The sequence below is a fragment of the Xiphophorus maculatus genome, chromosome 18 (genome assembly GCF_002775205.1).
Source record: "Xiphophorus maculatus strain JP 163 A chromosome 18, X_maculatus-5.0-male, whole genome shotgun sequence".
Classification (NCBI taxonomy): domain Eukaryota; kingdom Metazoa; phylum Chordata; class Actinopteri; order Cyprinodontiformes; family Poeciliidae; genus Xiphophorus; species Xiphophorus maculatus.
This window is the reverse complement of record NC_036460.1, coordinates 8776158-8894328: the sequence shown is the minus strand read 5'-3', so window position 1 is coordinate 8894328 and position 118171 is coordinate 8776158. Positions and strand designations below refer to the sequence as shown.

Genomic DNA, 118171 nt, shown 5'->3' with positions numbered 1-118171 from the left:
ATTAGCAACATGAGAAGAGACATGTTAGATGGCTTTCGTAGCCGGTGCAGTACTCTGCAAGCTGCACAAAATCCAATTTTGTGTTTTTATTAATCACTGTTTGCTGATTACACCCAGCCTGAGAAGCTTGATGCTGAATTGTTCTTTAAAAAACCCTATAAACCTGAAACTGCAGTGAGAAAAACTCAGTTTCCTTCACGGAGTTAATAGGTTTTAATCCCAATGTATTATTTTTCTTCAAATATAGATGCATATCCATACTCCTAACAGGACAAATACAACTTTTTTATTATTTTTCAAAGTAATTTATTCCTAACATTTTTTTAAGTGGTATCAAATGACAACATTTTTAAGAATGAAAGGTGAAAATTTTGCAGTTCAGTGTTATAGGCAAACTACATGGCATATATTGGAGTGTGCATGCTGAAAGCAGTTGGGGAACTTGCATTCTCCATCATTCCTGATGGGGAACGCATTCATGATTCACCCCAGAAGACTTCTAAGGCCCTGCTGAGACCAGTGAGGCTCTGGCTGAATGTTTTTTATGCCATAATTCTGGCTCAGTCTGGAACAAGTGACCTCTAAAATGTCACCAATGGGAACTTTAAAAAATTTCTACTTTTTATTGGCAGGAAAACCTGATTATCTTTAATTTAAAGTCTATGCAGGTTTTGGCAAAAAAAATATATATATTTCTGTCACTTTTCCCTCAAACTGAGGCACAGGTAGAAAAAGTGCAAAATTTTATGCTCACTCGTTCTTGTAAAATATTATATTATATTATTATTATTATAAATATTACCGGGAAGAGGGAGAAAGAAATTAAATTTAGTCTAATCAATTTTTCATTTCCCTTTTTTACTTCCTGTGACAATTAATGAGCTGACTCAGAAATTTGCTGACCGTTATTGTACATCTTTTACAGGCATAAAGCTTCAGTCGAGAAATTAAACATTTCTTCTTCTGGCTCATTGCCATCTTAAAAAGCAACACAAGCCAGCTGTAATTTCACAAAAAAAACCTGAAGCGACTGCTGTCTTACAATGGTAATAAGAGCTTTTGCAAAGCTCAGTATAATGAGAGGCTTCATATTGCTCCCATCAAATCCAAATATAAAAAGTTAATAAAGTAAAACTCATTACCAAGTAGGAAAATCGCATTGTAAAGCAGAATGTGTTCTTCTCCTTTGAGATTGTGTCTCCATTGTGGTTCTAGATTTATGCTGCCCTGATAGTACGGTGCTCTGGCACGGTTTCATGAGAAGTCTAATAGCTCCAGGCGTTTGAAGCAGTGCAGTAACTCAAGTAGACATCCTCTAACACACCTATGAAATGTAAGCTATTTGCAGGAAACAAATTAAATACCTTTTGGGATTTACCCATACAGGAACAGAGAGAGGTGTTGAGGCAGTGTTCTGCAGGTGGAATCACTGTGTAAATTGAAAGAGCAAGGTTCAGCTTCATCACATTAAATCTAGTCTTTAGTATTTGTGGAAAACCAGGGAAAGGGCAGATCAGCAACTCTATAATTTATGAATAAAGCAGTGTTGTTCTGCTTGTTGCCAGAGTTTTATAGCTAGTTTGGAAAGTGCAAGGTTGTGAACTTTACTGACAGAGGGATTTGTGTATTTGTTGATTATTTTTGTTGATAAAATTCATTGACGGCTACAGTAGTGCCTTGTAAAAGTATAACCACTACTGGAACTTTTTCACATTACAACTAGGGCTGGACAAAAAATAATATATATCATAATAATAAATATATGTATTGTGATAGACACCTGATCAATAACAATAGATACCATGTCTGATAGCATGTTCAATAATTTCACTGAACTCCGATCCAGTTCAATGGATCAGCATTCTGGGTGATCAATCCAAACACATTTTATACATTAACCAATATAGGCATATAGCATATCCATGTAACAGGCAGAAGTTTATCAAAATGATATAAACGAGATTTTCTACCTTCAACACTAAGCAGTTAAATGAAAAAAATAAACATAAATAGACGCTAAAGACGCGGTAAAACACACGGCAGCCCAATATGGTCCTACCCACACAAACTACCTATTAGATTCAAATCTAAGTTCTGCTCTTTCCAGTGACACCAGAATCACCACACTACATGCAAAACTCATTGAACCAGCAGCCAAAGACGTTAAAACATGGCTCATTTCATAAAGCCAAAACCATGAATTCAGTCCAACCTTTGCTGTTTCATGGTCATAATCCATGTCAGAGTAAAGATTTCCACTCCGTTTCTGAAATCCATTGTCCTTGTTTCATATTATTGTGATTCCTCACTATTTTCAATAGGAGCACTGGAAAGAGGTGGGGGAACTCGAAATTATAATGCCATGACGTTGTGACAGTTTAAACAAATATGTTAAAAACTTATTTTTCTTAAAAGACATGCGGCAGCTTTAAAAAATCCACATTCTAGCATTAAACTTGCATTAAATCTACTTTGGCAGTTCTACTGAACCTGATTTTTTTTTTTCCAGTGTCAGCAAATCCTCACAGAGAGAAAGAGAACTGGTGGACCATTCTGTGGTAATGGTGTCAAAAGAATCCTCTCTTCTTGAATGTGACCAAAATAACAAATAGGATTTTAGATTTAAGACAAACAGTAGTGTGTAAAACTATTTCCATCATAGGCGAACAAGTGGAGGAGTATAAATACCTCAGTGTTTACGCAAACAACAGTTAGGACTGAAGACAGTCACGTTTTATACAAAAAGAGGCAGCAGACTGTACTTGAGGAATACTAGGTCCATTGTTGTTTGAGGCAAGATGCTGCATATCTTCTAAAAGTCTGTTGTGGAGAGTGTCATTTATTTTGCTATCATGTGGTGGAATAGTATCAGGTCTTGCGACTTAAGCTCAACAAGCTGGTGAAGAATGCTGAATGTTTTGTGAACTGCGCTGGAGCCTCTGGAGATGGCTGTGCAAAAACGGATGCTTCATAAAACATAAAGCACAGTGAATAACCCTCAGCATCCTCTTCACAACACTGTAATGGGTTAGTCTTTCGTCATAGTCTTCTTCATGTTCACTGCAATCCAGTCTGCTACAAGAAGTCCTTCCTCTCCACAGCCATCATCATTTGAAATAACGACTCTTGAAAAAAGTTTGAAACATTTAATTTCTCTTTGGACTGCATGATGCATTAATTCAAGCATTTCTAAATGAATGAGAACAGAGTTTATGAATAGCAGCAGCCTCACTTCAGTCGAACAGCAGTGGACCTTGCAAAAACTGCAACCCAAAAGCCTCAATGACAAAAAACAACAAACTGTTTGAATTGTTCATTCTGTTTTTAAAATCTCTAGATCTAAATCTAGTGTCTGCTAGCAACCATCCAAACCCCCAACAGTCTCCTCACAGCACCTAAAGGATGTGTTGCTGGGAGCCTGTTAAAAGCAGCCCCAGGGAACACCCGGATGTTCTTTGTTAATACCCGGGCCTGTGGTGGTTGTAACATTATAGCTGCTTAGCTGCAGTTAGTGTTGACACATATGCCCTCGGGCCTCCCTCACCTCCAAATTTACCATGCTGATGGGAGAAAAATGTGAATTGTAGAATTCAGTTGTTGCTTTAACCCTAAAACTGTTTACATGTCATCCAATGGGTCCATCAACACACCCTGACCGTTAAGGTGCTTTAAACATTGAAGTCATGCCAAACATGTTCAATAGCTGTTAACTGCATTCACTTTCACCAGCAGAACCATCAGAACAGAGCAGATGAGAAGAGCTGCAGGAGTCAAATCTCACTTTTTATTTAAGCTACAGTCATGATTGTATAAGAAAAGCTACTAAAACACTCAGAGAGGACATCCTCTACTAAAACTAAAGTATTATGCCGATGTAACGGTTTCTCCTTATTGCTTAGTGTCTACCAGTTCTCTAAGGATCATATTGTCACCTTCCTAAAATCATGATATCAGTCATGATTTTAGGAAGGTGACAAACACAGTGGATGTAACTCCATACCAGAGAGAAGAGGAGCAATTTTAATACAAAATCTCTTCCCTTTTCTCATGAATGAGCTTTATGAAGCAGCAAAGATTATTTTAGATGGAAAGCTGTAGTGTCAAAATAGATTTCTTGTGCTTCAGGACCTGGATGATTTGTCATAATGGATGAAAACATGAATTCTGATCTTAGCATAAAATTCTGATGGGGAATGTCCAGCCTTCGTTTTGTAAACCCAAGTTCCGTCACACTAGTGTTATGCTGCAGCAAAGTTATCAGAACAACAGCAATGTCATCTTAAAAAACTCAAAAAAGGAAATGAAGTCCAGATTGGATTGAGATACAGCGAGATTATCTAAATACTCCCTTTTGTGCTCAAAAATCCTCCATTGTTTCATTGTGGCTGAATCAATACAATTCTTCACAGATGAGTGGGACCAATTTTCTCCAAAGTGATGTTAAAGGCTGACAGTTTTACGGACGTCTGTTGTTACTGTTTATGGCAGCACAACTGATCCACAGAGCCCCAACATTTTCACTCGGGGCTCTGTGGAGTTCCAAGGCTTCTTTTTCTATTTTTTTCTGGTTATCTTTGTCTCATAGAAATTTGTTTAATGATGTGAAACATTTTAACTGTGACAAAAAGCAAAATAGAACAAATCTTTGAGTAGAATATTTCCACTCCGCTGTATTTAATACAGCAAAATAATGTCTGTCCATCATTGCAAAATAAATCCTTTGATGCAAACATCTTACGAATAAGGATCAATATTTGTGCAGATATTTATGAGACCCAAGAAGACGAAGATAATTACTCCCACAGTACCTCTCTAAGTAGCCTACAGAGCTAAATTCACATTATCCTCTGAACACACACACTATCCATGGTATTGTACTCCCTAATTGCTTTCCACATCACATGGAAGTCTAATTCCAGTAATTTAAACAAGCCATTAACCAATGTAGACATCTGACACATTGCTGAAAACAATCTTTGTAAATTATAAATCTGCAGGAGTGTATATCCTGAACATGATACGCTCTGTCGTATAATTAGAGGATATACATGGACTGAATTCTTACATTCGGGTCAGATATTGTGCATTTCCTATATATAAATTATATGTAGAAAAATAATTTATATATAGAAAATAAATTATATATTGAAAATGGTTTTGATGTTTTACCATCAATGTCAGCAAACAGTGTGGTCGAGTACAACATATTCCCACTGATACACACCTGGAAAAGCTATCAAAAGATCCTATTTAGTCAAACTTATATGTTTAGTAGCCAACCACATTTAAAGTTTGTTCCTCAGCAGGAGTAATTTCTTTGCTTCTCTATTGAGAATAAGAACATCCCAAAAATAATGAACATTGTCAAGGATGAAAAATTACTTATGTTCAGAAATACATTGTTTTTCTCTTCAAGGTTAATTTGATTGAACAAAATGAGTGGCAAATTTAATAGCCGAGTTTGAGAAATTTCCAATTTATAAAATGCAACCTGTAAGTGTTACATGTAAGAGCAGCAAAATCCTCAGAGGACAAACACTGAAAGTCAAAATGTGATCAGCTATCAACTGTCAGCTGTGCAAGACCAGTTTATATCTGGTCTAATAGTAATATAAACAGTGTGCTGTCACAGTGTTGGGAAACTGAGAGATTAAATTATTCTGGATACTCACTATCTGCCAGCTGCTGATTGCACAAAAAGATTAGATTAGAGAGCTAAATTTATTGCCCTTGAATCTGAATGAGAAGTCCAAGTTTCTAGGAGAGACGAGGAAACAAATCTCAAAAGTTAACTGTAAAAATTCACCATTACAATTATATAGTATTTTACATTATATATTTATACATACATACATACACACATACATACATACACACATACATACGTGTGTGGGTGTGTGTGTGTGTGTATGTTTATATATACAGTGCGCAAACCAATCGTTCCTACATCACTTTGATTTGGTCTCTCCCAATAATTAAAAGTTTGTGTTTGTAGCATGACAAAATGTGAAAAGGTCAAGAGTTATGAATACTTCTACAACACATCCAACGAGTGCATTGTATTTGGTGGCAGAAGAGTGAAAGCACCTGTTAAAGGGAAGTTTTCTTTTTCATTTCCGAAACTGTGCAAACTGCACGTACTGCAGGGCTGTGTGACATGGCTGAGTTACTAAGGAAGACTTTTGTATTGCTGTCACACAAGATCAGATTCACACTCTTGATTTTGCTTCAGCATTGCAACACCTGGCTGTGTCTGTCTCATTCTATCGTGGTCCAAAGACTGTAACATGTGTTGCAATAATGTTTTCTGCAGAACCGCTGCACATGCCTGCAGCTAATTGTGTCTTCTGAATTTGCTCCAATCCTGTTTTTTTACACACAGAAATCCCTACTGCTGCACCAGGTGAACATCTGCATTTCAAGGAGCCTTTTTATACTTTTCTGTGTTCATAATTGTGTGTTAGAATGAAACAGTTCCACACAGTTGCTGAGTAATCATCAAGAAAAGCATTTCACTGTGTTGTGGCTTTGCCTCGGTACAGCACCTAGTCCAAATTCCTCACACACTTTTCCCCTCATTTATCTCCGAGACACAGCAAGCAGAGAAAAATGGCCACCTGCTCACATTCATCTCTGCATGAAATGTAATTATTTTGAGAGGTGAGGGCAAGCTCGGGTTCCATCTGTGGCTTTTTATATGAGAGAAAAACTCTGGATTTTAAGCAAGTTAATGGAAATAATACATGGAAGGGAGCTTGTTTTAATGTCTCACTCAGCAGAATCTTATTAAGGAGAGATGTGTACAAAACTGAGACAAAGATTTTTTTTTATTATTTTAATCATTAGTAAGCTATGATAGCCACAAAAACTTTTTGTTTTGTACTTTCACAGCTAGCCGTGAGCTCCATGATGCATCTGGCATCAGTTTTTTTGAAACTCAGACTCCTGCAATGCTGCAGACCAATTTCATCATCTTTGTCTTGACTAAGATCATCTAAATTGAAGTTTCCTTTTTTTTTCCATTTTTGACATAAAAGTTTAATTTCTATTGATTTCTAAGTAACAAAACTGCATGATTATGTTGTTTGGATACCAAGATGGATTTCAAAAGTTATTTAGTTGGTCTTCTTGTAACATGGAAACACAAAATCAGTGCAAGTATTGTATTTCTAGAAACTATATTTCCTGCTTTACATCGGTGGGAAATATTTAAAAATTATTAATCCGTACTGATATTTTTAGTCTGAATCAGATTTATGAATAAAATGAAAAGCACATATGTTTCAACGTATGGAAAAACTTTGGATGAACATATCAGGATAAAATATTAACATCTTGAACTTGTGACCTGTGGCCCTTTAGTAAGAACAATACTCTGCAGTGTTAGAGGGGAAAACAATCTGCATTTTAATCAGGACTCTGACTCAAGATGAAATCAGTGAAACTTCAGATGGGTCTGACTGCAATCAGCAACAATTATGTATTTTCATTCTTTTGTCATCCTGCTGTTTTTCTAAAAGCATGCCAGGCTGCATGCTTTAAACATTGGCTAATTAGAGCATAATCACAGTGATGGCAGCAGCAAAAAGAGAATGCAAACATGAACGGTTACTCTCCTTCTCTACGTGTGCAGGTATTGGGAAATGAAAAGCAGCATGACAACTCCAACTAAACAACAATCACTTCATGTAGTTTTGATTAAAATGATCTTAATCATATTCTAACATTAGGGTTTTTACTGTTGTAAACTTTTTAATGTAAATTCTGTGTCTAGTGTTTAATGGTAAAATTGCTTATTAAATACTTAAACACTTATATGTGTTTAAATATTTAGAAGTATTTAAGTATTCAAATCCTTTGGACATTTTTTCTTGCATCATTACCACAAAGTTCTCTGTACTGTTTTCAGATTTAGATAATAGTTAAACAAAATCATCACACACCTTAGAAGTGAAAAGAAAAACATGCATTGTTTTCAATTAGTTTTAGAAAACAATTATCACGTTCTTTGTATTTACCCCTTATTACTCTGATTCTCCCAAATAAAGTCCAGTGCATATATTTCCCTTCAAAAGTCACAGACTCCACCTGAATATTTGCAGGAAACCATTATTACAGGAAAGACACAAAAGTCCAGTTTCCATTTTGCCAGAAACTAATTTAGGGGACAAAGAAAACAAATGGCAAGTTTTTCATCAGATGAAACCAAACCAGAATTTTTAGAAAAAGAGCAAAACTCTTTAAGTTCAAGACAACTTGAACACACAGTCCCTATAGAGACACATGATAGTGGAAGCACTATGGTGTGGGGATGCTTTTCTGCAGCAGGATCAGGGAAGTGTGGAAAGACAAAGCTAAATACATAGCTAGCTATGTTAAAATAGCTTAGGTCAAAGTATATTCATGTGTTAGAATGGCCCACTTAAAGTTTACACCTTCACCTAATTGAGAGTATATGGCAATTCTTAAAACTGGAGGTTCACGAACGCTTATTATCTAATTTAACTGAGTTTGTGTTTTATTTACTGGGAACAATGGACAAAAATGTCAGTTTTTAGATGGAAAAAAGTGGGACTTTTAGCTCGGGGAACAGAACACAGCAGTTCAACAAGCAGATTTTTACATATAAGAAGGTTTGACAACAATGTGCAATTTAGCAAAGCTTTGGTTGTTATCTCTTATGTAAAATCAGGACTCTGACTCAAGATGCGTTGAGTCTTTTGGGTCTAACATGACAAAATGTGGACTGATACAAATTTGACCCATGACGGAAAGCAAAGTAACCCATGTTGGATGCAGTTTTTAGGGAGTAGTTGCTTTTATTTTTCAAGCTCTTTATATCTGATTGGATCTGATTGATATTGCTCTCAAGTGGCAAAGAATTGTGTCAGTTGGTTAGAAAATTGTGGCTGAAATTGTTTTGAGAAGAAACATTTTTCTCACGAGTGTCTAAAGCCTGAACTTAACAGTGCTAAAATGAGAGGCATGATTTATAGTGAATCCTCAAGCGTGTTTGAAATATTAACCAGTGTAATTAAACTGTCAGTGGCTTCAATGGCTTCGTCAGTGATATAATTTCTGCTCAGGCGTATTGCCAACAAGAAAAATATTGCTAATAGACACATAAGCACTCGAAGTTTTGTCCCCTGTCGGTGTTTAAAAAAGCCAGGCATGTGCAGCGATATAAATGTGCTCAGATCAGTTCAATGGCCCAGTTGGCCTTAATACGACTTAAACTGCTATAATTATTGCATTATCTTGATTGGCTTCTTTATTTTCCCTCTGGCCACATTGAAAGCAGGTCTAATGTACATTCACACAGCAGTAATGGAGTCATAGTGCAGCAATATTTATCGAAGCGTTGCAAAAAGAATTTAATCAAGTGTGATATTTAAAACAGACTGGGGGTCTTTAAAGGGCAGCAGACAAGAAACAGACACGCTTCACTAAGGTTTTATGAAGTAATTTCCCTGTACTCATGAATAACCATTGTTACTTCAATTTGGTGGTCTGATTTAATCAAAACAGTGCTGTTTTAATATTCTAGGTACTTTGACTTTGTAATTTTAGTGCTGTTTTTATGCAATCTTTTGTCTGGTTAAAATTTAAGCTCTACAGTTGTTCCTTTTTAACTTAAAGTGGTTCCATGATTTTGTTGTGAGCAGCAACAGTTCATCTGTAAAAGCTGCTATAAGTGTGACCGGTCCAATCTTTATCTCACCGTTGTATGTTTCTACTGGTGTATCAAATAAGGAGCCAGATCTGGGTCGACCATCTTTTGTCTGTTTGAAATATCAAAAGAAACAGCAGTGAGCACTCTGCACAATCTGGTCCAAAACGCCTCCTTTTGCAAGAAAATAACATCCAAAATAAAGAAAAAATTGTCAAATCAAATCAAAACAACCACGAAAATCCCGTCACAATTGCGTGAAATGAAGCTAGCGTAACTGTACCACAGGAACTCGTATTAGCTTGCTGTACATTTAAATACAATCTAATTCCGGCTTAAATAGACCATATAACATTCCACGGTCAAGAAAAAAACATTTCCCTCAGATACTGGTATAAATATATAACTTATGAAATGTGAATTAACCAAGAAAAGTGTTTTACATCTGGACCGATAATGTAGCACGTCTTGCCTCCTGCTAGCCCAGCGCAGCATTTAACTTCCGCATGCAACAAGCTACGTCAGTACGCTGCGTGAGGTGCGTTCAAGTGCAATAGGAAAACTAACTGCTCACTTCAAACAGGTACTTATAATAAGAAATAACTGATTTACATAACATACAATGACTGATTTGGTGGAATTCGAAGTTTAACTTCAAGTAATATAATTAACTTGTTACATAAACAAGCTCCCCAGGCCCAAAACTAATAATAATAGAAGGTCCCAGCAATATCTGAAGACAGTATGAGAAAAGTTTAGATTTTGAACAAGAAATGATCAAATGCAATTCATATTCCTTTAAGAGAAATAAAATATTACCATATTGGGAGCAGTGAATCAAGAATTGAGCGTCTTTATAATTGTCCAGCTGTGGTGTTTGGCCATATTTTCTTTCTCTGTGTAGAAAACACCCACTCGTCATTGATGGGGCATGATGGTAAGCAACAGAGAATAGACAGATAACTGTTTTTTATTTGAGTTGTCCCTCAATACGATGCTGCCTTGAACGGTGAGCCATGTTACCTGTATAAAGTGGGTATGAGGTACAATAAACTGTAACAAACCTAATCCATTCTAACCCAACACCACCTTGAAACTAGCAACCAATAATGGGAGTGTGCTGTAACTCTTAAAATTTGCTAATTAGTCAGACATTAAAAGCAGTGCTCTACCACAAGGGAGTGATACTTTCCAGATGTTGATGAAGAACATTAAAAGTTGCTCATCCAGAAGAACGCAAATGTTTGCTTCAAAATCTCAGTAGGATTTAGGTCAGAAGCTCTTTTGACGTTTGAAACAAAGTGTCAGCTTCATGAAGCAGTCAGAGAGTCAGGAGTTGTGTTGGATCAGATGATCGCTTCTAATAGTAGAGTAGGCATATTGTCTCAAAAATCAATGAATTTAAAACATAAAAAAATATTTTCTCATTGAATATATATAATGTAATGTTTTCAATTAGGGATTAAAACTTTCTTGACTGTTATCTTATCTTATTGTTAATGTTACCATTTTAAAATGATTAAGTATTTTTCTTCTCTGCTTGAAAGATGGCATACCCATATTAAAATGTGTGTTTCTACAACCACGAGGTCTATCTGGAATTTATTTTATGTTCTAGCAAAGAGAAACATCGTGAAATTTGTCAGGAGTTGTAAATATCAGTACAGATGTTACAGCACAAATTTAAAAGTTTCAAGTTCACCTTTAAAAAAAACAATTTTAGACTAAGTATTCTGTTGAGAATAATTATAATGAAGCCCCAAACCTCTGTCAACTCAAAACATATTAGCAAATAAATATGTATATGAAGTTAAGCAGAGGAAAAATTGAGACATTGTAATATGTAGACAATCCAGTGGACATATAGAAAATGCCAAATTTGGCCCCAACTGTGCCATTTTAATTGTTCCATGTTAAAGCGCATTTAATTTGTATGTCTCTACTGGTGTTAAATACAGTAGTTATCAGCATTTTTACAGTGAATCAAAAAGCAAAACAACTTGTGGCAGAAAACTATTGACCAAAAATGTGCACATCGTTATGCTCAATGCTTCAACAACTGTACCTGGCTTTGCATGCATTATTCATCCCTCTGTACTGCAAGCAAGTGGTTGATTTGAGTGAAAAATACATTATTTCATTTATTTGAGCTGAATGAACCGTGCTATACTCACCTATGGTAAATTAGTTGAAATGTCGGTCAGATTTAACAGGCTTTCCATACCTGCAAACAGGTAAAAACTAAATTCCACAAGACCTTTAAAGACTTTAAAATTGTTCAGCTTTATTCAATTTACCGAGCTGGATTACATGTCACGTCATGAGTGATAGCAGCATTATGTGTGCTGTGAGAGATCTCTGGATATATTGTGAATGATATGATTCAATCTCTTTGCATTACTCTCCCAACAAATGTGCTCAGTGCAGAAGACCTCCTGTATAATCTTTTCCTTTGTTTTCCTCTCGCTGTCTGTCTGAATGGCTGTTGTGCTGCAAATCAGAGCAAAACACAAAAGGTGGATGCATTTTCCATCAAACCTAATTAGGAGATGATCAAAGGACACACTGAGCTGCAAGACAAAGCATGTTCCAACAGAGATAAATGTTTGAGCACTTTCAGCAGGCTGTGGAGTGACAGCCAGAATTAAGGTTCAATATTATCAGATGTCTTCCAGTGACAGATGAGAGTCGTTAGTGTTGTCTAGACTGGTCGTTTTCAGCTATCGGACCAAAACAGGCTTTGTGCACCCTTGCAGATTTGACGGAGCTGAGGATGCACTTGTCAGCGTTAAGTCACCTGATGTGATAAGATCTTGCAATTTCTCAAAGAGTTTCCAACTACAGCCCCATAACTCCAAGCTGTTCTGTAACGTGTTATATATTCCCAGAGGGTTTGATAAAATGGAAGATTAAAAAGACACCCTCTTGTGCGTTTTTATGGCAGACCTGGACCTCCCGTCCTCCTCAGGGGAGATTAACTGGCAGAGTACAGATTAAAATCAGTCAGACAGAAGATGCTGGAGAGACGGGAAAGTGATACACAAATCTCACTTTCCTTTACAGAGAAGTGACATAACCGCAGCTGTTCATATCAATGTACAGCTGTGTTCTTGCATTTATAGCCATGGTTTCTATATCAGTTTGTTCTGGTATTATTTGCTGCCTGCTGTACACACTCAGTGTACTGAGTCATCAGTAATAATTGTGGCAGTGACAACAACAACAACAAAAAAGCCCAGATCAGATTCAGTAATCAAGGATGAGTAATTATACTAAGATGGTTCATTATACAGGATGAAACAGAAATAATGGAACGAGGACCAGCAGCTCTTTGAAAATTACAGTAATATGATGCTTGGTCTCCTTTAGAAAGTACAGTGCCATTGATTCTATGCAAAACAAGGAGGATCAGAAGCTTTTCATAATAACTGTGTTGCTATAAATTCACCCAAAGCTCTAAAAAGTGTAAGTTTCTTGACCTATATCTACAAGGGAGACACATCTACATCAGCATGTCAAAGTGGAGCTGAAAGATTAAACATCAAAGCTACTGGTTACTAGCAAATCTCCCAAGGCTTTTGTAAAATGCTGGCCATGCGAAAGTCTCTGAAACAAGACAAGAGAAAGTATACAGATCTCCTGACCAAAAACTGCAAATAAGTGCTGTTGCAAAACATTAAAGCAGAGAGAAAAAGCCATTACAGTCCTATTAGCTGTTCAAAGATCTTAGGCTGCAGGGCGTCGCACACTGTTTGCCAACTGGCTAGCAGTGCATTAAAGGCAAGGAGTGCCATGGCAAACACTGCCAGCTAACAAAAAACAAACAGTCTTAACAGTGTATATAAATTATGAAATATATTGCTTCTTGCAAAACTAATCATACCCCATGAAATTGTAAAGTTACAATAAAAATGTGTTTTGCATGGATTTTACAGGATTTACCAAAATAAGGTGGTGCATGTTTGGGAATGTGAGGAAAAATAGACTTTTTCTAATGTATAAATAAAATAGACCCCTGAATAAAATCTACTGTAACTAATTGACTTTGGAAATTACCTGCTTTTTCAGCTTTACTATATGTTTTAATAGTGGATTTCAGTTCCAGATGCAGCATTTCATTTAAAAATAAGTTTGACTTGAGAAAGTTTCAAATTGTAGAGCTAAATCATCACATGATTTTATATTTTAGTTATGATTGTACAACCTAAAATCTTTGGGATATTTTATCAGCAATGATTTCTGTGAGAATGACCATATAGAAATGCAGAAAACACAAACGTAACAAGTAGTGTTCATGCCTTCTGTTTTGGGTCTGTGCAGAATAAGAAATCAGTTCCTCCTCCACTCCCCCCCAAAATATTTTGTTTTGCACTAAACACAATAAAAAGACTCAAAATCCTAACAAATAATAAGATGCGAAAGAACTAATGACATCTTGAGGAAAACATTTGTCAGAATTTTGAAAGCCTTTAGCTGTTTTTATCTCTGCAGTGTATAAACACAACTACAGTTCATCCTGTATACGCTAAACATGACTGCTTGAAAGGTACTATTTCAATTTTGGCATTAATTTGTCTTCTTTGGCAAGATAATGGACTCCATAATAGAGCAGTCATAAGCACTAATGTCTCTCAGCAAGACGTTTCTGGGTTTGAATCCAGGCCCTTGGGTCTTTCTGTGTGGAGTTTTTATGTTCACCTTATTAATGTATGGGTTCCTTCTGGGCACTACGGCTTCCTCCCACAGGCCAAACTGTGTACGTTAGGTTATTACAACACACTAAATTCCCCCAGGTGTGACCGAGTGTGTGCATGGTTGTTTTATATGGTGTGTTTCTGTGTTACGCTGTCTGTCACCGTGTTCCAAAGTTCCCTGGCCTGCTGGAGATAGGGCTCTGCCGACCCTCGGGTTAAGATTAAGCAAGTAAATGGATCTCTTTCAAAATTTTCCTTTTTGATTTTGAGTTTTAAAAGAGTTGATGCAGTGTCTACCTTTAAAACTATCTAAAAGCAGAAATGTGATTTTCTGGAACTGTAGCCTTAAACCTTCTTCTTGTTCTGATGGCACTGTAGCAAATTACTTTTCTTTGGACAACAGTGGACAAGTTGACATTATGATGGAGCCATGAAATCTGCTCTCTACCAGAAAATTCTGAGCGAAAGTTTTTGGCCATGCTTTTAGTTATGCAGCAGAAGAACAAACTAAAACTCTGAATGGTTTGGTTTCAAAATCAAAGTTTAGAGCAGCCATACTAAAACCATGGGTTTAAATTTGAATCCAAAAATTCCTCGCTTGACAGCTGTTGCTGCTGCCAAAGGTATTGGAACCATTAGATTTAGGCTGCAATTACCTTTCCAGTTACGAAAAGGTAAGTGTAGAAAGCTAGATTAAAACACCATTTCAAAATATGCATGGTCTGTTTACTTAGATTATATGTCTAGTGTTAACTTCTTAGATTATTTAAAATATTTAAGTGAGACAAAATCAAAAGCAGAAGAAATTTTTAAGGGGGGGATTATTCTTCATGGAAATGCATATGCTTGATGTGGTGATACGCTGTCCTTAATTTATGCAACAGTTTTGACAGTGGCCCAAGGCTGATGTGTTTGGTAAGAAACATTCACCTTTAAGAATCATGAATAATGAATATGAAAAACATTCTTCTTATCCCGCCAGTGCTCAATGAAATATTGAAAATTTGTCACCAAGTATTCACAGAGCTCATTTTTGTGTCAGAGCTGAGATTTTGCCCCCTCTTATCTTTAGTGTCTTTCGGCATTAACAGTTGCTGCCTTGTGGAGCTGTCATCCTGCCAACCGAGACTTTGGAGACGATTCAGAAAGTCACAGAATGAGATCCTTTCTTTGGTATTTAGCATTTAGGATGTAGCGATAAAAACATAAGGTGATACTCTTACTAGCTAGACAGTCAATAAAAACTACAGCGACTAAATGTCAGAATGTTTGAATAAACATCAAATTAATAAGATTCAGTCAGTTATATAATTTATCATGCAAATCTAGCTGGAGAATCAGGCTTCACTTTTTCCAGGTGGCTTGTTTATCTTAATCAGAATCAAAAACAAACACGAAAATACTTGTGTTTCATCATTCTCTAGTCTGACTGTGTCTGTTAGGGTCACTGGGAATGGAAGATACATCATGGTGATTTAATTTATTAGTGATCTTGGTGGTTTTTCACTTTTAAATCAAAAGTGGACTGGATGTGTTGGGGAAAAAAAGATTAAAAGACGTCACACTGATTCAGAGGCCTGGGGGCAAACATGTAAAACTTTGCAGGAACTTTACACAGTCATCTTGAGAAAGTAAAATGTTTAGTGGACAACAAATAAAGAAAAATATTACAACCAAACCTGTCACTTTGATCAGCTTTCATTCTGACTTGGGCAAGAAAAGGTTTTTTGTTGTTTCACTCATTCTATTTCCTTATTTTTGGGGAAGGAGTCAGCATGGGGTACTTCTGAACCAATCAGAAACACTTTTGGTAAACTTTTAGCCACCTCTAGCAAAGAAAAATAAAATATATGGAGTATAAAAAATATATATAATTTCAATCTATCTCCAGGTGGAAGCTAAATCACATTTTATGTTCCAACTTTTTGGACATCAGTGTGGGATATCATGGTATTTTGACTAATCTAAGAAACTCATCTTAGATTATTTCATGGTACTTGAGAAAAAGCTGCTCTTTTGAGTGTAAGGTCAGAACTTGTGCGTTGTGAGCACTACAAAAGGTTCTCATGTATCTTTTGCATCTTTCATGTGTCTGAAAACTTTTATCTGTTCTCAGCAGCTGTTTGTCAAACTCTACATCAAATCCCAGAACTTGTCTTGTAGAGAGAAACTCACTGTCAGATCACTGTTACTTCTAATTCTGCTCCTCTTCTGCAGAAAACAACCCCTGCTGTTTTCAAGCTGCTCCTGAAGACATTCCAAAGGTTTTGAGTTTTTCTCGTGCAAAATTTAAAGTTGACGCCACGAACAGCCGAGAAATTTAACAACAAGGGTTTATGTTTTTAATTCTTGACAAACTGAAGACAATTCTGAACAATCCATTTTTTTAACATACCTTTTCCATCAAAACACAGCAGCACCATAATGACTGTGTCTTTGCTCACACACCCACTAGTGTTAGGTGAGGCTTGCACAACTCAGCCGTGGTCACATCAATATTGTTTGCAGAATCACACAGCACAGCCCTAACCTTGCAGCCAGAGCATTCACGCAAGACATTAGATCTTTGATCCACTCTCCCCCTGACCTGCCGCTTTAGTGCTTTCTCTCCCTGAAGCTGCCTCGCTGTGTGGCATCGTACATCATCTGAGTTGTAGTGCAAAGCCTTCAAAAGCAGACAAATATTTCTCATTATCAGAGTCCTGTTTCGACTCAATGATCACCCTATTTAAGAATTTCCTTAAACGGGGTGGTATTGATGTTAATTTACTGCAGCTTCAAAACAGAGTGCTGCTAAAAACTCTAGAGAATGTTGTGAATCCAAAGCAAGCACTAAATTGTAATGTCAAGCATTGCTTACCTTAAGAAAAAGGGATTTTTCTGCGCAGTGGGTCATTGCTTTTACAACTTGTTAAGGGATTTCTTTTTAATTGGCTTGCATGCTTTCATCTGAGTATAGAAGTACCTGCATGTGCATCAAAGCACAGTGATGTGACACCCACATACCTCCTTTATCCCCCAGTTTCTCTGTTCCTCAAAGAAACTCGGGCAGGAGGATTTGGATCAGATCAGAGTTCCGGTGCAAAGCTATGCAACTGCTCTGACATTTGTCTTTTGTGTTGTGCCACTGACGTGCTATTACATTGCTCAGTTGTTTAACAGAATTACCGCTGCAGCCAATATATTGCAGGAGAGAACATCTGGCTCCCTACGGATCGGAAAACGAAAACATTTTCCCAGGCACAATCATAAATTGCACTGAAGCGCATTTACGCTCCACATGAACAGCCAGGGTGTTTCAAGGCAAATGCCAATGATCCAAAGTGAATGTCAACAATCCGTTTCTTTCTTTTTTTTTTTTTTGTTCTTTTTATTGTTTTTGATTGTATTGCACCTGGTGCTCACCAGCTCAGTTGTGCTCAAGCTGTCATCATGATCAGTTGTGGTGTGTGCACACAGTTGACGGAGCAATTTTGCTGTTCTCGTCAGGACAGAGCTCTTGGGCATGCAATCATCTTGAACTGGAAACATGTTCATTCTGAGTGGTAAAATAGTAATGGAGGAGAAGTTGATGGCCAGTCATTGAACTCTGTCTGCTGAAATCAACCACAGAGGCTATCAGAGGTGATGAAGTTTTACACTGAAATTCAGTACAAATTTTGAATTTATCATCTATAGAACTTGTTTTGAATTTTTTCATTCATTCAGTTATTCCTTAAAAAAATAAACGCTATCAACAGAGATATTTAAACACACACATTTGTACGTATTAGTTTTCTCTTTGAAAGTCATGTCCTTTGACGCCATCTGCTGGATTCACATCAAAATCTGGTTTTCTTTGATCATTTTATTTCTTTGTAGTTCCATTTACTTTACCCAGCTATGAACATCTGACTGAAGTTGCAGCTGCTCATATTTTGTAATTGTAAAGTTTCTGTATTGTATTTTTTTGAAACAAAGCTTAGATTGGTATTATTTAACTTTTATCAGTCAGGTTTTTCTCTCTTAGCTTTTTAAAGATAACGAGTCATGACCAAGACCTCTGAATACTCATGCCTTTTAAACAATCATAATTGTCAATTTGTTCCATAATGTGAAAACTGTTACCTATAAATAGAATATGAACAACTGCAACTCCAGTCAGATAATTATAGCCAAGTAAATTACACATATGGCCCATAGGCACCAGCCTCCCCTAGTTAACTTGGTACAACGAATTGGATGGATTGATATTGGACTCCATATGCTTTCAAATGCTGGACATTATTGTTTTCATTTTTTAAGATAAGATAAGATAAGATAAATAAGATAAGATAAATCTTTATTGTCATTGTCACAAGGACAACGAAATTCAAAGGGTGCCATCAGTCGGTGCACATGCCCAAAAACAAAAAATAACTGTCTCACAATTCACACACAACGCAAGAATCAACAAACAACTGGCAAAAAAAATAAATAAATAAATAAAAATAAGAACAGCCACATTCTCACATACATCATTTATGATGATTAATGGTTGTTTTTGATTGCATTTAGTTTTGTTATTGCTATCGGGTAGAAACTGTCTCTGAGACAGTTGGTTCTTGTCCTGGTTGCTCTGTATCTTCTGCAGAGCAACCAGAATACAGTGCACCAGGTGAGTATTCACAGCACTATGCTTCTTCCACATTTCACATCCTAACTTGTAAATTGAATAAATTAGTTTTTATCTAAAATTCTGCACACAATTCTTTATAATGACATGATTTCATGATTTATTTATTTTTTTACAATAAAAACTTAAAAACAATGGCATGTAAATAAGTTTTTTTCTGCCATTGCCTGGGTATATCCAATTTCCACTGATCATCCCATAGATTTTTCTACAGATTAATTCGATTAATGATGCTACTGGATTACAAATTCAGTAGCATGCATTGCAAATGCCGTCCAAAGCAAATGCCAGCCAATACCTTTTCAAGTAGGTATTTCAGTTTACAAAACTTTTGAATATTTTAGATATGCTCATAAAAAAAACAGTGAGTACACAGGTTTCTACAAACAATCTGGAGTTACGTTTCATAGAAAAAAATCCACCGATAGGAGAATCCACAAATGTTTAACCGCAAATAGGCAGGGGTGCACTGCAGAATCCTCAGACAGCCTTGTCTCAAAGCACAAATCTGGGGAAGGAAACAAACAAGTTTCTGCCCGTTCGAAGATCCTCATGAACCTTGGCAGTCACGTTCATCATCAAGTTTTAAATGAACAGCGCTCTTCCTAAATGTGGAACATGGAAGTGTCATTAACATAATATAGACAGGAACCTGGAGAGTATCCAGAATGCAAATATAGACCGGATGAAAATCATGTCTGTAGTGTTTTTGACAGGCTGGAGTTACTATGCATATTTTAGTAGTACGACTGTACGACCAGGAAATTAAAGAAGTGGCTTGAGGACAACTCTGAGAATCTCCTTGAGGTAGTCCAACCAGTCTTGAAAACCATTTAATATTTCTGGAGTGATCTCAAAATGACTGTGCACCCATTCAACCTGATGAAGCCTGAGAGGTTTTGAAACAAGGACTGGGCAAAACTTCTCAAACATAGGTTTGAATATGATACCCAAGCTTGTGGTATCATATTTGTGAAAATGTAAAGCTGCATTTGCTGCCAAAGGTGCTAAAATTGAAGAAAAAAAATGACAGTGTCATTAAGGGGTTTTATGTGTCCAGCTTTGAGGAAAATATATTTAATCCAAACAAATGGAAGGAACATGAAATATCCTGGTAAAAAGACTACTTTCTATTCCCAAGGACTATCTTGCTGCAAGACAGCAGTGCAACTAACCGATCAACCAAACAGCCTGATTTGCCTTATTTATTTATTTGTTTACTTAGTTGTTGGATTATAAAATGTCCTTTTGCTCAGCCAATAGCTATGTCTGTATGAAGACCATCTCTATACAGATTGACATCTGTATTCTCTGTGCTATTGGATGTGTACACTGGAACAGCTTTACCTTTTCCCTGGAAACCCAAATACAATCTTCAATATTCAACCCCAAACCTTTTTTTACAGTGATATTTGCTGTATTAACATTGTTTTTCTTTTAGAAATCATGCTTAACGGTCAAAGCACTCTCGCTTAGCTATCCACAGAGCAGCAGATGTGTCTGAGAGCAGCTCACATGTCCCCGAACCAGGTCAGCGAGCAGACTGAAGAAAGCCGAGGCTTTGCATGTTTTTCATTATTCAGAAGGGCCAGGAGCTGGAAGGCTGCTGGGGGTGGAGTCTGTCTGAGCTCAGCTGATGGAGGAACACCGACAGAGAGGACATCCTGACAAGTGGAGCTCCTGGAGGGACTCTGAGGCTGAGACTTGGTTACAGTTCGCATGTTGGGATGAAGAGCAAGAAATAGAGCCACCAGCTGCTTTGGAAGGTATTTCATAATCCTTTCAGTTACAATTGAAAACAAAAACTAATTAGCTATGTGAGGTTTTTATTCTTTTTACGTGTCCTATTTTCTGCTGCTCACAATCCTTAAAGTGAAAATTTGCTCAATAGAATTTACAGTCAGTGGCTCCTTGGATAAAGTATTTGTTTTCTCATTTCAATGTAAGACCTTGTTTAGTCTCCTGTTGCTAAGAACTTCCAAAGTCCACATGTGAAGCAGCAAAACGAAAGTGTCAGTTGCATTAATGTTTAAACACAATGCAATCTTCCGTTAGCCTACATTTAGGTGAGAAGCTAAATCCAAAAGAAATATTGTATTTAGCAATCCAGCTTTTCCAGCTAAGCAATCATAATTTGTACTTTTTCCTAAGTCAGTTGAAAGTACAGACACAACACAATAAAAATACAATTTTATTGCAAATTACCGAAGTAGGATTTATATACATTGCTCTATAAAATAACATATTTGGCTTTTAGCACTTCTCATACAATGTCAAGTTGGTTATTTTAGTCTTTCCTCTGAATCAAAGAAACCATCATGGAAAACTGGTGTTAGTACTTATTCGGGTAATCTTTGTCTAACATTAAAATTTTCTTGATCTAAAATGGTTAAGTAAAAAACAAAAAGGTTGTTTCTACTTTTTGACCGCACCTTTGGTGGTAGGATTTTCATAACCATATAGAAAAGTAAAACAGAGTGTATAGTTGGAAATTTTATAATCTTTTTGATCAGTTCGGATTGGAACTGTGTTAGGATGATAGAAGTCCACCTGGGTCTTGGTCATCCTCAGATAAGCCAGTGGCATCCATCTTTGGGGATAACTAATCTGAATTTATACTAACTGAAGATGCCAAAAGAGTTATTTTACTGTAGAAAAGATACAAAATATTGCCTATACTTTTCAAACATAAATTCCCCTAAAAAAATCCTGAACTGTGACTAGGGTTTAGTGATTTTAGATGATTGACTTGCTTTGCTTTTGTTGTCTTTGGTTTAAGTATGATCTCAAATTATCTTTTGCCAATGAAAATAGAATTTGAATTAAAAAATCAGAATTTCAGAGCCATTTATTCTTTGTTGATTTTGGTTATTATGGCCTAAAGGTAATGAGAACCCAACATTTTGTTACTCACAGCAAATAGTGCATTAGATATAATCAATTAAAAACTATATTTTATCTCTATATGCTATGTTGAGTTGTTTGGTGCTCCTTCAGCTTGAAATACTACATCAGTGCAGTGTGACGTTTGGATCATCAGCCTGTTTCACTGCAAAGATGAACATTGGTTCCTTTACAGAAGCCTATGACATGTTGGTATTGTTGGATCTGGCATCATTCTCCTCTAGATGCTGGACAACTTGCATATCACAAATAATCTACATGATTGGATTGGCCATTACATGGTTACACAGAAGGTTTTTGTAGTAAAAAAAAATAGTTTTAGCTCTAATAATAAATATGTGTGCAACTAATACACTTAAAATTTGTGTTTGAGAAATCTTTGAAATCAATCAATTTCACTTGTGGAACTAAATTACTAATATATATATATATATATATATTTACAGTATATACAGTATATATATACAGGGGTTGGACAATGAAACTGAAACACAGAGGTGTTTCAGTTTATATATATATATATATATATATATATATATATATATATTTATATATATATATATATATATATATATATATATATATATACAGTACAGACCAAAAGTTTGGACACACCTTTTAATTCAATGAGTTTCCTTTATTTTCATGACTATTGACATTGTAGATTCACACTGAAGGCATCAAAACTATGAATAACACATGTGGAAATATGCACTAAACAAAAAAGTGTAAAACAACTGAAAATACCCCTTATATTCTAGTTTCTTCAAAGTATCAACCTTTTGCTGTGATTACTGCTTTGCACACACTCTGCATTTTCTTGATGAGCTTCAAGAGGTCGTCACCTGAAATGGTTTTCACTTCATAGCTGTGCCCTGTCAGGTTAATAAGTGGGATTTCTTGCCTTATAAATAGTCATGAAAATAATGAAAACCCATTGAATTAGAAGGTGTGTCCAAACATTTGGTCTGTACTGTATACATTTTTGAATTATAGTCTCACTTGTTGTTAAGATACGCAAATGGACCTGTACCTCTGGTTTCTGCAGTTATTGTGTAAGACAGGCAATACCTTAAAGAAATGTGTTATTTACATCCTTTTTGAACACTACAGGAATGTGAATGTCAGTTTGTTTTTCTGTTGACTCACATACATATTCCAACCTCACACTGCACGGCACTTCCTGTGATTGTTTGGTTTTTATTCTGCAAAGCAAACAAAACAAACCTGTTTGTGCTTAGGTGCTGAATGTTTAGTTCAACTTACTTAAGGTTGTCACTCTTGGGAAATCAGACATGTTTTGAACATTTTTCATTGTGAACCAAAATAGCTTTGGATGGGAAACCCAAACAGAATTTTAAAGGATCCATCATTTTTAAAACGTTGTGTTCACTGACACTATGCATGTATCAAGACATTAGATGCATTGATGTTTTTTTTTTTTAGCAAAACAGCTCCATATTTATCATAATTTTAGTAAGTCAATGCATTTGTGCTGTGCTTATTTGTGAGTAAACAAATAAAGACAAAATTTTCTGTAACCTCCATCAGGAACAATCAAAAATTTTTCAAAACAAAACAAGTGGGCAGAGAATTTATACTGATACTTAAGAACATAATCACCTTAACTGACTGCACTCAATGTCCAGCTCATCTTTCCTTTTGCAGGACCTGCATTGTATGTGTCCAGTAAGAGGTTCCTCTCTTATCAGGCAGATAATAGGAAGCCAGATCGGGGAACAGGTGCTGTTTGTAGCCTTGTTTGCAGCCTTGAATACTGCTTTTGTGTGCTGATCGGAGCAGAGAACAGAATATGCGACCCACTGCATAATTACTCTCTGTGAGTGCTGACTTGCTGTTGGTTGAGCCTTCCTTTAAAACAAAGTAAAGTCAATCAGTTTGAGCAATTCAGTAAAGTTTGCAAATGTAGTATTTCCATACACGCCAAATTCTATCCGTATTAGTTGTGATGTTTTTGCATAGCATCAATTCCTCCCGTGACTTGTGTGTGTAATCTACTTGTTGCATGTGTGTGCCATTTAAGAGTCCATCAGCATTGCTGGAATTAACCTTCAGCTGGTTTGCGCTAACATTAGGAACTTATGTGCATCCATTATTCATCATGCTCTGCTCTGCTGGTGCAGATCTAACTGTGTCTCACCATGGAAACAGCCCTCTGGCTCCACCAGGGGGTATTGGTTTCAGCAGCCATGTCCTTCTGTCCCCAGCTCTCTTTCTAGTTCAAGTGGCCTGATCTGCCCAACATGAAGATCAAAGGTTAAGACACTAGAACATCATACACCAAATCTGGCTTCTACCTAAGCTGAAGTTCAGATAAATTGAAGTTGCAGTGTTTTGTTTTTAAAGGTGAATCACAAAGCAAAGCTCTCTTTTTACCTTTCCATCAATGTTAAAACCCTCTCATTTGGCCATAAAATATAAATCACAAACAACAGGACGATCAAATACAAGCTAGGAAATACAAGCCAGTAAAATGCATTTTTTTGTAGAGTGGCTGGACTCGGCATAAGAGATAGAGAGGAGCTCTAGAGGGAGCGGTCACTCCACCTCCAATTCAAAAGACTTCGTACTAGTAGGGGATACCAATAGGATGTCTGTATATGTCTTTCAGATCGTGCTGAAAGGCTTATACATCATTTTTGGCCTAGAAATGTCTCGAGAAAGTCTTTGGAGTGAGGAATATTTTTTGCTGGACCAACAGAACCAAAAATCCAATGATGGATGGACAGATAGACGGACTGATCAATATAATAATAATCTGAATCCAACATGTTTCTGGAAGGGTTGCAGAATAGCAACAGTTCTGTTACATAAAATGGACAAAGCTGTTTCATCAGACCAGTTAGGTCCACCACGCCTCCACCTGCACTACAGCCTTTACCAGTTTTCTTCTTTCTCTTTCTAAAATCTAAGGTCATCTTGCAAAAAAACAAAAAAAATTCCAGAATTAATAAGCAATTATTTAAAAAATAAGTCAGTAAAACAATTGACTACAGTGAAATTTATGTAAGTAGTGACTCTACTTGATTGAACAGGTGTGTTTGAGCTGTTATTCAAATGAGGGAAGAGAGTCTATATTCCTAATCACTACAGCAAGGGAGATCCAGAGCCAAGGAGGACAGCGGATGAAAACTCTGTTCCCCGTAGTGACAAGATGGGCAGTAGGAACTATAAGATGAGTGGCAAACAAAAATCTGTGAGAGCGCACGAATCAGTGGCGATGCAAAGCAGGTCACACAAAAAAGGAGTTCAAATTAAAATGGTAAAGTTTACCCAAGCTTAGAGGAGAAACCACGATTTTATAAGACAGTCACAAAGGAGGATACGTGGAAAGAATTAATTGGGTTTGGAGGAAATGTAGAGCAGGGTGTCATCTGCGTAACAATAAAAATTTGTATTACTCTTGTGGAATATATGACCAAGAGGAAGCATGTAAATGATTAATACAAGCAACCCTACTACAGAATCCTGGGACACACATACAGAAACTATAAAAATGAAAAGCTTAAAGACTGGGATTGATGTTAGATAAACTGCATGCAGCTTAGAATGTGTGAGGTAAACCAGATGAGAGGAATATGACTTATGTCAGTGGATGGCAATCTATTATGGAGGATATTATGCAAAATGGTATTTCAGCTACCATCAAAAGGTCATTTACTGGTGATGTTTAATAAAGCTGTTTCTGTCAAACCAGACTGAAATTGTTCATAAAGCTTGTGCTTATTGAGGTGTGAGAGTTTGGAGGAAACAACTTTCTCAAGGAGTTTTGAAACAAAAGGAAAATTTTATATTGGGCGAAGATTATCAAAGTTATTGGGATCTGACCTGAACCAGGCTTTTGAGAATAGTAAAGGTAGAAGCTGTTTTCAGAGATCAAGGGATAATTTCAGAGTTAAGAGTTTATAATAGTGATTATGAGAGAAACCACTGAAAGAAGACAAACTTTAAATAACACTGTAGGGAGAAGGTCAAGCTGGCAGGTGGACAATTTAGATTTCTGAACAATATTTGATACATTAATTATGGAAGGAAGAGTGAAACTTGAAAATAACTGACAAGAAAACATCAAGGAGAACAGAAAGTCAACTTCCGAATTAAATGTCCAAGAGGAGTACAATATCAGAGATTTTCAAAGTTAAAGTCAGTACATATGGGACGGGAAAAATGGAGACTTTGAGTTATCTTCACTAAAACTGATTAAACAAGTGTTATGCAGATTTAGCTGAAACAATAAAATTCTTAGAAAACAAAATATGATTGTTATTCCTTTCTGACAGTCTGGTTTTCTTCAACAGACAGCAGTTGGTTTCCTTTGACTTTGATATGACGCAGGTTGAGCATAAGCCGTGGAAATGAGCGAGAAAAAGAGACCGATCAGAGTTTGAGAGGAGAAAATGTGTTAAGGTTTTGGAGGTAAGGAGTTCAGGCAATATCAGCACGACAAAGATTTCAACCTAGCCAGTTGAGTGAAAGTCAGTGAAATGAAAGTCTGCTTTGAGGAAGATAAACAGATTTGTTCCATTTCAAGTTCTGAAGACAATCATTTTCCTGGTCACTGCTTGATTTAGCCACAGAATCCATTCATCATGGCTTGTGGGCCGTCAGAGTCACATACTGTTCAGAATAACCACATTGTGGGTGAAACTTATGAGGTTGAATCTCATGTAGCTGAAATGCTTACTCTTTGACTGTTAAGAAAAATAAAGATGATAGAATATCTTTCTCTTTCATTTACACACTGGTTGACAATGCGTTCATGTAAACCTCTGCTTAAGATCTTTAAGTATCCAGTCATTTGGCTTAATTCAAACAAACAGATAAAAATATGTTACATATTATATTTTGTATATATTTTATATAATTATTATTTAACTTTTTCTCCATTGCTTTATGTAATTATATCTCATAAAAAACAATTTTTTTCACAAATGTTTTTTATGATGTGTAGTTTGGCTATGAAGCACTTTGGTTTACATCAATCATTTTTATATATGCAATGCAAATGAAATTGAGTCTATCTCTAGCAAAATAAAATGCACAGATATCTTAAAAAGCAAAGACTGTTAAAGAGAATCCCATTTTATGCTAATGTGTTGCTGCTGCATGTCCAAAATAGCTGCTTTGTACTTCTAGTTTTTAAAATGTGTGACTCCAGAAGTTGACAAATGATGTTGACTCAAATCTGACTTGTCACTAGGGGGCACACTTTAACTGTATCATAATCAAATCAAAACATCCCTTCTCAGCTTCTTGGACCATTGCTTTTCAGGTATTGAGCGATTTCATTACTTTGTATTCATAAAAAGTTAAAAGGGCAAATTTCAAATAAACATAGTACAATTATGTTTAATTAGAAAGGTTTTCCTTTCAAGTATTTCCTCTTTACTATCTACAGGTTGCAATGATCCAGATTCTCATGCAGTTCTTATTCTTCTTACGAGATTTTATTTGGAAAATGTTTTCTTTTTGGCTTCTTTTTTCTTTGTCAAACTTTACTGAACAGAGAAACGTGTTTCCATGTGAATCCTATTATGAACTGTTTTAAGAATCACCTTTATTTATTTGTGTGTGCGTTCAGTGAAGTTTAAAAATAATTCTTATCATTTTGTACCTAATTTCCTCCTGGAGCTTTGTACCAGCAGCATAAAGAAAAGTGTGTGTGTCCATTTTGTTTCACCCTGCTTGAGTTTCCTCCTAAAACTGAAAACGCCTTCATGTTACGGACGTACACTGGCTGTTTGTCTTACTGATGTCTCTCAGACTAGGAAAAACTGGTTCATGATGTAGGTGTGTCCACTTAGCGGTTTAAAAGGAAGAGAAAAAAGTCCATGTAGACTGAGCTGCAGTCTTTGCAAAGCTTTCTCTGGATTTATGGCTTCAGTGCTGCTTAGAAAAAGAACATCGCAGGCCTTAAGAATGAAGACAGGTTTTGGAAATAAAGATGTTTCTATTTGGTTGTCAAACCTTTTAGAGAAGGGATGTGTTTTCCAAGGAGCAGAACATGCCTGTTTGGATTTTTGATGTGTGGACTCAAGACAAATACAGGATATTTATTCAGGATGGCCTCCTGAGCTTACAGTAGGCAGGGATGTTGGAGCTGTCAGAGCAGTTTCTCTTTATCCTTCTCCCACCCTCTTTAGTCATGACTTTGCCCCTCTCCTCTGTGCCTCTTGCCTTTTTTGCTGAAAAGAGGAGGGGCTCCTCAAGTAATCCAATAACTACCCGGTGCATGAATGCTACTGTTGCTGGACTTCCCTGACAAGTGCAGAGGTTAAAACGTATCAAGAGGCTGAAACTGAGGAGGTTGGCTGCATCTCTAAAGTCAAGATTATAGTTGGCAGAAGAAAAGTAAGTGGACCATTGGCACCAGTGACTATTGGAAAACATTGAAGCTGCTTCCAATGAGTCTATTAAAAGACCTGAAGAACCACCTTAGGGCTTCCTGCCATTCAACATGTCTTTAGAAGAAGATCCTGTGAAAGACACTGCTGAGATGGAAACAAGTCATTCCAAGGAAGTGGGTGAAGTCATCCTGAGCCACATTGCCAGTTCACCCCTGGATCCATTTCCACCCAAAGATTTCAGAGGGAAGTTTAAAAAGATGCGGCAGAAGAAGAGGCCCACCATTCTTGAAAGTAGGTCCTGTTCTAAACTGTAAGATATTGTTTTTCAATTGGTAAAAATTTAGATTTTAATAATGAAGAACCGCCTTACTGGTACTTCTGTTGCTATTCGCATCACTTTGGGAAATTCCTCACCTCCCTATAGTACGTGTCATCTTTACACAGGAATCTAGTGGGTTGTTAATAATGGACTCAGACACTGATGCAATACAGTGCACATTTTCTATATAGTTTGCCTCACTGTCACAAGTTAGCCCTATATCGTACTATACTTCCCCAAATTTCTAACCATATCCACCTTCTAGAGAATATGAGTCACAAAAACAAGCAATAACTTGAATTAAAACGATCACATTTAGAGAGGAAGGAGGGGAAACAGAGAGGGAGGGATTAAAGAGTTTCAACTTGATAACCACAGAAATGGCCCAACCGGACAGACATACCTCACATTCCTCAACTCCATCAGAGCTTGATAATACTTTTAATAAGTATTTAATGTGTTTGTGGCTTTGCCCACTTACTTTAAACTGGAAAAAGAGGTTTACAATATTTTTTATAGTCTGCAATCTATATTTAATGTACTGACTTGATGTTTTAAGTGTACAACAGACTACAGAAAAAGGTGTCAATATATTATGATACTATGAGAGTGTGACTGAGGCGGTTCAGCTTCTGATTCTATCCGCTACATCACCAAACGTTGCTTTCTTGGTTTTGTTGTAGCAACGGGGCAGATAACTCTGATTAAGGTTTTACATCATATATACTGACTGAATTTAATCATAGCTGCATCTTTTTTTGATAAACAGTCACTTCAATTCTCTGTGAGAGATGTGTTGTACAAAAGGTTTAATGCTGCTTTTTAGGTGATGTGAAAACATTAATAGTACTCTCCTGTTTAGAGTGTATTTTTGTGATAAAACTTAAATGTTTGCACTTCTAGTGAGCATCCAGCACATATATAACTAGGCAAAAGCCTTTGGTACATATGCATCTAACTCTGATCAGAATCTTTTCAAAAGACAATATTTGCTGACTTGCAAGGCTTATGTTAGCTTCCTCTCTGTTTTGATAAGCACTTTGTTGATAATTTGGTTCATAACATATTTCTTTGCAGTTCTAATTGTGTGGGTAAAATTTACAGAAAAGGTTGTTCTGTTTCCTGAACTGTTTGGTTTTAAAAAATGTATTTATTACATCATTGTTCTACGCTGTGCTCACGTTTCCACATAGCTGTTGCTAGTCTCAAGTCATGAATTTTTGACTCGGTCCAGGTTAACCTAGTCTTTAGTGATGATTTGAATATGAATCTAGAATCTGACAGTCTCTGATCTACGCAATGGAAAGCCACGTTTTTTTCCCATTGTGAGCTGCCAAGAGCTAAGGTTTTCTCTAGGGACATAACTCAGAGATTTGTCTAATGTTTAAGAGGATAAATGCTCAAATTTTTGTACAGAGATTCTCATCCATCTAACTAGATGAGTCAGGCACATCAGATTATCAATGAAAAATCAGTTATAGAAGGGAACTCTGTTCTGTGTTTAAAGAATCCAACAGACTGTTTCCTCCAGGAATGAGAGGTTTGGCTTGGCATAATAAGGAAAGCATTTCCCGATGATTAGTAAAAATCTGCTTAGAGGGAAAGAAACATGCTTTGCCTTCAACTTCAGGAAAGAGTCAAACTATTTCTCCAACAACCACATCATCCAAATAGTATGAGCTGGTTTAAGAATTAATCAAGATTTTGATACAGAAAATCAAATTTACATAATGTTTATTATGCCAATAATTTGTAGTATGGGGGAATGTGTGCTGAGAGGTCAAAGTTGCCATCAACATCTGAAGAAACATGCAATAAGAAAATATTTTTGGAGTAAACTGAGGTGTTTTATTGACGTCTATTCTAAAACTTATTATTCTAAGTTATTCTGCTTACTTTGTAAAGTCGTCGACTTGCCACAGTTTGTGAGAACAATATTAGTACAGTAAGAGGACAGGTGTGTTATTGCAGGCCTTACATAAGGCTTATTTTTACAGATTTATTTACTACCCGATATTATCTGAATTATATGAGTTTTCAATACACACTCCATAATTTCTTTAAGTTAATAAAAATGAATACTATTTAAAAGGTTGAAAGTCCAATAGCATAAGGTGTACATATTCATGACACCACTTAGTCTTCATTAAACTTCCATCTTGATTCTGCTGAGGAATTGTTTTATCTGGAGCAGGTAACTGAAGGAAGTGCTAAGCTAACATTTCAGACTGTTTCTATATTTACTTAAATTCAATGACTGTCATTTAAGCTGTCACTCCTGCACTTATCAGTAATTGAGGGATTTGTTGAAACAGTCACATGGCCCAGATCCATGGGGAAATCTCCATTTCGATTTAGTTTCTTTTTAACAGCTCAAAAATAATTATTGGAAGTAAAGATTCAATCAACAAAATAATGTTCAAGTCCAAGAATACAAATTTGCACACAAAATGTACACTAAGTCAGAATGTGTTATTCCATATTAAAAAATCAATAGGGGGCACAATTTAAAGTGCAGTTATTATAAACTATGGCAAAAATTAGAACTATTTTACAGATGGATTTAAAATTGTGACCTCCATCAAGGAAACTGCAGCAGATTATTTTTCTTTGTTAGTCAATGTTTTTACATTTATTTGTTCTGTGAAAGCAAAGTCTACACAAATGAGTGTTTATGTTTGTAGTCCCGTCATAGGAGGAACATAAAAATTAGCCAAGAATACATGAAGAAATCAGGATTGTTTGGTGAAAGCATGACTAATGAATTGCTGTTTAAGACATATGAGGAATAATATTATTCTGCCTGACTGATATTCCCCAGGAGAAGGCTAACAGGTCTTTGTTTATTAAAATCATGACAACTGAGTGCTGAAATTTGTGCTCAGCAAACTGTGCCAGCATCAGTGAAAGCTTCTACATCACGGAGCGTTATGTAATCAAGGTCAAGTGGCTGTCACTTGATGGACAGACAGAGCTCTGATAGGATTACACTAAGAGCGCAGAGAGGCAGCATGGATGGGCTATTGAAGGATGTTTTCATCGTACATTTAGGTCAAGACATCTGGTTTCATGATTATTTATTTTAATACTTCTGCCATTTTCTAAAAGAAGATTAAACTTTCTTTTGGTGGCACAATTTTACATATTATCTACAAATTATATTTGTATGAACATCAAAAGTGATAAAAAGATAAGTTGTTAAAGAATATTTGCGTTTGATGCTGCTTTTAAAATCAGGCATATGAAAGCTGCTAAAATATTTGGAGATTTTTCAGCATAAGACAACAAAATGAAAAAACATTTTCATTCTGCCTTATCTATTTTATTTATAGATAAGGCTGCCTCACCTATAAATAAAATAGATAAGGCAGAATCAGGGGGTATTTTTCATCTTGATATGTTGTGTCTAAATGGAAACAAATAATGAATTATTAACACATTATTTAAGTTATTATTTTAAAATGTATTATGTATTAGATGGGTTTTTTGTGTATTAATGCTGAATCACTCTTTGACAAGACACACAGCAGCTTTAACTCCTATTTCCCCTATTCAATAATAACATATAACTGGTTTCCAAATTTAAAAAACTTAATTATTACATCCTTCAATCACTGTTATTATCAATTTTTTTTGCATGTGCTTGTTCTAAATGAAAATTAACACTTTCTTCTTTTATTTCCAATTTTGACTTCCAATGATTCATTTCCTGCTAAAGAGCCCCCTGGTGGTTGAAGAAAAATCCACAGAAAAGCCACACCGGACTATAAGCCGCATGGTTCAAAGCGTGGGGGAAAAGTAGCGGCTTATAGTCCGAAAAATACGGTAGTTTCTAGTCAGGGTTACCTCAGTTGTGTTCAGCACTGTCTGTATTTAATCAGGCCAGCCAAATCTGCTCATAAATAAATTATGAAAGTGTTATGCCATTATACTGAATATTATCTTGCATGAAAAAGTAGCAAGAATATCTTGTCCTATATTTTTGTCCCATTTCTGTTATTGTATTTATTGAGCAAACACATTGAGCCAAAGTTTAAGATACTAATTTGTGCTCTGAACTTGTGAAAGATATTATAAAAGAGTAAAATTGGGGCTTATCAGATTCAGTTTCCGTATCAGTTCAGATACAGACGTCGCTCTTGGAGCAGATGTTGGACTGAGGCCTCTGATCCATCCCGCAGTCCAGACATCTGTGCAGCCACGGGTTATATTTAGATTTATTTTATTCTAGAAATAAGCCAAAAAATGTCATCCATTTAAATGTATGGGGATTACATTATAATCTGAGAAATTTACCATTAGATGTGTTTTTTTTATTTGGCTAGTTAACATTGAGCCTGTTACAGAAGCCCACTGTAGACAGTATGACTGCTATGTAGAGATTTTATGTTGAAAGTTGTGGTTTTTCAGATGTTTTTTTTTAACAATGTTTACATCCTAGTAAAATTAGAGTTGAAAGCAGCTGCCTTCTTTCACTTCTGTTGTAGTCCATTGTGCCTCCTCCACTCATACCCTTAGTCTCATCACTGTAGATGGATTTAGCAGCTCTGTACCATTCTAAGAATACTGGCATGAATACATTGCTCTGAAGATTGTATAATTACAAGAAAACATTAACGCAAACGTGGTGTTGACCAAGTTTGGTGTAGTACATCTGACATGGCTTCATTTAAATCAAGGCTAAACACCCACCTGCTTGAAGCTCCCTTTGATCAATATAGGTGGAACACTGATCCACATATTTGAGCTGCATGTGGTTGATGATTTTGATGATGACATTTGACAAAATGTCATCATCAGTCCCTTGCTTCATGGTGGCAATCTGATGTTTTTATTATGTAAAGCACTCTGCTGACTGCCTTGTTGCCAAAATGTGCTACACAAATAAACTTGACCATGACTATTAATCAGATGAAAATACCCTGACTTGCTCACGTAGTAAAAACTAGTTATTATCCGACACAGGGTTAGTCTCTATTTGTACAAACAAATTAATTAAACATTATTTCTTAAATATGGTGCTGTGAGGATTTATCGTGTAGAAGACCTTCAGTTTCCTCCTGCTCTGATGCACTTTATCTGAATAATGTGAGTTTACCGATCACTTCCGTTTCCTATAATATCTCATGCTTCCCAAATACCTTAATTTCTCCAACGCTGACGACCTGTAAGACTGTGCCAGTCACGCTATAATAACCAAATGCATTGCTGTCCTCATCACCAGGCCCTGTGCTCAGAGAAAACAGTAGTTATTATTAACCGCGCTCCACTAAGAGGATTGCTTCCTGCACTCTCAGCCTCCGCGCAGTTATTTAAAGGCAGCTTGTGTTGCCGCCCACTGCCTGCCAAAGCTTTGGAGGGACAGAGAGATGTTGAGAGAGTGAGGAGGGAGGGAGAAGAAGAGGGATGGTAATGGGACTTATAGTCAAGGACAGGACCAGATAGGAGTGGGAAAGTAAAGCAGTGCTCCGGTGTTTTCTCGGGGTCTCGTCAGCGCAGCGCTGTGTGCGTCACAGAGAGGTGACGGTCCACGCTGCTCCCAGCTCAACCGCCGCCGCTGCTGATTCTGCTGAAGGGGGGAAAGGGGAAAGGAGGAAGCTGCGACCATGACCAGCCAGCAGGACTCGGGCTTCTTTGAAATCAGCATCAAGTCCCTGTTGAAATCACTGAGTGGAAGTGAGTAGCAGCTTGTCTCTTGTTGTTGTGTTCAGCAAACGGAGATGGCTGACTGAGATTACAACTCTGCTGCAAGTCTAACTTTAGAGCTCAATGTTGTTGTGGTCTGCGACATGACATGCTTTTTCCTTCTTGAGGATTGAATGAAATTACCCTTGTGCTGCAAAGTTGGAAAAGAATTACCAAAATACTTCTTGTAACAAGAGTTCATCACTGCAAACAGCTTACATTCATTTTTGGGAGCAGTTCTTAGAGTTACTAACAATAAGAAAGATGCTCAGAGATTTTGTTTTCTGTTATACCTAAGCTAACTTTACTGATGGAGATTTTTCAGATGTCTGCTGAAAAATCACAGTCCAGCCCTTTGTCCCAATAGGTCTTATTTAATGGAAGGTTACGGTAATAGGATTAGAGGAGGTTCAGCTTGGTGTATGTTCTGTCCAGAGCCAACAGCTTCACTGCCCTCCACTCAACCTACAAGGTTGGGATGGAACGTCTTCCTGCTTTTTATCAGTGCAATACTCTGCTAAAAGTGAAATATAAGAGCAACAATAGTACACTGTGAGGATATTGAAACTAATCGCTTTCAGTATAAATCTGTGAATGTGTGAACCAGACTATAATAAACTGTGGAATAGGAAGTGAAACAAATCCATATTTCAGTTACATTAGCTTGAAATGAGATACCATAAAGCAAAGTGTCCACATGCTCAACGTTGAACCCTCTCCTGATGATATTGCATAATCCTCACTGTGGGTCACTTTGGTACAGTGATAAAGGCCCAGTTGTAGCAGTACATCTGCAATGGATATTTTCAGCTAATATCAGCTTTTACATAGTGTTTTATAACAGATTACAAAATGGAAAAACTAAGTAGTGAATGTCCAAGGATGTTTAAAAAAACACAATTTATTGTTTTGTTCACAAAACAAAATAAATATGTTTTTTTGTTGCCCATTCTACAAAATATTCAGGCTGAATATGTTTTCTGCTGTTCATAAGATACATTTTAACATTCTGACAATGAGATTCAGAATTTCTGAACCCTTTGGACACTGATCTTTAATAAGTCAGCGTGTTCAGCTCTGATAAAACAGTGACAGACAGCAGCACAGAGCCGGTATTGTGCAGCTGCTGCGTCAGGTCTGCTGTCCACACTGCCTGAAGGTCAGTTCCCTTTCAGCCAATCAGAGCAGGAGCTGCTGGGATGAGCTACAACTGCACTCCTACAAAAAGTAAACAAACACATTGTTTAGACTGTTTAGACTCTCTCTCGTGAAATACATATATTCTGCTTACAGGTGTGTAAAGGTGCAAGTTTAATTTGCTGATAATGTTAAACTTGCTTATTTTTCAACATTATTTAGCAGAACAGACATTTGTTTTATTTTGATTTCCCTTTGGGATCAAATAAAGTATTTCTGAATTGAATTGAACAGATTTTTTCTTCCTATAACTACATAATTACATGCAGAAAGATATTCTGCTAAACAGGAAGTAAAATACAGCCTTTTAAACAGTTGCTCACTTATATAATTGGACTGAAATGCTCTCTCAGCAGGCAGCCACTCGCAGCGTGATGTCCACTCACAGAAGCACAACTAATAGTCAATAGTATGAGACCATCAGTTTAATCTGCTTTTCGCTGAGCTTTCCTCTCTCCTGGTTTTCAAAACTTAAGCCCTGAACCTCTATTAGGATATTTGTTTTATGATGTTGTTTCAGATACCAGAAAAATGTATCAAGTTTTTCTTAATCTATTGAATTCGTTCTTCAAGAAGTTAAGTCATACATGCACTGGGAGTTTGATAATTCAGAGTAAAATTATTTATCTAAATTTATTAGGCCCATCTGGATGTTAATCAAGTTATTTTATTTTTCTGAAACATTGGTCTAAAATCTAAATACAACATTTTGTCAAACGCTTCATTGAATAAATATGATTCTAAACCTAAATATGCCAGAGTCATGGATAATTTTGGCATTAACATGTGCCATTTTGTGTTTGATTATCTCAATTCCTTACAAAATCCATGTACCTTTGTGGTTAAAATGTAAAAAGAAAAGTTCAACAGATATACATTTGCAATGCAAAGCATACTTCACTGTACAACACTAACAAAGTAAAGATTGTCTGACCTTCTTCTCACCAAAAGCAGTTTTACTCAATGAATCCATCAAATTTGACTTGTTTTGCATTTTAGAATAATGACTTAACCGAAGTGCTTTACATCAGTGTAGTAATAAAAACTGTCTAGAGTAAAAACCGATAAAAACAAAAGAAAGTGACATTGGTGGAAACATAAAAGTGTCACAATGCTAAAAACAGGTCTAAACAAGTGCATTTTTAGCTTAACTTTAAACTAAAATAGATCATTGATGGGCCATAATTACAATTTACTGTTTCTGCACAGTCTGAAGCAAAGCCTTCTCAAAGAGTTGTCTTATTACTGGGATGTGTGGTCCAGTTAAAAAAAAGTCAGGGAAATATAAATATCCACCCACATTGTTCTCAGACCAACACGAATGTGGCATTTTTTTAAGTAAAGAGGATGATTCTCAAAACTACATTACTTTATATGTACACATGTGCGCATGTATGTATCCTTGTATATGCTACATATGGACGACCATTATAACCACTTTTACCAATAAAGGGGGGTAATTTATGGAAAGTGAGGACATTTTCCTGCTCTCCTTTTTTCAATTGGAATGGTCTCTACTAGTTAGGTTTAGAGGTATGGTATAAAAAAGTTTTTTTAAGGTTACGGTTAGGAATGGTTAGAGTTAGGGAAAATGTCTGGATTAGGCATAAATGTAGTTCCTAAAATTAATGTGGGCAACAAAAAGTCCTCAGATAGATAGAAGTACAAAATATGTGTCTGTGTATATATGTGTGTATCTTAGCATTTGACTCACATTTGAATCATCACTTCTCCAACAAACACCATGTCCTGCGGACCCACTATCTATCTGTCTGTCTATAAGATATACATGATATACATATCCCTGAGTTAAATATTAGTATTGTTGTTTCTAAATGAGTATGAACTTGTTTTCTTTGCATTATTTGAGATCTGAAATCACTGCATGCTTTCATTAGTTTGACCATTTCTCATTTTCTGCAAATAAATACAACATTTTTGCTTTGAATTTTGGAGACATGTTGTCAGTAGTTCATAGAATAAAAGAACAATGTTCATTTTACTCAAACATATACCTATAAAAAGTAAAGTCAGAGAAATTCATAATTTTACGTGGTCTCTTAATTTTTTCCAGAGCTGTGTGTATATACTTGTTAGCTTGTTTGCATTGTTCTCTGAGGATCACCACCATGCTCAGGGTGTTTCCAGACCAAGGATGATGTAATGTATGCTGTGGCCGAGCTCCTTGTTTGTAGAGTCACATGTCACGTCTGAGACTTTGTACAGAAAAAGGCTTGAAATTCCCACTGATTGCTTTCTTTATATCTGATCTCAAATTAACTTCATTGGCTTGGGAAATTATTAAAATGTTTTGCTGATATTATTCTGCTGAACATGATTTGATCTGTTATGAATTCAAAGTGCTGGGCAGAGACTCTCCATTCCTGTTACCTAGAATCATTTCCTTTATGACTAAGTAAAAAAAAAAACATCATCATCATCATCATCATCATCATCATCATAAATTTAAAGGGATTGGTGATGAATCAGTGCCTGATGAAGAATGGTGTTTACACTGTCCTCCTCTGTGCCTCTTGCTTTACAATCACAGATGTGGAGGAAAGGGGAGGACTGCTTTGTAAGTATAGTGTTTATGCCTGGACAAATATAGCCACACAGCTATGCCACCATAGCATGTTGGACCTCATTTCTGTGCAGCTAAATATTCCCGCCTGACCTTCACTCTTGGAAGGCACTGACTGGTCACAAGGCTTGAGAAAGCCAACTCAGAGGGAGCTCAGAGAGAGAGGGAGACAGATCTACACTGCGTGGTTTCCCATTCCAAACACTTCTCCCTCTTTTTCAAACACACCCGCTATTGCAAATTGCGCACCATGGAAACTATACCCAGGAGACCACAGCCAGCTGTCACACAAGACATGAAAGTTGGATTCTGCTAGCGTTTGTCATGACTCAGGACAGTCCTAGATACCATGTCGTCATTCACCACAACGGACAGAATGGCGGTTTGCTGGAGTAAGGCCAGCGTGATCAGCTTCATCAAAGGTCTGGGTAGGTCCTGAGTTTTTCATGAATGAGCAAAGCATGTTCTGAAAGCTGTAAAAGGTTGCCACACATACTGGGCATTCCTTGGAAGGCTTTGACTGTTTCATGTCCTGAAAAGACCTGCTGAAAACATGTGGTGGAACTAAAATGACTCTTTAGCTAGTTGTTTGCAGATTAGTCAGAACTCTAGAGTCTTATTAGGTGCTAGAAATAGGATTACTGGCCTTTTCTCTGACTTTCCGTTGTTTACAATGGGTGACGTGTGAAATTTAGACTCCCCTTTCACTATGGTGTGCACTTTCTTCCAGCTAAAAAAGATTCATGTGATAAAACAAATTTGTACTAAGGGGCCTCAAATAATTTGGCCAAATTCTGCACTGTGGTTTTTCAAAAGCTTTGACCTGCCAATAGCAATTTTAGCTGATTATGATTTCTTAAGAACTATAATGTAATCCCACCATTTTTGTTGTGAGCTGTGATCAATTATGTATTTATTTCAAAACTAAGAAAAATTATTGTGATGTTTAGCATCTCATAATAGCAACATTAGCATATTAGCTAAAGTTCTCTAAAATCCAAGAAGGCTTTGAGGATTTTTTTATGTCAGAATGTTTCACAGTGGAAACATTAACATTTAAGTGTGAAAAGTAAGTGTGTTGAGGAATCTTCTGAACATTTTATTGTCAGGTCTTAATTAAAATCAACCAGGAACAGTTATATGCTGTGCAAAAGATATGCTTCACTTCCTCTGTTGTCCAGTCAGTTATTTCATCCACATGTAAACATGTAATTTTCTAAGTTAAATGTCTCAGTTTGAGATGCTGGCACTGATTTCCGGACTATTTTAAGCTGTTTTCTGTCTTGAGGCAGTAGAGTGAAACACTGGGGTAAATCTTTAACTCATGAGGATAACTTAAGGTCGAGGTTTTCTTTGTTTGAGTTTTATCTCTCTTTTACTGTTTTTGGGTAGACTCAGTGAATGCAAGCGAGGATGGATTCGATTATTGTAAAATTTAGAGAACAATTGTGCTGTACTTGAAAAGTAAAAAATAAAAACAGCCCACAGGGAATGTAATTCTTTATTTGAGATAGAAATCCAAATTACATTCAGAGCAAATATAGGTTTTCAATGTTGTCTCATAACATCTCTTTGTCATGAAAACATATTCCTTACCATTAAGGTATTATGGAATTTAGTAAAACTGAGAAAAAGTAGTCATATTAGTGTGTTGTCTGTTTTCCACATGTTATCTGAGGAAACCTCAGCTGCCTCAGACATTGGAAAGCCCTAGCTGATGGGATTTTATGACCTAAGTCAAGCCACCCTGTTTAAACATTGTCCAAATCACAGCACTGCCTGAAGATGGTCACATGTTCAAGGCTTCCACTTCCTTCTAAGGTCGATGACATCGCTGGTACAAAATGAAAACACCAGCTGCCGACCGTGGTGTTATAATTTCCGTATGGGCCCTGTTCTGTGTAACTGCGGGAATGAAAAAGCAGTCTAAGGGCAAACCGGTGCCCTTTTGACAGTCATGCTGTGGAATGCTCTTCAAGTTGGGGACATTTTGTCCATGTTTGGGAAAATTCTCTCGAGTGCCCTGTTTGCTTATCTACTCTTGTGTATAGACTCGTGGCTAATCATGCCCCCTTCATTTGGGCTTTAGTTAACAATGTCCTTTATAACTAAGTAGTTTCTAAACCCATACGTGTGTGCTTGTGTCCTTTTCTTCAGCTTCACCAGTGGGGAACGGTTACAGTAAACCTCCCCTACATCCAGTCTGTTGTCCTCAGGGAGAGAAAGGTCCACCAGCCATGTTGCCCATCACCATCGACCCAGAGAGCCGGCCTGGCGAGTACGTCCTCAAGAGCCTCTTCGCCAACTTCACCACCGTGTCTGAGCGCAAGATCCGCATTATCATGGCTGAGCCGCTGGTGAGTGAGAATGATGCATGAATGTTTGCTGCTCCTAAGGACGCCAATTTGACTGTAGCCCAATTTTTCTTCATATCAAATATTTGAATTGATTTGTCAACAAAGGAGGGGAAAAAAATCTGCAAATGAAATAAAGAAAATATACTTTACTGCACAAAGGTCAGAACAAAACCTCTACGGCTGACAACTAGCTGATGTAGATCAGTGCATTTTAATGTTGGCAACACTCTCAAACCTGAAATTTAGCCAAACCTCACCAACTGTGACATGGAGTTTAACTTCCATATTCACAATTCTGATGACATGTCTTCCAGAAATAGTTTTTTTTTATTATTTTTAACCAGGCTTATACACTCATGACTCTGTATTCGCTAAGCGTACTGTGGACAAACCATTGCTGAATATGGAGGCTGTTAATCTGTGACCTCAGTCAGCATGGAAGTGTTAAATATGCAGGGAAAGTGTCTAGTTCCGCGTCTGTTTAATGCTCCCTAGAGGAATGTAGAAAGGAAGTTTCCTTTCTACATTCTTCTGACAAGATGAGTAGTTAATATCAGCTCAATGTTACAGGCACACAGTAACTTCCTGCTAATATTATCATTGAAGCCAGTATTTTATCTAAAACCCTGTAACTCTTAGTGGTTTGTAGATGTTTTTAGCTAGAACTTGTGTCTGTAAAAAAGCCAAACACTATCCTTGTACGCAAACAAAAGCAGGATTCTGCAGTGAAAGCTTTTGCTAAAAAACTAAAAGGTTCATCAGAGTTTGAGGCTTAGCAGCTTGACACGGTTGCAAGCGAGAGAGTAGGATATTGCCATCAGCCCACGCAATGTCAGTGTCACACACATCAGGCTTTCTGCCATTTTGGATTAATCAGCAACTAAAGTGCTCTGAACTGCTGTTTGGCTGATGAAATTCTCCTGGGTCAGGTTAGAAGAAGGCGAAGGAGGCAATGATCTGACATAAATTTGTAATAAAAGTATTACTGATTAAACTTTAGCTTTAATAACATAAAGCTACATAATTTTTGAAGTTTAATCAATAGTACTTGTCAGATCATGATTTCTTGGTTAAAGTCAAGTTGTCATAACAAAGACATTTTGAATAATGTCAACTTTGTATTAAAAGTGTCATGATTTTACCGAATTACACTTTATGACAACAGTCATAAATATTCATGAAGACTTACTCATGTTCATGACAGGTGTTATGTCATGTTTATGATGGTGTCATGACAGTCTTATTCACAACCCGTCAAATAAAGTGTTACCAGTAAACTTCTGGTTTCACCTGTGTGACTTGCATTGCTACCTGTAACTAGACAGATGAATGAGTTCATAAGTAGTCCCTTGTTGTTTTTTGACCGATTGCCTGAATTTAGGAGCTTAAAACTAAATATTAATTGCTATGTTTTATAGCTGAGTTGTAAATAAATAAATATTGACTTTCATTTTAGGAAAAGCCATTAACAAAGTCACTACAGCGGGGAGAGGATCCTCAGTTTGACCAAGTAAGTGCAGAGAAATGCTTTTAACTGGCAGGAGTGCTTCTCTTAATATATTAGAGAATATGGTTATTTTTCACATGTTCACTACAACCTCCAAGCACTTGTGTTTAATGCATTTTTGTATGCTCTGTGGCAGATATATTTTTGACACGTCAAATATAAATGTAGCTTAACTGCAGTGAAGTTACATTTTCAACAGTGAACGGGTTGATGGCTGAAAGCTCTGCTTACATCCCAAAAGGTCTTTCAGATTCACTCAGTGTTTACCTTGTGACTTGGCCCCAGCTCAGCACAAGGTGCGTCCTGCAGGTTGTGGTTATGCAGAGAAGGCCTTTTCACAGCCACAGAGGTGTGTTTGTGCTGCTGCGAGAGGCCATTCAGCAGCTCTACAGAGCCTGGATTCTTCTGGAGCCTGGTGCTGAATGAAGGGCTCGCTGTGTTGCCCCAGTCCAACCAGACTCTCCTCCCTTCCTGTGTGCCCAGCCTGTTCCTTCCTTTGCTGGGACCTCCCCCAACATTAAGGGAGGCTGCCCCATGGGCATGGTCCCGTAGAGAACCAGCTTGCCCAATAATCTTATTTCATTCCTTTCATTTAGTCTTAAAATTGCCCTAATTTAGTTTTGCTCCATTTAACTTTCAAGTGCTTGAATCCTAATGAGATGCAAATAAATCTGTGATGTGTGTTGGAGCTTTAGGTGAAATTGCTGCACAAATAAACAAAGGAAGCCCTGATTGCTATCTCCTGCTTTGGTATGTTAACTAGCTAAACAGTAATGTGCATTTGCACCATCTATGTCTGGTTCCTCTAGTTGATAAGCGCCATGAGCTCACTGGCTGAGTATAGTCTTCCCTCCATCCTGCGCACTTTGTTTGACTGGTACAAAAGACAGAACGGACTCGAGGAAGAGCTGCACGAATACCGACCAAGAGCCAACACAAAGTCCAAAAAGTGAGAACATTAAAACGGATAAGCTTAACCATAAATGATTCCATTTGTAAAGAAACATCAGTTTTTCTTTTTCTATGATTATAACATTTTTCTGCCCAACAGTGATGAGCAACAGAGAGATTATCTACTTGAAAGGAGAGATTTGGCCATTGACTTCATCTTCTCTCTTGTACTTATAGAAGTTTTAAAACAGGTGACTTTTGTTTCAACCTTTGTCTCACAACAATTGCTTTTGCCATTTTTTTATTATTATTTTGAAGTCTAAAACTTTTACCCTCATTCTGTTGTTTCTAATAGATGCCGCTCTACCCTGCCCTTGACGGTTTGGTCAATGAAGTCATTAATTTAGCCTTTAAGCACTTTAAATACAAAGAGGGGTAAGATCTAATCACTTCCAATGAGGCTTGATTTTATTTATTTATTTTTTCAGGTCTACAATGTTTAGAAATGTCAAATATTTTAAACAATTTTATATTTTGTCACAAGCTTTCATGTCTTTTCATTGGGATTTTACATTTTTGCGGTAGTAATAAATCTGAATACTCTTACTAAGCAGTGAAAGTTTAGTTTTCAGCTAAAACAAATCTACATTTGGACTTCCAATAAAATTTTAAAACCAAGTCTGGCTTTATTTTTCATTTTAGCCAAATACAGGCCAAATTTACCCCAGATTTATATGAATCATTTAGACATGCCACACTTCCTGGATTTTTTTTGTCATTCCACAACTTAGTCATGTTCTACTTTTTGTTGACCTATGGGATAAAATAAAAGACATAAAATGCTGTGGTTGTAACATGAAAAATTACAAGAAAGTTCAATGGGTATAAATACTTTTACAAAGTGATCTTTCTAAATCATTAGTCTTCTTAATGTTGCAATTTTTCCCCAACAGATATCATGGTCCAAACACTGGCAACATGCACACTGTAGCAGACCTCTATGCTGAAGTCATAGGAGTGTTGGCTCAGTCAAAGTAAGCATGATTTTATATATTTAAGTTTCTGCTTGTTGTGTGAGTACTTTCTGAAAAAAAATCTGTTTTATGAGTTTGGCAGACACTTTAAGACAGGTCTTTAACGCCAAACTAGTACTGGAAAATATTGTTCTTATTTGAACTTCTAGGATCATTGCAGCAGGGAGGAAATCCTTAAAGCAGACATATGAGCTGCAGGCCTCCTTTCAAACTATGCTTTGCTTAATTTCTTATGTAGATTTTTTTCAGGAGGGCTTATGTTTTTAGAGTTTTTTTCTGAGGTCTAGAGAGATTGGATTAAAGATTTTACTGTAAACTTGTACTGATTTTGATTAAATATCTTGAGACATGCTATTCACATTTTTACTCAATTTTAGATTGAGATTTTAGAGATAATTCCATCTCTAATTGGTAGATGAGAAATTTGTCCTGGGCCTCAAATGTATTAACTATATGTTGATAGAAGAAGCATTTTTTCATCTGTGTTGTTCTTGAACCTTGTCACGTTTCATTTTTGTCACAACTGTCAGCTTTACTTTCCTAATAGCAATTCGGGCTTCTTTATATACATATTAATTTAAAAAAATACATATTTTCAGGTTTCCAGCGGTAAAGAAGAAGTTCATGACTGAACTGAAGGAGCTGAGACAGAAAGAGCAAAATCCGTATGTCGTTCAGAGCACCATCAGCCTCATCATGGGGGTCAAGTTCTTCCGAGTGAAGATGTATCCAGTCGAAGACTTTGAAGCTTCTTTTCAGTTCATGCAGGTACAACAGAATTTAGCGTGAAAACTTCAGTGAAAGTTGGCTCTCTTTACTGCTTGCTTGTTGTGTGTTGATATTTCATTTTCTAGTCTTTTCATATCTTTAAGGTAATGAATAGCAAAGACGTTTTTCAAAATTTATAATTTTGCAAACTGTTGCACTCTTGTTTGCAGGAGTGCGCCCAGTATTTTCTAGAAGTCAAGGATAAGGACATTAAGCATACTCTGGCTGGTGTTTTTGTTGAGATCCTGGTGCCTGTTGCTGCAGTAAGTTTCTTCATCCTACAAATGATGCAATTATTACTCAAAAATGTTCAGCCAAGAACTCAAATATTTGAAAAGCACCAAAAAAATTCTAAAATATTTTTAATACATTTACTCTGTGCCAAATAAACTTAAAATATTATCACATGTGATATTCATAAAATGACTGGATAAATTATAAAAAAACAGACATCTGCTGCTATTTTTAATTATTGAGATAGATTTAAAAAAACTAATATCTGATTAAATCAATGACAGTATGCAGAATATTAAAATATTGCTCCTCTTTTTGATTAATGGAGAGGCCTCCCATCTTTTCACTACATACTTGTTATAAGACTGATATCCAGGGGCGTGCTGTGGTGGCGCAGGGGGTTAGCACGCCCCACGTTTGGAGGCCTTAGTCGACGTCGCAGGTTCGAATTCCAGTCCCGACGACCTTTGCCGCATGTCTTCCCCCCTCTCCTCACCTTCCTTCCTGTCTGCCTACTGTCGAAAAAATACGAGCCAATAGCGCCGCAGAAACTCTTCGGAGAAAAAAAAAAAAAAAAAGACTGATATCCACCTAAATTTTTAGAAGCTAATTATAATAATAAACTATTAAACTATATTGATACTTTCTCTTATTATCTTAAAAAAGTATTGCTTCTCTGTTTTCAGCAGTATTTTTGTCCTCCTCACAATATATATCCACTGTGCTGTTGGCCAGAAAACTATAAATTGGTTCTCTTGAATGTTTCAACAGTGTAATGATCAAAAACATGAGGTCGAACCAAGACAGAAGTGGTTCACTAGACATAAAGTCTTCCTTCTTCCATGGCTTGCATGGTCAACAAGCCAAATCCCTGGTGCTAAATAGCTTGCCATTATCTCTTATTTCTTAACAAGGCTTTGTTAAACAAATAAAAAAAATATGCTGAATGTAAGATTATACCACTACAGGAACAATTAATTTCCATCTTGTATTGAGTTTGATCATGTTGACATGAGCAATGTTTCTCTAGATTATATTTTCTGGTCCATTTTACGCAGAAATCTCAATGTTTAACCTTAATATTTATCTTGCTCTAGGTTGTGAAGAACGAAGTGAATGTACCCTGCCTGAGGAACTTTGTGGACAGCCTGTACGACACAACTCTGGATCTGTCGTCAAGAAAGAAGCACTCACTGGTTAGTTATGGAGCAGAAACAGACAGCGATTGTTGGTTTTGTTTGTTTTTTGATGTTTCTGGTTTTACCGTGGCAGCCTCTGTTGCATGGTGACAGAGACGCATGCAGCAAAGCTTAAAGGTTGCGTTGTGTGAACTTATTTCAGACTTACAGTTAGTGTCCAAACTACAAATAATTTATAAGAGCAGTCAGATTGTCAAAAGAAGCCTGAAAACAGAGCTCTATGTGCCTTTAAGTGTAAAGCTCCAACCCCATAAAAGGGCTATAAATAAAACTCACAACTTCACACAGGAAGGCAACAAAAGCATCCCCAATAAAACTGGAAATCTACATTCTCTGGAGGCAACGTTTGCAACAGACACACGTTATGAAGTATCAGTAAATAGCTTAGCAGAAGAAAACCTCATCATGTCTTCGTGAGAAATCAGATTTTAAAATGCAGTTTGGAGAGAGTTTCCTTGATTTGTTTCTGCAATGTTCATAATGCCTGAACATCGCAGAACATCTAAGTAGTTTTACGTTTTATTCGTATTATGAATAAAACGTCACGTGTAAACTTTTGCTTTCATTTTCCCAGGCCTTTTACCCACTGGTGACCTGTCTGCTGTGTGTGAGTCAGAAGCAGTTCTTTCTTAACAGATGGCATGTCTTCCTCAACAACTGCCTTTCAAATCTCAAGGTAACATGTAAACCAGATTGTAGTGCTTTACTAGATGTATTTTTTTGTTAATTTTTTTATGTAATTGTATACTTTAAATGACAGTATGACTGCATGAAGTATTTTTGACTATATGTAAATGTGAAGTACTTTTAGATTTTGTTCAGGTTTTGCAGCAACTTTCTCTTTTCATCTTACAGAGTAGAGATCCTAAAATGGCTCGTGTTGCTCTGGAGTCCCTGTATCGCCTGCTGTGGGTTTACATGATCAGAATAAAGTGTGAAAGCAACACAGCAACCCAAGGGTAAATCTATTAACCCTGCTTTATTGCTAGTAGTTTACTGTACAGTAATTTTATGCCGCAGCACTAAATTAGCATGCCCAGATGATGCCATTTTTTATTTGTATTTATTGTGTCTTTAAAAAAGTATTCATAACTCAAGAAAGCAACATATTGCAAATAACTTCTGCATTACCACTTTTATTTGTTAATATTTAAAAAGGAAATCATGCATTCTCTTCTTTCCACTTTATAATGTTTCTGAAGTAGTTCAAGGTACTGAAATACTTTTGGAAGACATAAAATGTAAGGTTAAAAGAGGTTTTTTGTGGTTTAAAGGTGCAAAACATATCTTGAAAGTGCATTTTTATAGCCCCATTATTCTAAAACAATGTTTGTGTGTGTTCACAGTCGTCTGAGCACCATCATAATGACGCTTTTCCCTAAAGGGTCTCGCAGTGTGGTGCCTAGAGACATGCCCCTCAATATATTTGTCAAAATCATTCAGTTTATTGCACAGGTAAATGCAATGTGCTATGATTCTCTCAGTATCTCAGTGTGATTGACACTCAGGTTAGGATCTGTGAAATAATCACATTTCTCCAATTTTCCTGCAGGAAAGATTGGATTTTGCCATGAAGGAAATCATTTTTGACCTTCTCTGTGTTGGAAAACCTGCAAAAGCCTTCAGTCTTAATCCTGAGGTACATCATCTACTTTATCACTGAGACAGTTTGCAATAAAAAATATCCAACAATACCTATGCAAAATGTATCCTATTAAAATATTATTTAAAGTTATACTTTCTTTCTTCTATTTTGAATTTATATCCACGCCTTTAGAAAGTGGATTTATAACGCTAAACATAAAATACATGTAGAAATGGTTGCATTTTTTCCTTTAATTTCTTTCACTAGAATTCTCCAGGACTGATAATGTGTTAAAAAAACGATTAACATCTTCTGTTTTGTTCAGAGAATGAACATTGGTCTGAGAGCGTTCTTGGTCATAGCTGACAAACTGCAGCAGAAGGACGGAGAGCCTCCAATGCCGAATACCAATTGCTCTTTGCCCTCTGGGAACACGCTCCGAGTGAAGAAGACATACCTGAGCAAAACGCTGACCGATGAGGAGGCCAAAGTCATCGGTGAGAGAGACAAACCATGATCAGGAATATTAAAAATGCTTTTATATTCATACCGACAAGAAATGTGCATAGTTTATGTGACATTATGTTTAACAGTGTCAATATATTTGGTTTTTGATTTCTTGTTTTATTTTATCCCCTAGAAGAAAAATATTATACGCCTGACATAATAAAATATCTTTTAGCAATTTTTTTTTCAGAGTATGTATTAGTTTGAGATTTTTTTCTTTTAATTCTTAGAGTAGTAGCTTCTTATCAGATTAATTCCTTCTAACTTGCCCTCTTCTTCTTCAGGGATGTCCCAGTATTATGTTCATGTGCGGAAAGCGATTGACAGTATCCTAAGACACCTTGATAAGGAGGTGGGACGCTGTATGATGATGACAAATGCTCAGATGTTGAATAAAGAGCCTGAGGACATGATCACGTAAGAAAAACTATTTGTCCACAATCACTAACTTTGCTTTTTTTAGTATCACAGCAATTGATCAGTTTGACAACAAAGCAAAATTAAAGTCAGATTACAAATGTGATTTTTCAGAGGTGAAAGAAAGCCAAAGATAGACTTGTTTAGGACATGTGTTGCTGCCATTCCTCGCATCCTTCCTGATGGGATGTCCAAACCTGAACTTATCGACCTCCTCTCACGGTGAGTCACACATCTCAGAGGAACAGTCTGTGTAGAGAAAATTAATATTTAGCTCATTTTGGCTTTAATAACAGCATTATCTAATGTTAAATGCACAATTAATATCTGTATGCCCATAGGTGTTTTTTAAACTTGCATGGAGGGAAAAGTCAAAAATTGATATCCCAATGTAATGTAGTCCTGTAGCAGCAGAACATTTTAGTTCTTTTGCAGCAATTAGTGTCAAGACTTGTAAATCTCAGAATTTTCCCTGTGAATTTCTGCATGTCAGGCATAAAACTTAAAATTTCTACATGAGAACTTCTGGATTTTGCCTGGTTTGCCAGGTTGATGATCCACATGGATGATGAGCTTCGCCTCATAGCCCAGAACTCCCTGCAAAGTCTGTTGGTGGATTTCTCTGAGTGGCGTGACGATGTTTTGTTTGGATTCACCAACTTCCTGTTGCGTGAGGTTCAAGACACCCACCAAGGGTTGTTAGATACGTCCCTCAGACTACTGCTGCAGCTGCTCACACAGTGGAGAATAACCCTGGCGTCTTCTGGAAAGAGCCATGACCTCGCTAAGCTGCATGCTCTCGAGGTGAGCTGGAGTTTCTACACATATTATGCATTTAGCAAATGGGTTGTCTTCTCTGCCTGAGGCTGATGCTCCAGGATACACCTGCTGCAGATCATTTAAATGTGATTTTTTGTTGTTGTTATTAGATATAGGAATTTAACAATTGTTTCAATTTTCACAGCTGCTGAATTCTTGCTCGGGCCATAAGATGCCTGCAGACAGAGCTCCTCACTCCACTGTGCTGCACGCTGTGGAGGGACTGGCACTCGTACTGCTCTGCTCTTGCCAGCTGAGCACCCGCAGACTTGCTATCGCTGTACTCAAAGAGATACGGAGTCTTTACTTGACAATAGGACAGACGGAGGTAAATCCAAGAGACACCAAAACTATGTAAAAAGTAATTGAGTTGAATGTTTGATATTGAGACTTTGCATGTTTTTTTATGTTTTGTAAACTGCAGGATGATGAAAAACCAATGATAGAGATCATGGATCAGCTCAGCCCTGTTATCATGGAGAGTTTTATCAACGTAGCTGTTTCTGATGCAGTAAGTTCCTTCTGTGGCCTATTGTATTCGCTTAGATTCTGTTTACCGTCTCATTTTCAGGGGAGTTGTTTGCAAACCAGTAAGCTAGATTGAAAACAAGATAATAGCTAGTAGGAGAGTTCAGTCACATGTAAAGATCGCAGGTTTCTCAGCAAACAAATTACTCCTAAACACACTTAAGTTGGTGACCAAAAAGATATAGTAGTTTGTGTAGTGTATAGCATTTTTTGCTTTTTCTTTATGTTTTCTTAAATAGTGTTATTCTAGATTTTAGTCAAATTTAAGTTTTTGAATAGTGTTGCTATTTTATAAGTTAATTTTGAGTGCACTTTTTTGGTACATTGAAAAGCCAGAGTAACTTCTGTCACTCGCAAAATCAGCACACGATTACAGCTGAAAATTTGTTTGGATGATTTTGAACAGTGACATACATTTTAAAATAATTTTAACCCATATTGTCTTATGCCTCAAATCCTGAATGCTTTCTTTATTTAAACCTTCCTGTTTCTTGATAAAAGTCTTTCTCTCTCTCTCAGAGTCTGAATGTACCACTGGCTTGTTGTTACAGAAGTTCTTACATCTCTGTGGTTCTATGCATGCACTTTTAAACATCTCATTTATTGCACAAAAAGGGGAGTTATGGTGTGAGTCTTTACTCTGAAATGATTTCAACATGGAAGAACCTGATCAGAATTTACTGGGAACAGATATTTTAGTCATGGACAAAAAAACAATCAATTTTAAATCATTCGATCCCAGTCCCCTACTGATTTCTCAGTGTATTTACAACAAATATGAATTTCACATTGCATCAATATTAAAATAACCTGTTTACATTGTAAATTAATACATATTGGAAGTTGAGTATGAAAATCTAGTTCTTTGAAACCAAATATACATTTAAAAACACTTAAATCATTTATCTGTATTAACCAGTATGTTTTTGTTGGACGTACAAACCAAACACCTGGAATTAATCAACAGTCCAGTAGCTGTTGCTTAACTCAGTCGCCTCCACTTCATCACCAATGCATTCTTGTTTCAAATCTGTTTTGCTCACCACCCCTGACCTTTGCCCCTGCTGTTTCACTGGTTTGTTGCAGGCTGCGCTGCCAGCTGGCCACCACGTGGATCTTCAGTGGCTTGTGGAGTGGAATGCGGCACTTGTCAACAGTCAGTATGACATCATGAGCCCCTCGCACGTGTGGCTCTTTGCCCAGTCTGTGAAGGACCCCTGGGTGCTGTGTGTGTTCTGCCTCCTTCGTCAGGACAACCTTCCAAAGTTCTGTCCCACAGCTCTCAGCTATGCCTGGCCCTACGCCTTCACTCGACTACAGATGCTCATGCCCCTGGTGGACCCGAAGTAAGTGTCCTCAGAGTCGACTGTAAATTCACAAAGTACATGTTTTTAAATATATTCCTAACAGTGTCATGGTCTTACCAGCAGTCCAGTAAATGCAAAGAAGAATGGCACATCTGGTAGTGGGGAGAGCTACATAACATTATGGAGAAATTACCTGATCCTTTGCTTTGGGGTGGCCAAGCCCAGTATCATGAGCCCAGGCCATCTGAGAGCGTCGACACCTGAGATCACAACTTCCACACCTGATAGCACCGTCAGTCATGATAACAAGGTAGTTGTATCTTCATCATTGTGCCTTAATAATTCCCTCAGAGCCCAGAGTCCAAAGGATCAGGTGTTTACACCGAGCCTGTTGACATTCACACTCAGTGCATTGAATTACACAGCAGTTATTTCACATGAGTGAAACAGGAAACCGGTGTATTCTTAACTGTATTTTTATTTCAGTGTAGCTCCGACTAATTAGTGCTGCTCAAGCTGCACGAGTGATTTTATTTGTGTGACCGAACAATGTCTGTTTTGTTGTTTCAGGTTATTGGAAGCCCATCTGTGGCTTGGCTTCTAAAGCAGCTGGTCCCACTGATGAGAACAGAGAGCATCGAGTTGACAGAGTCATTAGTTCTTGGATTTGGACGGACTAATTTATTGGTATTCAGGTAGATCTATGTTTGACATTTTTTCTGAACAATTGCAACCATAAATGTACAAAAACATTGTACATTTATAGTTAAATTTTGGGGCACTAAATGACTTTTTGTCCCATCCTTAATTTTATCATGAGCTTTAGTGCCTCATGATAATTGAATGACATAGATTTTTTTTGTTCTTTTTGTGGTGCTGCAGGGTTATGACTAAACTGATTAAATGGAATGTAGGTCCACTTTTTAATTAAAATCTTTGCTGACCTAAATTTTTGTATGGATTTATTAATGTGGAGACAAACACAGGATTATACCTGAGTGAGGCCTCATAACCTTTTAAATTTCTATTCACATTGTTTGCTAGAGCTCATGTTCTGTTGCTCAAATCCCTTTCAGAGAAAAAGCTAAAAATAGATTGTTAATGATTGCACTTTCTGCACACAGAGAGCTTGTGGAGGAGTTACATCCCCTCATGAAAGAGGCATTAGAAAGAAGACCTGAGGTGTGTTGCTTATGATGCTCAACACATGTGTTCAGGTTCCTCACCAGAGAGCTTTTTTGTTTCAAAGAATCATCGCTGTTTAAGTTATGTATACATGATTGTTGGCAGAACAAGAAGCGCCGTGAGCGGCGGGACCTGCTGCGATTACAGTTGCTTCGGATCTTTGAGCTTTTGGCTGATGCTGGTGTTATCAGTGACAGGTTAGTGTGGCTACAGCTGAAACTTGTTTTTGAAATAGAGTTACATTTACAAGAACTAAAGAGAAATAAAAATAAATGAGTTGAAATTTGGTCTCATTGAGCATGTACTTGTTCTTTCTGTCATCCTGCAGTACAAATGGTGCTCTGGAACGTGACACCCTTGCCCTTGGTGCTTTGTTCCTGGAATATGTTGATTTAACCCGGATGCTTCTTGAAGCTGAAAATGACAAAGAGGCCGAGATCCTCAAGGACATCCGAGCTCACTTTAGTGCAATGGTGGCCAACTTCATCCAATGTGTACCAGGTACCCCTGAACCTTCTTGGAAACTACCCCTTTACAAAAGGGCCAACAGTATGTTTAGCACTGTACTTGACTTGGTGTGTTTGCTGGGAGTATGTCCAAAAATAGTTCAGCTTAAAGACAGAAGATGCAAAAGCAGGTGATGACTCATGGGTTGTCTGGTATTTAAGTCTCCAAAGGCCTGCTAATGGCTTGTTGAAGCATGTTGATATTTTGCTTTTATTCAAAGTCCTTCTGCAGCAGTTTATTATGATGCCTGGATAGGTTCCCTGACACTGCACTTTCTTAATGCCTTTACCTACAACAACTTGTTTTCTTTTACTCCCTAGTGCACCAAAGGAGATTCCTGTTTCCACAGCAGAGCCTTCGGCATCACCTCTTTATCCTGTTCAGCCAATGGGCAGGTCCCTTCAGCATCATGTTCACCCCCCTGGACCGATACAGTGACAGGAATCATCAAATAACAAGATATCAGTATTGTGCTCTAAAGGTAAAAAGTGTTTGAAATATCATCCTGTTTTGTCTGCTGTTGAGCTCAATAACTATTTAACATTCAATAAAGAAAAATAATTTTAAAAGTAATTATTATGACAATTTGAGATCGGAAAAGTCAGGACGATTAAAAGTTAAGCAGCTTGTCATGATTGTGTTTATTTCTCCAGGCCATGTCTGCTGTGCTGTGCTGTGGTCCTGTCTTCGATAATGTTGGTCTTTCTCAAGATGGATACCTCTATAAGTGGCTGGATAATATACTGGCCTGCCAGGATCAGCGGGTCTGTAGCCAATTCTTTACCACTGTGGTGCATTTAAACAAAGAACAGACTGACCTGATGGCATGCTGTAGCTTGCATTTTAAAAGGCCAGCTCTGCTTATTGCCAACTCCTTACAGGAATCTTGGGAAGAAGCAAATTATTCCTTTGCTTGTCTGATGTTGTATCTATGAAGTTTAGACACTGAGCAAAACCTTTTGTGTGTTTATTTTCTCCACACATTTCTTCATAAATTGTGCTACGTAGCTTGAGCAAAAGGTTAGCAAGAGATCTTGCTAGTCTAAACAAGTCTAAACAAAGAAAATCAGATAATTCTGTAAATCATGTAAATCAGTCTTCTGTCTGCCTTGTGCTCAGGTCCATCGGCTTGGTTGTGAAGTTGTCATCTTGCTTTTGGAGCTAAATGCCGACCAGGTCAACCTGTTCAACTGGGCCGTGGATCGGTGCTACACTGGTTCCCACCAGCTTGCCTCTGGTTGCTTTAAAGCCATTGCTGCAGTCTTTTCCAGCAGGTATAAACAATCTTAAGCTCTCGACTGTTTAGATCAACGTTTTTGATTCTTAAGCTCTCGACTGCTTAGATCGACTATTTCGATTCTACGGAATCAAAATAATTGAAAACATTTAATATTTTCTTTACAATTATTACTTTTTGTCTCTTCCCTTTTTCTTTGCCAGTAAAAACTACCCATGTGACATTGTTACACTGCTGAATCTTGTGCTGTTTAAAACATCTAGCACCAACAGAGAACTCTATGAGATTTCAATGCAGCTAATACAGGTAAGAAAAAACAAAATTACTTGTTAAATTTCCACTTTTCACAGAAAAAATTTATTATTCTATTCATTTTGCGACAATAGTCAATGTTTTGAATCGTCTTGAGGTTGTTTCTACAACTGTTATTTTTGTGGAACAAGTCAAACTACAAATAATTGCTAGTAATCTAAAACACTTGCCTAAAACTAAAGAAAATTATGTATAACACCCTTCTTGGTTTTTTATTTCAAACAGATACTTGAAGACAAGTTATTCATGTACTCTAAGAAGACGGCAGAGCTGAAACCAAGCAATATTCTGTATGGCACCCATGGTCCATTGCCTCCTCTTTACAGTGTCTCACTCCCACAACTCTCTACTCAGCTAGCCAGGATGTACCCAGAACTCACGCTCCCCTTGTTTTCAGGTAAGTGGTGTTGTATTTGGAGGTTATATAGGTAACTAATAATGATGATGATGATATATAAATGCCTTTTAAGATACTCAAGCTAACTCTATGGTCACAAAATAAAACAATTAAGCACAAAATAAATAAATCAAGAGGGCAATCAGAAGTTAGACAAGAGAGAGCTGTAGGGTGTGTTGGTGATTTTGTACCAATTAGGAGAACCCCTGTTTTATTTAACAATTTTACAGTAAACAACATTTTACCTCAAACAGACATATTAACAAGCAGGCAGGATTGAGGTTAGACGAAATAGTGTTTGGTTTCATTACTTCAATGAAAATACATTAAATTATTACAACTTATTGCCTAGACGATTGATGAAAAAAAAGTGGGCAGAGTACACACCCTTGAGGAACACCAGTAATGATTGGAAATGATTTATGTTGCCAAAGCAATAAGATTTAAGCCAGTTGTAGGGTTGGCAGTAATAACAGTGGGAGATAATCTTCACTCGAGGATGTTATTGGAGATAGTATCCTCTGCAGTAGTAAAGTCAAAAAGATGAGAATGATTAATGACTCTGCTAGGAAGATGTTGATGGAGATCTGACATGGGGCTGCATCTCTGCAAAATGGGAGTGGAAGCCAGACTGAAACTGTTCAGAGAAATGCTGGACATGTCTCTGAATACTTGGTGCTTGACAAGTTTGTGTGAATCAGAGAGAATTATGAGGGGACAAAAGGCTTCTTTACTGTTTAAATGGACAACTTCACAGATTAACATTATGGTGAAATCAAGAATATTTCATCTTCATTTGTCCAAGTACAAATACTGCAGTTTCTAACGATGTTATGCGGATGTTTTTGTTGGCGTTCTTTGCTTACAGAGGTCAGCCAGAGGTTCCCCACCACTCATTCCAATGGCAGGCAGATCATGCTATCCTACCTCCTTCCCTGGCTTGGTAACATTGAACTAGTGGACAGCGGCTTGCTGCTCCCAGTCTTTGCACCGTCAAACCCCAGCTGCGAGTCTTCCTGTCAGCTGACCACTACAGATTCATTACACTCATTAAAAGGCACAGGCTGGGGATCGTTACAAGCCACGTCTATGGTTCTCAATAACCTCATGTTCATGACAGCCAAGGTAAAATGTTGTTGGGATGTATAATATCAAGGTACGATGGTAAACTATATAACTGAAATGAATACAGCATTGTGTTTTTTTAATCTCTGTCTTAGTATGGAGATGATTTACCTGGACCAGAGATGGAAAATGCCTGGAATGCTTTAGTGAGCAATGAGAAATGGAGCAACAATCTGAGAACCACTCTGCAGTTCATTATCAGCCTGTGTGGTGTCAGCAGTGAGACCACCCTTCTCCCATATGTAAGACATTCAGGCCTGCTAGAAAATGTCAGAAAAATGTCTTCCTTTAACTTCACAATTTTTCTGAAGAATTGCTCCTTCTTTATTTATCCAGATCAAAAAGGTGGTCATCTACCTTTGCCGAAACAACACAATGCAAACCATGGAGGAGTTGTTATTTGAGCTGCAACAAACGGATCCCGTCAACCCTGTGGTGCAACACTGTGACAGTCCTCCTTTCTATCGTTTCACTGCCACAAGCAAAGCTTCTGTGGTGGCTTCAGGTCATTTTCTTTATTCTTCCAATTTTTTAAATCCCTCTACATGTTAAGTTTTAATGTAAATCGGTGCTTTATAAACGGACTAAGCTGAACTGTCATAACCTGGATATGGATAAATTTTAATTTTTGAATGTTTTTCCAGGGTAATTTTTAAAGGTTTATCTATGAGATCTATAAGGATTACATATAATGTAAAAAATATGTATGCATGCTATCATATCACTTCATTGAATCTACACTAACTGAAATTGGTTTTACTTTCTGATGGGAAAATTGTAGGACATGTTTAATTGCCTTAGTGGAGCTATTTTGTGGCCAGTCATTGAAAACTGCTTGCTTTGGACAGATTCCCAGTGTTAAATGCGTGGTAGCTGTAATTCCTTTAACATGTTATATAACATGTCCACTTATGGTTCTTTCTTCAGGAACCACATCAAGCAGCAACACTGTTATAGCTTGCCAAGATAACTTTCCCGACACAGATGACATCAAGACCATGAAGGAGAACGAGGAGAGGTAAAGTGTCCACTGATGACGTAAATCATGTGATCAGAGATAATTACGGCCTTGGAGGACATTTATTGGTATCTTTATAGATATATATGTCTTTCTGGTCTCAGGCTTGGTCATATAATGAGAGCACACAGCCGACTGGAGTCACGTTACAGCAACAGTTCAGGAGGATCTTACGATGAAGAGAAAAGTATGTGTTACATTGTGTTAAAAACTTGAATTAATTATGTCTTTGTTATTTTTGTTTGGTGAGAAACACAATTTGGCCTAAAGAGCAAGAACAAAGCCAGCATGGAGCCACTGAGGATGGATGAGCAATGTGTAGAAGGCCTCGGGCTTCTGTGACTCTCTGCAATAAAATTCAAGTAGCCAAGTTCTGTGCACTGTGGTTTCTGTCCCAAAACAACCTACTGTGACTAAACTTGGTTTAATATAAATAGAAAGAAATAACAAAAAACAAACAAAAAAAATGCAGCGAATTCTTACCAGATATGGTGACATTGATATTGTATGTATTGTTACCTATACAAATGTTTGTAGAATTATATTAAACATGAATGAATGCTAAATTAATATCCTATGACCACTTAGATGAACCTCTGCCGCCCTATGTGGATTGGCTGACGTTTGTTATTGAAACAAACAAACCCCACCCGCTCCCCATGCCACTTAATGGAGGATGCTGGGCTCCACTGGTGGACTTTTTACCAGAAACCATCACTCCCAGAGGACCACTGCACAGGTTACAAGATCAAAATATATTTAATGTTTAAACAGTTTGCTGAGGTTTCTTTTGAAGCTGTAGAACTGTACAATTGGTGACAGATGTGAAATAGATTATGTAACATGTTTCCTTATATTTTGTGATTACTTTAGGTGTAATATTGCAGTAATCTTCATGACCGAGCTGGTGGTGGATCACGGTGTGAGAGAGGACTGGACGTTGCACCTTCCTTTAATCCTACATGCTCTGTTTTTGGGTAAAGACTCTATACTATTGTGTTTTTTTAATTACTTATACGTGTCAATCTGGGATCTTTTTTTTTTTTGTAGAAACACTAGTGTCATGCAATATATCAACATCCTTCACCTTTTTCATATTTTGTCACATCACAATGACAAACATAACATAATTCATTTCACTGTATGTCTGAAAGGGCCAACGCAGTGTAGGACCTAAGTTTGAAGTGAATGGAAAAGGATACATGTTTTTTAAATTAACTATATAAGAAAATCTGAAAAGCGAGCCATGGTTTTGTATTCAGCACCCCTGAGTACTTGTCTCTGCAAATATCTTTCACAATAGTTTCATCTCCAAGTCTATTTGGGTGTGTCTGAAACCTTATTTCTCTCATTTTTTCCAAAATAGCTCAAGCTCAGTCAGATTGGATGAAGGGTGTCATTAATCATTCAAAGGAGATGTGCAGTGTTAGTTTTCTTCCACTCACAGCATTTTGTGTGAAGGCAAAAATGTTATCTCGTTTTCCACAATATCTTTTTTCACATGTTTGCTGTATCACTTCATGGCTTGTACCCAACTTCAAGCATATCGTTTTATATTTTATCCATTTTTTCTCTGGATTCTGCAGCTCATCTAAAGTCATCATAGGCCTCTCGGCTTGTCTGATAAAGACTTCCCTTGCCTGCACAATCGGTTTAGATGGATTACAATCTATTATAAGGTTTCAAGTCATGACTTGATCTTTCAATTTGCAGAGGATTGACTGAACAGTGCTCTGTAAATAGTTTATTAATTTAAACCTTGTTTTGCTCTTCTCCATAACCACATCCCCTAACTGCCTGGGGTGTACTTTATATTTGTTCACTAATATATTACACCAAGCTTTGGAGGCCTGCACAACTTTGTGTTGGTCTGCCACATAAAGTCCTATTAAAAGACTTTGTTGTTTATGTCTGTAATGTGATAATATGTGTGAAAGTTCACCTGTTTTGAATGCTTTTGTGAGATGGTGTCAAACAGTGCGGCAGCTCATCTGATCTTTGTGTTTGCTTTATAGGCATGGATCACTATCGCCCCGAGGTTTTTGAGCACAGCAAACGTCTGCTCCTTCACCTGTTCATCGTCTTGTTCTGTAACAACAACTTTCAGACCGTTGCATCAGTTTTACTGCAGACGCGGGAAGTCAATGTCCTCAAGACCCTCACGTGCACATCCAGCCTTCAGATGGAATATTCACCTGCAGGTAGTCATGTTTGCCAGCTATCAGAGCTGTTCTCACTCTCCTGGAAGGCTGAATTAGCACACCTCTTCATTTGTCATGTGGCTTTTCTGTCTGGCTATTATAAACTTGAAAGTCAGAAGGGGATGGCTTGCATTCCTCGAAGACAATAGATAAGTTTCTTATCTTGGGGAGAAACTATTTGGACACTGTGCCAAAAGCAATACTGAGTACCGAGGACATCAAAGGTCTTGATTAAAGCATTCCATTCAGCTATTTTTATCCTCCAGTCTAAATTGGGGCCATCTGTTCAAACTTCAATTGGTTCAACTGCTAATCATTTGTCTTGAAAATTGTCTAGACGTTACGTACTGACAGGTTGTATATTGCAAAGGAGCTTTGTTTAATTTATTCTCCAGATTTTTTGCAAAATAACAATGCATTTGTTTTAAATATTGCCGTTAGGTGATCCGAGGTAGATGCTGCTCAAATGGGGCAAACTATTAAATACTTGATCCTTTGTTATGTGTTTAGGTGGCTGTGACTTCCTGCGGGAGTGCCAGGCATCTCCGGTGCCAGACTCTGGGCTGAGCTCTTCCTCCACATCGTCCAGTTTGAGTCTGGGGGGCAGCAGCAGCAACCTGCCGGAGATCACACAGGAGATGGAGGAGTTTGTGAGCTCCTGCAAAATGAATGAGAAGAGCAATAAGCTCATTGAGTTTTTGATAACAAGGTAACCATATTGATGTAGTATTGGGTTTTGTAATTTAGTCACTAACTGTGTATTACAGCAAACGTGTGGTAAAATAATGCCTAGAAATGACGTTGATATCCTGCAGGATGTTCCTGGACGTAGGTCTCCACCTAGTGGTAGTGCTTTTGTATTTCAATTTGTTTTGCATGTGTAAATTGAATGTAACATTTCAGGCCTGAAAATTAAAATAACAATAACAACAGCTGAAATAACAATGATTGAATATTCACAAGAATCAGAACTTTATAGAAACACTTTATGCTTAAATTTTCTTTAAAGTTTTATAACTTTGACTTCAGATAAAAATATGTACATGCACAACCTTTTACTACCCACTTGCCTTGACACAATTATTTTGTTATTGTGAAGAATAAATTACATGTTTTTTGAAGGGTAACAAAATAGAAAATAGTTGATCCTTAAAATGTGTAGAACTGTATCCTGGCAGATATTCAAGACTAAGCTTTACATGTCCAATTTGTATGATTTACAAATCCTTTATCTGAAGAAATCAGACCACTTTTTAATTTCATAAAAACATTGAGTCCATTACAAAGACAAAGACATTTAAAAGTTGACTTCTTTTCATTTTTAATTTTACCTAGGAACGAATTTTAATTATTTTGGCTGGTGTGGCAACAATTTTGAATAATAATGTTTTAGAAGAATAACCTTCCAGCAGAACTACCTTTAAAAAGAGGTTATAATGTGGGTTTATTGTAACAAAACAACATCTTGTTTTTTTAAGACCATATGGACCATTGTGGTGTCATGAAGACATTTCACCAAAGAACCAAGTCTCTAAAAGCACAGCACAACTGACAAACTTTCTGCGGCATGTTGTATCTGTTTTTAAGGAGTCCAAGTCAGGTAACTGGAGTGATCATATTGAGTATTAATCATTTCCAATGCAGTTACAGGAGTTGATTTACTCTTCATGTTCTCTCTTCTGATCAGATTACTTTTTGGAGCAGCAGCTCAGCGAAGTGGCGCTGCAGACGGCTCTGTGTAGCTCATCTCGTCACTATGCCGGTCGCTCCTTTCAGGTGTTTAGAGCTCTTCGTCAGCCCATCTCTGCCCACGCTGTGTCTGACCTGCTGTCGAGGCTTGTGGAAGTCATCGGTGAACACGGCGAAGAAGTCCAAGTAAGTATGTGAATCAACAGTATGTGATAAGGTGTTATATTTATACTTTAAAATACACTAAAAAAGACTCTGGAAAAGGTCTTCAGAACTGATTTGTGTATGTTCCTCTCAGGGCTACGTTATGGAGGTATTACTAACTCTGGAATCTGTTGTGGATAACTTGGCGGAGTGCCTGAAAAACAATGATCTCATGGTTTTCTTTACGAGGTTTGTGCTTCCTCTGTGCAGATTTGTTTCCAACTGGTGTTCTGTTAAGTATCCACTCAGTTTATTGCACTGTTTGTTGAATTACAGAGCATCCTCTCCAGATTTCCTTACCAGTTTTAAACAGCTGTCAAACAGAAAGAGCACAGGGCAGCTCAGCCTGAGGAGAGAAGAACGGTGCAGACATCAGAGGAGCTCTTCTGTCCCCAAAAAATTCGGAGAAGCTGACAGGTGTTCAGATCCTCCTCGCAGTGCCACACTGGACCGCTTCCAAGCCTGCGAACAACAGGTTCTGTTAGCCAGGATGCGAAGCTCGTCTTCATCCAAAGACAACACCACTGACCCAATGAGCATAAACCACCCCAGCAACCTGCTGGCCACCGTCTTCTGGGTGGCAGTGTCGCTGATGGAGTCAGACTTTGAGTTTGAGTATCAGATGTCGCTAAGGCTGCTGAATAAGCTGCTGACCAACATGTCGCTGGACAAGCAGGAGAACCGGGAGAAGCTGGAGAAGCTCCAGAGCCAGCTGAAGTGGAGCAGTTTCACTGGACTCCAGCAGCTACTGTTAAAGGGCTTCACATCCACTTCCACCACGGATCTCACGCTACAACTCTTCTGTCAACTCACACCTGTGTCCAGAGTGCCTGTAGTGGATACATCACAAGCCATAGGTGAAAAGGGAACTCAGTAGATAATTTTAAGATTTCTGAAAGTACTTGCAAGTGATATTTACTTTTTTTAGCAAGTCTAAAATGACGTTTCTTTGCTCTATTTGTCAGGTTTTCCCTTGAACGTTCTCTGCTTGCTTCCACATCTCGTGCAGAACTTTGATGCCCCATCACCTTTTTGTCAAGATGTTGCTGAGAAGATAGCTCAGGTTTGGGCTTGTTGATGTTTTTCCTCACATTACAGAAGTTTGCATTCATTCATCATCAGCATGAATGTTACTTTTATTTTCAGCATTTAATTGTGCATTTTTACCTTTTCTTTTTAGCAACGAATGATTATACAACAAACAACTTCAGTGACTTGTAAAAACAATAATGTACCAACTTAAATGTCCTATCGATCTTCTCTAAACCATACGATCAAACTATGCATATGGACTCAAATACAAAAACACACTTTCACTAATATTTAGTTTAATTTCTTAAACATGTTGCACATTAGTCAGATGCTTTTCGGCTCATTACCTATCAGAAATATTGAAGCTTATTTGAATCAGATTGCTTTTAAACTCAGTCTTAAAATTTTAAATTGGGTTGACGTAGGGGCCATTCCACAACTTTAATGACAGCCTGCTTTATCTGTTCCAAAACTACTTAGATGTGTGTTTGGGATGATCGCCTTTTTGGAACTCCCAATTTCAATGACCTAACACCGAATTAAAAGTGAAGCTGAAAATTTAAAAAGTATTCCTCCGTTATTATGTCATCAATTCAGTGCAGTACACATTAAAACTGGGTCTGAAGGAAACGTAATAGGCTAAAATGAAGCCTTGGGAATGGCTATGATCTCCATCCTATTGGAAATGTGTTAACAATGGTTAAAAATTGAGTAAATGTCAGAAATGAACTTTTTAAAGTGAGCATTACCGACTCATCAAGTATAATTTTTTTTCTGTTTATTATTCATGGCTACAAAAAGAAAAGGGTTTCCCTGCAACGTTCCAAGGGACATTCATTTAGGATTAAATATTATTAGTATTATATATATTTGAGCCTTTATGCATATTTTTGCGTGTGTATAAAATCCATATTGAAATAATATCTGTGCACCTATAATCATGTCTTTTTGTTGTATTATCACTATTCCTGTTAAATGAATAGCTCAAATTTATTATTAAAAGCCCAAAATACATAAACCATGCATGTATTATAAACGTCTAACCAGCGTTATAAACTAATTGGACTGTATATTTCCATATCCTGTGGTGTTTTCTGCAGGTCTGCCTTGAGGAGAAGAATGCCAAGCTGTCCAACCTCGCTCACGTCATGACTTTGTATAAAACACACACCTACACACGAGACTGCTTCTCTTGGGTCAACGTGGTGTGTCGGTATCTCCATGAAACCTTCTCAGACATCACCCTGAATCTGGTCACCTACATGGCAGAGGTGTGTGGAGCTGATCTTTTCTTCCCCCTCAGCTACTGTCATATAGTTTCACCGCTACACGAGCTGAATTTTGTTTAACTTTTGTTGCAGCTGTTAGAGAAGGGTCTCCCCTCTATGCAGCAGACACTTTTACAAATCATCTACAGCCTCCTGAGTCACATGGACCTGAGTGGCATTCAAGCCAAACCCTTCAACATAGAGGTCCTCAAGACAATTGAAAAGTTTGTGCAGGTAAACAGCAGAAACACAGAGCCTATATACATTTTTAGGGCATGTGTGTGCATGAAAAAAACCATGAATAATTTCCCTTCCCTTTCACAATTAAGATCTACTGTGTTTTGGTCCATCTCATAAAATTCCAACAGAACACAAAATGTGAACATGCTTGAGGAAAAAAAAATACTTTTGCAAGGAGCTGTACATAGTGGAAAGACTGAGAGGATCTGTATTCCCTGTTCCTTCTGTAAGTGCTCGTAAAAATAGGAGGAAAAAAGCTGCCTGTGTGTCAGTGCAGTAAATTTGTAGACACACCCAGACTATAAACAGACTGTCTCTGGCCAGGCCTCTGTTTATTCTCATACTGCATTTCATTCCCTCCAGCACCTCTGGTATAAAAATAGAACCACGTAAAAAACACCAAATAAGACCTTTGATAATATTTTTAAATATGCTTTGCATAGGAATCATTGCATGCATGTGTGTGTTTTCTGTAGACGGCCCATTGGAGGGAAGCGCTGAACATCTTGAAGCTGGTAGTTTCCCGATCAGCCAGTTTAGTACAGCCTTCACTCCCACAAAGTGACTTCTCCTATGAAGACACCAGTCGCATGTGGGACCGCTCTTCCAAAGCCTTACCTGGGAAAACTCTGGATTTTCACTTTGATATCTCTGAGGTGAAGCACACGTTCTTTTCTTTTCTTTTTTACCATATTTTGAAGCTCTCTCTGACCCGTTAAAAGGTTTACATGCTTCTGCCTTTGGCCTTGTAACCTCCGAACCTTCTTTTCCTGGGTTTGCTTTTTGTTTAGGTTGTTCGCTTTTGAAAAAGAAAATATTTTTTCTCCTTCGTATTGGTTATACTCAACATCGTCAAATTCCCTTGCGAGTCATTAAAATTGTAAATACAGTTAGCCAAGTGTTGTTAGTGATGTGTGTGTGGGAACAGAACAGAGAGCTATTTATGTTAGTTTATGAATGGCAGGAAATGATGTCACATCTTTTGCTGTTTTTTTCCTCTGTTTTGTGATACACTGAGTTGTACTGGCTCTCCACACTCGAGGTATATTAGACCTGTAATTGAGAATTCTCAGAATACCTGTGTTTTTACACAAAAAACGAAATAAAAACAATCAAATATTGTTATTTACTTTATTTTATCTGGAATCCCTTAGAGACCAGGCAAAGTAGGTGTTTCCATGGAGCCCAAGTCATGGACTGTTAAAGTCTAGGATGTCTTTTTCCCCTTTATGCTTTTCCAGACTGAATATCAATTGTTTCTGCACCTTTTTGTTTGCTTTTAGACACCAGTAATCGGACGGCGTTACGACGATCTGAAGCGTTCCCCGGGTCACGATGTGAGGAGCATGGCCACAGCTGTGACCCGCAGCACTTCCTCCACCTCCTCCGGGTCCAACTCCAACAACGTCCTGGTTCCAGTCAGCTGGAAGAGGCCTCAGTCTTCACAGGTAAGAAAGTCAACCTATTTCACTGGAAGATTGCTCTAAAAATATGGTGATGCATTTTAGATCAATTCATGGACCTTTTTAATACATATCTACAGTGTGAAAAAATGATCTAAATTTGAATGTTGATAGCATTCTCCTTCTGCAGAAAAGAACACGAGAAAAGCTGGTGCATGTGTTGTCACTTTGTGGACAAGAAGTGGGGCTCACTAAAAATCCTTCGGTAATTTTCAGTGATAAAATTTTAATCACTTTTGAATAGACTTTTTTCTAATGCATGTAAAAATGACTAAAGCCTTTCTTTGTAGGTTATCTTCTCTAGTTGTGGAGAACTGGACCTGATAGAGCACCAGCCCAGCCTGGTGTCCTCTGATGAGGGAACCCGTGAGCTCGAGAACATGGACGACACCACCTCCGAGCAGCAGTTCAGAGTCTTCAAAGACTTTGACTTCCTGGATGTTGAGCTTGAAGACGGAGAGGTGAGTCACAGTCATCTTAGCTTTGTTTAAAAACTTTTAGAAGAGGCATAAAGATGCCAATCCCACCCCCACTCTCTGATGTTTGTAATGAGGATTCTGTTTTTTGTCTTATTTGTGCTATCTAGGAGCTGCAGGTAAGTTTTCTCTTGTTGCAGTTTTGCTTGTCGTGCCATAAATAATAAAAAAGGTTTTCTGGTGTGGGTAGTTTAGCGCCTACACTGGTGGCAGAAATATTGAATATTTATGCATGTGTTTCAATTTACAGAGCGCATTATGCCCACTTAAGCAAGCACTGGACACACTGTATCTGAAGCTGATGAAAGAAATAACTTTCCTTCATTTTTGTTCTAAAAACATTCTGTCTATGAATGTTGTTCAGGAAAAATACAAAAAAATAGTTTGATTTTGAAACAAGCCTGTTGCCTGTAATAAGTGGAATAGGTTTGTTATTAAAAGATACAAATCACCTGAGGTTATCATCCAAGGTGGTTGAAGTCTCCCATTTGATCAATTTATTTGGAAAATTGTTGGATTTTGGAAGATCTGTGAAGTCACGTTGTCTTAAAAAATCACTCTGTTAGTATTTTTACAGTGTTATCTCCTCAAGTGTTTAGCTGCAGCTTCAGTAAACTTCATTCAAAAATGTGATAGCCTCATAACACAGTTTGACCCCCAGCTTGTGGTTTTGCACAATGCTTGCATGTATGTTGTTGGGTTAATTCATGTTAAAACAAACCAAGAGCTTCCACCTGCATCTTGATATTTTTCAATGCAAGATGCTTTATTGTTGCAGGGTGAGACTGTGGACAACTTTAACTGGGGAGTGCGTCGCCACTCTATGGACAGCTTGGACCAAAGTGACCTGCAGCCTCTGGAAGAGAGTCAGCTGTCTAGCAGCATGCCCAGCCTCAGTAAGATTACCCATGAAGACTCGGATGAATCATCTGAGGACGATTCGCTTGCGGCCAGCCAGATTCTCTCCCACTCTCAGATCGTAAGTTTATGTGATAATGTAACACTAATTTCAAATCTTAATGAAGCAAAGACTTTTAAACTGTTTTTTTAATGACTTTTTTTTGTTTTAAAACCAGAATTATCTCACATTTTTAAAAACTTTGAAATCTCTGTTCAATTCAGACCATTAGGATTTCTCTCTGTAGACTGTAATTGACATTATTTGTAATTGACATACTTTGAAAAGTGTTTATAATGCTTTTTTGGTACCTCTTATTTATATTATTGTATGTCTAGTAGCAGCTTCAAAACTATTAAAATTTAAAGATATGCTGGTTGTGCAATATAAAATTATCTTCATGTGATGCCAGGCAAAGTACTGGAGCAACTGGAGTTTTCTCAGGCTGTGTAAAGTAAAAGAGTGCTGGTAGTATGTTTATGTAGGGTTCTATTCAAACATTGGCAATGCAGTCAAGAGGGTGGAATATTATCTGGTTTTATTTCACTTTACTGTCTCTGTCTCATTTCAGACTGTCAGCCTTTCTCCAACACCAGAGATCAGCAGCACTGACACCTCCTCTGCCGCTTTTGACACAACCTCGGCAAATTCAACCCCTCTGGGCACCAAAAATCCCAGTTTCGAGGTCCAACTCTCAGAGGACTCGAAGCAGCGGGTGAATAAGGGCTTCAGAGTGTCTGAGATCCTCGGAAACACTAACTCCTGCCGCAGTTCCATTCTGGAATTCTTTACTAATTTTGCTAAATAGTGGCTCTACTGTGGAATTGTTTTGTGTAATTTTCTTCAGCTTAAAATATGCTTTGGGTTTGGTCTCTGTTACATAAGTTTGCATGTGTGGGTTTTTTTTTTCTGTCTTTTCCTGTCTTCAGAGAAGAGCATGGGCTGATTTAAATTAATCAAAGACATGCATGCATAACAATATTGAACTAAAATCTACAACAGGACAATATGCTATTCTTTGGGCAGTCGGCTAGTTTGTGCTTTTATTTATTCATGCCAGAAATTGGTTGAGAGTCTAAAGGGTTAAAAAGAACATAAATAATCTTTCTTTTGCCTGTGTCTGTTTGAGGTAATGTGTATACCTGCTGCTTCTGTGGGGGTGGCTCTGAGGGACAACTAAAAACTCTTGGCATGTCAACAGTCAGGAAAGGTTTACACATTGCCTCTCTGAAAAAAAATGAGTGCAAGGCCATAATCATGGCTCTGTTTAAATATTTAATAATTTATTCATCAATTGGCACAATTTATGCATACAAAATTCACAAGATTAAAGAAAACATCTAAAGGAGAGACCATAGGGTCCAGATGAAAGGTTAGTGAATTATTTTTAAATAGGATATAATCTGTTTAATAATGAAGCATAACAAAGGGAATAATAAATAAATGTATGCATGCATTTCAATATTAATTTACCCTTTGAATTTAGTTACCATCAAGGTTAGCTAAGAAGATGTCCCTCTTTTGTTTTCCAATATGAGGTGTCACAAGAGGATGAAGACGGTAATGTCCATGAGGACGATCTGTCTCTTTCTATCAACGAACTGCCTTCTGAATATCAATGTGGGGATGGCTTGAGTATGGATGTGGCATATCATGACTACAAGGAAGAGCTGGACCTACACTGCAGCTTACCGAGGTACCCAATCACACCTTCAGTCAACCATAAATCTTCAGTTTGTCAGTAAGATTAATTCAGTTTGCCTCATTTTTGAATGAGGCAAATTCATTTTAGTCTTCCTGAAGAGGAGAAAGATGACATGCTGGAGTCCCGCTCTTCACCGCCGCCGTCGCCCTTCTTCTCTGCCATTCTTGCTGCTTTCCAGCCAACAGTGTGTGACGATGCAGAGGAGGCCTGGCGAAGTCACCTCAACCAGCTCGTCTCAGACTCAGATGGTTCCTGTGCTGTCTACACATTTCAAGTGTTTTCATCACTGTTTCAGGTACGATCATCTCACCATAAAGATCGCTTTTATCTTCATTTTGTATTCAAACAGTTTGGAATTAAGGGCTAAACTGTGCCACTATGTGCCCATGTTTATGGTACGGATAAGGAGCTATATTAGGTGGAAGTTAAAAAATTTTTTTAGAAATTAAGACGAACTGTTAAAAACAAATGGACATGTGAAGGCAAAATAAGAAATATATTTTGAAGTGTTTTGGTTTATGAGATTGTAGCTTTATTAGACTATTTTAAGTTGTATTAATTTTCAGAAACTGATCAGTCCTTTTGTCTCAAAATCAGTCTGAAGGGTAAAATCTTGACCTTCCCAGTTAATGGTCTTCGTCATAAAAAAGAAACACCTGAATATTTCTGTCTGTTTCTCAGAATAATAATAATAAAAAATAAATCAAAATGGAGTCTAAATTGTGTCCGGATTAAGGTTAATAAATTAACAGGATGATCAACTGTTAAAAATAATAAGTGTCCATGTTTAGAATAGAGGTCAATCTAAAGATATTTTGTATACCAAATTTCCAAGATCTGTTTACCAGATATTGCATATTTCACTCATAAATTAGAATTTTTTTAATTTTTTGTGAAGAAATTGAATATCTATCATTTTTACAGTCAATGTGTTTTTAATGGTTTCCAGAGTATCCAAGCTAAATTTTGTTCCTTGACGTGCGATGCTGTGAGTTACCTTGGTGATGGCTTGAGAGGATTAGGATCAAAGTTTCTCAGATCTTCTGAGATCCTGGCATCTTGCTCCGAGTGCCCAACTCTGTTTATTGATGCTGACACAGTAAGTAGCTCAAAACGCTTTTTTCAACAATGTACATCTGTTAGATGATTGAAATAAAAAAATAATAATAAAGAATAATGTCTTTTCTACAGATAATGTCCTATGGATTTCTGGAAAAAATGAAATTCAGCGTCCTAGAGCTTCAAGAGTATCTTGATACTTACAACAACAGAAAAGAGGCAACTATCACTGTAAGGAGATAAAAATCATATTTAACAAAATTCATCTGACCAGTTTCTGGTTATTATGCTGTTTGAATCTCAACCACCCTGTCTTTGTTGCTTGCAGTGGCTGGACAGCTGTAAGGCCACCTTTCCCAGGACTGCTGGGGTTGCAGTGACATGCCAACCAGTGGAGCATGAAGAAAAAGTAAAGCATTTTTATTTCAAGACACTGTCACCATATTAAAAATATAACATTGACACAGATTTCCATTGCCTCAAGCCCTTAGCTTTTGTTCACGCAGAAAAGTTGATTTTTGTCCAGAGATAACTGAGAAAACTTGGATTCTGTTCATCTGCTCTTTCATACTGTACTTTCTGCATTGCGGTTACTGTGTGCTACTGTAGCTCTGTGAGTGTTACTTCTTTATGTCACTCAGTTTGTTTCAGCCTCAAATCAGTGCATGCCACATTCCTTTTCTGTCATGTGTATTGTGATAACTGTCAGCTCTGCTCTGCATGTTTCAGCAAACAATCCATTAATCTTCCATTAATCCATCTGTAAACAATTAAAATCAGAATGTTTCACTTTTTAATGCTTAACTTTCCAAAGCATTTCTTGTAATATGAAAATGTTAATTTGTTTGGCTTGTTTCATTTTGTCTAATAACACCCTCCTTTTTTCATTCTTATTAGACACATACAGTACCTGCAAAAGTCATCATAAACCTTGAACTGTTTGTCCTGTTACAAACACAAATATCTATGTATTTTATTTGTATTTTTGATTTGATAGGTCAACACAAGGTAGTTTATGCAGTAATCGAGAACTGAAGGAAAAATTGTACAATGTTTTTAAACCTTTTTGAAAGGTCTTAAAACTTGCTTGAATTTCTAATCATTCCCATTAGGTCAATACTTTGTAGATAGACTTTTAGCTGGAGTTAAAGCTGCAGGTCCTTCAGTTTATTTCTCTAGCAGTGTTACACTTGCATAGAATGATGTTACTTTCATTCTTCTATGCAAAGTAATTCAAATCTATTCAGATTTTCATTTGGATTTAGGTCTAGACTTTAACTGGACAGTTCTAATTAATGAATGTGCCACCACAATCCATAGGAAGGGTATCTTCAGGGTGAGGTGCTGTGCTGAAATAAGCAAATCAGTGAAAATTTAGACTTAAATTTGTTTCTATTTGTTAAAGACAGATTAAAACCTTGTCCTTTCTCTTCACAACTATGTGCTACTTTATGCTGGTTTAGCACATAAAATTCCAATAAAATGCATGGAAATTTGTGATTGTAACATGACAAAATGCAAAACAATTCAAAGAATTATTTCACAAAACACTATTGAATCACAATTCTTCATTTTTCTGAGCATGTTAAACTGTTCAGATAATTTTTGTTCAGTTTCTAATACAAATCTCAATTGCATGGCCTTGGTTTTCTCTTTTCTTATCTTCTTTTCTGCCTTGTAACATGCTTGCTTGGTAGCAAATGGAATCTCTGGCTGTAAGTTTGTAGTGGCTTCTTTTGTTTCTCTGTTTACTTAAAGCTAACATCCTATTTATTTTCATATCAACTTCATCACAATTGTTATGTTTTAAAGTCATCATTCAATATCTATTGTAAGTTTGTGTTTGATCCAAAACCATTTTCCTTCCAGCAACTGGAGCTCTGCCAAAGACTCTACAAACTCCACTTTCAGTTGTTGCTGCTTTTTCAGTCTTATTGTAAGCTGATTGAGCAGGTCCATGCAATAAGCTCGATTCCAGAGGTAGGTCTGTTTCCCTTTTATTGTCTTTTACTTTCAAATGCACATTAACATCTAACTTATGTAAAATTATTATTAACCCCTCCCAATTTTTAGCTTACAAATATGTCTAGAGAGCTAAATGAATTGAAGAGCAACCTGAAAACAGCAGCAGCCTCAGTGTCAAATGAGAAGATTTCTACTTTTGACACTTCCTGCTCTGAGACCATCCTGAGCTCCTCTGAAGCTGCTGTGCAGGCCGTCCTTGAAGGCTTGAAGAATAATGAGTTTTCAAAAGCAATTCTCTATATTCGTGAATGCAGGTGTGATAAGTAAAACATTCTTTTTGATATTCATTCAGGGAATATGTTGTGTTATTTTACCCTAATTGCAAAGGTATCTGGATGTTTGTTTGCAGAACAACGTGGCCTAATGACATCTTTGGCAGCCACTCTGAGGATGAGATCCAAACATTACTGAACATCTACTTCAGACACCAAACTTTGGGTCAGACGGGAACATTTGCTCTGGTGGGCTCAAAGCAGGATCTGACAGAAATTTCTCTAAAGCTGATGGAACTCAACTGTGACACTCGGGACATGATCCGACGGGCCCAGGGCTACAAAACCATTACAGCTTTTCTCCCAGACTCCAGGGTTTCAGGCTCAACTCTCTGATGGCGGTTTGGTAGCGCTCCAAACCTTACTACCTTGCTTGAGGCAGCTGCTGTTGTATCAGATTTTCACTAGAACTTAGCTCTTTCGTTTATGACATCTTTGGCATAAGCAAAACTTTTGACCCTTCTCTGTCTCTGAGAATCAAAATTCTTGAAGTCAGGTCATTCGACATACAGCAACATTTTTCAGTTATTCAGTTAGCAGTTGTATCAAAATTATCATTTTCTTGCACAAATAAAAGAATGTCACTAGACGTATATGCTGCTTAGATGAATAACTGCTCTATTTAGCAAACAGCATACCAAAGTGAAGTTTTTTTTTATTTTAATTGTCGAGGGAAAATGTGCAATCCTTTACTGAAGTGGAAGACCTTTTCTGTCTGTTGAAAGAATGTATTGGAAAACACTGTCAGAAGAGGGCAAAGGGATGAGTTGTTGTTTTATTGTGTTGAGTCCTTTGTGTGTGTTTGAGTGTGTTTAAATGTATTGATTGTGCACGAGTACGTGAATTAAATTATGACGACCATCACAGATGGAATTATCGATTCCGATTTGTATGAGTGGTTCATGTTAAAGTACTCTGATATGGTGCAGATCTACTGTAATGTCAAACCTGCAGCTACCAGGTGGTTTATCTGTTACTAAAAATATCTTACTGTACCTTTAACTGAGTAGCTTTTTGCAAATTATGTTCATTATTTATATTTCAAGCAAGAGAAAAAATATATTATCATCTAGATTTATAGAAAAATATGTTTTGTTTTCTTTGTTATTCCTGCCAAGCTTGCATAATGTATTCACTTTAAAACAAATACTATGAAAATATATATGTAGAAATTATTTTGACTGATGATGAATTGTAAATAGAGAAATGAGAGCTTTGCTCATTAGATTGTATTTTTATGAAAGTAAACTCTACGTTGCACGCAAAATGGGTATTTACATATTTATAAAGCTTCCACAATTGCTGTTATAATTTCTGGCCTTGTAAATACTTCTGTCTTGGCAGCATATTATTTTGTTGTGTTCTCTGATCTTAATAAAACTTACATTTGTTAACAAAATGTTTTTCTTGCCATTTTTTGAAGAAAAGCATTGCACATTTTGGACTCCACAGATTGTTTTGTGCCTGACCAGGAAGCATGCTATGAAAGTACCCAAAAAAGTAAGAAAACTAAACAAAAGATGGAGAGTGAGAAGTATCAAGAAGAAAAAGACCTTGAGAAATGCATCATCCTTTAATTGGTTCATTAAATAGTTTCAAAACTTCCAGGGAATTAACTTGTTGGTCATGAATTATTACTTTATATGTGCCAATATTTTTAAGGAGTTTTCAGAGATGCACTAATCAGAATTCTGACTCACTTCAGTTTCCAATTTCAGTAAAGCTTTGACCTGATTTGATACTGACTGATTCTGAAAAGTGTAAAAAATAATAAAAAAAAAACATTCAAAAAAATATTTTTATTAGCATACCTGTAGTGAGTGTAAATAATCGTTTACAACCAGAGAAGAACAATTGCTGTATTTTGTGAAAGATGCAAAGAAGATGCACAGAGCCACTTGACGAATCCCTGTTCTAGAGTAGTATTTAGATTGTATTTAACAGACACCTGTGTCAGCTCTGAAATCAGAACTTTCAATCAACATTTTTATTTGTAGTTTAATGTATATTTTGGATATTGATAGTAATAATAATACGTTTTATTTATAATGCCTTCTGCATCTCAAGGGGCGTTTTGTACCAATATCTTAAATGATGCCCTCCACAATAAAAAAAAAAGCATAAAACGCTTAAAAAGGGAATATTTTCTATTATATTTTACTTTTTCGTTTTGGTGTTTTTGTCCAAATTAAAATCATAAATGGACAGCTTAATTCCGGTCTCTTATTCTGAAGTCGACCTGAGAGCGCGCCGGAGGAACACTGGGTTCCGGGACGGAGAGGAGGAGGACTGATTCGCTGAACTTCGGTGTTAAATGCGACTTAATTCGGAACATGACGACGTTGGATTTGGAAAGAAGTGACTGTAATAGTATGGAGTGTAGTGACGAGGAAGGAAGGAGTGGTCGGAATGAAGATAAAGAGTGGGAATTGGTGGGAAAGGGTGGAAAGAAGCAGCGAGCTGCTGAAAGAAAGAGAAAAAAAGGAAATGAGGAAAGCACTGAAGACACTGATAATGAAGGAATTGAGGAAGGAAAAGAAGCACCAAAAAGACAAAATCTGAACATTATAATAAGATTTGATGAAGGAGAAGGAGTCAAGAAGATTGATCCACTTAAATTAACAAAAGCACTTAAGACACATGTTGGGGAAATTAAACATGCTAAAGTACTGAGAGATGGAAATCTTTTGATTGGCTGTAATTCTGAAGGTCAGGTTGAAAAGGCAAAAAAGCTTGGATGGGTGTGTAAAGTCAAAATTAGAGCAGTTGTTAAAGTGGGTGAAAAAAGAAATAATGAAAGCAAAGGAATCATAACAGGAGTGCCGTTAAGTGTTGACATGAAGGAATTAGTTGAAAATCTGAAAGAAAGAAACAAGGAAGTAAAAGGAGCACGAAGAATGACAAGGGGTACAGAAAAGATTGAAACAGAAACTGTGTTGCTGGAGTTTGAAACAAAAGAAATGCCAAAGGAGGTTTTCTTTGGCTTGATAAGATTTAGTGTCAGGGAATATGTGCCCAAACCAGTGAGGTGCTTCAACTGTCAGGAATTTGGCCATATTGCAAAAATGTGTAAAGGAAAAAGGAGATGTGCCCGTTGTTCTGGAGACCATGAATATGGTAAATGTGGAGTTGGAGTTAAACCAAAGTGCTGTAGTTGTGGAGGAGAGCATAGTGTCGCTTTTTGGGGATGCGAGGTAATGAAACGACAATCAATGATACAGAAAACAAAAGTTACGCAGAAAGTAACGTATGCAGAGGCGTGTAAAGTAGTTGAGAAAGAGAAACAAACTGGGAAATCTCTAACAGGAGAAAAGCAAGTAATTTCAAAAATTATGGAAATGGTTGAAAAGAAAATTGAAGAGGAAAAAAAGAAAATGGTGACTTTTATTGCAGGAGTTATAAATGCAACATCGGATGTGAAATCAAAAACGGAAAGGATTCAGATTATTGTAAAGGCAGCGTGCCATAGTTTAGACTTAAAGAATATTCGGTGGGAGGACATAAGGGGAGAACTGTGTAGTCAGGCAAGTCAAGAAGGATAGTCTCAATATTACAATGGAATGCCAGGAGTCTTCTGTCAAATGGGCAAGATTTTAAACAGTTTATTTACGAATTAAAAGAAAAACCTGATGTAATTTGTATACAGGAAACTTGGCTGAGGCCTTTTTTGGATTTCAAATTGGATGGATATATTGCAGTTAGATATGATAGAGAAGAAGGAAATGGGGGAGGGTGTCTTTCTCTGATTAAAGAAGGTATTCCATATAAAGTTATTGGAAGAAAAGGAGATTTGGAGTATGTTGCAACTGAAATATGGGTGAAAGAGAAGGTACTGTTGGTTTTAAATTTTTTACAATCCTTGTAAAAAGCTTGAGGTAAGTAAACTTGAAGAGATGGATATGAAAGGAAATGTTATTTGGTGTGGAGATTTTAATGCACATCATTCATTATGGGGTAGTGAAAAAATAGATTATAATGGGAACATTTTAGAAGAATTTCTAGATAGTAATAATTTGGTTTGCTTGAATAATGGGAAGAAGACAAGAATTGATATAAATTCAGGTAAGGAATCTGTACTAGATCTGACATTTGTTTCTAGCTGTTTAGCTCCACTATGTGATTGGCAAGTTAAAAATAAGTCATTTGGTAGTGATCACTACATTATAATCAGCAAAATAAGGATGGGCCAGGTGCATAGGCCTGAAATGATAGGAGGGAAGTGGATATTTGAGAAAGCAAATTGGGAGGAATTTTATAACCTATGTGATAGGAAAATTTTAAATGTTCAAAATGATCAGAGTATTGAAAGTATGAACCGAGTGATTAGTCAGGGTATTTTAGTTGCTGCAGAGGAGGCTATTCCAAAAACATCAGGGAAAAATAGGAGAAAGTTAGTTCCATGGTGGAATGAAGAGTGTAGGATAGCAGTTAGAGAAAGAAATAAAGCATTTAAATTGGTTAAAAGGTCTCATAGTTTTCAACATTTAATTGAATATAAAAAGTCACAAGCCAAAGTCAGGAGAACAATAAGGAGCACAAAAAGAGAATACTGGAGAGGTTTCTGTGACACAATTGGCAGTAGTACAAAACTAGAGGATGTTTGGGGGATGATCAAAAAAATGGGAGGAGATAGAAGGGAATGGAGTTATCCTATACTAAATAAAAATGATACAGTAGCTGTAACTGACAAGGAAAAGGCTGATATGTTAGTGAGAACATTTGTGGAGATACATAGTGGTAAAAATTTATTAGGTAATGAAATGGAGGGAAGGGAGAGAACTAAAAAGGAATATGATGGCATCTTAAGAAGAAAGGAGAATAATAATGATCTGATGAATTATCCTTTCTCTATTGGAGAGCTAAAAAGAGCTTTGGATAGAACTAGGAATAGTGCTCCAGGTAAGGATGAGGTGTGTTATATTATGCTAAAACATGTAAGTGAGGAAGTTTTAAATAAATTATTAATTTTATTCAATAAGATTTGGAAGGAGGGGAGACTGCCTTGTAAGTGGAAAGAAGCTATTATTATTCCGTTGAAGAAACCTGGGAAAGATCATAGTAACCCTGTAAATTACAGACCAATAGCTTTAACATCTAATCTGTGTAAACTGATGGAAAGGATGGTGAATGAGAGATTGACACAATATTTGGAGTCAAAACATTTAATTGCTCCTTATCAGAGTGGTTTTCGTAGAGGGAGAGGAACAATGGATCCTATTTTATGTTTAGAGGATGATATTAGAAAAGCTCAGATTAATAAAGAAACTGTTGTTGCTGTGTTTTTTGATGTGGAGAAAGCATATGATATGTTATGGAGGGAAGGGCTAATGATTAAATTACATCAGATAGGTATAGGAGGTAATATGTTTAATTGGTTATGGGATTTTTTAAGGGATAGAAATATTCAAGTTAAAATAGGATGTCAGTTTTCGGAAATATGTAAAATAGAAAATGGAACCCCTCAAGGAAGTGTGGTAAGTCCAACATTATTTTCAGTTATGATCAACGATATTTTTAAAGAATTATCCATCGGTTTTGGTAAGTCACTTTTTGCTGATGATGGAGCATTATGGAAAAAGGGAAGAAATGTGGACCATCTTATTGTTAAAATACAGGAAGGTATAGATAAAGTGAGTAAGTGGGGAGTAAAGTGGGGCTTTAAATTTTCAATTGAAAAGACAAAAGTAATGTTTTTCACAAATAAAAAAATAGGGGTTGATAAAAAGTTGTGTTTATATGGGAAAGAGTTAGAAAGGGTTGATTGGTTTCGTTTTTTGGGAGTAGTTTTTGATAAGAAACTAACTTGGGGAAATCATATAGAACATATTATGGAGAAGAATAAAAAGGTTCTAAACATTATGAGGTGTTTAGCTGGGTTGACATGGGGTGCAAATTTCGATTCCCTTAGAAATATATATGTGTCTCTAATTAGATCAAGAATAGATTATGGGAGTGTGGTGTATGGATCAGCAGCTAAAACTAGGTTAAAAAAGTTAGATGTTATTCAAGCCCGAGCACTGAGAATATGTTTAGGGGCAGTTAAATCAACACCAATATGTGCATTACAAGTAGAGTCAGGAGAAATGCCTTTATGCATTAGAAGACAGCAGCTAATGGTCAATTATTGGATAAGTTTAAAAGGACATAATGCAGATCACCCGGTTAAGAAATTATTAGGAGAGTGTTGGGAAAGAGGAAAGAAACAAATTGATAGCTTTGGGTGGGTTGGGGATGATAGAGCGAAAATTTTTAATGTATATTATAAGGAATTTAGTCCAACTGTATTGTGGCCTTTGAGACCGACATGGATTTGGAAATATATTAATGTAGATAGAACACTAACAAATATTAGGAAAAGGAAAACATTAGATACTTGCCAAGAATTTTATAATCAAATGCAGAATAAATATAATGAATATTTGCAAATTTATACGGATGGGTCGAAAGACCCTAAAAGTGAAGCAACCAGTATAGCTGTAGTGATTCCTGAATTAAAGATTAGTATTTCAAAAAGAACATCTGATTATTTGAGTGTATTCGCAGTAGAACTAGGTGCTATTTTAGTAGCTTTAGAATGGGTGGAGGAAACTAATAGGAATAAAATAATAGTTTGTAGTGACTCTCTATCTGCGTTGATGAGTATTGGAAAGGGACATACAAAAAATCATCAAAATATTTTATATGAGATTATGGCGGTTCATCATAGGATATGTGAACAAAATAAAAAAGTTGTATTATTCTGGACTCCTGCTCATGTAGGTATTATGGGGAATGAAAGAGCGGACAGGCTGGCTAAGGAGACAATTAAAAAAGATTATATTGATATGCAAATAAAGTTATCTAAATCTGAAGGTAAAAGTATAATTTGGAAAGAAAGCAAGAAGATATGGGAAGATAGGTGGGTAAATGAAATAAAAGGAAGACATTTATTTAGAATACAAAAAACAGTCGATGTAGAAAGGATCAGAGGATTAAACAGGAGGGAAGAGATAATTATAAATAGAATACGAACTGGGCATAGTTTCCTAAACGGAACTCTTTTTAAGATGGGGAAACACCTTACTGGTTTATGTAGATGGTGTGATGAAGTAGAAACAGTGGAACATGTTTTGATTAAATGTAGGAAATACGCAAGTCAAAGAAGATTATTAAAAACAGAACTAGGTGTTAGTAGGGAATTGAAATTTGAGAAGGTGATCGATCAGCTGAATAGTATTGAGGGGAAAAAGAAGATTTTTCGTTTTTTAAAAAACACTGGGATTTTTAAGAGTCTTTGAGGAGTAGGTGGTAGGAGTCAATAGAGGGCAGTAGTGCAACATAATTGGATGCAAGCTGCCGTTAAAATCTAAAGAAGAAGAAGAAGAAGAAGAAGAAGAAGTCGACCTGACTTCCGGAATGAGGCGCGCGAGTTTTGGGTTTTGCTGCGAGACCCAACAGCTAGCAAACAAGCTGACTGTTAGTGTTGTATTGTTCATCCCTAAGTTTGGTGGGCTATTGTCAACACTTACCTTGAAGTTTCCCCTCAACATGATCCTAAACACTCTCGTACTTCGGAATCAAACGTGTAAGTTTAACTCCAACTCTATTTTTATGGCATAGTTTCATTTTAAATGGTTAGCAGTAACAGCTTGTATGGGAAACATGTTTAAGATTCGTAGCAAGGTAAGGAAATTTTTACTGCCAGAGACTCTATATATGACTCTACTGGTTTGTCTTAAATATCGTAACTATCAATCTTCAAGTTATTTTAGTTATAATCGACTACGTTCTTTCTGAAAAGCCTTTGAACCATTTGATACGTATTCCTCCAGTAAGCCGTAAAAATTGTGTCCCAATATTTTTTCCGCATTTTAAATCTGGGTAACATTGCATTCTTTCCTTCCTAGGTGGTGTGTATAACTAACTCTAGGTGTTGTTCGATTGCTGTGGAATGGATTCATGCATACAAAACATGTACGATGCATTTAAAGATGAAATCTGGAAAGGTGAGATTTGTCAACTGCTTAATTTTTGAGCATATTTTGTTTTACCTGTGTTCGTGTTCAAACAGAGGTGCATCTTCATAAATAATTGATCAGTCTGTGGCTCTGGTGGTAGGTTCAGGAATCCCAGGTCACTTTAATAGTGGACTTCATTTCATGTGCATTGTTGGGCCTGGCTTGTTACATTCTTTTCTTTACAGTTGACCAAATTTAGTTTCATTGTAATCCATAATACTCAAAATCAACAGAATTGAATGCTACTATCACAATATGCAATATTTAACTTTATAGTTATTATGCCAAAATAAATGCTTTTTTTTTTATATGTGACTATTCTGAGAGACACTGGCAGGCAGCAATGTAAGCTCTAAAATATTCTACTTCATCGTTGTGCCAAGAATACTTCATTGTAAATTCTAGTAGCGCAATCACCCCAGTTTGCTTTTTATGAGATTCCAAAAAGTTATATATTGAGACAAAAGGAATGCATTTTTGTTTTGGCCTGTGTTTTATCGTTCAGAGCTGGGACCTTTGGACCCAAACTGGTTTGAGGTACTGACAGCCCAAGCTTCTTTGAATGAAGGAAATGTTGCCGATAACGATGAGTTGTGCGCCAACCAAGAGGGATATTTCAAGGTTCCTCTGGAGAAGACGGCAGTAGAAAGCCAGCTGTTTTCAACCCCTAAAGTTTTCAGACACTGTCAAATTGTGTCGCCAGACACCGAGGATGATACGTCGTTCACAGCTGCGCAGGGTATAAACAATTAAATAATTAAGACTATTCATCTTTTAAATTTTTATGAAGTTAAACACCTAAAAACTACATGTCCCTTTCATTCTTTTTAGAAAAAGAAATGTTACCATGGATGCCAACACAAAGTCCCTGTTTGTTTCAGCCGCCAAAACTGTGGTGAGTAAAATTTAAGATTTATTCCCTTATGCTGTTAATAACTGGGTTTTCTTATTCTCGTTATTATAAAACAGAACTTGACTTTGTATCTGTTTTGTTTATTTTAGTGTCTCTAATTTAAAATGTGAAGGTGTTCAGCCTCAGACTGAGGCGAGTTTTGGTAAGCTGAAAATCTATTTAATCTTCATATTTATGGTTTGTATTAAAAAAGGAATTAGGTAAATGCCTACATTTATTATTTCAGATCTTCTGCATTCCCCAGAGAAATCCCCTGTAAGTATAGTTGACCTGAAGCTGATTTTCTTTTTTTTAACATTAGTGTTATTCTAATCAAATGTAATAAATAGAAGCAAAAAAAAAAAATGTCTGCCTTAATTTTATCCTGTGAACGAAACAGGCCAGCTATGCCAACCACATTTCTGAAAGTCTCGGCGCACAGATCAATCCTGACATTTCTTGGACCAGTTCTTTTAATACACCACGAGCTTTGCCATCTACTCTAATTTTATGTGAGTTGCTGAAACAATTGGCAAGTATTATTCTTAAATTATGAATAATTTACCATTTTGTGGATCTTTTTTCTGTTTCAGCTAAAACTGATGAGAGTCCCTGTCCAGAGAGTGTTACTGCAGACAGAAAAGTTGTTGTGAGTACTCTGCTTAGTTCAGTTACTTGGTATTACTACTACAATGAGTAGACTGATTAACTGATCAGTTATTGTAAATCGTAATAGCTAACATTTAAAAAGTGTATCATTCAGTCAGGCTTTAGACATTGGTTTGAATTTGGGCAAAGTTACATGATTGACGGACATGTTACACTTGTGATTTGTGAAACCCTGCTTCTACTTGCTGATCTTGGGGTAACAAAACGCGAACATTAATAATTCTGGCAGCTAAAAACTATTATTTATGTACCATTTTTAAAAATCTATTTATACTTCTGTAGGTCTTTGAAAGTTACTAAGCTTTTAGACTTTGTAACATGAGTAAATTTAAGAAGGTGAAAAAGACACATCTCATAGATCTTAAAATACATCACACCAAAGTATTTATAAAGCAACAGACAAAAATCCAAAATTTACGTTATTGCCTTGTTTCATTAGCAAACTTAGACCAGCTCTAAATATTTTATCTTTTAATGTCAACTCAGTTTCCCAGTTTTCCCTAATGTTTAGGCTACTGCAGTGACATACTTTGCACTATAAACATTGATTAGATGTTTATACAGACAGTTTCATTCATATTTGAAGTAAATTGATTAAAAAAAATATTAAATGGACCTTGGAATTTACCTGATATATTGCGTAATCACTTTGCACTAGTTTGAACCAATAATTCTTCAAAGCAGTTTGGTTTTTCTGTGTAGCACCACAGGTCCACCCTGATATTAACTTATTTACACATTCTGAGCTTTAGTATGAGCTTTGAGGGCCAAAAGTGAAAAAACTTGTTTCCCACAACACAAGAAGATTTGACAAAAACAGATGGCTGTTATGTTAACAATACTATATTGGCTTGATATATTGTATTACATATAAATTTGTGTTTTTTCCTTTCAAGTTTGTACGGAAGCTTTTCCCTTCACTTTCGAATTCCTCCCTTAACACATCAAGAACTTCCCTAGGTAATTACTTTTTTCCCACCTTCTACCCATAAGTAATACATTATTTTAGTCATTTTAGATAAGTATGGATTGCATAGGGTCTGTTATATTTGTTGCACAGGAGCGTACTCATCATAATACTAAATATTGTATGTTTGTGTCACAATAAATAGGTCCAGTTTTCCCTGTGACTGATACCTGCTCCAAGTCTCCATTGAACCAGAGTGAAAGTCATCAACAACAGAAAGTTCCAGATGCTCTGGAAGGAGACGTTTGTAGCGCAGATGCACCTAGAAGTTTCTTTGCTAATAGTAGTTCTGCTCTGAGAAAAGTGAAACCTGACAGAGTTAAACGTAAGCAAATAATTCAAACAAATGTAGATGTCTGCAGCCATGAAGATACCTCAAAATCAGACAATGCTGCATCCAGTGAAGAGGATCTGGAATCTGGGGGTTTGCCTTCAACCACACTGGTGAAAACTGGAGATACGGCAATCAGCCAGTGGTCTCCTCTAAGTCTATCTGAAATCTCATCTTCTGCTGTGGGAAGCAATATGACACTGCCAGGGTACACTGACTCTGTGCAACCAACCAGGCCAACATTGAAAATTACTGACTCTGGATTTACTCAAAAGAAGAGAAAGTTTGTTTACACTATCACAACCACAAAATCGCAAGCTTGTGGCCAAGACTTCCAGACAACAGATCCCTCACTAAAGATTTCAGAGTCTGGTAAGACATTTATTTTCCAAGTTTTATGTAAGAATATGAAGGTTTCTGCATATGGACTTATCATCTTGCCTCTTTTTCACCCCCATTTTGTGCCTTTTCAGGTTTGATTTATTGTTGTCCCCAACATTTTCAGGAACAAAACAGAGCCATCTGCCACATAAATGTTTTCTAATGAGCATGCATTATTTCATTCTTGTGTTGCTTTGACAACTGACAGCTTTAAATAATTTGTTATATTCTTATTAGTTTTCTGCAAGAAAATGTGACCATTTGGCTAAAATATAGATAAAATTGTGTCTAATGACGTTGAACTAAAAAATGTGCATAATCATTTACTATAATTCTAGAGTTAACAAGTGGGTGCAATTACAATGTATTCCTATTGCGTTGATGTCATCTTTCTTTGATTTAAAAAAAAATTGTTTAATGCTCTTAAAAAACTAAATCAAAAGAATTCTATATTAAGCCAAAGATTAATAAAATATTTGTACATGGGTACAAAATGGAAAGAGAAAGAGACAAGATGGTTGTGTGTCTATACTAAATTAAGGAACAAATAGTTGAAGAAGCAAATATACTGAGCCATTTTAGAAATGTGACCAAAAAATTCCACTCTGTACTATAATTAATTGGTCTTTGTTTTCTTTTGTATGCTTTCATTTAGAACAAGAAAATGGCAAGCCATTTGTGAACACCCCAGATAAAGAAGAGTGTCAGAGGACTAAAAATCAAAGAAATATTGTAGAGGAAACCATAAATTGCTCTCTTGGAACAAAACTCCAGGATATTGACATGTCACAACTTTGTCGAGATTTTGCACAGGACTTCAGCCAAATGACAGACTTAAAAACTGGGGAGAACACGCAAAGGAACTTCTCTCCTGCGGCGTGTCTGTCTGCTATGAAACAAACAAAACAGAACGGAAAGCCAGCTAACTTTCCCAATGATTACAGTTGTATCAGTAAAAACAGATGCATCCCTACCAGTAATCAACCATTCTCAATCAGTGAAGTCACTATGATTGACAGTGGATTCCAATCAGGTGTAGCAGACGTCACCCATATGACTTCCTCGTCATTTGGTCTTCCGCTCTTAGAGAATGTTGGCCAAAACCAACCAAAGCAGAGTTTCAAAACTGGTATGCATAATTTTCCCTCAACTAATGGAAGTGGAAAGCCAAAATTTGATGTTGAAGTGCCTGTGCAGAGGTCTGGCACAGGGCAGGCTCCGGACCATGCAAAGGAAATTGAGTTGCACATAGCGAGCATATCAACAGAGGAATTATGGGACAGAGAAGAAACTGTTGGTGAAAGTAAAAGCAGCCAGCCACAAACAACTCCTGTTTCTCTTCTGCCTGCTGATGCATCAGGATTCAAAACCGCCTCAAATAAAGGCATCCACATATCACATGCTAACCTGGAAAAAGCAAAGCGTTTTTTTGAAGCGACTGAAGATAAAAAGTCTTCTCTTGATAACAGCACCAAATCCTATCATGGCATTATTTATAAAAGTAATTCAATTTGTGAAAAAACAACAGATACATCATCTGACTCAAGCCTGCCCGCCTGTGCTGGAAAGTCATTTGGAAATGTCAGTTCCCAATTAACAGCCTCAGAAAAAGCCGATGTGACGGAACTTTGCAGTCTCTTGGAAGAGGCAGACAGCCAATTTGAGTTTACACAGTTCAAATCTACAAAAAAGCTACCAAATCATCAAGATAATCACAATCCTCCACAAAAAGAAGACAAGGATCTTGACCCTGCTCTTGCAGATATAGACTTTGACGATAGCTTTAGTTCTGAAGGTGGAAAGCACTCCACAGTCATGATGAATGACAAAGTGGCCTCAGTTTTAGAAAACAGGACACATGGAGAAACAGCAAAAGCCATAAATCGGTGCACAGGAATGTCAGATTTGCTGAAAACGGAAACTCATTTAAATTCTTTGTCAGGAACCATTTCTGAAGAGAGGGAATTTCTAAAGTTAGATGAACCAAATATTCTTCCTCGGGCTGAGGATACTGAAACTAGATATCTGGAGAACAACAAGGCTTTGATCCATAGTGAGGCATTTAGGACAGCAGGTGGAAATGTTTTGCATGTCTCTAAAAAGTGTCTGAACAAAGCCAAGGCTTTGTTTGCAGATTTGGAGAGAAATTTGACAGATCAGAAACTTTCTGATAAGCAGAACGGGAAAAATGCTGCCATAACAGAACAGAAATGTAACAGGGATTCTGACACGTTCAGAAAGGACTCAGAAAGAAAGAAGGAAAACTGGGATGTCGGAAGCAAAATTGAGAATTGCTTTTCCAAATTAGAAGGGGTTGTCTGTTCAAATAAAAATGTTGGAAACAGGAACGACACCAAAAGTGTGAAAAATAATGAAATTGACACAATAATCTGTGAAAATGGATTCAGAAAGGCCAGTGGGAAAGGAATCTCCATTTCAGCTAACTACATGCAAGAGGCAGATGCATTTTTCAAAGACTGCCATGTAATGGAGCACAAAGAAGGTAAGAAAAGCTTTTCAAACTTCAAAAGCCCTCAGGTCAGCATTTCTAAGAAGAGTGTCACTAGATGCACTGAACTTGAAAATGTAAATACAGCCATGGTCTCACATCACACAAAAGAACGACGTCTGAATGAAGTGGAAAGAAATAGCAAGTTTACAGCAGCTTTGAAAAATGAAGACGGAAAATCTTTTCCGACTTCAAAGCCGTTCGCTATGCTTCACCCATCAAAGAGCACGGATTTGTCTGCTTTTGAAGAGCTGTGCGCAGGTGATGGGTTTTGTACAGCTGCTGGGAAGAACATTAGTGTGTCTGCTGCTGCTATGAAGAAGGATGAATCTCTTTTGAATCAGATTCACGCACCCGAGGAGATAAACAAAGAAACTAATGAAAAAGAAAATGCTTCAAAAACAAAATGCCTTGGTGATGAGCTATCGAACCTAGATGCTGGTGGTTTCCAAGTTGTTAATGGAAAAAAATTCGCAATTTCATCAGCACCTTTAAAGAAAGCAACTCTGCTAAGAGAATCTGATAAGTCAGAGGATGCCATTTGTATTTCCTCTCAGCAATCCAGTCCCAAGACACCAGTTATCCCAGTTACTAATCTCTGGAGTGGTGGTTTTTCTGCAGCCAGTGGCAAACCTGTTGTCTTGTCATCTGTGGCCTTGGAGAAGACTCAGACACTGGTCAGTGATATCAGTTTGAACATGGATAAGGTGGCAGAATCTGCTCCAGTTAAAAAGGATAAGAAACATCAAACAGAACCAGAAAAAATATGCTCTGGTTTCACAACTGCAGGAGGAGCAAACGACCAAATGTCACAGGAAAAATTTGATGATTTGATTTTAGCCAAAGCAGTGCAAGAGGAAGATGCTCTCTCCACCGACGGTGTTCTGGAAAGCAACAATGTAATGTTGGAGAGTGTGGGGAGCAAGAAGGAAGATGAAAAACCTCATGCAGATCAAAGATTTAGAACACACACACCTGTAGAGGCTGTGAAAGGATGCTTCAAGGACGCAGATAAACAAGAGAAACACAAAGAGAACCTTTTACCACAAGCAAGCTGTGGATTTAAGACAGCCAGTGGGAAAAAAGTTGAAGTTTCATTTGAAGCTCTGAAGAAAGCAGAAAACTTGTTAGGTGACTGTGTAGGAGTCATGGATAGAGTGAATGCAGCACTGCCAGAATCCAAGGCTATTGATCTTCCAGTCAGAAATGATGGATTTCAATCTGCCAGCGGTAAACCTGTAGCACTTTCATCAGAGGCCCTTCAAAAGGCAAAATCTCTCTTCAGTGACATCGGTTTCAGAGCAGAGGACCCAGATACTTCACAGATGAGGAAAAGTGGCAAGAATCAAGACGGTAGCAACAATACAGAGAAAATGTCTTGTGGTTTCACAACTGCAAGAGGGGAAAAAGTTGATGTGTTGCAGAAAAATCTTCAGAAGGCAAAAGCACTTTTCAAAGAACTTGATGATCAGGTTTTAAGCAAAGCGGCACAGGAGGAAGATGCTTTCTTTGCAGGATGTGATATGGACATTAATAAGGAAATGTTGGAAAATGACTTAAAAGATAAAGTACATATGCAGAGAAGCAGAAAGGCAAGTCTTGCAAAATGTTATACAGATGATGAGATGAGGGTGAGCATTTCTATCCCTGAGTGCTCCAGCAATGCAAACAAACAAGTGGAACAAAGAGAAAACATTTTACCGCAAGCAAGCCGTGGATTTCAAACAGCCAGTGGGAAAAGAGTCGATGTTTCTTCTGAAGCCCTAAAGAAAGCAGAAACCCTGTTTAGCGAGTTTGAGGGAATTCAGGATAAAACAAATGCAATGTCATCACAGTCCCAGTCTTCTGCTCTTTCACTCAGAAACTGTGGGTTTCATTCTGCCAGCGGTAAACCAATGGCATCTTCCACTGAGGCTGTTCAAAAGGCAAAATCCCTCTTTTGTGACATCACTTCCAGTATGGAGGACTCTGATTTTTCACAGACAGTAAAAGCAGATGGGAAACAAGACAGTCGAAGCAAAACTCAGAAAATATGTTGTGGTTTTACAACCGCAAAGGGAGAAAAAGTTGATGTGTCGCAGAAAAATCTTCAAAGGGCAAAATTCCTCTTCAAAGAAGTTGATGATTTAGCTTTAACAAAAGCAATGCAAGATACAGATCCTTTTTTTAACCAAGAGGAAGGTTGGACTATGGACAGTAACAGTGAAAAATCATCAGAACAAACTAATACGGCACCCGTTAATGAAAGTGGCAGCATAAAGGGAAACATGTCTGAACTCAGAACAAATACCGGTAGTATTTGTGAAGAGCCCGAAAGCGGTTCCATCAAAGCAAAACAGAATGAAGGTGGATTTCAGACGGCAAGTGGGAAAACGGTTGCTGTTTCAGCTGAGGCTCTGTCGAGAGCAAAACTTCTGCTGAGTGAAAACAAAGTAGATGAGGAGAGCACTTGTGTTTGTGCTACAAGTGGTAAACCATTTTCACATGAGGCCTTACAGAAAGCAAAGACTTACTTTAGCAGTGGAGTGGAGTCATTACCTTCAGCAGCAGACAGCCGAAGTGATGACCACATAGAAGAAAAGTCACACTTGTCAATTTGCAATTTAAATACTAAAAGCTGCAACCAGAGATCTGACATTATACAAACGAATAAATCTTCAGACCCAAAATTTCAGTTGCTTAACCTCACTGGCTGTACAGAAACACAGCAAAAGTTTCTTGCCCAAGAAGCTTTAGATTGTACAAAAGCCTTACTAGAAGATGAAGTTCTAGTTGGTCAAAGTCTGTTGACGACTTCAGAAGATTTGCAACTGCTAGATGACCAACATTTAAACAAAAAATCAGCTGAAGAGGACAAAGGGAGGAAAAGGAGAAGGGCTGAAGATCTCATTGGTAAGTATTACACCTTAAATGGTTCAATAAATAAATACTGTTATTAAATATAAATTCTCATTTGTAGTTTATTAAATTTGACGACTTTTGGTAAAATCTTTTGAAGTGTTGCCCTGTTGTGTAAAATCTAAGATGGTTTTCTTAACTATTGCAATGTAGCTCAGCCACCTTCTAAACGAAGGTTACTGGAAGAATTTGATAGAACCGCTGAAAATTCACGAGGTTCAGGACTCCACCCAGTGAAAAGTGGCCCAAATGGTAAAACACTCGTACTTGTGTTGCTTGTCTAAAACTGAATATATTCTAAATTTTAAATTACATTTTTCCTGTTTCATCAAGGGATAATGGACAGGGGTGTTTTCAGGTGCGGCGCCTTTCTTCATCCAAACATTACAAAGCCAAACAGGTAAGTTATTTGAGTTGCTGGAAATTGTGTTTTCCAACAGAATGATAGATTTTACCATCCTCTTGTGATGTATTGTTCTTTTACAGGGATGCAAAAAGCTTTGTGCACACAAGATTACAAAGGACAATCCAAATGCCGCATTCTGACCAAGGAGATGGTCGATCTGTAGCCTGCAGGATGCCGACATTTGTCCCACCATTTTTCAAAAACTCAAAGAGAGATGCACTCAATAAACCAGAGGCCAGAGACTGCAAAAAAGTGCCTGCGTTTGTTCCACCGTTCAAAAAACAAAGGGTTGTCCATGAAGAAAGTTCCCCTAAACAACAGGAGGACAATAAGCAGCATCACTCTTTATGTTTGGAGACCAACAGCAAAACAGATGCACCACTTACTAAAACAACCCAAAATTGTGAAGAAGTTGTCACTTTAGTCAACACTCCAAACACTAAGATGATTAATCAAAGTGTTCCTCTAAAGGTGGGATCTGTCAGCTCTACTGAAATGCTACATGTGGATGACAAGCTTTCCAGAAGCCAAGGTAGAGTGATATTTTTAATGTAAATCTACTTAAAAGGCTCTGGATTTCCTGTATATTGGTAGAATAATAAAATCTATTAACAGACAGGACTGAGAACATTGGACTGGCCCGGGACATGCAGGACATGAGGATTAGGAAAAAGAAGCGGCAGACCATTCGACCGCTGCCTGGGAGCTTATTTCTGACAAAAACCTCAGGGGTGGCGAGAATCCCATTAAAAGTTGCAGTCAATGGAAATATTCCTTCAAGATACTCGGCCCAAGAGGCAAGGCCACAACGCTGACATCTTCTTCTTCTTCTTTAACTCATGTTGTTTCCAGGAAGCAGCACTTCATTTATATGTTGTTCTGTTTCAGCTGTATGAGTGTGGAGTCCATAAGTATGTTCCAGAGATCACCGGAGAGAACGCTGAATCATTTCGCTTCAATTTGCTGCAATTCGTCAAACAAGAAATGTTAGCCGATGGAGGTGGTGTTCAACTCGCTGACGGAGGCTGGTTGATCCCCAGTGACGACTGGACAGCAGGAAAAGAAGAATTCTATAGGTATTAATAATTATCACATTGAGGTACAGCCTCCTATCTTTGGCCACTTCTTGCTTAATATGGTGAACTGTTTTCCACAGAGCATTATGTGACACTGCTGGAGTGGATCCCAAGCTGATCAGTGAGCAGTGGGTGTACAATCACTACAGGTGGATTGTGTGGAAGCAGGCCTCCATGGAGAAATCATTTCCAGAAACAATGGGCAGCCTTTGCCTCACCCCAGAGCAGGTTCTCCTCCAGCTTAAGTACAGGTACATGTGGGTTACTGAAGTTACACACATTTACAGCTGCAGAAATAATGTTCTGATTATTTAATCATAATTACTTTAGCAATGAGCTAAACACTACTTTGTTAAACATTAGTTTGCCAATTAATATAAAGATTCCTTGTTAAAATGTGAAAATAAAGCATCCTAAATATAAACTTTTCTTTGGAAAGAGTAATACTCTTAGTCTTACTTTCTGTAATTCAGTTTTTTGCTAAAAATTAATCTAAAATGTATCTGATTGTTTATTAAACTTTTTATTTAATAGTCAAAATTTCAGAAAATGCTTGTTTGAGTACACAAAGATGATTTTGATGCCTTTAGATATTTTGTTTTGATCTTGCAAAAATATAATTAAAAAAGCAAAAATGTTTGCATAAAATAAATATTTGAATGTCTAAAATAAATAAATGGTTTTCATAGGTTTTTCTTATTTAAATTATTTAAAGATATACTTTTATCTTTGGTTTGAGACTTCACAATATTTTGCAGCTATTGAGTGTTTTTGAGCAGCTGACAGAACTTGGAGATATAATGCATTTTTATGTAAATAAGTGCAGCTATTACACTGCTTTTTGTGGTCCATAGAGTCTATAATAACAGGACTTTTAAAATGTGCCTTTATTTCTTAAACTGGATCTGCTTTAAATGACTGATAAATAATAGAAACTCCTGTTCCATTTGGACTTTTTACTCACAAACTTTTGCCTTTATTTAAAATTATTGTGCAATTTGAAATATTTATAATATATGTTCATTCAGATGCTAAAAAAATTATGAAATCTCTTCGTATCATAGGTCAGCTTCAGTTTTGTTCTGGAATTTAGTTAGAAAATCAATCTGAGTCTAGTGAAGCATGGAATTTGGAACTGAAACTTGTACAAGGACCTTGCATAATAAAATTTGAAAAACAAACATTGAGAAATCTGATAAATAATTTTCTTTTATTTCTAGATATGACGTAGAGGTGGACCACAGCCGCAGACCAGCTTTGAGGAAGATCATGGAAAGAGATGATACGCCGGCCAAAACTCTTGTTCTCTGTGTCTGTGAGATCATCTCTAAAGGTCAGCTCCTACATGCACAGATCTGCAGTGACACCAAGATGTCACAAAGTGCTAAAACCAAGGTGGAAACTCCAGTTGCGGTCGTGCGGCTTACAGATGGCTGGTATGCCATCAAAGCTCAGCTGGATGAACCATTGACTGCAATGCTTCACAAAGGTCAGCTTGCTGTTGGTGGCAAATTGATAATCCATGGAGCACAACTGATGGGACCACAAGATGGTTGCTCCCCTTTGGAGGCACCGGATTCTTTAATGTTGAAGGTACTTAAATAACCCAAAGTAGAGTCTTTATTATGTTGTCCACACTGAAATAGATAACATGTCGTTTTTATTTAGATATGGTCCAATAGCACTAGGCGTGCACGGTGGGATGCTAAGCTGGGATTTCACACAGATCCACGACCATTTCTGCTTCCGGTCTCCTGCTTGTATAGTAATGGAGGACCAATAGGATGTGTTGACATCGTCATACTGAGAAGCTATCCCATGCAGGTGGGTAGAGAAAAACCTATTTGTATTTTTTCACTCATATTTGTGGATGCTCCATAACTATTTGTCCTGCTGACTGTATGTTTTTTTTTCTTCTTTCTTCTTTTCAGTGGATGGAGAGGAAATCAGATGGAGGTGTTGTGTTTAGGTCCGCTCGGGCAGAAGAGAAGGAGGCGAGACGATTCAACAGCCACAAACAGAAAGCAGTAGAGTTGCTGTTTGCCAAGGTTCAAGCTGAATTTGAAAAAGAAGAAGAAGGTAGATGCTCTAAATTCCACTTGTAATAGGAAATTTAAATGTGGAGATGCTTTAACATGTTGTCACGTTCAGGGAGTATCAAATGTCAGCGCAGAAGGCAAATGGTTGGCAAGCAGGATATTGGGAACTTGCAGGAAGGAGAAGACTTGTATGAAGCACTTGGAGATGACCCTGCTTACTTGGAGGTAGCATGTAATTCTCTTCAAATTTTTAAGTATGCTTCCCTTGTGACCATTTCTAACAAACTTGCCTATATTTGTGTCTTAGGCTCATTTAAGTGAACAACAGCTGGAGAGTCTTCAGGCCTACAGGCGCTCACTGATGGAGAAGAAGCAGGCTGAGCTGCAGGACAGATATTGGCGTGCTCTGGATGCAGAGGACAATGAAATGAGCTGTCCAAAAAGAGACGTGACACCTGTATGGAGACTTTGCATCGCTGACTCAAGGATTCAGTCCAGCTGCGGTCTGTCTTGTTGTGGTGTTTTCTATTTTATCTCTGTCATTTTAACTTATTCATCCTTGTGTGTAAATGTCCTTTTTTTCTTCTTTCTTGCATCTAGTAGTTTATCAGTTAAACCTTTGGCGGCCTTCTTCAGATCTCCAGTCTTTGCTGAAGGAAGGTCGTCGATTCAAAGTGTATAACCTTGTTGCCTCTGATGGAAAGAAACCTAGCAACGTTGAAACTGTTCAGCTGACCGGGACGAAGAAGACACAGTTCCAGGAACTTCAGGTTTTGTATTACACAAAAGACCATCTGTAACTTATAACTGATAAAGGAAATATTTTTCAATGACTTGACTAAATTTTTCACTCAGGTGTCACAAGAATGGGTGTCCTCGCATTTTCGGCAAAGAATCTCCACAGATTTTGTAAATCTTCAGAATGAGGAATTCAAGCCTCTGTGTGGAGAAGTTGATCTCACAGGATTAGTCATCAGTGTTGTAGATCAACAGGGTAAACACTTGTGTGTGTCTTTTTTTCTTCTTTTGCTCTTAGTTATATTGTTGACTATATGTTGATCTGCATATTCACACACAGGTTCCTCGCCTGCATTTTATTTGGTTGATGGGAAAAAGAATTTTGTGAAAGTGCGTTGCTTCAGCAGCTTGTCTCAGGCCGGCCTTGAAGACATAGTGAAACCACGTGTTCTTTTGGCACTGAGTAACCTGCAGCTCAGAGGCCAGTCTATACACCCCACTCCGGTTCTGTATGCTGGGGATCTGACTGTCTTCTCTACGAACCCCAAGGAGATTCATCTACAGGAATCCCTCGACCAACTCAGAAACGTGGTACAGGTAGAGTGCTGGAAACTGAAAGTCTCCTCTGAGGCTGATGTGCTTTACAAACTGTTTTCTGTTTCTGTATACTTTCTTACATCCAAATCACACATAACATATATTAATCTTTCTCTGTTTTATTTTCATCACATTGGTCAAAGTACCAAGTTGCTTTAATGTCACTGTTTGCGTTGTTTTAGGGTCAGGACAACTTCTTTTTGACTGCTGAGGAAAAACTTGCCCATTCAATCAAGTCTGATGGATCCTGCTCTTCATCCTTGCAACCTGAAATGCCAGTCGCTGCAAGAAGACAAGACTCAAAGACAAACGTGAGTTGATATCGTGCCTTGCAAAAGTATCCATCCTCCTCAATCGCTCTACTATGTATTATGTTACAACCATAAACATCTTAGTATTTTCTGGGATATGATGTGTTAGATCAACACAAATTAGTACATAACTGTAAAGTGGAGAAATGGGTGGAGTGCTTACCTATGGTTGTTGGTTGACGAATCCATCTGAGCAGATGTAGTCTGCAGCTTCTTCACAGTTAATCAAGGGTCTCATGGCCAAGTATTCACATCCTATCTATGTTTTATACTGAGAAAAATTTACACTTAGGTGGACTCTTTTTTTCTAGTTAGATGACTAACAAATATATTAGTTATACGTAATTAATAATGTCAAGGTAAATGGGAGTGAATACTTGTCTCAACTTGGCTTTTCACAATTTCATTTGTAAAAATGTTTTAAATTCATTATTTTTGCTTTAATGTCACAATTTTACTTTGTTATGCTGGTCTGACTCATTAAATACATAGAAATGTGTGTTTGTATCTTCAGAAAATGTAACTAGATGAAGGGGTAGGAATACCTTTACAATGCTCTGTACATTTGTTCTAACCACTTGATGCCTAATGAGAGCTGAAAACATCTTTTCATGCAGGTGGCCTTTCTGAAACCAATCAAAAGCCTTGGATCATTTACACCTGTCAGCAGTAACCTTCCTGCTGCAACATCTTCAATAGAAAAAGACCCCAAAAGCTTGAAAAGAAAAAGAGCTTTGGATTATCTTTGTCGCATCCCGTCTCCACCACCCATCTTCCCCCTGGCCTCAGTGGTGTCTCCTTGTGTAAAAAAAACATTCAACCCACCTCGAAGGTCTGGGCCTCCTAGCACTTTAAAGCCTGCTACAATAAAAGCGACTGATTCTCTGGTGGAGGATGAATGGGTGAACGATGAGGAACTGGCTATGATTGATACTCAGGCGTTGCATGTTGGCAATTTATTTTAGTTTTTATATATATATTAAAACTGTACAAAGAAATAAATGTGAAAACTTAAAGTTGCTTAAAATACTGTGGTTGTATTTGTCATGTCCTTAAACATATTAAAGTAGTGAAATTGCTCTTCACATTAAAAGTCATTGCTTCTGCACTTGTCTCTTTAATTGACTCTTGCTTGAACTATAAATTTAAGCGCTTAGTTTTTGGAATCGGAAATTCAAACCGGGCTGCTCCTTTTTTGATATATACATAGTCTACCTAGTAGCTACTACAACTTTGAAATCCAATATGGCCTTGCATGTAAAATTTAGTAGCAGACACAGTTGGTGTGTATTTGCACTTTCGTATTATTTTTAAACTGTCATTACTGTATTACTAATTATAGAATTTTGTTAAGTGGTTTTGATGCCAATGCCTTTTCAGAAATAGTCTTCTACACTGTATTATGTGGTATAAAAATCTGGTCATTGCTTCATCAAAGGAAAATTTGTTTTAAAATTGAAGGACACCCAATCTGAAAACTTTTATGAACCATGCTGCAATAATAATATGGTCAGATCAGCCAAAACATCACCTCTAACAATGACCACACCCTGAATCATAAATACAGACTTACCATCAAGTTGAAGGTAGTTTTCCACAGTTTAATACAATTGAATTGAGAAATGATTTTACACATAAGTCTATTTTGAAACTAAATATGGAATACTAACCAGATTGCCGGTCTGCTCATCTTACAATATTTACTGTTTAAATCTTGCTGACGGCAAACTTTGATTTTTCATAGCATTAAGCCAACCTCTACGTCAGTCCTGGTGGGGGCGCTCACGAAAACGTTGACTGAAAAACGAAAGAATAACGTCACTTCCGTAAACACAACACAGGATTAGTGAAATGTTGAAGTTGGGAGCTAACTGTCTTGTTAAACTTTGGCAACATTTGCGCGTTCTGAATGTGTAAGGTAAGCAACCCGTAACGCAAAATTTGTCCAAGTAGAGACGTAGAGGAAATTGTTTCGGTTTAATTCCTCGTTCGTCCATTGTGTTACCTCGTGTTGCACTGCTTTAGCTAATGAGTTACTGCTGTTAGTTTCGATGTCAGCCAGTTTTTTTTTTCTCCTTATGGCCATTTCAGTAAATATGTTTGGGTATGAATATATTCTAGATAAAGACTATACTTTCATATTGTGCAGGTAATATGTTTTTTGTGGGTGTGGTGGCGGGAGTAAGTAACTATAGGTGTACACATGTGCACAACATTGTTGTAATTCTCGAAAGAGACCACACAATGATCGCTAAAATATCTTCAAACTGACTAAAGTAAATTAAAAAGAAAATAACCAATAAAGTTTTACATTGCTTTCGAAATGTGGTGCAACAGGATAATGAAATAAACCGAAACTAGACAAAAGCGATGCTTACCTCTTGAAAAAATTGAGGATAATGTGACGATACGGACATGTTAAACTATGGCGTTGCCCTAATTAGCATTACAGGTGTCTTAATTCTTGCAATCAAACAATACGTCTATTTAAATTGTGACTAATGGTCACTGTGTTTTTGGTGTAATTCATTGACTGTTACAGAAATCATTTGATTGCCCCAAAAGGTTGTGGAACAAAATATTAAGTTTCAGGTACCATCACTTTTGTCCAGGTTTGTTTTATTAGTTTTTTTTTTTTAAATAACTACGTTGAACCACAATTCAAAATCAATGTGTGATTTTCATTGGTTAATTTTCAGTACATTTTTACTTATTGCTTTCGTCAAATTCAAGTTATTCCATAGCCCCAGAGAAAATCTGTGGAGTTAAGTCAACAGCAAGGTAAGAGGGGGCACCCTCAAAGCTGTAGATGGGCTTAAAGCTACTATTTAAGTAACCTGGGCTTTCTTAAAAAAAGACAGATTTCTCACCTCTAAGTCTTACTTTTAAATCACATATTGAGTATATGGATGTCCTGACATTAAGGTGACATTTCTGTAATATAAATCCTTTATTATTGTTCTTGCGTCTAATTATAAATATGAGAAAGTGAATTCTGAATTTTCATTAGCATAATTTAATAGTGATTAGCACATACCCATCAAAACTTAACAGAATATGTACATAGAATATAGGTCTCTGCAAATAATTTATATAATCAAATAAATTTCACTATTTGAATTGAAATATATAAACTTTTGGATGGTGATCTAAGTCAGTAAAATGCATCTGTATTTAAAATGTTTTGTAGATGTCTCTACCTGATCCGTCCTCCACAAGCTTCAAACTCTCTGATGAATCTTCCAAGGGAGGAAATACTAAAAAGTCTGAAGATGACTCTGATGTTAAAAGTTCTGAATTAGAGCGCAATGATTCTGACAGATGTTTAAGAGAAAAGGTGTTGAAGGAGGTAGGACTCACCAGCACTGCCTTCATTGGTCCTGCATTTCCTCCACAAGCGATTTCCACCAAGCCTGACATTGAAGACTCATTGAGTATGTTTTACAAAGAGCTTGAGAAGATTGATACACCAGATCAATCTTATCGGATTAGTGATAATCAAGAGAAAAAAGATGTTCAGCCTAACCTCAACCTGCCTGAACTACCTACCAGCAAACACTCTCAGGATATACCTGATGGGAAAATGTTCCCCACCTCACGTTTTATGGGAATAAACAGTTTCCAGAGCAACAGTGGACCAACTAAGTCCTCCTGGGATCACTGGTATCAAAATGAGCCATACCAGCTCAAAAGGCCAACTGAAAGGCCAGTGGGTAACCAGTGGGATTATCCTTTACCACCTAACAGGCCACCTGATCTTAGATTTCACAGGCCACCTTTCCCTCACCATTCACACCAGTCTGCATACTCAAATCCACAAAACACTTCAGCCCCCATCCAAGTCAACCAAAACAGCTCAAGAATGATGAACCGTCATCACAAGGATTTTCATCCTCCACCATTTTCAAGTCGTCCACCTCCAAATGTGTTCATTCCTCCTCCTCCGCCGCAGGGCCGTCATAAAAACCCTCCTCAGAACTTTGGATGGAATGATCAGAGTTTTTATGACACGGATCTGAATGACGTACCTGTTAGGTGGTCTGGGGAACGAAGAGAAGAATGGCAGCAGTGCGATGACGATTACGACAGGCCTCCGAGGTTTATGTCAGAAAATGAGCCATGGGAACAACAGCATGACTACCGACCCTACGAAGAGAGGCGTGAGTATCAGTCTGATTTGGTGCTGATCTTGTTGAGAGGATTACCAGGATCTGGGAAAACCACACTAGCCAGGTACACCTATGAGTAACCAAACTTGCTTTCTGGTATTTGTATTGGATTTCCTTATTTATTTTTCATTTGTATAAACAACTCTTTCAGAGAACTGCTCTCCACTGGCCCAAGTGGAATAATTCTCAGCACGGACGATTACTTTGCTCAAAAAGAAGGTTACCACTATGATCCAGGCCTTCTAGGGGCGGCACATGAATGGAACCAAAGCAGAGGTGAGGTCTCGGTAAATTCATGTTTAGACTTAGAGAATTGTGGTTTTAAAAAACAGGTTTTACAATCACAAGATTTCATGACATCTTGGATCAGTACAGTCTTTTCTGGATTGTTTAAATGAATGGTGTTTATGTTCAATTCCATATCAGCTAAGGATGCCATGCATGATGGTTACTCTCCTATTATTATTGACAACACAAACCTCCAAGCCTGGGAGATGAAACCATATGTCAAAATGGTAAGGTGCTTCTTATTTATTTCTTTAACATTCAAAAGGCTAGCACATGAACACTTAAAAGTGAAATGAATAAACACTTTTAGTTTTTCATGCAAAAGATAATAATTTGCAGTGCTTGCAGGATCCTAATTTGCCTTACTACATTTTTATCCTCATATTTCTTTAAGAGGCTTTAAATGTGCCAAGAACCTCTGGATGAGGTTGCTAGAACAGTGTGACAAAACTCTAAACCCCATGATGCAGAGCAGCAAAATGTCCAGATTGTAAGGAGTTAAACACAGTACATTCAACTATCCCCATGACAACTGAAAGAATTGTCCTCTGCCAATTAATTACGTCAGGGAGTTAAATTAAAATAACCATTTAAGTTATCTAAAACCAGCTAGTTTGTCAACGATAAGGAACATGGTTTTCAAGCTTTGCCTAGAAAGCAGGGATTTCAGTTATTGTTGTGTAAGAGGTGCAGCTGTTCTTTAATCTGTAGGGCAAAGTACATAGATCAGCAAACAAAGTGCATTGTAATAAAACCGATGATCATCAAATCTAAAGATGGTACAGTACCGAAAAAGATAAAGAATATGCAGAAGAGGAACCTGAAAGCAGATTTCATATTTTGCCACATAGAACTTTGCAACGATTATAACCAAAACCGTATGAATGTGTGTTGAAGTATGGATTTTGAGACTCATTTTTTAGAGAAGGAACTTACTTGCTAGGAACTTGGTTTTAAGCAAATTGCATGTTGACCTTTTTACTCGTCTCATGTGATTACATGGCCTTTATATACATTCCTAATAGTAACTAAAATTCTTAGCAATTTAACAATATTAACCCTACATACATGTTTATGGTATATTCAGGAATGTTTTTGCTTACCTTTCCCATTTGGGTGGTCATAATGCTTTGCTTGCTTGATACACCATAGTCAATTAACAGTTTAAATTAATTTTACAGGCCTTGGACAGAGGATACAAAGTGGACTTTTATGAACCTGAGACCAGCTGGAAATTTGATCCCTGTGAATTGGAGAAGTAATTAGAATATATATTTTTTTCTGTAGATATTTTTTAGATTTTAAAGCGGCACTTTATAATCCTTTTTTTTTGTACTTTACCTTCAGGAGGAACAAACATGGCGTTCCTCAGGACAAGATTGCTCAGATGATGGATCGCTTTTCGTTTCCCATCTCCATAGACATTGTCATGAATTCACATGAACCAGCTCACGTCAACCAGAGACGTCGACCAGAGCAGCAGCAAATTAGGGATAAAATGCATTTTTGTTAGTTTTTGCGAGAGAAAAAAACTCTAATTTTACCGAAAGAGTAAGACTTGTGCTTATGTAAATGTCACTTTTGGTAATTTATAGTTTTTAATTTATTGCTTTGTATATTGTAAATTTATAATGAAGAAAAATTAATCTATATTTTTAAAGGTGTTTTTTTTTTTTTATCTAATTACCGCAAGGGGAAATCAGATTTGTATATATTTTCTATCAAATATTTCATATGTATTTTTTTTTTTTTCAATATGCAGCTATGTTTTAAAAAGATTCCTATTTGTCTTGCACCATTTCCGTCCTTATTAGACTAAACTAGTGCAGTTTTCTGACTATTAAATTCTTAGACATAACACTGTTCTGTTTCAGGATTTATTTGTCTGTGGCTCAACCAATACAAAGCAAGGAGTTTCTATGCTGAAAAATATGGTCTTGTACAGTTAAGTAATGCGTAAGCTTTAGGCATACATCATTGCATTTTAAGGTGTTTTTACAGTGATTTTTTTTTTCTCAGTTATTCCATATGAGATGCAATACTGCAAAATGTTTAGTCAGTTGGTGTTCTTATTGAACCTGGTTCTGCCTGAGAATTCTTCATGATAAAGGGGATTTATCATCTCTACTGTTGTCAACTGTTTTCTCATTAGAAGGACTTTTGCAAAGTCTGTGACTTTATGCAATAAGTTTGGTTTTCATCAGTAATACTTTTATTGGTAAGATCAACCGGGATCAGTGTTTTAATACCCTAAGCCAGGGAACTTGTCTTTGAATAGTTTGGAGCGTGAAAGTGAAAAACGCAAACGAAGATTCAGTGATAGAAACAGAATTTCTTGTCATTTCTGCTGACCAATGCTGTATAACCTGTGAGTAACTCAAACACGTTAACATGATAATACAATGTGAAACTGCTTCAGTGCAGAATCTTTCTCTGACATTATGGGATTACTGTGTCACAGAGGAAATAAGTCGTGGTCTCCTTGTTCCCTCTGGTGCTCATTAGAGCAGCACACAGGTGCTGTAGGTGGAACTTTTTTTTTCTTGTAATCACTCCTGTGCGAAGTACCCAGCGCAACCATTCTCCTTGTATGAGACTGAGACTGCCTTTATTTCATGGTCAGTGTATTGGGTGATTTTTATTATTATTATTATTTTAAGCAAACCTCTGTGTTTTGGGATTTTTTTTTTACAATCTCTATGAAGGTTTTGGGAATGATTTCCCATTCTTGTGCATCATGATATAGAATAGAAAAATCCTTTATTGTCCCACAGTGGGAATATTCAGGTCATACTAAAAACGGAAATTCTTGGCGGTTTTTTTGTTTGTTTATTTTTTGTTTTGCTAAATCCAAAATGAACCTTTGTGTTTTCGTCTTCGGTCAGGTGTGTCTTGAGATTTTCCATGGTTATTTTTTCTTAATGTTAAATCGTGAACGTTGATCGACAGGTGAAAATGAATCATGCACTGTGGTGATGCAGGTATGGTGTCTCTTGTGGATTCTTGGACGGCGTTAGACACTCCTGAGAAGGTTTGACTGCTGTTACACATTCTCTTTTTTTAACCGATTATGTTCTATGAAAGATCCTATTCATATAACTTTTTTAGTCTACAGATCTGGTGTTAATAAGACCCAGGTGAGGTTACTGAAACTCAGATTTCTGGTTAAACAAAGTTATTTAATGATGTAGCAAGAAGGCCAATGATTTTGCCTACACAGGGCCAAGTTGGCTTGACTATTTTTTTAAAAATGAAGCAGTCATTTGAAAACTGCTTTTGCATTTGTTCAGTTTATCTTTGTCTGATGTTAAAATTGTGTTGAAGATCTGAAATATTTCAGTGTGACCAATAAAAGTTAAGGTAAAATAAAACATGTACAGGGCAAATAGGAAAGTACATTTTTTTTATTTTAAAAATATATTTGTATTTATCCCATAAATTAGTGTTACTTTAACTCAAAGGCATACTGTGAGACTCTCTTTGTTGCCTTTTCTTATTTTCAACATGTAATATCTCTTCATTTTCAGGACTGAAGTATTTCTTGGAGCAGTTATCACATATGTTAAGCCTAATTAATACTCCAGTTCATGTAGAAACCAAAGTTGACCTTTACACATGGACTCTCAGATGTTGGACTTTCACAGTAAGAGGAGTTCTGTCAAGTCTGATTGTAATAAAAGGAAGAGCATCAACCATTTTGGAAGCAAACTTTGCATTAGTGACTTCTTAAAATCTTGCTTGCAAATAATCTCCCTATTTTTAAGTTATATATTTTAGCAGTCGTGTTTTGCTCTCTTCAATGTATCTTTAACACCAGCATTAATCCAAAAAATGTCAACAATGACTCAGTGTTTTTGTTTTTTGCACTTTTTTCCTAACCAAATCCCTCTCACATGCCAGCATTGGTCACAGGGGATTGACTCATGTAGAAAAGTACAACCAAGACTTGCCAACCATTTGTGTAACCATGACACAATATGCAGCTCAACAACAGGAAATCAGAAACAGGAATGGTCATCTGTGGAAGGGCTGATGACTTTGTGCTTCTTCCTGGGAAGAGAGCTGTCCAAAAAAGCTGAGCAAATCAAACGGTGTAACAGAGGTGTGTATTTGTTATAATTGTCTGTGTGTTTGTGTGCACACATTTTCATGCCAGGTGACTTCAGGTTTGTCATGTGAGGAAGCCAGCAGCTGCAAAGAGCAGGCGTGCTTAGAATGACGATTATGTAAGCCAGTTGTGATTAGTGATTTGTGCTCCCTGAATGGCAGTGATGAACCTCTTAGTGCTGCTAATGATTTTTTTGTCAGAAGACAAAAAAAATCAGAGCTGGCTCACCAGACAACACAAACTAAATGTAGGAGGGGAATTGGCTCTTAATTTCCCCACTGAAAAACACATTTCCTCTTGCATAATCCGTGTTTCATGAGTTTCTAAGTAGAAAATAAGGATAAACAGGAACCTGATTTCTAAGGTTCAAATAATTTAAAAAAATCAAATTTAAGTTGCTTAGTTATCTTGTTGTGGTGTACTTTATTTTTGCTGTCATCTTTTTTGCAAAGTCAATTTACGCTGATTGAAAAAAGGGGTCCAAGCATGCAATTAAAAGCTCTCGTGCGCTGACAGCTGCCGTTCACGTTGTTTGTTGTGTTTGTCACGTGAGGCTAACAGCCAATAACAACCGTGTGCCGCGACCGCACAGTTTGTCATTATGTACCCACCAACGGTTGATCGGCCTAGTCAAGTTCACCTCATTCAGAGCAGAAACAACATTTTTTTTAACCTTCAAAATAAAAACGCAAATAGAAACACAGAAGCGTGGTTGTCCAACCCACTGCTTTTTTGGGTTTATTTTTGGATGTGGATATGGATGTCATAGACTCCTTCCAAAAATAATCAAAGCCAGAGTTTATGACTTTTGTTGGGTGTGTGTTGTCTGAAATGACCAGTTTATGAAGGGGTTGAAATCAACCCACTGCTGTGACAGTTCTAAGCTGCCAAGTGAGATAGTCACAGTACAGCGTTGGCTGACTTGTCTAAGAGAGAGATGACTTTGTGGCTGGATGGTGTGATGTACTAATGACACTTGGGCCACTTTTTTCAGATGTTAATTGGTGAAAAGTTTCAAGTTTGATTTCAGTTTCCAGACAGCAGGCTTTTTTATGTGTCCTTAGGACCCTGGGACAACCAGACTTGTGTGTCATATAAATAATTCCTTCCTTTTAACACACTTTGTACTGGCCGAGTGAAAGTGCACCAAGAGAAAACAGATCTCTAGACTTCAACCAAGAGTAAGAACTTGAAAACAGAACAAAACTGATAAGATATCACACACAACTGATGTATTTTCCCCTATATTAATGAGATGTACAATACATATTTAATATTTAGTTCTCTAAACTCTGTGGAGCTCCCATGTACCCCTCCACTGGATTTGGATATTTTGATTGAAATAACAAAGTATTACATATTTTTGGTAAAAAATTATATTTGTTATATTTGTTTGAAATATATCAGCATTTCTTTTCTTTTTCTTTTTCTTTTTTTTTTTGCTGGAGGAATCACCCAAAAACCTATCCAGCATTCATTGCAGATTGAGCTGTGAGCTGGATGGAGGTGTCTGGGTTTCCCTCTGGCATTCTGACTTTATCCCAGATTAAAACAACTACGTGAAGGGAAGAATTAGTATTTAATTTAAGGAGCATAAACTGCTTAAAAGTAAAGAAATATCGCAGCTTTTTTGCTGTTCTGCCTTCGCGCTTTCGAACTTTTATTTTGAAATGCACCACAGGAAGTGTTTTCCTACACTCTCACCGCCTTGCCTCATGAGGAGCCCAACATGCTATGGATATGATGCCGTGCTGCGGTTGCGCTCCAGGCGGTCACACACTCAGACGGGAGGTGTTTCCATAGATTTCGGTTCACTTCAGCCGTCCTCCCCACGCTGTCCACAATGTTCCCGCCGCCTCTGTGACCAACACCTGCCACCCATCCTCATGACGGGTCGACCATTTAGATCCATCGCCTGGAGGACTGAGGGAAGTTTAACTCCGGCGACTTGAGGATAGGGGCGGATAATTACACCACAACAGTAAGTGAATTTAACATTGTGTTCATTTTTAAACTATATTTAAACAGTCAATTCAGTGCATGAATTGATTTTTGTTTAAGGTCAGTTGCCTCTATATTTTTGAAATACATAGGGAGTGAAGCATTTGGCGTTGATGTTTTTATTTAAGCTGACGGAAAATCCAGTTCAGAAACTAATTATGTCTAACTATTTATTTTTAAATTCGCATAAATCTGTTTGAATACCTGGATTAAATCAGAAAGTATTATTATTATTATTTTTTAAATCCCCAAGCTACCCTGTGCCTTTGAATAAACTCAATATTTATTGTTAATTTTTAAAACAGTACCAGCTTTGAGACTGTTTTTATTTCATGAGCCCTTTCTTCATATTTTTGATGGAACAACAACTGTTGTCAGACAATGATGGGTAAATCAGTTCCTGTTCCTCCCTCTGCTCAGATATCTGTTTTTGCAGCACATCATATCTGGGATACCATCCTGGTTTTGCATCATATAACCAGAATTATTTGGGTTTAATGCAAACAGTTTCAGTTGTGCATAATTCTATATCTATATGACACTTTGTATTTTTTTAATCTCTTTCTTTTATTTTTGTATTTAAACTGACTGATTAACAATTATCCACCAATTGTCCCGTTCATCCAACAGCTCTGTGTCTGTCAGGCATTGCATCTGTCCCCTGATTTAATTTTAGCTCCAATTGTCAGTCAGAGCCAGTGCTGTAGCCCTCCCAGCTGCTGGTTACATAATGTAAGCTGAGGACTACCACAGTCTACTGAGCAGAAGAAAGAACTACAATTCCAACACTTATAATATAGTAAATGAGCCTGCATTAAAGCTTTATGTGGAGGATGTTTTACTTCCACTCTGCTGGGATGATGTAAGTATCCAGAAATAGGTCTGACAGAGGGATGCTGGCTAGCCTACTTTCATAAGCAGAATAGTACATCGGCAAACCTCCCGATGCACACTGAGAAGATGGATCTAGCAGTTTATATAGACTAAAATAGACATTTAATATGTTTCAGCTCAGTCTTTCCCATGCATATCCTGTTCCCATAATCCTCATTGTGTGCACACTGTAAAAGAGATCAGACTATCTTTTGGAAGAGATAAAGGGGGAAATGTCTGGCATTAGATGGATCATTAGCTCCCACTGCTGTGCTTTGGTTAAATTAGTGAGTTTCTTCACTGATTGACTTTAAAGAGCTGGATAGGTTTGTTAAATTGTTCAGGCATGAATTTGCAGTGTCCACAGAAGACCATATTAATAAATATAAATGTGAAGCTTTCCTCTTGTTGCTGAAGAAGCAGTGAAAGTTGTTTAGTTTTTTTTTTTTTGCTGCTTGATTTTTGCAACAGATGCTCAAACAGGTGTGTCTGATGTGAGGCCTTTCATCCAATGCTTTTGTTTCATAGAAATAATGCACCTGTCACTGTATTGCATGGAGCAGAAAATCTGAGAACAAAAACCTGTCAGGTATTGCATTGTGGCCAATATCTCTGAGAGAGACTTTGAAGCAGATGGTTTTTTTCAATAAAGGTTTTGTTCAGTTTGGAACAGCTTGTTTGAATTTGACTTGAATGAAAGTTTTCAGTTCTGATTATATTGTGTGCAAACCACATCAAGACTGGCTTGACTGCAGTAACGTGTGTGTGTGTGTGTGTGTGTTTAATGATTGAATATTATTTTTGCTCATGCATGCAAAACAATAAAGATCAGCCCAAAAGAAATTGAAAAATTTCACATTCATTGAGTACAGCTTAGTTTATAAATAGAAATGTAGTGAGTTACAAGGTGTTAATAAATGGAGATGTACTGAGAAAGTGGCTGCTGACCAGAATTATGTTATATTCACCTTGTTCATCCCTAGTGAGTTGTGAAAGGCTGGTAAGAAACTTAAAAATACAATATTTTTTCAGTTAGTTAATGCACAATGTGCAATAACTACTGGAGGGATGTGGTGTTGAAGCCCAGCATTGTGGATGGCTGATTTTACTGACAGAAGAAGATTCAAAGTTGGCTTATAATCAGAAAGAGCTTTAAAATGGAGTCTGAGGAAGCCCAGAGATGAGAGATGGAAACTGGTTTGCCTTCATGTTGAGATATGTCTGCCTTTCATTCAGGTTGCAAAATGGAATGAGAGAGGGTGAGATTTGAAGCAGGTAACACGAAGGTTGGATTATTTACGGTTCTTTTCTGTCCATTTGAAATGTCAGCCTTTGAAATATGCTGCATTTAGAAAGATAAAGGTTTGGTGAAAAAAATACAAAGCCCACATTTTAGCAATATATCTCTGCTAACTGCTAATTGCTAGCATGGCTAAAATAATTTAAAAAGTCAACTTTTTGTCAAAGTAAAATTATTGTTAATGTTTTTGTATAAAATGATTGTATAATGTTTTGTAATTGCTCTTTTACACTTACAACATGACATGACATCGGCTTATGTTTCACCATTTATGAAAGAAAGACTATACTAACAAATTTTTAACGCCTTTTCTTTACAAAGTACTATTAAAATCGGCCACAGTTTGTAACACAAGTTGAAAGCTTTACAAAAATCTTAGATCAGAAGTCATCCACAAACTTCAAACTGCTGCATGTTAAGTTCTTTAACACTCCAGTTTATGGAGGTAATTCAGTTCACTTGCCTTTATTGTTATTGTGGCATGTACAACAAAATTCAAAAATGTCTTTCATTTGTTAATGAAAACAACATGTAAACGAACATTTTGCAAAGGGTAGGTTTCAAACCATTTTGATGACACTTGTCTAATTGTTTGATTCTGTATTTTCAGAGTTTAATTTAATTTACGTTTAACTAATATATTCAGTGTCGTTGCTGTGGCTTTCATTCTCTATGCATTAAATTACGAAGATATTTGTGTAAAAATAATTACAATTAAAATAAAATAAAAGTTGCCAAAGTTTTAAACCCGGACTTATTGTACATATTGTAGGACTTTGAAAAAAATAAGAAATGATTTGTGCAAAATTATTGAGATCTAACTAACGTTTATGTAAACAACTACGGCATTGATTTCTTTGCCTTCCTCCTTTGAATATGTCTTTGAAGCCACCATGTGAGGTTTGGTATAATTCCATCACAAGATCAGAAGCACACCAGCTGAATTAGGATGCTGCACCTCAGACATTTGTTGCCTAATATGTCAATGTATAATAATACATTATACTTTGTATAATAGTCAAAATTCTTTATAGTGTTCTGCTTCAGGGCAAGAAAGCAGCAGCACTGCAGAAGCTAAGGGCTGCATTCTAATAAACTTTGTGGACTGCAGGGAGAACTGTGGATAACAGATCAAGAATACATCTGTGAATGTTTCAGGATAGGAATGCAGCAGAGGGTAAATCGTATAATGAGAATCTCATTGACAGCTGAAATATTTATTACACAATGCTACTGTATAAATCCCAGTTATAATAACAATTTTAAAAGCTGAGTGTGATACCAGTGGTTTCCTGTAGCGGTTCATTTTGACACCAACAGGAATCATTTTGCTTTTGTCTTTAAAACATCAATTTTACATAACTGCTGTAGAGTTGGAGCTGCTCAGAGCTTCACTAGATGATTTCTGTGTTTTTCCTAACAAGGGTATGTTCATCTGGAGGACTGCATTATGGACATGAGAGCGCTGGCTGATGCTGCTGCTACTCCAGGCACACAGCAGAACATTTGGCATTAAATTACCACTGCTGCCTGACACACGTTGGAGTGTGTCTGCTGATTAAGGCTGCCAGCTGACCTTGCAGGGCCTTAACAAGCATGTGGTGAAAAACATCACCACACTGTTCCTTGGGGTTCTTATTTAGGTGTTTTTCTCTCCAACCAAGCTGAGTAACTGCAGTGCTTTACCAAAGTGTACACTTGAATACTTTGGTCTGCTAGTTGAATTTCAACTAGCAGACTGAAAATAAGTACTGTTGTGTATACTTGTGAAGTGTAATGACAAAAATACTTGCAAACAAAACTGGATCTGTAAGGGGTTGTAAGACATCTAGAGCTGGACTTGTAACTAATAGTACAGGGGTGTCCCTGTCGAAGCGTTCGCAAGCCAAACTGACAAAAAAAAAACAGAAATCAAGAAAATAAAGTAGTTTGATTTGTTTTTTTGTACAGAACAATGTTACTCATCATAGATCCAAAATTTAAAAGGAATTTTGCAAGTTTGCTGTATTTAAAGAAAGACATTTAGTTTTTGGATTCTTTTGGGCTCGATTGAACAAAATTATATTCAGCTGTGAGAACAGGACTTTGCTTTCTTTCAAAATGCTTGCTATCTGTAGCCAATTAAATAAAAGCTGATTTGGGTACCACAAAGTTGGGTATTCAGTTAGTCTCTGGATAAACATGGTTCTATTTATTATACAATCTATTTATTATTCATGTTCATAAAAACATGAACACTTTGTGTTACGCTCAATATTTTCCATAATAAGAAAATGATGCTGGTAATAATTTTATTTTGATTACAGATAAAGTCTTGTGCTGCATGGGTCAAATTTGTATCAGTATTGAACTGTACTTGGGAGGGGCTCACACAAAACCAGTCCAAGGGCCATAAATGACTCCCAGGCTGCACTTTGGACCCCCCTGAACTAATAAGTTAGGTAGCCTAGTCAATGTTAACACCTAAATCCAATTGGGAATCTTTGAAATGAGAAAATTGACTTTCATAGATGCTCACCATCAAATCTGACTGAGCTTGAGCTATTTTGCAAAGAAAAGGCTAAAAGTTTAGTTTCTATTTGTGCAAAGCTGATCGACATGTACCCCAAAAGACTTGCAACTGTACTTACAGCTCACAGGTGGTCTTACAAAATAGCATATCATGGGGACTGAATACAGAAGTACACCACACTATTCAGAAGTTTAATCCCAGTATTTGGCACTGATTATTGACAAAGTGTGAAAAAGTTCTAAGTCTCTGTGCTATATTTGATAGTTTAATTAGTTGCTCTTGTCATTACAGCGATGAAGCTGTGAGGCTGCAGGAGGCAGCCGCGACAAACATGATGGAGGAGGCTGCCAGTCAACTGGAGAGGGACCATGTGCACAGTGTCTACGACAAGATTGCTCCATATTTCAATGACAGCCGCTACAAAGCCTGGCCGAAAGTGCGACAGTTCCTGCTGGACCTGCCTCCAGGGAGCATCGTGGCTGACATTGGTGGGTGTCACCTCAGAAATGTGATGACATGATAATTAAAGCAATGTCCTTTTTTGTTCTTGTCTACATTCACATTTAAAAGAGGCTTAAAATACAACATAAACATGAATACCTCATGTAATGAAACCTCTTGTCTGTTATATTATTCGTAAGTTGTTTTTTTTTTATATATATATAATTAACTGTTTCGTCCTTGGCAGGTTGTGGCAATGGCAAATACCTCCATATCAACAAGGAGGTGTTCAAGCTGGGGTGCGATGTTTGTCGCCCCCTGGTGGACTTTGCTTGGAGCCAAGGACACGAGGTCCAGATGTGCGACGGCCTGCGCTTGCCTTACAGAGACGGCTGCTTTGATGCTGTGCTCTCTATAGCCGGTATTGGACACACACACACAGATGACTAACGCAACTTATTAATCCCTTCGTATTCATGAGCTCAACATCTGCAGCTGCCATTTGGTGTAAATTTCATTACCATGTCTAATGATAAACATCAGTTTACAGCACCATGTGTTGCCAACTCAACAGTGCGAAATAATTCATGTGTCATCCAACAACGGTGTAATATTATGCTCAGTTAGGGGAGCAGTGAAAAACAGTTACAGTGTGTACTCTTAGTGCATGGCATGCTTTGTTTCTTACAAGTGTTGACACGTAATGATCAAATAGTGCCTTGAAAAAGTATCTACCCGTTGAATTTATTTTAATATTTTGTCACATTACAACCACAGATTTCAATTTTATTGGGATCTTGGGTGAAAGACCAAAGCAAATGAGTGCATTGTTGTAAAATAGAAAGGAAAGTTATTGGTTTTCGAAACTGAAAGTGTCATGTGTTTTCCGTCATCTTTTTTCTGATACTCTAGAATAAAAGCCACGATTCATTAATCTATTGTATGAAAATGAAGAGACTCTCAATGAAAAAACCTCCTGAGACATGATCATTCACCCAAATCATGTAGGTGGTTTTGTAGGCCCTTTACAATCCTAAGATCTTTGTCCTGTAATATTCTAAATCTAAGCAGTGTTTCAGTGTTTAAACTGAATAGCAAAGGATTTGATGTAATACCTGCAATGAATTTCAACAAGACAAAAGACAATAATGGCACTTTTGTTTGTTTATTCAGATCTTTTTTGTAAAGGGGGTTGACATCAAGAGAGCACCAAGGCTCAAACTAATTTGCTATTTTAAATTCTTATTATTTTTTTTCATTTTCATGAGTATATGAGCCCCGGGTTGCTGTTCACCTACCATTAGGACAATAACTCTAAACACACAGCCAGAGCTATGTTTAAGAGTTAGATTTGCACATTCAAGTTCAGAACCTAAACTAAAAAGTTATGCTACACTTTTCAGATTTTTTCATTGATAAGAAAAATGTTAAAAATCATCTTTCTTTCTCTTGAAGTGCACTACTTGTGTAGGTCAATCACATATTCCAGTTAAATAGACTGAAGTTGGTGCTTGTAACAAGACAAAATGTGAGAAGGTTCAAAGAGAATAGATACTTTCCCAGGGCACTGTAAACATCTTCCCCCCATCTTTCTTTATTCTGAAAAAAGCCTGTGTTTTGCACAGTCATTCATCATTTTTCCACCAAAGAGCGTCGCATTCGGGCAATAAAGGAGATGGCTCGCACTCTGCGAGTTGGTGGACGCATCATGATCTACGTGTGGGCCATGGAACAGAAGCGGCGGAAATTCGAGAAACAGGACATCTTCGTGCCCTGGAACCCCAACCCTCATCTGTCCTCCGCCTTCAACAGAGACGATACCAAACCCAGGAGACGGGCCGCAGCACAGAGCGTGAGTGAAGCCATCGACAACACTGAAAACTACAGGAAGGTCAGAAGCACATCCTCTGTGGCCGATGAAGAAGATGTGACCCAGACGGTGCCGCAGCAGAGGACACAGAGACTGTGGTTCTTTTCCAGGTCTCTGGATTCTGTGTTTGATTTTGGAAGCTTGGCCATCTCCTGGCCGTCCTCCAGAGACCTGAGACATTTATCATCAGCCACAGGTGAAAACGAGGGGAACAAGCCCAACCAGCGGGCGAGAGGACGAGGCCTCATCAAACAGGTTTCCAGCTTCTTTTCCCCTCCATCTGTGATCGGATCAGAGGAGGACGTTTTTGACTCAGACACAGACCTGCAAAAAGATCCGAACGATCCAAGAGGCCCTAGTAACCCAACCAACAATAACGGCAAAGAAAATCAAGGTGTCTCAGTATCTTTAGCACAGGAGTGTGGCTCACTTGCTCTTCCGGATCTTATTTCCTTGCAGCAGGAGAATCTAAGGCAGTCTGAAGATCAAAGCGTCAGGGAGCCAATAGGAACAGGGCAACATGAAGGCACACAGAGTCCTGAGGAGCAGGTGGAAGTTTCCTGTCTGAGGTACTATCACGTCTTCAGAGAGGGAGAGTTGGCAGAGCTGATAGAGCATAATGTCGAAGAGCTCCATGTCACACAAAACTACTTTGACCACGCCAACTGGTGTGTGGTGGCAGAGAAGGTTCAGTTATGGAAAATTTGATTTCAACTCATGTTGTGTGGGTCAAATTTTAGCACTTCACCACATGGTAACGCTTTACATTCAACGCAGGAAAATGTCTGTAAATGTGCAGTTGTAGCTACAAACACCCAGATAATTTTCTCTGCTTTTACATAATTGTTAGCACTGACTTAAGATGGAGTCAGTAAAATGGTTCAGCTCAGAGCAAAGCAGTGTGCTATGAAGGCATACTGTATAATAATAATAAAATTTTAAGTATTTATTCTGTGTGAAAGCAAGAGGAGGAAACCTTATCACCTATCTTGAGCTTTCTTCTATTTATTTGAACTTTTTTCAAAATGACTGGTCTTCTAAGGGGATGTTGATGATTGCACTGTTTTCCTATTTGGGCTTAAAAGCCAAAGCGACTTAAGAAAGACTGACTGACAGAGTAAACCTCCATTGGTTTTGGTTTGTTAATCATTTTATCTGTGTAGGAATCTTATTGTCTGCCTGTTTTATGAAAATGTGGTTGTTACCTCTGAGTATGTAGAGCCAAACGGACAGCATCTGTTTGTGTTCTCTGTTAGATGTTTAATAGATGGCTTATACAGTGCCTTACAAAAGTATTAATATTCCTTTAAACTATTTTAGTCATGTTGCTGCCACAAACTTTATTTTAATTGTTTAGGATTTTTATTTGATGGTGCATAATTCTGAAGCAAGTTTAAGATTTTTCTGAGTAAATGATAAATTCTGAAAATGTGGCATCCCCACAGCATTATTGTGCCACCACCATGTTTCTTCCAAGGCTATAGTGTATTCAGTGTGCCATGTGATGTTTAAAGTTTGGGATATCGTTTCATTATCTAACCCTGGCTTCAGCCTCGTCATAACTAAAACCTTTCAACTCTGGTGTTTTTCAGTCTTCATTATTTAGTTTTTCTGTTACTAAAAATCTCTAACCAATCTGTGATGACTTTACAAAACTCTATATTTAAAGGTGGAAGATGTCATGCAACTTAAACATGCAACTTTTAAAGGTAATTGGGTTGACTTTTATGTAGGAGTAATTGATTTGATGGGTCTAAATACAAATAGAAATCCACTTTTATATTTTAATTTATTAAAAATGTGTTGGTCTATCTAGAAATATTTCGTGGGGTGTGAATACTTTTGCAATGCATTGTAAGTCATTTCTTTTACAAGTAGTGCTCTGAACAGCTTAAAACATCTTCTAAAATACCAGTATTACCCGTCTTGAGTGTTTTGATGTTAATATCAGGAACAGCTGCATAATGTCTTGTAACAAGCTGAAAAAACCAGCAGTGTGTTTCAGCAAATAAACTGCCTCATTTACTGTGAATGAAACATTGCACTGTACCATTAACGTGTCACTGCTGCATGTCAGAACATGGCATAAAAAAGTGACACTTTAAAATGTAACTGTGCTTTTATCTGTACTCATTGTGCGAAGAAGAATGAGTTTCTTTTTTAATAAAGTGTGTGTGGACCAATTGTGGTTATGCAGTGTGGAAACCTCAATGTCTCATGGTTTTAAATTGTTTTTTCTTCATTAAATAATTTTGTCCATGATTGTGGTGTTTCAGCAATGTTTAGGGTCATGATCCGTCTGTAATGTGAGATGCTGTGAACACGTCTATATTCTCAATATAACCATGCATACCATTATGTTTATAATCATGCATACGATTATACTCACATTGATATGCATCAACACGTCTTTGCCTTTACTGCTATATTATCGCTATCTTTTGTTCTCCACGATTATCTTTTCCCATTGATCTAGTAGAAGTTGGTCGTTTAAAAGGTTTACAGGAAAGTGTAATGGGGGTATTCTTGGGATGGGTGCAAGATGACATGAGTGTGAGAAGACGTTCAAGAACTTTAGAAAACTTACCGTGTTTAGACTATCAAAAGTCTTTCTTAATTCAGGGCTATTGCGATTCCACAAAACCTTTTTTGATTTGTAGATCATTTCCACATACGCTTCCATTAGGCTTCGTCTTTCCAGTACTTTTTTACATTTGCACATTGAGCATTTTTTATGTCTGTTTGATTAACAAAAGGTGAACATTTAATCACATGTAAACTCCTTTGTCTAAATTCCATACTAGTGAACAACGAAACAACAAAGGTACAAATTGTCTTTTTTTTGTTGTTGTTGCTTTCTATTTATTGGTTCTTAAAGGTCATGGCACCTATAGTTTTACATTCCACACTCCCTCCAAACCTGAAACAAGGAGAACACAAATGCAATAATTATTTACTTTATATGTAAAATGATGTCTGAACTGATGAGATGTGTTTAAGATCCTGAGCTTATTTTACCTGAGTAGCTGCTCTGTGGACGATGGAGTGTCTGAGGGCCAATTTGTTGATGTCTCTGGAATATCCCCCACCAATAACAGTAGCAATAGGAATACCTCTCTTCACCACGGTCTTCATTACATAATGATCTCTCTGGTAGAGCCCTAGAAGAAATAATGCAGTGTTAGAAACCATTTTTTAGGAGAGAAGCTGGTTTTCAACAGCCAATCATATTTTCACCTGCCAATCAACCTTGAATCAAAACTCTGTTTTGTGTTTTAATTGGTGAACACAAAAGAGACCAACAAGACTCCCAATGGGACATTCCTGGAACGTGATTTTTATTTTCTAAAAATAAAACCCCAGCTGTTTTGTTTGAGGTTTTGGTTACTTCATGTTAGAAATTTTTCTTCTGTTTTTTTTGGTACAAAACGTACCACCTTCTGCTAATAGTAGGAAGACTTAATGCATTGCAGCAAAGTTGCTTTACTCAAGATGTTTTGGAAATTTCAGCTTTGAGGCGATGGTTGAAATTTTCAAAGAAATGCGCATACAATTCTGTTTAAAGTTAGTAATGCTAACAGTGCTACCTGTCAACCGAAGTACGACAATAAAGCCAGTTTAAAATGTTTACTCTGAAACTGTTCTTTTAAATCTTGCTTTACAGTGACTGATCTTCTCACACACCTGGTATGAAAGTTTCTTCTGCTCCTAGACTAAATAATTATTGGCTACAAAAAATGATCTGAATGCTGTAAATATTTTAGACTAACATTTTTTGAAAAGAAATGGTAATTGGCTTCAAGTGGTATAAAAAAGTTAAAGCTTTACAAAACGCCCCAAAAGCTGCATCTCTACTTTTCAAAATTGAGGGTTTTTTTTTAGCATGTACTGTTGATTTTTTTATACTTCAGATCTGGGGATTTTCCACTGCAGTAAATGGGCTCTGAGTGCCAGGGCAGCATCTGTCAGCAGCACTTTGGAGGCTATTTTTGCTGAAAAAGCTGCATAGCTTGTTGGTATAATATCAAATGTGTTTTCTTTTATCTATGATATCAACAATCAAAGCATTAACTGATACATAATTATGGCTGTACAAGATTTCCTGCTACCTTTGCGCATTATCTCATCTTCTGATCCTGGAAATGTTTTACTGCAGAGCTTTACAAAATGAGCTTGAAGAACTGCAGCCTGCTTTTGTGCTATTACTTGACTTCCCTCTGGAATATTTCAGCATTGCAGTGTAAATGTGAAAACAGCTTCAATGTGTAGATAAGGATAACTGAACACCAGAGGAAGAACTCACCTTGATCGGTCAGACGGAGTCTCCCGAGTTCATCTTCCCAATGTGGGTCAACACCAGCGTCGTACAGAAGCAGGTCCGGACGAAAAGTCTCCAGCAGCCAGGGTAGGTGCTCTGCAACTGTTGATGACAGAATCAAGCAGTTCGAACTATAGAAATTAAATATTTTTTACCTAAAAATGTCAAATATGCTCTTTGAGCTGGTAGAAACATTCTAGATTTTCTGAACGTCTTTGTGAACATGCCTGTGGAGAGATACTCCTTGTCTTCCAGCCCATCCTCCACGCTAATATCCAGGTCACTCTGTTGTTTGCGGACGGGGAAATTTTTTCCACAATGCACTGAAAATGTAAACACAGATGGCTCATCTTTAAATATGAAAGCGGTGCCGTCACCCTAAGGACACAAAACAAAGAAGTTAAATAAAAGTCAGTTCTAGAAATGAAAATAACTAAAAATGACTGAGAGAGTTAAACTCCACCTGATGCACATCTAAATCCACGATTAAAACCTTTCTCTTCCTTGATGAGCTGTTCATGAGGTATTTGGCTGCAACTGCTAAATCATTGAGGAGACAGAACCCCGAGCCATAGCTGGGGAAAGCATGATGGGTTCCCCCCGCCGTGCTGCAGGCCAGACCCCTCTGTAGAGCGACTTCAGCAGCGAGGACAGTCCCACCTATCAGGAGAAGCAGTCCGAATGTGATCTTTTCTGTCCAGTCTAGCTGTTAGGTTTCCTGCTCAAATCTCGTTCTTCTTACCCGTTTCATATCGGCACCGTCGTACGATGCCCTCGCTCCAAGGAAAACCCGTCCTCCGCTGCTCTTGCTCGTTTATTCTTCCACTTATAAAGTTGTTCAGGTAATCCTCTGTATGCACAGCGCCGAGCAAATCTTTCGAGGCAATCTCAGGAACCCAAACCTACTGTGAGGAAGGAGATTAACATTAACAGCAAACTGCACAGTAACACTGCACAACACCCTGAATAGCCTCAAAGATTTTCTCTTGTAATTGGACCAAAAAGTGGTTCTACAAAGTAGATGAATACAAGTGAACACCACACGTTTAGAGTTTAATAAATGAAAATAACTGAAATGTGTCCCATTCCTTCCACTTCACAATTGTATTGTTTTGGTTTATCATATAAAATCCCAGTACAATGCAATGATATTTAAGGTTGTAATGACAAAATTTTGCATATTTCAAGGAATATGAGTAGTGCATTGTAGTTGTTAATGTCAACTACGTTCTCTGGTATTTTGGAACTTTCTTAATTGTACATATTTTATTACTACTAGTTGTTTACAAGATTAAATAAAACTCAAAAATAACTGGATACAATGTCAGGCAGTTGCCAACAAAACAAAAACGTTGATACATTTTAACTGTGGTTCTTTAGTGGGGAGTTTTTTCCTGAAACGTGTTCATCTCTTGTTCCAACTCAGGTTTTGGTATCTTTTCCTACCAGAATGCATGCACTAAAAAATTGTCAGGCAAATTGAAAAATCCTGAAAGTAAATGGGGGAAAGCAGCCAATTCCCCAAGAAAATGATAAAACTCGTTCAGAAACCCTGGTTACCTACTTACTTACCTACTACAGATTAATCTACTGTCTTCCTCACCTGTCTCTCTGTGATGACTTGGTCTTGAAGTAAACAGTGTAAAACTCTAGGGAACTTGGCCATTGGAAACCTGTGGTTTGCTGGAAGGTCGCACACATACTTGCTGTGATGAACAATGGGCAGTCCGCTGGATTCGGTTCTGACCTGTGGAGTGAACAGGAGGTTCTCTGAGGTTTGGAAACCAGACGTGCTCAGGTAATGTCAATACTCTGCATACTCTGCCTCAGAGTTCGCAACAACCTGCAAGCCGTTACTTATATAGCGTTAGTTCTTACTAGTTCCGCATGGAAACATCTGCCAGAGGTGAGCGTGACTCCAACAAGGCGTCCGACTGTAATGCGACGGGTTTTGGAAAATATTCTCTTCATGCAAGTCATTTCTTACTAATGTTGAATAACAGTTGCTTATCTTACAGAGGGAATTTTGTTGCATTTACTGTTCCTGCTGCTGCCATCTCCTGTCACGGAGTACAAATCACGCAGTGTTTGTGTTGTGATGCCTTGTCTCCCTCTACTGTCCGTTATTGATCATTACAGCAGAGGTTCACGAACACCCTTTTAAGAATTAAATGGATCAATTTAGTTTAGTTAGTCATGCCAAAATATTTTTCCTGAGTGATGTTTATTGGTTAGACAGTGTAACGTTTTATTTCTATTCGTAATTAAAAACTTTTCTTGTTTTTTGGGGTCTAGCAGGATTCTGTCAAGTGATTCAATAAAAAGTAAAGAATGGAAATAGAAGAGTATTATTTACAGAAAACGTACTCACCTTTTACCAAAAGTGTTGCACAAAATATCAACCATATACTACTGTATATAGCTGTAAATATACAGTACAGACCAAAAGTTTGGACACACCTTTGAATTCAATGGGTTTCCTTTATTTTCATGACTATTGACATTGTAGATTCACACTGAAGGCATTAAAACTATGAATAACACATGTGGAAATATGCACTAAACAAAAAAGTGTAAAACAACTGAAAATACCCCTTATATTCTAGTTTCTTCAAAGTAGCAACCTTTTGCTGTGATTACTGCTTTGCACACACTCTGCATTTTCTCGATGAGCTTCAAGAGGTAGTCACCTGAAATGGTTTTCACTTCATAGGTGCCCTGTCAGGTTAATAAGTGGGATTTCTTGCCTTATAAATAGTCATGAAAATAAAGAAAACCCATTGAATTAGAAGGTGTGTCCAAACTTTTGGTCTGTACTGTATATCTTGCAAAATTTTTTATAACCCTTTAACTATTTTATGTTTTTAATCTTAAATCCAGGGATTGTGTGATTGACCAACAGAAATCTTAACATCACCACTACACTCCCTTGCAGAACT

The 118171-nt window shown here is 37.2% G+C and overlaps 5 protein-coding genes across 18 annotated transcripts; 4 read left to right on the top strand and 1 right to left on the bottom strand.

Moving 5' to 3' along the window:
- The first annotated feature begins 20088 nt into the window (after nucleotides 1-20088).
- LOC102232009 (protein furry homolog) lies at nucleotides 20089-72940 on the top strand. Of its 13 annotated transcripts, none has more exons than XM_023351070.1 (63): nucleotides 20089-20784; nucleotides 40233-40432; nucleotides 41889-41942; nucleotides 42749-42888; nucleotides 42991-43081; nucleotides 43186-43265; nucleotides 43784-43864; nucleotides 44464-44632; nucleotides 44803-44895; nucleotides 45964-46062; nucleotides 46640-46741; nucleotides 46921-47024; nucleotides 47412-47520; nucleotides 47618-47704; nucleotides 47976-48147; nucleotides 48442-48574; nucleotides 48689-48796; nucleotides 49123-49378; nucleotides 49539-49721; nucleotides 49818-49904; nucleotides 51008-51267; nucleotides 51349-51541; nucleotides 51799-51923; nucleotides 52353-52410; nucleotides 52519-52610; nucleotides 52742-52914; nucleotides 53241-53401; nucleotides 53574-53684; nucleotides 54040-54194; nucleotides 54361-54463; nucleotides 54695-54866; nucleotides 55735-55991; nucleotides 56087-56233; nucleotides 56328-56496; nucleotides 56919-57009; nucleotides 57114-57196; nucleotides 57598-57748; nucleotides 57883-57986; nucleotides 59025-59210; nucleotides 59721-59919; nucleotides 60689-60810; nucleotides 60898-61085; nucleotides 61198-61292; nucleotides 61380-61960; nucleotides 62069-62166; nucleotides 63236-63406; nucleotides 63497-63637; nucleotides 64120-64299; nucleotides 64927-65091; nucleotides 65237-65311; nucleotides 65397-65567; nucleotides 65693-65701; nucleotides 66361-66561; nucleotides 67052-67195; nucleotides 68019-68176; nucleotides 68273-68480; nucleotides 69135-69284; nucleotides 69377-69475; nucleotides 69573-69653; nucleotides 70942-70959; nucleotides 71114-71224; nucleotides 71318-71523; nucleotides 71619-72940. In XM_023351070.1, the coding sequence occupies exons 1-63, from the start codon at nucleotides 20655-20657 to the stop codon at nucleotides 71875-71877; spliced, it is 9099 nt and encodes a 3032-aa protein (XP_023206838.1). In that variant the 5' UTR covers nucleotides 20089-20654; the 3' UTR covers nucleotides 71878-72940. The 13 variants fall into 13 exon arrangements, 12 of the variants coding, with proteins under 12 accessions (XP_023206838.1, XP_023206835.1, XP_023206834.1 ...); XM_023351067.1 differs by lacking the exon at nucleotides 20089-20784 and adding an exon at nucleotides 28200-28581 and having other exon boundaries at nucleotides 51352-51541; XM_023351066.1 differs by lacking the exon at nucleotides 20089-20784 and adding an exon at nucleotides 28200-28581 and having other exon boundaries at nucleotides 51349-51538.
- Nucleotides 72941-78946: 6006 nt separating this feature from the next.
- Nucleotides 78947-94458, top strand: brca2 (BRCA2, DNA repair associated). Of its 2 annotated transcripts, none has more exons than XM_023351238.1 (27): nucleotides 78947-79105; nucleotides 79428-79526; nucleotides 80044-80277; nucleotides 80370-80433; nucleotides 80541-80593; nucleotides 80678-80706; nucleotides 80831-80942; nucleotides 81024-81079; nucleotides 81996-82059; nucleotides 82212-82769; nucleotides 83434-88179; nucleotides 88339-88437; nucleotides 88519-88585; nucleotides 88672-89123; nucleotides 89207-89388; nucleotides 89480-89667; nucleotides 89748-89918; nucleotides 90888-91260; nucleotides 91336-91491; nucleotides 91599-91746; nucleotides 91819-91931; nucleotides 92014-92209; nucleotides 92310-92476; nucleotides 92562-92700; nucleotides 92785-93041; nucleotides 93224-93352; nucleotides 93970-94458. In XM_023351238.1, exons 2-27 carry the CDS (start codon nucleotides 79472-79474, stop codon nucleotides 94315-94317), a joined length of 9156 nt encoding a protein of 3051 aa, XP_023207006.1. In that variant the 5' UTR covers nucleotides 78947-79105; nucleotides 79428-79471; the 3' UTR covers nucleotides 94318-94458. The 2 variants fall into 2 exon arrangements, with proteins under 2 accessions (XP_023207006.1, XP_023207005.1); XM_023351237.1 differs by having other exon boundaries at nucleotides 92307-92476.
- A 700-nt stretch (nucleotides 94459-95158) lies between these two features.
- On the top strand, nucleotides 95159-99934 carry LOC106700366 (NEDD4-binding protein 2-like 2). Its single transcript, XM_014475737.2, has 6 exons — nucleotides 95159-95270; nucleotides 96543-97585; nucleotides 97673-97797; nucleotides 97948-98036; nucleotides 98991-99067; nucleotides 99157-99934. Exons 1-6 carry the CDS (start codon nucleotides 95262-95264, stop codon nucleotides 99320-99322), a joined length of 1509 nt encoding a protein of 502 aa, XP_014331223.1. The 5' UTR covers nucleotides 95159-95261; the 3' UTR covers nucleotides 99323-99934.
- A 3720-nt stretch (nucleotides 99935-103654) lies between these two features.
- Nucleotides 103655-113093, top strand: trmt9b (tRNA methyltransferase 9B (putative)). The gene is made up of 4 exons (XM_005796805.2): nucleotides 103655-103898; nucleotides 108895-109091; nucleotides 109292-109465; nucleotides 110670-113093. Exons 2-4 carry the CDS (start codon nucleotides 108935-108937, stop codon nucleotides 111620-111622), a joined length of 1284 nt encoding a protein of 427 aa, XP_005796862.1. The 5' UTR covers nucleotides 103655-103898; nucleotides 108895-108934; the 3' UTR covers nucleotides 111623-113093.
- Nucleotides 111635-117273, bottom strand: LOC102226213 (uncharacterized protein SYNPCC7002_A1628-like). The gene is made up of 8 exons (XM_005796867.2): nucleotides 117111-117273; nucleotides 116836-116979; nucleotides 115975-116134; nucleotides 115696-115892; nucleotides 115460-115610; nucleotides 115218-115334; nucleotides 113933-114075; nucleotides 111635-113834 (listed from the first exon to the last, which is right to left on the bottom strand). The coding sequence occupies exons 1-8, from the start codon at nucleotides 117210-117212 to the stop codon at nucleotides 113811-113813; spliced, it is 1038 nt and encodes a 345-aa protein (XP_005796924.1). The 5' UTR covers nucleotides 117213-117273; the 3' UTR covers nucleotides 111635-113810.
- Between the last annotated feature and the right edge of the window lie 898 nt (nucleotides 117274-118171).

Excerpts from the sequence above, each read along its gene's own strand:
- brca2 (XM_023351237.1), top strand. The coding sequence starts at position 79,472 with ATGGATTCATGCATACAAAACATGTACGATGCATTTAAAGATGAAATC. Across the intron at positions 88,180-88,338 it reads AAGGGCTGAAGATCTCATTG|CTCAGCCACCTTCTAAACGA; the intron begins GTAAGTATTACA and ends ATTGCAATGTAG. Across the intron at positions 89,389-89,479 it reads CAAGATACTCGGCCCAAGAG|CTGTATGAGTGTGGAGTCCA; the intron begins GCAAGGCCACAA and ends GTTCTGTTTCAG.
- trmt9b (XM_005796805.2), top strand. The coding sequence starts at position 108,935 with ATGATGGAGGAGGCTGCCAGTCAACTGGAGAGGGACCATGTGCACAGT. Across the intron at positions 109,092-109,291 it reads GAGCATCGTGGCTGACATTG|GTTGTGGCAATGGCAAATAC; the intron begins GTGGGTGTCACC and ends CGTCCTTGGCAG. Across the intron at positions 109,466-110,669 it reads TGCTGTGCTCTCTATAGCCG|TCATTCATCATTTTTCCACC; the intron begins GTATTGGACACA and ends TGTTTTGCACAG.
- LOC106700366 (XM_014475737.2), top strand. Across the intron at positions 97,798-97,947 it reads TGAATGGAACCAAAGCAGAG|CTAAGGATGCCATGCATGAT; the intron begins GTGAGGTCTCGG and ends ATTCCATATCAG. Across the intron at positions 99,068-99,156 it reads GATCCCTGTGAATTGGAGAA|GAGGAACAAACATGGCGTTC; the intron begins GTAATTAGAATA and ends CTTTACCTTCAG.
- LOC102232009 (XM_023351065.1), top strand. The coding sequence starts at position 28,401 with ATGTCTTTAGAAGAAGATCCTGTGAAAGACACTGCTGAGATGGAAACA. Across the intron at positions 44,896-45,963 it reads TCCTGGTGCCTGTTGCTGCA|GTTGTGAAGAACGAAGTGAA; the intron begins GTAAGTTTCTTC and ends ATCTTGCTCTAG. Across the intron at positions 49,379-49,538 it reads CTAAGCTGCATGCTCTCGAG|CTGCTGAATTCTTGCTCGGG; the intron begins GTGAGCTGGAGT and ends CAATTTTCACAG.
- LOC102226213 (XM_005796867.2), bottom strand. The coding sequence starts at position 117,212 with ATGACTTGCATGAAGAGAATATTTTCCAAAACCCGTCGCATTACAGTC. Across the intron at positions 116,135-116,835 it reads AAGTCATCACAGAGAGACAG|GTTTGGGTTCCTGAGATTGC; the intron begins GTGAGGAAGACA and ends TCCTCACAGTAG. Across the intron at positions 115,893-115,974 it reads ACGGTGCCGATATGAAACGG|GTGGGACTGTCCTCGCTGCT; the intron begins GTAAGAAGAACG and ends TTCTCCTGATAG.